This window comes from Homo sapiens, chromosome 22 (assembly GCF_000001405.40).
Source record: "Homo sapiens chromosome 22, GRCh38.p14 Primary Assembly".
Lineage (NCBI taxonomy): Eukaryota > Metazoa > Chordata > Mammalia > Primates > Hominidae > Homo > Homo sapiens.
This window is the reverse complement of record NC_000022.11, coordinates 16,597,456-16,741,634: the sequence shown is the minus strand read 5'-3', so window position 1 is coordinate 16,741,634 and position 144,179 is coordinate 16,597,456. Positions and strand designations below refer to the sequence as shown.

Here is a 144,179-nt window from a genome sequence, read left to right as displayed (position 1 = left end):
GTGGGGGGCAGGAGGAGGGAGAGAATCAGGAAAAATAGCTAATGCATGCTGAGCTTAATACTTAGGTGATGGGATGATCTGTGCAGCAAACCCCCATGACACACATGTACCTATGTAATAAACCTGCACATCTGCACATGTACACTTAAACTTAAAAGTTGGAAATAAAAAAATCCATATAAAAAAGAAAATGAAGAGTAGAGAAGTTGGATCTACTACCAACATCAAATAATGAATAAAGTTCTATGAATGACATTAAAATCTTACCAAAAAAGCAGGTGGGGAGTTAAATATAGGCATAAAATAAAGAGCAAGGAACAAGTAGCAGGAGGAAGCAACTGAGGAATATTTTGTTTTTAGCTCCTCAAGCTCTCTTTAATTGGTTATTGTCACTATATTGTATAGCCTTTTGGTTATTGATTGTGTAATATTTGGTTGAAAGGTTTGGCATAAAGGTACAGTTTTCACGTAGACAGCTTCCTTCCCAGGTTGCAATGACTGCACATCTGCTCCCACCTGCTTGATACGGGCCTCTGCTCTTGGAGAATATAGAGCGACGGATGGCTGCTTATGGTGCCATCGATGCCCTGATGGCTTGAATGATTTCTGACTCTACCTAGACCTACAGTCTGACTCCTTCAAATCCTTTGATTTTTTTTCCTTTCTATGCCTATGTTCTTCTAGTTTTTCTTATTTACTGCCTGCTTAGATACACTTCTTTGTCTCAACTTCCTTTTCTGGCATGATGTCAATTCCTGGTTGCCTACTTGCCTTGTGTGCAGGTGTATCTTGATCTTTACTCTGTTATTGGTCCTGACTCTGCTCTATTCAAGTGGTCACAATTTATCAACAGCCTCACACTTCACTCTTCATTCAGTTAATGGGCCCACTATTTGCCAAATTTTGTTTTTATCTTATAATCCTAGAAAGGAAATAATTAAACAGCAAGCATAAAATACATTTTCTCCTTTAATCAGAATTTGGTGCCTGGAGACTAAAATAATGACTGTCATCCTGGCAAACAAATAGATGATATTTGCTGGTGGGAGAGTTCTTACCTTGGAAATACTTTTGGCAAGATATGCCTGATTTTCTAGCCTTGTCAATAGCAAACAGCCATGCATTTCAAAGATTTATGAGGCATGATTATCCGAAGACAAATGACTATATTTTATACCAAAAATTACTCCTCCTGTGTATGTGATGTGACTCCATATGTGTTCTGGAGAACTTCATATTTTAATCTGTGCCAGGTGTATGCTCACAGCGTAAGAAAAGGCCTAGAGAGTTATGTTGGTCGTCTTGGACCCATTTTTGTTTGTTCTTTGTCTCATGATTAATTGTTTCCTTTGAATAATTAGTAAAACTTACATTGGATAAGCTTTCTGATTCTTATGATACTGGATGTACAATCTAATCCTTTTTGCATTACTATTTACTCAATATCATTTTGCTGTTATTAATCAATGTCCACAGTTCTAAGGCTGAAAAACTATTAAAATCTCCAAGAGTAAGATAGTTTCATTATAAAGTTCTGTCATGAGAAAATAAATCATTGTGACTATATGAAAGAACTTACTTGAGCACTGCAAGGCAGATCATGGCTTTTACTTAAAGTTATTTATTTTTAATATATAACTTCTGTAATCTCTCTCAGAAATATTCATCAAGAAAAACTACCAATTATGTTAGTGCCATTTCTAAAAAGCTACCTTTTCTTTTTCTAGAAATATGGGAACGTTGTAAAAAATTATATTTCCTCAAAATTTTGGGTAAATATAATTGCATAATGCAACCTATGGCAAATATTTAAATCTTTATTAATCCAAAGGAAAATAAATTGGCTTTGACTAATAATTACTAAATATCTACTAAATACTAGGACATGTGCTATGATTAACATATGTTAATTAAATCTCATATGCCCCACAATTTTTTTCAGGTAGCAATTATTATTTATAGGTGAGAAAACAGATTTGAGAAGTTAAGGAGTAGGTAGTCCCTGGATTATAGTAACAAAATGACAGCAGACAAATTAAATCATAGCTAGTTTAATGAATGCCCATCCTGTCTTTCCTACAGCATGCTATCTAATATAACACTGATCTAAGCACACATTACTATACGGTAAACTGGGAAAAGAGTTGCTCTGGATTCTGTACAATTATTAGAACATTTAATAATAATTTTATAGTAACTACTGATTTTTAGTTTAAAATTCAAAACAATTGATAGTAATTCATCTTTTAATATTTTAAACACATTTAGTTATATCTCTGTTTGTAACTGAATCAAACATTGTCAAATTAATTCCAACAAAACTACATTATTTATCATTTGATATAAATTACTAATTTTAATTTATTGATTGTGTGGTTATACATGTATTGGATTTGTTTTATAATTGCATAAGAACTGTAAACATGAAAAGTTTGATAGAGATTTATAAAAGAATTTAAATCAACAGTAGGAGCTCAGACTTTTTTTTGTTTTTTGAAAAGGTGAGTACCTTGGACATTTTCAGAAACAGAGTCTAAAATTCCTTGTGCTTTGACAATTATGGTGGACAAAGCTAAGAGATTACAATTTGGCAGGGAACAGAATGCTCAGGCATTTTGGATCTTATGGTGGTTGTTTCTCAATGCAAATCAACAATCTTCTAATTAAGTTATCTTTCCCAAATTTGTATATATTTTCAGTAACGCAAATTTCTTAGAGCCTGATTAGTTCTGGGCCTTCTTTTAAAAAGTGAAAGATGAGATAATAGAAAATAACCCCCTAATATTGTTGTTACTAGCCCACCTTCAACTCCATATTAAATTTTATACAAAAAGTTAAAAATTTCTAGGTTTTTAAAATGAAAAATTGAGGCACAAAATGTTTACTTCATCAAAATGGGGACATACGTCATACATGAATGGGGAAAGAAGGAAGGGAGACAGGAAGCACAGGTAGAAAGAAAAATGTATCCTGCAATTTGACTTGAATTTAGGCATTGGGATAAGGATGTTTAGGCATTCGAGTTAAACAATCAGTTACCTGCTTTCGATATTTCTTCCAAGTCTGGTTTTGCTTTACGTGGATATTTATTTTTCTAATAGAATGAATTCGTTTGAGAAAAACTACCACCGCTCAAAATTGAGCTATCATTTTAGCTATCATTAACAGCTAACAAAGTAGTAGTATTTTAAAATTCCTGCATTTTTAACTCAATGTAATCTCATGATGTTTCAGAGAGGTAGGTACTGGGATTATGACCATTTTACTGATGGAGAAGTAGAGAAATGAGAGAAAGATGATGTAATTTAAACAGACTGTAGGGATAAATTCAAACTAGTGTACAGCTCCTTAGTCACTATATTGTATAGCCTTTGCATGACCTGGCAAATGAATTTTGGCAGTCAATGGTTTGGCTTTGTTTTTTTGTTTTTTTTTTTTTGAGATGGAGTCTCGCTCTGTCGCCCAGGCTGGAGTGCAGTGGCGCAATCTCGGCTCACTGCAAGCTCCGCCTCCCGGGTTCACGCCATTCTCCTGCCTCAGCCTCCCGAGTAGCTGGGACTACAGGCGCCCACCACCACGCCCGGCTAATTTTTTATATTTTTAGTAGAGACGGGGTTTCACCGTGTTAGCCAGGATGGTCTCGATCTCCTGACCTCGTGATCCGCCCGCCTCCGTCTCCCAAAGTGCTGGGATTACAGGCTTGAACCACCACGCCTGGCTAATTTTTTGTATTTTTTTTTAGTAGAGACGGGGTTTCACCGTGTTAGCCAGGATGGTCTCGATCTCCTGACCTCGTGATCCGCCCGGCTCAGCCTCCCAAAGTGCTAGGATTAATGGTTTGGCTTTTTAAAAGCCTCACTAGCGAACATATTTATAGATGATTTTGTTTAAGACATGGAATCTATAATGGTTGCTATTAAAGAGTATTGATTGTCTGTTGGGTGTGTCACAGCTAACTCTTATTCAGTAACTAAAGCTGGTATGTGATGCCAAGGATTGAGCACAGAATGCATGCCTGCTAGTCACGGTGATCTCTTTATAATACTATTCTAAGGACTATGCATCAATATTTCATAATCTATAGGCTCAGTATTTGATGAGATATTTTATCTCTATTATACTTTAAACTTATTTTGCAATTAAAATTTTTTAAATAAATGGGTTATTATTTTGAGGTTTATGCCTTTTAGGTTGAAAATGTTACAGTAATCCTCATGATTTTATGAGTAAAAATGAAGACTGTTTAAAGTGGATTGATTGGGAATATGTACACACTGAGGCAGCCTTACGCTCAATATCTCACAAATCAGTTGGTAGAATTAAGTTTTAACATGGTTAAAGTTTTGACTAAACCTACATTCTTATTATGATTAAAAATGGGCTATGTATGAAGTGCAGTTTATGTCAAGAAATCTAATCATATTTTATTTTCCTCATAGGAATATTTTATTTTACTTTGATTTCTATTTATAATTGATTTGTATCAAATAATGCTGCTTAAAATAATTATATTAATATAAATAAAGTATCCCAATCATAAATTAATTGTATTTTCCTTTGGTAGATATTTCAAAGCATTTTGTCATTATTTATGACAGATACACAGAAGTACATACACCTTCTTAACCTGTTAATTTTCATGGTGGAGCCATCAGATTAAGCTTCTTTCTACTGAATTTCTAATTTGTGGTAGGTAGCCAGATGTAACTCTTTCAGTTGATTTGGTAGCAGGAGATAGATTCACCCACACTCCTTCTGCTAACATTATGGTGGTAGAGTGAGAAGAGAGATTATAAAAAGAAGCATGCATAGTATTATGGTCAGACACTTGAAAAAAATTATAATGCCAGTGAAAAACTCAATGACGCTTCAGTATCCTTACATTCATTTCCAAATGCAAGTACCTTTTATTCCTTCACACAAGTGTCATATCACAGCTATGCTTTCACCAAACCAATAGCTGGCAAACATTTACTTCTGTGAGTAAACTCAGTAGTTCCATCTATAAACAGTTATTTCCATATCAGCTGCTTGGTTGTTAAAATTATTTAGCTGTTGTTGAAAGCTTATGATCCTTGTTCTGTTAAATAAGTTGATATATATGTAAAATGTTTTGACCAGTGCCAGGATATAGTAAGCAATATAGAATGTGATGTGTTATATTTTTTTCTCAAATTAAAGCTTGGCTCTTTTGGCAGATTTTAAGACGAGACAATACATCTAACTTTCTAGATTTAAAATATCATACACACACTAACACATATTATTTAAAATATATCTTTTAATTTCATCCAGCTACCCCAATACTGGGTATATCCCCAAAGGAAAAGGAATATCCTCTAGCAAAGTGGCACCTACTGAATATTGCTATTGGTAAACTTCATGATCACATAGCACTGTGACGTAAACCGTGTTGCTATAGTCAAATTCTAAGGAGAAATTTAATGCATATTTTAAAATGTTTTTTTTGTAGGATGTTAGCCTTTAGAAAAAAGATACGTATAATCTTAATTCTCATATAAGCTGTAACCCACACTTCTCAAATAAGCAAACTCAGAATTGTGAACAAAAGAGAAGAAGCAGCCTGAACAGGAGCAATTCCTGTGTCCTTTGTCTGAGAAAACCTAGGGAATAAAATATCAGATCAAATGCCATTTTCAAACAGCAGGTTGAGTCAGAATAAATGAATAATTTAGGAAACTTATTTTCTGGCTTTAATATCTTTAGTAAAGCATTAAGGTCTAGGCACCCCTCACCACTCTCCACTGCTGTCCCCACTCACCTTCAACAACAATGGTCAACATCAAAGTGATTTGCTGCTGGGCATTTCAGCATATTAACATGACATTCTAATTAATCCAAACAAGAAGTCCTGTTGCTTTTAGAAGCTAATGATCAGAGGAAAGCCATGATTAGTCATGTCAGGTTAAAAAATTTCATCAGTCTCATACTTTCTTACATTACCAAATTGACAGAAAGTGACAGTCCTTGAAAAAGATGACAGCTGTTTACCACTATTTCAGATAGAATCAAAACAAATCCAAACAGGACAAAACAGATAAAGGGAGGCAGAGACAAGGAGCAAGAGTAAAATAAAAAGAAGAAAGGGATTATTTAGCTACTACTTTGTATCATGTAGTAGCAGCTTTACATTCCAAGCAGAAAAGTCTAAGACATCCAGAAGTTCTCTTCAGCAGTTGGTGACACTTGCACCATATGCTCATCATTCGAGCCTTTTCCTATCACTGGAGTGTGGGACGGAACTAGCCAATCACACCAAATGTGGCTTTCAGAAGGAAGTCAACTAGTTTGCCATGATACAAGCATAAAATAATTAAAAGATGATGAAATTGAAATAAGATGATGAATTTGAAATAAGTAATTTTCAAATTATACTTAAAAATGTATAGCAAGGATTTTATTCAATGATACTTTAGGTAAATATTTTTAAATATGAAAGTTTCATATTTTTTTCCTAAGAAATAAAAAAAAGGTGACATGTGTTACATGGAATGCATAATTTTATTGTGCTAACTGAATTGTTAAGATTTGAAAATGTATTTTTATGTTTTAGCACAATATTTGGCATTCTAACATGGTGAACATTAAAGAAATTGATAGTGACATTCACTGAGCAGTACTTAGTTTCTTACAAATTATTTATAGAAGTACATGTGGTAGATGCTAAGAAAGACCCCATGTACAGTCACATAATATAAACAAAATTAATTTTTACTACCCAAAATTCCAATGGAAAAAACGTACTGAAAATAAAATGCAAAACATCTCCACCTAAAGAGCAAACGACTTCCCTTTTAAAGCAGCTTGTAATCACTCCTAACTAGCTCAAAATCAGGAATCACATTACCTAGGATGTCTTGATCCAACTTCTTACAATGAAGATGTCCTCACATAGTTCCAGAATACTCCCTAGTTCAGCAAGTACTGCCAACAGTCAGCATGTTTTGGTGGTTTTTATAAAATAGCCTCCACAAATTTTTTAGAACTTTTTTCCTTTTATCAATGGTCTATGTTGCCTACCCGTGGAAATCTCAGCAGACTTGAGCTGGCTGAGAAGAAAGTGACACAGCCTGTCATCTGAGACTAAGTCATAAAAGACCATGCAGCTTCCAACTGGTTATCCTGGAATGTTTGCTCCTGGAGTGGTTTGTCTTGGGTGTGTGCTACTGGGACACAACAGTCATGCTGTAGGAAGCCCAAACCACACAAAGAGAATACATATAGGTGTTCCTGTTTATAGTTCTAGCCTTTGAGTGATTCCAACCTAGGGACCAGGCAAGTTAATGAAGACAACTCTAGACAATTCCACCTACTTAGGTCTTCCCAGCTGAGGCCCCAGAGTTTGTGGGCAGATTACCTTCCTCTCTGTACCCCATCTATACTCCTGACCCTCAGAACTATGAGCATCCTAAAATGTATGCTATTTTATGCCACAAATTTTAAGGTGGCTAATATACATCAATAGATAACCAGGAAACAAAAAACTAATTATCAAGGTAGTTTTATATACTAAATCTGTGTATTTAGAATCTTACATATACTTCATTTAATCTTTACCACAACCTAAGAGACAGGTATTTTTAATCTGCTTACACATGGAAAATTGAACTTCAAAGAAGTTAAGCAACTTTCCTGAGAGCATTCTACTTTTAAGTGGCAAGGTTGCAATTACTCATGTCTGAAGTCTATTTTTAAAATGTTATTGAGTTTTTCTAGTCAGGTTTATAAAAACTAAAAAAAGAAACGGTCTTCCTAAGTGGTTATTTTAATGTTTCTCAAGCTCAGTATTCTAGATATTGTCAAACATGATTCAAATTAACATCCCTTCATTTCAGTGAAAAAGCACTTTTGCATAACATAATCTGAAAGAAGGGGCAGTTGCTGAGTTCATATTTTAATTAGTCTGATGTCTGACTCTTTTTAGTGGATACTTAAACATACTTCTTGAAAAGATGAATGCATGAATGAATGACTTAACCAGTTCATGTTAACCTTAGAGTTCTTTGAGGAATGTTCTAGCAGATTGCTTGATACTTTCAAAGAAGCATGCAATAATCTTTCATGATCATATTTGCTTTGTCCTCCTCTATTTATTGTAAGATGAGAGTGACAGATATTTATCCCTTTCATTATTTCAAACCAGTAAAATATTTTATTTAAGTGAATACTTAATACTTTTTGATAATGCCTTAAACTAGAAAGCATAGAATGGAGATGCAGAATGAATCAGCATTATTGAGCCATTTCTTCTGAGTGAACTTGAAATTACTGCACAGCAAGAATAGGTGTCTTCCAAATCTCATAGAGGTGCTATAAGATTAAAAATGGTAAGACACAGGCAACATTTTTAATGTTTTGGAAGTTAAAATGCTGTTTGTAATAATGTCTCTTATTAATATTATCATCATTAAAATATTGCCATCTTTAAAGAAATGATATTAACGTGTTTGTTGAAGACTTTTTCGTTGATGTTTCTATAATACTAAAAATCAGATGAGTAAAGACAAAAGATTGTAAGCCTCTACAAGTAGTTCAATACATCTTATATTATCATTGCTTAATTACTAGGTTAGTGATGCTTTTAAGTGAAAAATAGCTTCAGGGAGTCATGGAGGGTAGAAAGGTTAAGCACTTAACTGACAGAAACCTGCCCCTTCATCTCAGATTTATCATGACCCAATCTCATATTGATTTCATTTCATAATGGATTACCTTAGCTTTATAAGATTTCATAGGGGGAAATTTTTGTATAAAGATATGGGCAAAACATTATTAAAAAACATTTGGACTATAGAGGAAAATTCTTAAAACACACAATTCTGTTACAGAAATATGCAGTTAACAGATGTCTTCTGAAGACCTTTTGCTAATTACAAGTACTACTTGCAAATATAATCCATCAAACAAACTAACAGAGATTAACACATTAATTAAGTAGCTATGGTTATTTTTAAAAAGTATTTCTGGTTTTAGTGTTTTCTTTGAAAAGTATCTACAGTCTAATTGGGGACCCAGATACTAAGCAATCATTTGAACTTAGTTGAGAACAAAGCTTAGAATCCAGGTACATATTGCTGTAAGAGTGTATTTAATAGGACCATTTTACTCAGTAAATGAAGTGAGTGGATGTTTACTAAGAAGTTGCTATGCTGAATTAAAATACTACTTCATCTGGCAGGGTTGAGATTAACTTTACTAATTAAAGGGTTTGAAATTCTTGGGGCACTACCATTTGAGGCTAAACAAAGTTGAAAACCTGTTTTTCTGCTCGTCAAAGTCCTTCCTCCCTGATTCTCATCTCCTTTCTGGGGATCAGTCTTTTCTTAAAATGATTTAAAGAAGAAAATATGATCTGTCTTTAAGGTAAATCTTACTCTACACACTACAACCATATCCCAACTGGCAAGGCCACAAACCTGTGAAATCATACTCATTTAATGAGACCATGTCTAGTACATCAAACATCCAGGCCTGGTGGAACTTTGCCATGCTGGGGTTCATTTTCTTACAATCTCTCTACCTGAGAAGGACGATCAATGCTATATGTCTTGTCTCCAGTGCTCTTTCTCCTCATTCCTTATTTCTAACTAATGACCGTACTTTACAAGTGCTTGAGAACCACCCATAGTTCATCATATCTACTACCACATGAGAACACAAACACTTTCCCCAAAGAAGTTGCAGTATCTATAGAACCATAACTCTTTTAAAACAATTGAACAGCAATTTGAATTTCCTTCACAGCTGGATTTTTGGATTAAAGTATCCGCAATCAGGATATTCTAGTTTCTCTCAAGATAGTGGGTCATATTTGCTTCACATATATGTAAAGAAACGATTGATTTTTTTGCACTTTTCATAAAACCAAGGAATGCTATTTCTTACATTTGAATTTGTGTCCACCTCTTGCTAAACTGAAATAATATATGGCTGTTAAATAGTTGTTTCTGCTCCAGGTACCACTCGACATGGTTCAAAAATTTCAAGGTTGTTAAAGCCAGGACACACTTTGTTATTCACAAAATAATAAATTCTGAATTCTAACAGTGAGGAGGCAAAACTGATGAGCATATTAAAAATTGGGTTCTATGTGGCAATACATTAAGTTACAAAGTACAACTCTGAACTGTAGACTTTTAAGTTACTGTTTGCGTATACAGTCTTTGCGTATTTACACTGTAGATAGAAAGATGAATAAGACATTCTTAAGAGTTGATGGGTGGAGAGTTATATAAATAAAGAATTATTTCGAAAGATGTTTATAGAGTGAGAATGACATTTAATAGGAGCATTTTACTCATCAAGTATAGAGGTTATGCTGAGTGTACCCAGGTGAGAGCTGATCATTTAACCTGGAACCAAAGTTTAAAGGTCATAATAAATTAATTGAGGAAATGTTTTTAAGTGAAATATACATTTTTAAATATGACCGAGTCCTTTTATAATTATCAACAGTTTTGGTTTTCATTAAACATTAAGTGCCTCTTTCTTAATTCTTCACCGGCTTTCCCTGCCACCTGCTACGCATTACGGTTCCCCCAACTACCAACCTTTAGTGTCCTATAAAATGAAACTCTTCTTAATTTTAGCATGAATAAAACATAATAAGCAGGATGAATCAGCCACCAGAAGCTCACATAATATATTCCAGGAACAAATTAAAGTGACATTTGTTTAATAAACTCCTTTTATATCCATGAACTGGCTTGTCTTCATTGAAAGTAAATATTCAAAGCCACTGAGATTGAACTAAAAAGTCAGAGTAACACTTTTGGACTCTCCCAATTTATTCTTGATTAATGACTAAGGTATTAGGTTTCATTTCTTCTCAATTCCAGTAAAAATTAACTTTTTAGTTTCTGCTAATGCCTTTTCATTAAATGTAAAATACTGATTACTAATGATTTTCTTCTGTGTTGTGTAATTTAAAAAAATAAAATTTAATTTTCCCAGTAATAAGCACAGTTTAAAAATTTTTTTCCACATAAGTTTATCATTCAAAATTTCAGAACTTGCTATAATTGCCACAAAAAAAGTCTTGATGTCACCTCCTCTGAAAACTATTTTAGGCAGAATAGATGGGCCAACCTGAGTCACAAACGATAACTGTGTCTTGTAACTCTACGTACTATGATCCAGAGTTTCTGCTGTGCCACAATGGTGTCTAGAAGAGAAATTTTCCTTCCTGTGGTTCCGTTTAATCAAGAGGGCTCCGTGTTGCAGAATAGCTCCCAGTGTTCATTTAGTCAAATTCTTTGAATTCACTTGATGTTCATTTCCCCAGTACACACCCTGCCAGTAGGATGGTTGGACTAGAAGGGATTGTGGTGTCAGTTGTTTTGCATATATCAAACTAACATTTCTTCTCCATCCAGCTTTTGTGGCAGATAATTCATTAACAAATTTATTCTTTTCCAGTTCTTACAATCGGTTCCCTAAGACACCTTATTTTCCTTTGCTCCTATTTGGCCTTGGTCAAGCATCATAGCCTATGTCATCAGCGAAGTTACAGTAACTGTAACCCATAAAGACACAACAGGTCGTGAGCCCGAGTGGCCATCTCCTCCCTATGTAAATTTGTGGGCATAAACAGAAATGTGCTCTTACTGAATACATCATAATCCTGTATGTTCTACAAATGTTTTTACTTATTCAGGAAATTATTGATGTTTTTGTGGCCTAACACAGCAGTAATTTTCATAATTATGCTATGAATACTTAGGAAATATAGATCCTATGAAGTATAGATTTTACTATATAGCTACCTGGTCATTCTTACTGATGTTATTATTACAGGATCATTTCTACTTTATTTACAGGACTTTTTACTTTGTCAGAGGCGATTTCAAGTCTCTCTGCACGGTCATGCTTATTTCACTTTGCATTCCTTGAATTTGTCCAAATTTTATGTATTTGGGACATAAAGATTTCTAAATATTATATATTTATTATAAACTATATCTTTCAATATTAAGATTTCCTAACTCTGATACTACAATTTCAGTTCCTAGTTTCTTCTCTTGTTTCTTTGCCAGGTTATATTTTTTGCTATCATTTTACTTTCTGCTTTAGGTACTCTTACTGGGTCTATAGTATATACTTGCTGTGTGTTGTGTGTGCTTTTGTGTTTTCATAACACACTTTAATGATCTGTTTTTCATGTTTTCCCCCAATTTTTGGTTGTATTAAGTACTTTTTCAATTTCTGACATATGAAGACTTTTCCCCCATTTTTAATAGTTTCTTTCTATTTTATTTGACTCCATATTTGTCATATTGTTTTATTGCTATGCCATATTTTTTGCTATTTCCCAGTAATTTTAAAAGATTATAGGATTTTAAATATAATTTTAATAAGTTTTACACTTTTCAATCATATGTTTAAATGCACATTTCTCAGTTTCATCATATGAATGATCGTTATTTGTAAAGTGAAGAAAGCTTTACATATACCTCTTCTTTGCCCCTTAATTGGGTGTAAATACATACTGAAGTCTTGACCACAGATTATTGAGCCTGTCATCTTATATCCTGTTTTATACCTCTAAGTATAATTTTTCTTTAAAAAGGGACTTAATTCTATTTACTAATACAATATTAACATCAATACTTTCATCCTAACACATTTGTTGTGAGTTATTTATTTTGCTCTATCAAAATAAAGTCATCTTCTAGTGGACACTTTGAGGGAGAGGGGTACATGGGTAATAGACTTCCAGATTTTTATTTTTATTAAGCAATGTTTTTCTATGATCTGGGAATATATAAATGTCAACTGCACTTGGCATAGAATATTTTGTTCTTATATAAAGACTTTGCCAACATCTTTTCATTTGTCTTTTGACATCAAGTATTCTGAAATGAAGCCTAATAAACAATTACTCTGACAAATTTTAGGAAATTTATTAAGTATCAAAGTTTAAGAGAGAATCTTAAAAACATCTAGGGAGAAGCATGAGGTCACTAACAAAGGTTTCCAAATCCAACTTTTGCTTTCTCATGTGTCCAAGTGAATAGTATTTGGTCATTATTTTTGAAGTTTATATGAGATTATTTTATTTCCTTGTTTCTTAGTAAAGTTGTTTTCTTGATTTGGTGAATATTTTAGTTCATTTTGCTGCCACTCAGGGGAGGATAATCTGTAAATAGGAAATACCACCACATTCTCAAGAGTTGTATTTTCTCCTTCAATAATGGATTGCTAGCTACAAATACAATAAAATAATAAAAAGGAGATAACAATTTAATTAAGCTAACTACAGACAAAATAGATCTGTCTGCATCGAGAGTCTTAAAAATAGTACTTCATTGGATTAAAATTCAGCCAATCTGAGCATTTTAATTTTTTAGATGGGCCCATGGTCTAAACATTTATCTATGTATTACCTCTATTACCTAAATATTTAACAACAACCCCAGGAGTATAACAAGGTTTTCCCATTATCGCCCCAGATTTTTATCTATCACTTTATATTGTTATTAAATATATTTGTGAGCTAACATGGCTGGTAGGAGAAAACAGCCACTCTGTTTCAATGATGACTTGAAGATAATTGCAACATGATTACACTGGCCTCTGTGATATATTGTCTTGCACATCCTTTATGAATGAAGGACTGATTTTCCTAGCTGGTGGGAGAACTGTGGCAGAGAGCCCTTAGCTGTCAGCCTTCTATGGGAAATTTCTTGGTTGTAGAAATTCCCGCGGTCATGTTCCTTTACAGGGAAGCCTTTACACAGTGACTGACTGATGTGTGAGGTACAGAAGCCCACCCTCCGTGTCCCAATTCAGACACCTCTGAAGAACTCTACAAGTTTGGTTGAAGAATGTGTTGAGATTGCATCACAGCTAACCTTCCTCTGCCCAATATTGCTTCCTTTTAATCCCAAGGGTGTTTCTTAATAAACTTTCAGCATATAAATTTGCATTTTAGGTTACTGGAAAACCCAAACCAACATGGGATAAGGAAAAAAAAAATAACCCTTTTTTGTACCAATATAGCTGGACATATTTTTATTATATAACATGAATATATTTTCACTTTAAGCATAAGAGTACAAGAGTAAGGGAACATGCCTGCAATTCCCCAAGGTTTGTTTGATTTTATCTTATATGCAGTTCATTATCCAGCCAGTAAGTGTTTGTTGTACTCGAACCTGTGCCAAGTGCTGGGAATTGAGGGATGAGGACAAAGGAGTAGAAACTCAGCCTATTGAGATATTCTTCAAAAGGCTCTCCTCAGTATAAGTTAGTAATCACATAAATAGACAAGATATTGATATATTATAATAAACGCTATGAAGAAAAATCAGACTGAGGATTTTTAAAAGAGATTGAAGATGAAGTGAGATAAGGTGGGATCAAGAAAGGCCACTTTGAGGAAATTAAGCTCAGGCCTGAAAGAGGAGAAGATGACAAGAGAATTCCAGGCAACCAAAAGAACACATGACAAGGCCTTCTCACAGGAGAATGTTCAGTGTGTATGAGTAACAGAAGTCCATGGTGGCTGGAGCATAGTAAGTGAGGGATGCATGACATGAGGTTATACATACATTTAGAGTTAGGGGGTCAGAATATGGGGTGTGAGCTTTCTTGCACAAGTATTGAGAAGCTTCTGGAAGATTTATCTAGGGCAGTGACCTGATGTAATTCCTTTCCTGTTTTCTTTTTCTTTTTCTTTTTTTGGTGATTACTCTCTTTGCTTTCTAGAGAACAGATAGTAGAAGGGGGAAGTGGAAATATGCAGACACATTAGGGACCCATCAAAATATTGAACTGAACTGATGGGTTTGGCCGTGGTTTGACCTAGAGTGGTTATTATGGAGAATGAGCAGAATGGATGCATGAGAGAAATTTCTCAAGTTTGAAATGGTTGAGCTACAGATTGGATACAGGTAGGAAGATGGTAAAGGAAGGGATGACATCAGGTATACTTCGAGTTTGGTGTTGACAAACAGGGTGCATGGTACAGCCATTTATAGAAGGCTTCAGTAGAACAAGGAGACTTGGAAATTATTCGGAAAGGTCAGAGACTGTGTTCTGAATCTTATGGTAGAAACAGGAAGGATTCTATTGTATACAGTAACAGGAAGAAGAATCCAAATGCAACTTTTTTGACCAGCTTTACAGAGTTCAGCCAAACAAGCCATAACTAGTTCAACCTCATGTTAGAGATGAGCAAACTGAACTTCAGAACCTGTAAACAACCTGTCAAAATCATCTGACTAGCCAGAAGAATATTTTGCCCATTATATGATACTTTGTTTATTTAAATAGTTATTATTTTAGATATTTTACTTTCTTGATTTTATTATTAAGCACAAATAACATTGTATTTAAAGTTTATCTCTATTTTTCATTTTTCTTATTTTATCATAATTTCAGGTAAAAATCAATAAAAAAATTATATTGAAATTGAAATATTGAATTTTATACTAAAGACAAGGCATCCAAATGAAAATGAAATTTTCCAGGTGAAAATTTCCAAATCATAAATATGTAGGGACAAAAAACTTTATTCATAAAGAAAGATATAAGATAATTCTAATTAATTGATGATTCAAAGGTTTACAACTTTAAAAGTAAATATTATCTTTGAAGTAAAGTCCATTTAAATTATTTATGCAGCCAAAGTTTTAGTAACTGTATATGCATATCATGTAAACTTTTTCGAGAAAAATTGAATTGGAAATGTTAGAGTATTATGTGGAAAAAAATCACCTACAAGAAAAAATTATCTCCTTATGAAGGATTACTTTAGCCACTTTGACAGGGGTAGGTAAAAGAACACTAAATGCACATCAATATGATTAGCAGATGCATGCTTAGAAATATCTTATCATTGAAAAGAGAATTGTATTATCACCTTTGCAGGGCCTCTTCTTATCCTTCATATTTATGTAACTTTGTCATCTATAGAAAGATTATGGGAATTTTAAAAATAGCTGATAGTTAAGAAACATCACCATAACACTGTGCTGAATACATAATAAAACATTTCCCTTCTCTCTAAAAGCCTTTTAAAATTATGTACCATAATCAGTACAGCTAGAAGAGGGTATTTTCCATGTTCAAGTTCTTCTGTTTCTTGAGGTTGAGAATCCTTTTATAGTCTTCTGAGGATGACACTGTACTGTTTTTTTAGCCTGATTATTTTCACCTATTTTTTCCTTTCTGTTCCTTTGCATATTTACATTTTATATATTGCAAGTTATTTTTTCAAATATTTTATATGCAAGTTTACAAAGTACATTGACTGTACATTAAAATAACTTATTTATGCCATATGGAAGTTTAAATATAATTTTACTATATCTAGTATTGATTGTTTAGCTTCTAATCATTGATACTTGACATGATTTTTCCCAGCATACCTCAAAATATTCTTCAAAATCCTGCTAATTAATTCCTGTAACACTTCTGAGGTGTATTAATAAGCTAGAGATGTAAAGAAGATTTGAAGAGAAAATTAGGTTCCCAAATTAGAAATTTTGTCCCACTATCGACTAGAAACCTCTTGAAATGATCAAAAACAAAAATAATACATGTCATAGAGGATAACCAATAAGCCTGCTGCAGCATGACTACCTACGTGACCTCAGACAGGTTACGTGTGGGTCCCTACCTCTGTGACCTCAGACAGGTTACGTGTGGGTCCCTACCTCTGTGACCTCAGACAGGTTACGTGTGGGTCCCTACCTCTGTGACCTCAGACAGGTTAGTGTGGGTCCCTACCTCTGTGACCTCAGACAGGGTACGTGTGTGTCCCTACCTCTGTGACCTCAAACACGTTATGTGTGGGTCCCTACCTCTGTGACCTCAGACAGGTTACATGTGGGTCCACACTTATTTTCTTCATCTCTAATAAGAAATATTTGACAAATCTCATTTTCAAAAGTCTTTTAAGACCTTTCCACCTTTTTTTTTTTTGAGATGGAGTTTCGCTCTCATTGCCCAGGCTGGAGTGCAATGTCATGGTCTCGGCTCACACAACCTCCGACTCCCGGGTTCAAGTGATTCTCCTGCCTCCACCTCCTGAGTAGCTGGGATTACAGGCACAAAACACAACGCCCAGCTAATTTTTTGTATTTTTAGTAGAGATGGGGTTTCACCATGTTGGTCAGGCTGGTCTCGAACTCCCGACCTCAGGTGATCCGCACGCCTCGGCCTCCCAAAGTGCTGGGATTACAGGCATGAGCAACCGTGGCCTGTGAGGGCTTTCTACTTTTAAGATTTCAGGATGTATAGCCTGGGAGGTAAATGGTAGTGTGTGTGTGTGTGTGTGTGTGTGTGTGTATACATATACTGTATAGATATACATATATACTATATATTATACTATATATACTGTATATTATACTATATATTATACTATATATACTGTATATTATACTGTATATATCTACTGTATATTATACTATATATACTGTATATTATACTGTATATATACATATCTACTGTATATTATACTGTATACACACACACACACACGAGACAGAAAGAGAGAAGAGATAGAGAATTTCATGTGAAACTATAAACTGTTAACATTTTGCTTCTCTGAGGAATATTTAGCATTGTTCTCAATCTTCTCTGGAGAATTTAAGCATTTTTCTCAGAAGTCAACAGATAGAATGAGGGAGGGGCCATGTGATAGGAGCCAGAGATGAAGGGAGAACAATACAAAGAGTGCTTTGGGAAAAATAGTGCAGTAAGGCTAGGGAATACTTCGCTCCAACAAAAAGACCAAGGTCACAGCTATATCTCTTCAGAAGCCAATCTTTCTTTTAAAATGTCAATTTCCATCTATTTCTTGCTTCACAGACATTCCATTCATTGCCGGATTTAAAATAAAGCCTTTCCATGTGCAACCTTTCTATAGACAAAGAGAAATATGGGGGACGGTACAGTCTAAGAAGTGATTAAGAATACCCAGTGGACTTTCCCAGACTGTAAATCTTTACATATATCTGAGCCTAATGAGGTGATTTATTGTGCTATAATGCACAGTGAATTATACAGACGCTTCTTTTTGATCATACTGCAGAATGGAACTAAATACTAAATACCAGATAGCACTCCGATGATTCTTATAGATGTCATTCACATGGCATATTTATGCTTTTTTATATAGCAATTCTTATTCTTAGCTCTTAGGCAATTATGGAATCTTTTTTGTCATTTTAATAATCATGTTCCTTTTGAGTTATGCAAGGTAGAATTTCTAAGTAGAAAGTCTTGTTTTTATTGAACGTTTTTAGTAAACATTTTGGAAAAAGTCTCTGTTTTTTGATGCTACTTCTGCACACTTTCTCAACATGATATTACTTGGTATTGTCCTTATTAACCTATAGTACACCGTATTCTGAAAATATTAGAGAGGGTTAAAAATCAGTCATGTATAAACAAAGTTAATGAAATAGAAAGGAAACCACATTCAGGAAATGGAAGGCAGAAGCAAATGTATTAACCGTGAGTTAGAAACAGTTTAGTCTTTGGAATGAAGCAGCAAGAGTTTAAAAATCTTGTTTGTGATTCACTAGCTTTGTGACCTTGGAGAATTACTTCAGATTTCTGAGTATCAGTTTAGTAGGTGATATCAATTGCAACTTCGCAGAATTATCACAAGTATTAAATAAAGGACTTAGTATCTGGGAGAGCATATAAAATTACTAACAGTTACATTTTTGTTAATATTACCACTATTATTATCATACATATGGTATTTTCTTTCACTGACAATGCGTTTAGGACATAAGGAGAACTATAAAACAGTGCTTCTCCAACTTAAATGCATAGCATGAATCAGCTGGAGTTTTGTCAAAATACGAATTCTGACTCAATAGTCCTGCAAACTAAGGAACTCTTGGTAATGCTGGTGCTGCTAGTTCACCAACAGACCACACGTTTTGCAACAGCTATATAGAATGCCCTGTTTCTTTTTTTTTAATCACAAAACATGGCAAACTCTAAAATAAAGCAGAATAACAGATTTAAATATTAATACTCATGTCCTCACAATTTATAATTTCTCCCTCCCTAACAATGGTATAATTCTGATTAAAAATTAGCAAAGAAAAAATTGAAATTAATCTTCCTGTGTTTCTTCCTTTAACAAATTCTGGGTGATTACTGCTGGGTTACTTGCTGTAGGAAATAGAAAAATTGCTTTGACATAGATCCTTAAGAATCTGTCCCACTACAAGCTTATTTTTGTAGGAAGCTAAAAGATTTATATAAATAACCATAATTAAAGAGACAAACTAAGAAGTGCAATGAAAGACCTAGGAAAAGTGCTAGAGGAGTTCGGGGAGAGTAAAATTATCCTAAAATAATATCTATATGTAACATTATGCTATCTTCCCTAACCAGCGCTTGACCAAATTGTCACAGTGAACTTTGGTTCTTTCTTACATCTTGGTTTTGGTTGCCACATCCTTCTGTGTGGGGAAGTTCTTGGTTTCCTCATGTAATAATAACAATACTTAAACAGTGTATACTAGATAAGAGGAACTATATTGCTTGCTTTATTTACATAGTTTAGTTAATTTAATTTGCACAATGAACTATGAAGTAATCAGCATTATTTCCTTCATTTTACATACGAGAAAATGGAGAATCAGCGACATTAAATCATCTCAAGTTTCTAAAATATCCACTCTCACCAGGCTGTTTACCCTCTGTTTTTGTCTGTGTGCTGCTATAACAAAATGCCACAGATTGAGTAATTTATAAAAAACAGAAATGTATTTCTCACAGTTCTGGGGCTGAGAAGTCCGAAATCAAGGCAGTGGAGATTTGGCGGTTGGTCTGGACTGCTCTCTGCTCCCAAGGTGGCACCTTCTTGCTTCGTCTTCACATGACAAAAGTGGGCAAAAACGGACAATGTAAGGACATGGCAGAAGAGACTGAGGAGCCAGGCATTCCTCTAAAGCATCTTTTATTAGGGCATTTATCTCATTCATGAGGGTGGGTCCTTCTTCACTTAATCACTTAACCAAAAGCCCCATCTCTTAATATCATTATCCTGGGATTTTAGTTTCAACATACAAACTTTGGATGGGCACATAGGTTCAAATCATAGCACCCTCCAAATTATAATGCCTCTCCCAGGCCTGTTCTCCTTGAAGTACCCTCTGGTTTTGCTCTCTTCATTTTTGCCATCACGATTAACCCTTCAGTTCCATTTCTTTCAGTAATCTCTAAATTTGTAAGATGGTTCCATCTTTTTCTTTTTTGTATATGGCAGACTCTCAAACATATTTGTCATATGAACTAAGTAGGTAAATATGTAAATGCCTGCTAAATTTTAGTGAGTAATATAATGGCCTAAAGATTTATCTACCCTTCAGCCACATATATTTGCTTTTAGTAGCAATCCCCTGCCGTATACAAAGTCATGACTCTAGGGGTAAACATTTTAGCCTGTGGGTAAGATGTAAAGCAGTGGTATGTTATAGTGACAACTCACTGTCATAGCACTGGGACGCGCTCCTCTATCTGCTACAAATTGAATCAGCAAAATATATTTGATTTTGTGAGATTTAAATGTATGCTCCTGTTAGTAAAATAAAAGTATGGGAAAACTTTACGGAGTAGATTTTATAGAAATGTTTTCCTCAGTTATCTGCCTTCTTTATTTTTATGTTATGCTTTAAGTCTATGGTCAATGTATAGAGCTATGATTGATGTGCTTTTTCAATTCTGTTCAGAACAGACAGGATAATTTTCTTCTTTTAAATCTTCTTGAATTTTGTCTAACATTTTTTTGTTCCAATTTCTTACTAGATTATACTCCCTTCCCTAACACTGCTTCATGATTACTTATACACAAACAATATTATGATAGTTATACATTGAATTCATTTTAGGTGATGATTTTGCTCATAAACATGAGCAGGTTGTGAAGTGTTTCAGCCATCCCAGGGCATGGCTCTCAGTCCCTTATCTAATGTTTCAAAAAAATCTTGAATTTGTGATGATGCTGTGATGGCCCCTCAGATGTTCTTACACACATCTTTGCACCTCGTTCCCTCTAACTTTCCTTTTCTGATAAAAAAGCAAACACTGCCAAGCTCAAATTGAATTACATTTGGATGCAAGTGTCACTATGCGATGGTTGCCAATAAAAGTACACAAGGAATTTTATCATGGTGAATTAAAGGCAAACAGACTTCGGAGAAATGAGTATGAGCATGAAAATGGCGCATGGTACGCCGATCTCACTGGAAAGCCATTCAGTACACAATGTTTTCACTAGAAAAATCCATTAGCTTTAGCTAAAAGTTGAAATTACTTTATAGGAAATCAGAATAAAATATGTGAAAACATTATATTCTGTGCAAGATTAATACCACGCATGGTGTTGAAAGGTTTGTGGTCTTCCTTTGACAATGCTAAAAGGTCAGAAACCACAAAGATGCATGTGTGCTGCCATTTGCACAGTTACTAATTTTTCTCATCATTTCCATAATGAGATGTACTGTTTCAACAGAGAAACCCTCTTGAGAGTGGCTTGCAGTGTTTTCAGGCAGCTCTTTTGCTTTCTTGCTTTGGCCTTGGCCAAGGAGTTCAGACAGACTTTTCACTTATTTTTGGCAAGAATATATTCATTTATTGTTTCAAATAATAATAAATAGATTTTAAAATTACTGTACATTACTGCACCTTAAACTCCATGAGGTCAAGGACTCTATCAAGTTTGGACATCATTTTATACCCTACATCTTGCACAAGGTTTAGAAAAAATGGCATGGAAACCTATTTTTTGAATCAATAAATGAATACATAAAAGAATTTCCAAACTCTAGTCCAAGGTTTTAGATTAATAATGTGTTAAAATGCATAAAATTTATAGACAAAACTATTCTTATTTAGAAGTTTATTCTTTAGTTGGAGAGATAAAATATGCACACATAAAAGCTTAAGGAAAAATAATAAGGGTTTTGAAGCACTTACTATGTGAAAAATTTAGCATAAACCTTACATCCATTTATTTAACACATTTTATATGTTTCATTATTTATACAGTGCTGATTGGTAGAATTCATATGTGAACAGAACTATAAAAATTTTGAGGATAAGCACTAGAAACACAGAATAAATAGAGTGTTAACATGCAAAACACAGAGATACTTACATTGGCTAGATGAATAAAAAAGATTTCTGGTTACATGTACACTGATTATTGAGGGATGAGTATGACATTATTATGCCAGAATCAATAGATATTTTAAATAGGGAGAAAACTATAATTATATATCTTTGTGTTCAGTAGAAGTAGTAGTATTTATAAAGTAGAAGTTTGTTATACCTTGTTCATAGTCTTTTAAAGTTGTTTATAAATAAAATCTACTCTTAGTTAATTAATGGTTGATATTAATTTAAGTGTTTTAAAATTTTTGACCTCTGAATTGCCTCATACATATGGAGAAATAAAGCTTGCCTAGAATAATTTCTTGAGTGGAGAATGAATGATCTGGATAGATTTGTTGACAATAAATATGTCTGTACTTAATTTATTAATTCTTTAATCTTCATGAAGAAAAATATAAAAGTCATATTCTAGTATTTTATACCATGGAAAAAAATTCTTATCTTTTTCCTAAGGAAAAACTATTTACAAGTCTCACTAGGAGTCTAGGTATTCATTAGTCTCGTGGTGTGTATTTGCTGATAGTCCTGTTATCTTTGCTGGTTCAATTACACAGTACCATCCAAGACGCTGCAACACGTTATACACAGGGTATGGGTTGTGAGAGCTACAGATTTCAGTTATTATTCAGGCTCAGAAACTTAGAATCTCTGCGAGCTGGAACATGTTACTTAGTCTTGTTTTAAGACCGTCTTGTTTTAAAAGTTAGTCTCAAATTCTTAAAATATAGAATAGGGATGCTAGTAGTGCTCACAGAATTGTAGTAAAGATTAGCTGGGAAAAAAGAGACTATTAAACAGAGCCTGGTATTCAATAAGTATCAGTTGCCTTCCATTAGCAATCTGTGTTGTCATGATTAGAAGATTGCTGGTTTATGTTACAGATCTGTAAGTACAGTCAAAATAGCAACCAGACAAAATCATGTACCATTCCTTCAACATTTCATCCCTAGAATCTAGCCAAATTAGCATCTCTATACAAACAATAATGTTAACACAGATATGTGCTCAAACCCCTCATTTACTTTTCAGCACTTGTAAGTTACGGGAGAGATTTAGGAAGAAGTCTGGGGTTATGGCTTAGTTAAGCTGAGTGGCTAGAAAGTGTGAGATGCTAGAGGGGTACAGATGGTTGCCTCCTCCAGTTCATTTCTCCAGTGGCCGCACAAGGCATATCCATAGCTCTGCTCCTGGGAACTCGTTTCTGGCGTGGGGCTTGTGCGCACCCCAGACCGGGAGGAGCCTGGAGCCTGCTCATTAGTAGCACGGGCAGCTCCTGCGCCTGGAGGAGGGAGGCGGAAGGACAGCCCTGCGCCACCACCAGGAGAAGGGAGCGCGGTAGCTGCAGGCAGGGGAGGGAGAGGAAAGAAAAGGAAAGACGGCTCCCAGACAGAGAGTGGAAGAAATCGGGGAGCAGCCGGAGCAGCAGGTCCGGGGGGGAGCTGTTCCGCTGCGCTGCGCTCATTATTCACACGGACGCTGCGGAGCTTCCCAGGGTTGCTTCCCAGTCCCCCTGGGTGGAGGCTGTCGTCTAAACCTGACTCCAGGTGAGTTCGGCAAAGAGGTGAACGGAGGGGTCTCGAACCAGAGACGTGGAATTGGCGAGGCTGCTCAGCTCCCCCAAGCACTGCTGCCTTTATATTTCCCAAATTCACGGAAGGTTTTGGCGGTAGCTGCACAGTCTGCGAGTGGGCGGATGGGCGGTGGGTGGTTGCGATCCTCACAGCCAGCATGGAGGCATTCGGATGGAATTAGCTTAAGTGAATGGGGTTTTAGGAAATGTCCCCAAAGGCAAGCATTATGTATGTGTTTCTAGACAAGCTTTTAAGACAGAAATTTGGTTTCCCGGATGCCCATTTTGGCCTTCTGTCCTTCCTTTTGCTTGCCTCATGCCCAATTTTCCAAGCCAAGGAAAGGATTGGGAAGGCGTGGAAGTAGAAGGTCTGGGCACAGAATGTGACAAGGCAACCTTGGTCTCTAAGTTTGGGGGTGGGAGTTGGGACTCTTTTCCTTTCAACTTAATTTACTGTCAGCACCAAGTGAGATTTTTCTATTTAAATAGTTTTCTATTTGTGGTATGATAATTCATGTATGGACTTCATGTAATTAACATAAATATAATGGAGGGTTGAGAAGTGGTTTATTTTTACCAAGAGGAAAAATTTGTACACGATTTTTTAAAATATTGCTTTGAAAATCTTTAAAATTAATTTTCAGTTGGTGGAAGAGAGCATCACAAACTCACTGCTAGTGGTATTCTTGAGAAGTAATATTTGAATTTTCTAGGTATTGTCCCCAGACTGGCTTAAAGGAATTTAATTTTAGATGTAAATTTTCTGCTTAACATGGAAGATTTTTCCATGAAAATATTAGCTCCATCAGATACACGGTTGCTTAGGGGTAGCTGCATGGAATTATGGGAAGGGTGAAATAGAAAAAAATTTTCATCTCTAAGTTATACGTACTAGTGTAATCATATTGATTGGATGATAATGATAATTACAGCAATAATATGATTGAAAGGGTAAGCAAGTAACATATAATACAGTTACTAATATAATCCTGTGATTGAGTTTACCACTTCATTTCTCCTTTCTGGAATCCCTTAAGTTTGTCACTATTGCACTGTATTTCCTTTGCTTATTGTAGTGGTGTATTAGTTGCATTACTGCTGCTATAACAAATTACCACACATTTAAATAACTTAAAATAACACATATTTATCGTCTTACAGTTTCAAAGGTCAGAAGTCCAAAATCACTTTAATTAGGCTAAGTCAATGTGTCTGCCGTGTTGGTTCCTTCTCGAGGTGCTGAGGGGAGAATCCATTCTCTTGCCTTTTTCTGCTTCTAGTGGCACCTGTATTCATTGTCTTTTACCCATTCCTCCATTTTCAAGGTGCATTGCTCTTATTTCTGTTTCTGTCTCCGCATTGTCTCCTCCTTTAACTTTGAGTCCTTCTCTCTACTTCATCTAAAGACTCCTGTGATTACTTTGGACTCACATAGATGATCTGGGATAATCACTTTGTCTCAAGATCCTTAACTTAATCATATCTACAAGTCCCTTTGGCTGTGTAAGGCAGCACATTCCCAGGGCCTGGAGATTAGGCCAAGAACATCTTTTGGGACTATTATGCAGCCTATCACAAGTGGTAATAATATTTTTGTGCATTGAGAACCTGAAATTAATGTGCTTGCTTACGCATGGAAAAACAATGTATCTGTGGGAGTAACAATTTATTTTTGAACCATTAGAAGGTATTGATGGGGAAGTTTTCATCTGACTGATAACAGCTACTGATAAATTAAATACCCTTAGATTTGTCAAATCTAGCTTTAGTAAAATGTAAGTAAAAGTATTTGCACTGCTGGGGTCAAAAATATTAATTAAACCCATTATTTATCAAGGCCAACTTCTGGATTACTTAGGTTTAAATTAACATAGAACATTATCTTCCATAGTGCTTATTTGTGAAGCTTAGTTCTTGTTTACAAAACCTCATCCATATAAGAAAGCACAGAAAGGTTGGTGTTTTTTTAACCTTTGCAGAATATCAATTTTCAAAGGGATGTTAGACAGTAGTTCCATAATAATTGATGCAGTTCACAAACATTCATTGTGAATATTTTATCTCATGAGTTTTATCTATGATACTAATCATAGACTTCTAGAAGAAATTTAACAATGATCATGTCAGCCTTTCAAATCTTTCTGTAACCTAGAAGAGGATCGTTGCATAAGATAGATTCGTTTTCCCCTTTATTCCGTCGTTGCCAGAGAGAACTTGAAATGCCCTGTTCAAATTAATTTAATGCAAATGAATTCTTGCTGCCTCACAAGTAGTTTGTCCTTCATTTTTCTTAAAATTATATTGTAAATGGATGTGACATGCTTAACTGGTTGTTGTGCAGGGGGCATTGTCCTTCCTAAAAGCTCCCTCATTTGTCAAAATGAAGCCATTAAGAGTAAAGTAAATTTTATTATCTGATCACAGTATCACAATTGACCTTAAAACAATAAATTTTATAATCAGTGTAAATTGCTGAATAGTGTTTGCAGTTGTAGAAATTTCAAAGGAAACCCTGGTTGAGATACAAAGCTGCTATAATCATTTTTAAAATCTTCGTTTTTTTTTTTTACTTTGGAACAGTAGTGCAGTAAGTAAGTACTTTTGCCTTATTGCTCTCTCTGCCTTCCAGCAACCCTCATTCAAATATTCTAAGTTTTTAAGTCTTTTTCATTTCTTTTAATATTGTAACATTTAACAATGTCAAAGAAAGTATAAATTTTCTGAAGATCAAGCTAAAAATAAAGAGAGGTTGGTGTAACTGAACATCAAATTAACAAGATTGATTATGAAAGGTAATTTTTGAAAAGGGCCAAAGATCCCTTTGCACATAAATGCAAAAGAATTTAGTGAAATAAGGTGAAACTGGAATAAAGAACTCTACTGATGCTTAAGTAACTCTTAATGAGAATGAGTATTGTACATGCATATTTTTAGCTCCCAGTTTCAGAGATACAGTAGTTGTACAACAAATGGTCCTTTCCTGCTATTAAGGAAGCCTCCCCTCCTCCAGCCATGCTATTCCTCAGAGCAAGCACTTCAACTGAGTTTTCAGCAACCATAAGTAAGAAGGATGGTATGATAGGCTGCGTGTACATATGGCCCTCATTAGCAGGCCAACTGTTCCTTTTGCCCACCCACATCACTGGGGACATATGGCATTACTTTGACTGTGGAAACAAGTGTGTGTGCACATATCTTGGTATGAGTAAAAGACTGTTGATTGTCTTTCTCTTGTCGCTCATGCAACCATCTCCTTGTGGAAATCATATTATCCATAACACTAGATTTGAGGATGATAAATGACGTTGTTATTATTAACTGAATTTGCCTCTCTAGTTTGATCACAAAACCAGTGAATGTTTGCTTATGGAACATGTAAAGCTTATAGAAGATAGAAAGCTTACAGAAAGAAATGATGGCTTTTCTAAGCATAAGAGTCAGGTCTTTTTCAATAAAAAACTAACTCATTCAAAAATTCAAGAATTATGTAAAACCAGAACAGCAGACAGTTCAGAAATGCTATTGAGATCATTTATTATAAAATAGCCAATTAATGAAATGTAATAGTGAGTCTGTTGTTGTTAGTTGTGACTATATGGAGAAATTAATGAGAAAATATAAGATAGGCTGGAATGAAGAGAGTCATCTGATCCCAGCACAATTCATTTTATATAGTTCACAGTATTGTAACTTTTTAAAAAAATTATTAATTTTTTCAATATTGTAAATTCTGAATTTGCAATATGAGGCTTTTCAATACTTGCAACAAGTGTGTATTTTTCAGAGGTGGCTCTAGAATTACATATTGGGGCTTGCAAGCTGCATTCTGATAAGAAGGCAAGGCTAGAGGACTCATGTTGAGGTGGCATTTGCACAGAACTTGATTTAGATAACATACATCAGTGGTGTAGAGAGAAGAGCGGGTGATGTTGCTGAAGATTATAGGGGAGATAATAACACTGAAGGGCACCTTTTGCTACCTCTGCTGGCCTATTTGTATATTCAGCTGTGTAGCATATTTCTTGTATAATTACATAGTAATTTCACACACTACATTAAGAAAATCTGAACAATTTTTACTAAACTCATGTTTTCTAAATATTAAGTAAATAAAACCAATATTTGGATAGGTAACATTTATAAAAACAGTATTTCTAGATAGATATAGATGATAAATTTTCATCTATATCTATAGGGCTGATAAATTTTCAAAACCCTTTGAATATCACTTGTACTACAAAGTCTTGTTTCAGTTTCAGTGCCATGGCACATTGATTAATCACCACTAAAGCGGTACATGAAATATTTGGCAATATAGGTGTCAAGATATTTGGTAATGGTGACTGATGTATGCACTGGCCTTGAGAACTTTAGTTTTCATCTTCGTTCACCTTGATAGAGAACAAACTAACAACTTCAAATTATCTGATCCATCAAACAATTTATTTCCTTGAAACTCACTGATTTATTTATTTATTTATTATTTTGGGGGGATCACTATTATTTGCTGTATTAAAATATCAAATGATCAAGGTATTATACCAACATGGCAGCTCACATGGTGGGCAACAGAATGAAAACAAAGAGGTTTACTACCAAGAATTATACTATATTGCTTTTATTGACAGAAAAAGCGTACAGATAATTTTATTCAGAGATTTTATGTGAATTATTTTGATAAGTGTACACATATATTTATAAATGACCTTTCTTTGTCAAGTGTGTGCCCACACACATATTCATACTAAATCAGTCTTAGAGATCTTACCCAAAGATTGAATTTCTTAAAGTGACTGTTCCAAATATGTATAATTTATGGCAAAAAAAGTCACAAAATGGCAATATAAGGAGGCATAAAAGTGAAGATAAAGGGGGAGATAATGGTTAAAAACACCTGTAAATGAATAATTGATTTTGATTTAAATTCTCTTTAGTTCTTAGCTGATGAAATGAATATAAATGAAATTATTATGCAAAACACCTCTATTTGTTGTATATGCATGTACATATATGTGTTACAAATACAAAACTGATGGGATATTATTTAACATATATTCACACTCATAATGTGCATATATGTACATAATGAAAATGAGTGCTTGTTTTATATACATATATACACACATACACATATTGCATACTTTCATTTTTTAAAACTTTAAGTTCTGGGATACATGTGCTGAACATGCAGGTTTGTTACATAGGTATACATGTGCCATGGTAATTTGCTGCATCTACCAACCCGTCATCTAGGTTTCAAGCTCCACATGCATTAGCTATTTGTCCTAATGCTCTCCCTCCCCTTTCCCCCCACCCACTGACAGGCCCCAGTGTGTGATGTTCCTCTCCCTGTGTCCACATGTTCTCATTGTTCAGCTCCCACTTATGAGTGAGAACATGCAGTGTTTGGTTTTCTGTTCCTGTGTTAGTTTGCTGAGGATGATGGTTTCCAGCTTCATCCATATCCCTGCAAAGGACATGAATTCACCGTTTTTTATGGCTGCGTAGTATTCCATGGTGAATATGTACCTCATTTTCTTCATGCAGTCTATCATTGATGGGCATTATGTTGGTTCCAAGTCTTTGCTATTGTAAATAGTGCCACGATAAACATACGTGTACATGTGTCTTTATAGTAGAACGATTTATAATCCTTTGGGTATATACCCAGTAGTGGGATTGCTGGGTCAAATGGTATTTCTGGTTTTATATCCTTGAGGAATCCCCACATTGTCTTCCACAATGGTTGAACTATTTTACAAGCCCACCAACAGTGTAAAAGTGTTCCTATTTCTCTGCATCTTCTCCAGCATCTGCTGTTTCCAGAATTTTTAATGATCACCATTCTAACTGGTGTGAGATGGTATGTCATTGTGGTTTTGATTTGCATTTCTCTAATGACCAGTGATAATGAGCTTTTTTTCATATGTTTATTGGCCACATACATGCCTTCTTTTGAGAAGTGTCTGTTCATATCCTTTGCTCACTTTTTTATGGGGTTGTTTGTTTTTTTCTTGTAAATTTGTTTAAGTTCCTTCTAGATTCTGGATATTAGACCTTGTGTCAGATGGATAGATTGCAAAAATTTTCTCATATTTTGTAGGTTGCCTGTTCACTCTGGTGATAGTTTATTTTACTGAGCAGAAGCTCTTTAGTTTAATTAGATTCCATCTGTCAATTTTGGCTGTTGTTTCCAGTGCTGTTGGTGTTTTAGTCATGAAGTCTTTGCCCACACCTATGTCCTGAATCGTATTGCCTAGGTTTTCTTCTAGGGTTTTTATAGTTTTAGGTTTTACATTTATGTTTTTAATCCACCTTGAGTTAATTCTTTTATAAGCTGTAACGAAAGGGTCCAGTTTTTCTTTTCTGCATATGGCTAGCCAGTTTTCCCAGCGCCATTTATTAAATAGGGAATCCTTTCCCCATTGCTTGCTTTTGTCAGGTTTGTTGAAGATCAGATGGTTGTAGATGTGTGGTGTTATTTCTGAGGCCTCTGTTCTGTTTCATTGGTCTATATATCTGTTTTGGTATTAGCACCATGCTGTTTTGGTTACTGTAGCTTTGTAATACAGTTTGAAGTCAGGCAGCATCGTGCCTCCAGCTTTGTTCTTTTTGCTTAGGTTAGTCTTGGCTCCACAGGCTCTTTTTTGCTTCCATATGAAATTTAACGTAGTTTTTTTCTAGTTCTGTGAAGAAAGTCAATGGTAGCTTGATGGGAATAGCATTGAATCTATAAATTACTTTGGGCAATATGGCCATTTTCATGATATTGAGTCTTCCTACCCATGAGGATGGAATGTTTCTCTATATGTTTGTGTCCTGTCATTTCCTTGAGCTCTGGTTTGTAGTTCTCCTTGAAGAGGTCCTTCACATCCCTTGTAGGTTGTATTCCTAGGTATTTTGTTTTCTTTATAGCAATTGTGAATGGGAGTTTACTAATGATTTGGCTCTCTGCTTGTCTATTATTGGTGTATAAGAATGATTGTGATTTTTGCACATTAATTTTAAATCCTGAGACTTTGCTAAAGTTGCTTATCAGGTTAAGGAATTTTTGGGCTGAGGTGGTGGCATTTTGTAAATATACAATCATGTCGTCTGCAAACAGAGACAATTTGATTTCCTCTCTTCCTATTTGCATACCTTTTATTTCTTTCTCTTGCTTGATTGCCCTGGCCAGAACTTCCAATACTATGTTGAATAAGAGTGGGGAGAGAGGGCATCCTTCTCTTGTGCCAGTTTTCAAAGGGAATGCTTCCAGCTTTTGGCCATTTAGCATGATATTAGCTATGCATTTGTCATAAATAGCTCTTATTATTTTGAGATATGTTTCATCAATACCTAGTTTATTGAGAGTTTTTAGTATGAGGGGTGTTGAATTTTATTGAAGGCCTTTCCTGCATCTATTGAGATAATCATGCGGTTTTTGTCATTGGTTCTGTTTATGTGATGGATTACATTTATTTATTTGTGTATGTTGAACCAGCCTTGCATGCCAGGCATGAAGCCAACTTGATCGTGGTGGATAAGCTTTTTGCTGTGCTGCTGGATTCACTTGCCAATATTTTATTCAGGATTTTCGCATTGATGTTCATCAGCAATATTGGCCTGAAATTTTCTTTTTTTATTGGGTCTCTGCCAGGTTTTGGAATCAGAATGATGCTGGCCTCATAAAATGAGTTAGTCCCTCTTTTTCTATTGTTCAGAATAGTTTTAGAAGGAATGGTACCAGCTCCTCTTTGTACCTCTGGCAGAACTCAGCTGTGAGTACGTCTGGTCCCGGGCTTTTTTTGGTTGGTAGGCTGTAATTACTGACTCAATTTCAGAACTTGTTATTGGTCTATTCAGGGATTTGACTTCTTCCTGGTTTAGTCTTGGGAGGGTGTATGTGTCCAGGAATTTATCTATTTCTTCTAGATTTTCTAGTTTATTTGTGTAGAGGTGTTTACAGTATTCTCTGATAATAGTTTGTATTTCTGTGGCATCAGTGGTGATATCCCCTTTATCATTTTTTAATGTGTCTATTTGATTTTTCTCTCTCTTCTTCCTTATTAATCTAGCTACCGTTCTAACTATTTTGTTAATCTTTTCAAAAAACCCACTCCTAGATTAATTGATTTTTTTGAAGGTTTTTTCGTGTTTCTCTCCCATTCAGTTCTGCTGTGATCTTAGTTATTTCTTGTCTTATGCTAGGTTTTGAATGTGTTTGCCATTGCTTCTTTTGATTGTGATGTTAGGGTGTCGATTTTAGATCTCTCCCACTTTCTGATGTGGGCATTTAATGCTATAAATTTCCCTCTAAACACTGTTTAACCTGTGTCCCAGAGATTCTGGTATGTTGTGTCTTTGTTCTCATTGGTTTCAAAGAACTTATTTATTTCTGCCTTGATTTTGCTATTTACCCAGTAGTCATTCAGAAGCAGGTTGTTCAGTTTCCATGTAGTTGTGCAGTTTTGAGTGAGTTTCTTAATTCTGAGTTCTAATTTGATTACACTGTGGTTTGAGAGATTGTTATGATTTTCATTCTTTTCATTTGCTGAGGAGTGTTTTACTTCCAATTATGTGGTTGATTTTAGAATAAGTGCTATGTGGTGCTGAGAAGAATGTATATTCTGTTGATTTACGGTGGAGAGTTCTGTAGATATCTATTAGGTCTGCTTGGACCAGAGCCGAGTTCAAGTCTGAATATCCTTGTTAATTTCCTGTCTTGTTGATCTGTCTAATATTGATAGTGGGTTGTTAAAGTTTCCCACTATTATTGTGTGGGAGTCTAAGTCTCCTTGTAGGTCTCTAAGAACTCATTTTATGAATCCTGGTGCTCCTGTATTTGGCGCATATATATTTAGGATAGTTAGCTCTTCTTGTTGCATCGATCCCTTTACTACTATGTAATGCCCTTCTTTGTCCTTTTTTATCTTTGTTGGTTTAAAGTCTTTTTTATTAGAGACTAGCTTTTCTTTCTTTCCATTTGCTTGGTAAATATTCCTCCATCCCTTTATTTTGAGCCTATGTGTGTCCTTGCAAGTGAGATGGGTCTCCTTGAATACAGCACACGTATGGGTATTGAGTCTTATCCAATTTGGCAGTCTATGTCTTTTAATTGGGGCATTTAGCCCATTTATATTTACAGTTAATATTGTTATGTGTGAATTTGATCCTGTCATCATGATGCTAGCTGGTTATTTTGCACATTAGTTGAAGCAGTTTCTTCCTAGTTTCATTGGTTTTTATATTTTGGTGTGTTTTTGCAGTGGCTGGTAATGGTTTTTCCTTTCCATATTTAGTGCTTCCTTTAGGAGCTCTTGTAAGGCAGGCCTGATGGTGACCAAATCTCTCAGCATCCGTTTGTCTGTAAAGGATTTTATTTCTCATTCACTTATGAAGCTTAGTTTGGCTGGTTGTGAAATTCCATATGTACATCATGAAAATGAGTGCATGTGATATACATACGTACATACACACACACACACTGCATACTTTCATTTTTATGTCCATTACTTTTCTGATTTCATCATCAGCCAACTAAAGAAAATAGAAAAAAAATTGGTAATTTGATCTTTCATGTTCTGCATCTTCCAGCTTCACACTTACAGTTTTCTATTTTTATTGTTATTGTGATCAGAATGAAAAAGTATACTATAGAATCAGAATCGGGTCAGAATCAACAAATATACGATAATGTTTGTACATGCTTTCAATGCAGTTTGTCTCTGCAAAGGGTGTGTTTGTATGCACATGTGCATGTACACAAGTGTGTAAATAAGTGTTTTATTCATGATGGAGAAAGACTGGTCAAAATTATTCTGAATGAGGTAGCACCACTACAGCAGATAATTAGGTATCTAGCAATAAAACAAATCATTAAACATGTTTCTAAGTATCTACTCAGTATCTGGCACAATGTTAAGTAGTATAAACATAATCGTAAGCAAAATTCAGCTTCTACCCTCAATGGTATATGTGCAGAACAAATTGGTAAAGCTGGAGTACATTTCAGGACCAAAAACAGTTTCTGTATAGTTCCCACTTCATCAAGACCATGTTATATACTACTCATACACTTAAGCCATAAGGAAGCAATTCTTCCATCCACCCTTTTACAGGGTAGTGGTGGGGAAGAAGAGCTGACTGTCATGCTTGAATTCACATAATTTCATAATTAAATAATTTCATGTTACATAATCTCAATAAACCTAAAATCCAATATATGATAAAGGTAGTGTTTCAAATCAGTTGGTAAGTGATAAATGGTTCATAAAATGGTGTTCAGATAATTGGCTATATGTATTTTATAGTTGCACAAAGGTATAATATGTCATTCATAATACTAATTCCAGAGTGGATGTCAAATACACTTTTTTCAAAATATAAAGAAAAAATACCATAGACAAATATCATTTGCAACGTGACAGTTAAAATTAAATATCTAAACATAGCACTAACCAATAACAGAAAATTTAAAAAAAAATATTCATGGATTGGAATTTGTTAAAATATAAAACTTTTCTATTTCAGAGGATACCATGAATATGTGTAAAAAGCAAATATCAAGTCAGCAGCAAGTGTTTGCAATTCACTTGACATATTTAACATATGAGTAGTTCCAACAAATCATAAATAAATGATTAGTAGTCCAATAAAAAAAGACAAAGTACATTGACAGGAAACTGTATGAAACTCATGAACACTAAATGTATTAGATTCTCTATTGTTAAAAAAATGCAAAAACAATAGAGAGCATTATTGATATGGAGTTAATATTTTAACAAAATTATTAATTTTATCCATGTTATAAGTAAATATATACATCCAAAAACCCTTATTTTCTCTGAAAGTTGTCACTTATGAGTCTATTTTGAAAATGTTTAAAGAATAGTAATTAATTAACTTTAATAAATAGGTATTCCTATTGAGGGAAAACAGACATTTCCATAATTTTTCTTCTGTTTCTAATATAGTAGATGGTAGGAAAATAATGACAAATGCATGTTCATACCTGGATAATATGCATTCCATTAGTTCTTTTAAACTTTTGCATTCTCAAAACTATATTGATCCCTCAAAGCGTACCCTTTGTTGTTGAAAGCAGCCTTTCGAGCATAAAGACACACACATCACTTTCCTTAAATCTTATATAAGGCAAGGGCGTAGATGCCTATCAGAAAATGTATTTCAAGAATGCTTTTTTAGTAGTTCCTGTGGCTTATCTTATAGAGGAAGGTTTTTTTTTTTTAAAAAAAATACACACAGTTTTTGATGCACATTTTTATTGGAAAGAGCTTTTATTTCCTTAAATGTTTTGTTGTCTAAGTGTGAAAAGTATCCTGCAGTGGAATTTAGTGGAACAGATGCTTATTGTGATAGATGAGATGAACTTGCTTCCCCAAGCATGCATGGGCATGAAATGCATCTGGCTTCTGTACATAAAAGTCAGTTATGTTCCCAAATGTGTTTCTGCATTTACACAGACATTTAGGGGCAGACACCCTACTATTCCCTCAAAAGGCGACTCTGCTTAATTATGAAGTTCAAGTTAGACCAGAAGTTGGAAAATACTAAATTCCACATTGCAGACAGAGCCTGAGCAGGTGATGTCACCACTGCATACTAAGGTGGCAAGTCCTCAGAGAAGTCACTTATCACCTTACCATGGAGAAAAATAACTGTGTCCAGAACCCAAGAGGATGCTGTAAAGTAGCGTACAATCAAGTGTGCAAACCTGTGCAATATATACCAGATGAAATCCAGTTCAGAGGAGGAAATAAGGGTAGGCTCAGGAAAACAAATAAATGAGGATATGCTTTAAAAAGTAGGACTTCATATAAACAGTCATGAGAGTAAAGACTATTGCTAAGCACATAGGAAACACAAACCAGGCTTTCAGGAAGGAGTTTGGCACATGTATGCACTGGTAGGAGGTGTAATGTGCAGAAATCCGGCCTTTTGTGGCATAGCAACTAAAGTTCCTTTTCTATCGTCCAGATAACCTTAAATATTCCCTTATAAAGTAATATCTTAAAAGGCCATCTACTGTGCACAGTGTGTTAGCATCAAGGACATGAAATTTATCTGGAATATACCAAAACTTTAATCAATAGACTAGGACCAAAGCTTTTAAAAATAGTTTTTTTTTTAGATAAGTCATTATAATTTATTATTTCCTTGCCATAGGTAAGGCATGATACATAACTTTACTTTTTTCTCAGTTACTTAGTGTGTAGGTAGAATAATGACCCTTAGTAGGATGACCTTTTGAATATGTTGTTAGGCAGCATGGGAGCATTATGGTTGCAGGTGGAATTAAGATTGCTAATCACCTGACCTTAAAATGGAGAGATTATCCTGAATTATCTAGGTGGGCCCACTGTAGTCACAAAGAACCTTCAAACAGGAAGGCCGAAAGACCAGAGTGAGTAGAAGAGCTTGGGGAAACTGGAGCAAGATAGAATACATTTTTTCTCTTTGTCTCAACATCAGGGCTCTAAGTATATTGTAAAAGTATAGCACCTTTTCTTCTCCAGGCCAAATATTTCCAGTTTTTTCTGTAGTTTTTTTTTTGTTTTATTATTATTTTTAGTTGACATTTAACTGTATGTATTTACTGGTGACAGTGTGATATTTCAATACATGTATACAGTGTGTAATGATCAAATCAGGGTAGTTAGTATATCTCTTCCCTCAAACATTTACCATTTCTTTGTGTTGGGAACATTCAAAGTCTGCTCTTCCAGCTACTTGAAAATATACAATAAACTGTTGATAATTATAGTCACCCTGTGGTGCTACAGAACACTAGAACTTATCCCTCCTCTTTGTGTAGTTTTCACTTGTTTCTCACTCATTCATAACTACTTTTTCAGAACTTGTTGCATGTTGCACTCCATGATGGGTGAACATGGAGACAGGTGAGACATATCTTCCTGGTTACATTTATGATAGAGCAGAATTCTGCCCAGCCTGGTCTGAACAGGCTGCGGTTCTCCAGGCAAGGGGACTCACCTGCCCAGAGGCAGGCAGTTCTATAACGTTCCCTCCTTGGACCCCTACACCTCCATTGGTGGAGCAGTGTACCTGGCTCCTCTCTCTGCTTCTACGCTTGTTGGGGACAGCGATAGTTCCCACCAGTGATCTCAGGGCCAAGGCTGCCTGATTCCCACTTCTGCCCTTGGCTGACTATGTGACATGGGCATGTTGCCTCTCTTTGTTTCCATAGCTTCAAATAAAATGGGGCCAGCAAGGAAGCTCAGGAATAGGGCTTGGCAATGGCAAGGCTTTGCTGCTCACCTCGGGCCTCCTCTGAGTCTCTGTCCCGCTCCTCCTCCTCTCCCTCGAATGCCCTCTGCCTCCATTGCCGCCAGGAACGTTCCCCTTTCCCCTGAGCCAGAGAGCATGCCCCTGGGCTTGACGGTGCTCATCCCTCAACTTGTCTCTCAAGGAGAAAGTGTGTGGCCTGTGTGGGAATTTTGATGGCATCCAGAACAGTGACCTCACCAGCAGCAACCTCCAAGTGGAGGAAGACCCTGTGGACTTTGGGAACTCCTGGAAAGTGAGCTCGCAGTCTGCTGACACCAGAAAACTACGTCTGGGTCTCTGTGTGGACAGAGCCCGAGAGCTTGCTTCCTGGAATGTCCCTCTGTCCCCATTCTTATGGGGGCTGGAAGGGGGGTTGTGGGTGGTATGACCTTCAGGTGGCTGCAGGGTGGGAAGGAGGGTCTCTTGGATCCTTCTGGGCTGAATAACCCCAGTTTGACCAGCTGACGGCTGGCCTATCTCTTGCCTGGTTCCCAGGTGCCTCTGGACTCATCCCCTGCCACCTGCCATAACAACATCATGAAGCAGACGATGGTGGATTCCTCCTGTAGAATCCTTACCAGTGACGTCTTCCAGGACTGCAACAAGCTGGTGAGGACCTTGAGGGTAGTGGGAAGCAGATGGTCCCAAGGCTTGGCCCAGTGGTATGGACACAGAGTGTGACCTTCTAACGTGGACACTACCCTTGTGTCTTGACATGATCTGCACCAAGACACCACTTTAGCTTTTTTTTCTTGGCTTTCAATCTGGGAAACAAAAAGTAAAATCAACAGTTTCTAGGGGAAGCAATGCCTGGCAAAACATTTCCTTCTGCATGAGAAGTAACTCCCCTTGGCATGTGCCAACGTTTCTCTTTCGGCCCCAGTCTTAGGATTTGTTCTCTTATGGAAGTATCTTGTTTTCAACACCAGAGCCAGAGATTTCCTTTTCCTGTCACTGCTGCATTTGTCCAGACCAAAAGACCGTCCTCTCCCACTCCTCAAAACCCCTTGGTGCCCATTTCTTGTCTCACAGAAATTCTTTTCTGGCCTTACTTTTGGTGATTTTGAGTCCTCGTATTATGACTTATTTTTGTGTCTTCATCTCTAATGACAAGGAGGAACTCCCCAGGGTTAAGTGCAGTTGTCTCTCTTCTTTTTTTTTGAGACAGAGTCTCGCTCTGTCACTCAGGCTGGAGTGCAATGGCATGATCTTGGCTTAGTGCAGCCTCTGCTTCCCGGGTTCAAGCGATTCTCCTGCCTCAACCTCCCGAGTAGCTGGGATTACAGGTACCCGCCACCACACCCAGCTAATTTTTGTATTTTTAGTAGAGACGAGGTTTCACCACGTTGGTCAGGCTGGCCTCGAACTCCTGACCTCAGGTGATCTACCCACCTGAGCCTCCCAAAGTGCTGGGATTACAGGTGTAAGCCACCATGCCCGACCATAGTGCGGTTGTCTCTTATCTGCTGCATGTATGTGTGTACACACATGTGGACATGGGCTTGTACATGGACATATGTGACTACAGAAGTCTATGTACACACACACAGCCATGCACACATACATGTTGCTGTGTAGCACCACCAATGTGGGAGAGACTGGTTGAAAACATGGATCTCAATTCTCTTTCTATCTATGCAGTGATTTTCAGTCTCTGAGGACTCCAAAGGATACTTACATTCCCGGTTTGGTGGAAATCCTGGGCATCTGAGTTGGAAGAGTGAGGACAGGGGAGGAGCTGGGGACATTGGGACTGTTGGAACGTCTTGGAAACAATGACCCACTCAGTGTCTGAATTCATTTTCTGTCATAACTGCCCTGAAAAAGTCCAGTGTGTTTAGAGGCGTGTTTTGGGATGAGGAAGGGTGGGAACTGGTTGAACTGGATTTGGAATCAGAGTCTAGGCCCTATTGTTCTGCATACCTGCCCCATAGCACTGCAGTGAGGCAGCTGCAGGGCTTGATGTATTTCCCCATTCTGCTTGCTGAATTGAGGCAAAGAAAGACAGTGACCAGCACATATGTGTGTTTGTGTTTTTGTAAAAACACCCACATGCTCATGAGGCCAAGAGTGGGTTGTGAGGACAGATGGGTGGCTGAGCAGGGAGGCAGGCAGAGGGACAGAGGGAATGTTCTTCTGGAATATCCTCAGGCTCATTGTGTTCTGCAGAAGGCCAGCAGCACTGCATTATTCAACTCTTCTTGCTGGAATGCAGATTAGAAACTAAGAATCTTGCCTTCCCACTCATTCCCTCTTTGAGACCATTGAGCTACATTTCTCCTTCTACCTGGACCCCCCTTATCCTTAAATTGACCATCAGAACATTTGCACCCAGACTAAGAGCCAGAGTTTCTGACACCTGGCCATAGGCCTGGGCCACCTGAGGCTGCCTTTGCAGGTGGACCCCGAGCCATACCTGGATGTCTGCATTTACGACACCTGCTCCTGTGAGTCCATTGGGGACTGCGCCTGCTTCTGCGACACCATTGCTGCCTATGCCCACGTGTGTGCCCAGCATGGCAAGGTGGTGACCTGGAGGACGGCCACATTGTGCCATGAGTCCTGACACCCTCATGTTCTCAGATGCCCTCCCTTCTTCCCATGTGTCTATGCTTGAAGACCTTGTGAGTGCAGGGGGATATCTTCATGGGCGAGAGAAGACAGTGCTAGTATGGGACTGGATGGCCAAGGGCTAACGAGGGTTAAGACGTTGGCTGAGTAAGAAGTTTATATTATGGACTTTGAGGCGGGACATGGATTCAAGGCATGAACATGTGGATACTTTTCTTCTGGAGAGATTCTGGCAGAGGAGAAGAGGGAATACTGATGAAAAGAAGGAAGTTGATTTATGTCTTTAATTAGGCGTGATTATATTTGCCAATATGAGTGATCAACTCATACATTCATGTCTATAGAATCTTCCTTCTTTGGACATAAGCAACTTAATGCTTTTATGTAGAAAACTGGGCCAGGCACAGTGACTCACACCTGTGATACCTGTGTTTTGGGAGGCTGAGGCCAGAGGATTCCTTGAGCCCAGGAGTTCAAGACCAGCCTGGGCAACATAGCAAGACCCCATCTCTACAAAAATTAAAAAAAGAAATGAATTCAGAACCAATAGATTCTGGTTTAGGTGCTTCAACAATCCAGAAGTCTCTAATATTGGTGACGCCCATAGTCCCCTAGTTCCCCAACATTATCTCCAGATGGCGCAGGCCATCACCACATGGGTCTGCAGTCCTGGAGGCTTTGCCTGTTGTGGCCACAGCCTTGTCTCCTGTCTACACAGCCCAGAGCTGCGAGGAGAGGAATCTCCGGGAGAACGGGTATGAGTGTGAGTGGCGCTATAACAGCTGTGCACCTGCCTGTCAAGTCACGTGTCAGCACCCTGAGCCACTGGCCTGCCCTGTGCAGTGTGTGGAGGGCTGCCATGCCCACTGCCCTCCAGGTGAGGCCTCTATCCCTGGGGGTCAGGCTGGTGGGATGGGATAGGGATGGATGGAAAGGTGCTTCTAGGTCTTGCTTCATCTCAGCCTCCACCTGCCACGTCCTATCTCTGACCTGCAAGGCTGCTGCAGGTTCCGTGGGTTCTTTCATCAGAGTCAGGACAGTCGTGATTTTTCTCAAGTCGAGCTCCTCCAAAATGCTTTTCTGTGCCTATTTATGGGATTCTCACCTAAAGCAGCCCCTGCCGATAGAACTTTCTGCAGTGGGGGAATGTTGTATTGAATGTAACTGTGACGAGTGTGTCTGAGGAACTGAATTTTTGAATTTTATTGAATTTTACTTAATTTAACTTAAATAGCCACATGCAGTTTATGACTATCCTATGGTACAGCACAGCTCGAGAGTTACTGAAGGTGTTATTCAGAAGAGCAGAAAGAGCCCTGGAGATAAGATTTCATTTGTCCTGAGGCTTGGGGAGGTGAGGTAGGATGAAGGAATCCCCGCTCCCAGTTTTGCAGAGGGATCAATCAAGGCACAAGGAGGAGAGATGCTCCTTGAGTGGCAGGGTGACCCCTAGGGGTGCAGGCAGGAGGAGTTGGCTTCTAGGGCAGGAGGAGGAGTTGGCTCCTCCCTTTTAGTTAAAAATGAGACTTCCTTGTGGGAAAGGGGAGCGTTTTGGTTCCTAATGAGAGCTTTCTTTTGCAGGGAAAATCCTGGATGAGCTTTTGCAGACCTGCGTTGACCCTGAAGACTGCCCGGTGTGTGAGGTGGCTGGCTGGCGTTTTGCCTCAAGAAAGAAAGTCACCTTGAATCCCAGTGACCCTGAGCACTGCCAGATTTGGTAAAACAGATGCCTGGATTGTTTGAAGTGACGAATCTTATTGCTTCTCCAGGGGCCAGCTCAGAGACTAGGTTTTGGGTAAAAAGTCCTAGCCACATGAGTTGAGAGACTGAGTTTATTTTATTTGTTTATTTATTTAATTCATTATTTAGTGTAGTTTATTGTTTTGTTTGTTCCTAGGGTTTGCTTCTTTTTCTTTAGGGATGGACTAGACTGCTTCCTCCACATATATTCCTCTACAATGTTTTTGCTCTTAATAGGTTTTTAAGTCCTAACAGGTTTTTGCTTTTCTCACTGAAGGTGAGGGTATGGTCACTTATTGTCCTTGTAGGTCATGACTAGTCTGAGCACAGGTGTCCATATACTGGAGGTGGCGACTCAGGAGAGGAAAGTGAGATGGAACGCGGGGCCCTCAGGGTAACATGAACGTCGTGGGGGCCATAGTCAAGGTGGCAGGGTGTGGCTGTCATAATGGGGAGGGAAGGTGCTCGTTGCTCTCACCCTGGGTTCTCACTGGACTTGCCTCTGGGAAACTGGCCTTTGGGGAGGTGAGAAGGAGTCCTCAGGGTGAGCTCTGAGCCCTCTGAAGTCCTGCTCATAAGTAGGGAACATTTATTAAAATCCACATCTATTCAACACCACTCCCTGACACTGATCAGGCCTTCTGGGAGCTTAAACTTGAGAATGTAAATTCGCTGGGGAGGGGCTATGGTCACAGCTGCCAGAGTCAGATCCTGCCACCACCATCTGCACAAACAAGAACGAACACTGCCTGGGGTGAGTTTTCTAGCAAACACAGGAAACTAGAAAGTATGTCACTCACGCACCGTTAACCAAGGATTGAAGCAATAAATCTCATGGATCATGGGAAGGAGGAATTAACTTCCTAGTAAGACTCTACCTGCGCACACTCTTTATGCTGAAACAGGGACTGTAGGGAGCAAAGGATTGGGTGATTCTGATGCTGGCTTGGGGTTCTGTGCCAAAAGGGCATGAGAGCTTCGAGCCCTCTCCCCACCTCCTTTGCTGGCACACGGGCAGGGGCAGCTGCCACGGTGCACGCTGAAGCTGCAAGCAGTGTGTGGACAGAAGTCCCACAGCAGGCTGGGGGCATCACCTGGTATCAAGCCACAGGGGGACACTTCCCAGGCTCAGGGCACTGCCGCCTTGTCAGCTTTACTGGGAGTGCTGAAGGCCAGGTGCCTCCAAGGCTGAGAGTCCAAAGAGGAGATGGTCCTGGCCCATATTGGTCTCCACCACATGGCCACTTGATTTCACCTGTGGGCTGGCAGGCCGTGCCACTTTCCGGGACACTGGCAAAAAGGTGATGTTACCAGCAGAGCCTCGAAATTTGGCATAGTAGTGTAGGAATTTGTGTGTGTGGGGCCACTGCTCTACTACAGACTTGTGGTGTGTGCTTGGGGCTGGGCACAGAGCCTGGCCAATACCTGGCACATGAGAGGTGCTCACCCTATGTCTGCTGGAGGAATGAGTGAATGTCTTTTCTTAGGCCTAACACCTTGGGGACCCCTGTCTGCTACTCCCAAATAATTTGTTCTGCTAGATAAAGCTGGGGTTTTGAATCTTTATTCATCTTTCCACAATGTTTTTGCTCCAATTTTTTCTCTCTTCGTTAGGGCCCAACGTATTAAACATGTTTTAAAACTCATGCAATTTACATTCTGTTAGAATATGTACTGTAAAGCATTTATCTTCAACAGAACATGTACAAGCACAGGTTAGCGTCTACATTTTAGTAACATTTGTTCTTGGAGACACTTGTAAGAAGGCTTAGATTATAATTAAGTATTCATGTTGCTAAAGATGTAGGTTGAAAAGAAATCAGCTTTGAGTGGCTGTGTGGATGGCCTAGAACAACGAGTATATTTTTTCATATCCTAGGATGGGCTAAAGCTTTGGTTTCTAGAATCAAAGGAAGTCGGCTATGTGTGTGTTTTGAAGTGGGGGGGCATGCTATTTGGGGACAGATGTTAAACAGTGACATCTCACTTGGGTGTGGAATGGTCCGTGGGATCTCAAGTTCAGGTGGAACAGAGGAGATTCTGTGGGAATATGGAAGTAGTCATACACTGTAGGGCTCAGAAGTGTCCATAGGTTCTTTCTGAACCATTTTAATTTCTTCGCTCTTTTCTGCAGCCACTGTGATGGTGTCACCCTCACCTGTGAAGCCTGCCAGGAGCCGGGAGGCCTGGTGGTACCTCCCACAGATGCCCCGGTGAGCCCCACCACTCTGTATGTGGAGGACATCTCAGAACCGCTGTTGCACGATTTCTACTGCAGCAGGCTACTGGACCTGATCTTCCTGCTGGATGGCTCCTCCAGGCTGTCCGAGGCTGAGTTTGAAGTGCTGAAGGCCTTTGTGGTGGACATGATGGAGCGGCTGCGCATCTCCTAGAAGTGGGTCCGCGTGGCTGTGGTGGAGTACCACGACGGCTCCCACGCCTACATCGGGCTCAAGGACCGGAAGCGACCGTCAGAGCTGCGGCGCGTTGCCAGCCAGGTGAAGTATGCGGGCAGCCAGGTGGCCTCCACCAGCGAGGCCTTGAAATACACACTGTTCCAAATCATCAGCAAGATCGACCGCCCTGAAGCCTTCCGCATCGCCCTGCTCCTGATGGCCAGCCAGGAGCCCCAACGGATGTCCCGGAACTTTGTCCGCTACGTCCAGGGCCTGAAGAAGAAGAAGGTCATCGTGATCCCGGTGGGCATTGGGCCCCATGCCAACCTCAAGCAGATCCGCCTCATTGAGAAGCAGGCCCCTGAGAACAAGGCCTTCGTGCTGAGCGGTGTGGATGAGCTGGAGCAGCAAAGGGAAGAGATCGTTAGCTACCTCTGTGACCTTGCCCCTGACGCCCCTCCTCCTACTCTGCCCCCCCACATGGCACAAGTCACTGTGGGCCCGGGGCTCTTGGGGCTTTCGACCCTGGGGCCCAAGAGGAACTCCATGGTTCTGGATGTGGCATTTGTCCTGGAAGGATCGGACAAAATTGGTGAAGCCAACTTCAACAGGAGCAAGGAGTTCATGGAGGAGGTGATTCAGCGGATGGATGTGGGCCAGGACAGCATCCACGTCACGGTGCTGCAGTACTCCTACATGGTGACCGTGGAGTACCCCTTCAGCGAGGCACAGTCCAAAGGGGACATCCTGCAGCGGGTGCGAGAGATCCGCTACCAGGGTGGCAACAGGACCAACACTGGGGTGGCCCTGCTGTACCCCTCCGACCACAGCTTCTTGGTCAGCCAGGGTGACCGGGAGCAGGTGCCCAACCTGGTCTCCATGGTCACCAGAAATCCTGCCTCTGATAAGATCAAGAGGTTGCCTGGAGACATCCAGGTGGTGCCCATTGGAGTGGGCCCTAATGCCAACGTTCAGGAGCTGGAGAGGATCGGCTGGCCCAATGCCCCCATCCTCATCCAGGACTTTGAGACGCTCCCCTGAGAGGCTCCTGACCTGGTGCTGCAGAGGTGCTGCTCCGGAGAGGGGCTGCAGATCCCCACCCGCTCCCCTGCCCCTGGTATGCTGGCACCTTGTGTGCAGGTGGGAGGGCTGGGCGAGGGCTGGCATGGCCTTGGTACTACATGCATCTGCCAAGATATGACTTGGGTTCTAATCCTGGCTTCCCTGGTCTGTGTGCCCTTGGTTGAAACTTGCCTTCAAAGGGCCTGTGTTTCCTCACCTCCCTGGCAGGGAGACAAACTGTGATCCTTTTGCGGGGGAAGATCTTTTCTTATTGTGTGTGCTTCTGTAAATTCAAAGGTAATGGAAGCCTATTGTTAACATTTAAACAATGCCACTAAGGAGTAAAAAAAAAAATATGCAAGTCTTACTTTATCACACGGCCTCTTCCCCACCCAATTCCACCCTCCACCTTCAAGGTAACCTCTGTTAAAGGTGATGATGATAAGCTTCGTTTTGACCACACTGGGTGGGTGAAATTATTCTGAGTAGCTGACATTCTTCAGGGCGAGACCAGGATGTCAGGTGCCAGGTAGCAGGTGCAGTCTTCAGACACTGGAGTCAGTGTCTGCCTTAGTTTGAATCTTATCTCTGCCACTTGCTAGCTGGGTAATTTTGGGCAAATACTTAACCTCTTTGTATATCAGTCTCCTCATCTATAAAATGGGGATAATAATAGCACCTACTTGCTTAAAATAGTATCTGGCACATGACAGTGCTCAAAAAAAATGCTTGCTCCCACTGCTGTTATTACTACCTTTTACTGACACTGGTGTCTAATCCATTCCTAGTTCCTGAACATCTTTATTCGGTGTGTTTGGGACCATCTCAGAATAATAAGCCTTCTTTTAGTATCTTTTGAGTCTCACACTTGTCAGTACTTTTGTTTCTTTGTTTTTGTTTTTATTCATGGCCATAGATTTATTTAAATTCTTGTAATATTTCTGCTGAGGAAAACAACAATTACATCATTTCATCAAATCTCAGATGTGCTCAGACACTAACAGGAGCACTAGGCATTTATAGCTGGAAGAATCACAGTACGTTCACCTGCCTTGCAAGATCTGAGGACACAGCAGCTCATTGTCCAGGGAGGGGCTGCCGCTCCATTTCCTTTTGCAGTCTTGTATTGCCAGGCCAGTATTTTACTCATTTCTAGAAGAGTGGCGGCCCCTTCTTACCGAGGAAGCCCATGCCTACTGCTTTTATTTGTAGACATTTAAGCTTCCTTTGGGTAGAACTGGAGGCTTCTCAGTGTCTCCAAACCTGAGGTAGTCCAGCCCCAGGAACTCCATCTCCCCTATCCCCTCCTCCCTGGCCCACGTTGCCCTTGCACTCACAAAGGCAGCCCCCGCCCCCCTTGGTGGTGCCACGTGGTCAGCACGCCCTGCAGATCCTATGGGATGTCAGGTTGTAGGCCTGGCGGCCAGTGCCCCTGCTGGCACCTGTGTGCTCACCTTCCTGGTTATCTTTGCAGACTGCAGCCAGCCCCTGGACGTGATCCTTCTCCTGGATGGCTCCTCCAGTTTCCCAGCTTCTTCTTTTGATGAAATGAAGAGTTTTGCTAAGGCTTTCATTTCAAAAGCCAATATAGGTGAGTGAGTGAGGCACCTGAAGCAGCAGGTGACGAAGAGGCTCTTTTTGGGGCTCCACTTGATTCAGAATAATCCCCATTTTCTTGTTCCGTTTAGGGCCTCCTCTCACTCAGGGGTCAGTGCTCCAGTATGGAAGCATCACCACCATTGACGTGCCATGGAACGTGGCCCCGGAGAAAGCCCATTTGCTGAGCCTTGTGGACGTCATGCAGCGGGAGGGAGGCCCCAGCCAAATCGGTAACGTTGGTGCCACAGGCTGGATGCAGAAGCTGCATTCTGGTTCTTATTTTTGGCATAAGTGACTGTGTGACCTCGGCCAGTCACTTTGCTCCTTGGCCTTAGTTTCTTCTCCTGGAAAGTGAGGGGCTAGATGCTCTTCCACGTCTCTCCAGATCTCAACTGGGTGTTCCTTGGAGTCTCTGAATCATTCAGCTTTTAAGTGACTTAAGGATCCACCGTGAGACAGGGTGTCCAGCCGCAGTCAGTACTGACTTGGTGTGATCTGTTCTCCATCCTCAGGGGATGCCTTGGGCTTTGCTGTGCGACACTTGACTTCAGAAATGCATGGTGCCAGGCCGGGAGCCTCGAAGGCGGTGGTCATCCTGGTCACGGATGTCTCTGTGGATTCAGTGGATGCAGCAGCTGATGCCGCCAGGTCCAACAGTAAGAATCTGGTGTACAGTCCTCAATTCAGGAGAGCGAGACTTCAGAAATGATAGAGGATTAAAAGTGGCCTGGGGTTACTTTTGGATGTTGTGGCTGATATTAAATATGCTCAGTACCAACCTCTGTCCTGGTTTCAAACAGCAGGAAATTATCCAATCACGATGTGATTAGGAAACCAAACAATAATAAGTGTGTGTTGATCCTATATCTTTATAACTAATTATAACCCTTTAATTTCTCCACATTTTCCCTTTGTGTCCAGGAGTGATCATACCTCTATGCCCTTTCTTTCTAAAGTAGGATTCGTGGTCTCTTACTAAAATGTCATGTCTGAGGCCAGAGTGATTCATTGTGGGGCCTTGAGAACCAATGGGGACTTTCATGTATTTAGAGTCCTTTCCTGGTACCAGGTAATGGGCTTGGCAGGGTTGATGGATGAGAGACAAAGGATCATGCTGTAGGAAAGGGAAGGATCCAGATGTCCAGCCTTGTGCTCCATAAGAACATGTGCTTATCATGTTCTTAATATCAACAGGATGTGAGCTGGGACAGGTGGTAGAGTCTGAGGGACCACCTCCCAGCTGAAGGAGGTCTGGGTGAGTGGAGTGACATTGAGTCCCCTCGTGGCCACCTGGAGAACTGTTCATCTTTCAGAACCCTGCCTAGGAGTGCTGTCAGAACCCTGTCTTTTCTCTGCTGTCTTCCTGATGTTCTTCCTGAGGAAGTTATTTGCTCCGTTCTCTATGTCACATATGAGCTACTAAAAATGTGCAAATCGTATTGTATTGTATTTGTAACATATCTATTCCTTGCAAAAAACTGGGAGTTCTTTGAAGGCAAGGGAAGATCTTGCTTATTTTTGTATCATCTGTGTATGATGCACAAAATAGGTGACCATTTAATGTTTGTTGAGTGAATGAATGTGACATGTTTATGAAATCTATAATTTTAGGGTAAAGGACACTAAAAGGGAAAGGATATATATTTGGATGATATAACGAACTTACAAGGGCTGAAAAGCTGCTAGTAGAAAATCCATTCCAACCTGAAGCACATTGCAAATTCCTAGAACTTTCTGGAGAGCTGAATTGAGGAATTTCAGGATGGAGATTTTTTCTCCTTTAGTATCAAGAATCCAAAGAAAGATTTTCACTGGGAAAGGAAGCAGTTGTGGTCTTGAGGAAGCAGATATGATCCAGAGCACGTCATTTAACCATCTAAAGCCTCGGTTTCTCATGTGTAAATGAGCATGCACATTCTCTGGGCTCAGCCCTGTGATATTTTCTCTTCTCTTCTTACATATACCCTGTTGGTGGTCTAGTTCAGTGTCATGGGTCTGAATATATTTATACATCTCTGACTTTGAAATTCGTATCTCCAGCCTCACCTCAACTCAGCTTGCATGCTCTAACAGGCAAAACTAAACTCCTGATTTTCACATCCGTCTTTCTTATCTTAGAAAATGGCGATTCCAACCTTCCAGTTGTTCAGTTCAAAAAGCCCAGCATCCTTGATTCTTCTTCCTTTTTCCTGATACCTCCATGCAAGCCATGAACAAACTATAGCTCCATCTTCAAAATACTTTGAGAGTTGCACCTCTCCACACCATGTCCACCAGGGTCACCTCAATCTGAGTCCCCAGCATCTCTCACCTGGACTATTGAAATAGCTGTCTAACTGGAATCCCAGCTTCCACCTTTGTCCCCTGCAGCTCATTCTCAGCACAGCAGCTGCAGTGGCCCTTTACTATCAAAGTCAGCCCCTGTCCCTCTGCTCTGTAGTCTTGGCTGGTTTGTTTCATTCACAGAACATGGTGAGCCCTTACTGTGGCCAATGGAGCATTGCCTGATCCATGCCCTTTCCCTCTCTTGCTTGTCCCTCTCTCCCCAGCCCCCGGGAGCATGCAGTCACACTTCTACTCTGGGGCCTTTGCACTCACTCTTCTCTCTGCTTGGGATGTCCCTCCCTCAGACATCCTCTTGGCTCCTTCCCTCCTTACATCAGGTCTCTGCTCAGATGCCATCTTTTCACCAAATGCTTCTCCAACTGCCATATATACAACGATAACCCACACCTCAGCCCTGGGCATTCTCATCCCCCTTATCTCATTTTGTTTTTTTCCTAAGCATTTATCCACATCTGAAATTCTATATATTTACTTTGTGTGTTTGTTGTCTATCTCTCCATGAGGACGGGGGACAGGGAGGGACTTTATGTGCTTGGTTCACTGCTGTACCCCTATTGCTGACAATAGTACCTGACACAGAGTAGGAGCTCATTAATATCTGTTGACTGAACATCTTCCTCATAGGGCTGGTGTATGTGACCAGCCTGGAAAACACGAGGCTGTATTCAGATGCTGGATATAACGTCAGGCCAGTCCATTTTGAACCTTCTTGCCCACAGATCCTTTCTTGTCTCTTTGCTGACTCTAGGAGTGACAGTGTTCCCTGTTGGAATTGGAGATCGCTACGATGCAGCCCAGCTACGGATCTTGGCCGGCCCAGCAGGCGACTCCAACATGGTGAAGCTCCAGCAAATCGAAGACCTCCCTACCATGGTCACCTTGGGCAATTCCTTCCTCCACAAACTGTGCTCTCGTGAGTCTTATAATACCTTTCTTACTTCCCTCAAAAAAAGTTCCAAAACAAACCCGCCAAAGAAACAAAAATACTATTCAAGAGACCCCAGGGTGCCCATGCATAAGATTTGGCCTTGAAAGAAGATTATTATATAGACCAGGACATTCAAGTTTCTGCTCATGGGAGGTGTATACCACAAGCCCCCGTGGGGCCAGCAGAAAGCTTTCTGTGTATGGTCCTATTTCCACTCTAATTGGCCATGTGAACTTGGCAGAGAGCCTAAGCTTATTTGTGTAGAGGGATCTTGGACAAAGGAATCAGAAGACATAAGCAAGGAACCCCAGAGTTCCATAGAGTCTTCTTCCCCATGGGCCTAGACTCACTCTCAACATGGGTATAAAGGGCTTTAGAAATACAATAACATGGAGACTCATATCAAAGTACCATAGTTTAAGTTGATTTTAGGTTAGAAACTTAAAAAATACGCTTTTGGCCAGGCACGGTGGCTCATGTCTGTAATCCCAGCACTTTGGGAGGCCGAGGCGGGTGGATCACGAGGTCAGGAGATCGAGACCGTCTTGGCTAACACAGTGAATCCCCGCCTCTACTAAAGATACAAAAAATTAGCCGGGCATGGTGGCGGGCACCTGTAGTACCAGCTACTTGGGAGGCTGAGGCAGGAGAATGGCGTGAACCCAGGAGGCGGAGCTTGCAGTGAGCCGAGATCGCGTCACTGCACTCCAGCCTGGGCGACAGAGCAAGACTCTGTCTCAAAACACACACACACACACACACACACACACACACACACACACACACACACATGCTTTTTTTGGGGGGAGGCCTGGGTTTATATATTTTCCCGTTACTAGATGTAAGTCAAAACCTGCATAAAGCTACTGTCTTTCAGGGGAATAAGTCAGTGCAAGTTTGCCCTTAAAGGGCAATAACTCTACACAAGTTTTGACTTATAGCAAATCACATTAGCTGTACAGAGAGATGGCAGCTCTCCTGGTAGGAATCTTCAAGTAGATCTCTTTCAGGTTTCCAGGATCTTGCTTCATCTCCCCACCTTCCCCATCCCTGGCGTGATCTACATGTGAACCAAGATAATGACAGCGTAAGCTGTAGTTATTGCCATATTATCGCTGTTGTTGGCATCATAATTATTAACAACCGCAGAGCATGTCTGAAGAACCACAGGATGACCACCTCAGCCACATGTCCCTAGGTCTCCACTGTTAACCTTGTTCAGATTCTTTTCAGAGTTGAGTTGACTTCAAAAACTAGACCAGGTTGCTTAAGCAGACATTGTGAATGGTTCAGAATTTCTGGGTGAAAGATGGGAACTAAGGTCTTATTTGTGTCTGTTGCAGGATTTGTTAGGATTCGCATGGATGAGGATGGGAATGAGAAGAGGGTAAGTTCCTTTCTGTTGACTTTGAAAGAAAGATTAGAGATGTGTTTGGGGCTCTTGTTCCCACTGTTTAATTTTTCCTCCTTTGGTCTTAGTCCAGCGCTTCCTCTTACTATTATCTTGTTTTTGAGGGTCCATCTGTACATCTTGTGTTTTGCTTCCTGTCTCATGTACAGGAGGCCTCCTTGCTGTGTAGGCCCGTGTTCAATTCTAGGGGTCAGTTGTCTGGCAGATGGGCTTAGAGTTGGAGTACCTCATCTTATTCCCTGCCTGAATCTGCTGTTTTCTTCTGCAGCCCGGGGACGTCTGGACCTTGCCAGACCAGTGCCACACCGTGACTTGCCAGCCAGATGGCCAGACCTTGCTGAAGAGTCATCGGGTCAACTGTGACCGGGGGCCGAGGCCTTCATGCCCTAACAGCCAGTCCCCTGTTAAAGTGGAAGACACCTGTGGCTGCCGCTGGACCTGCCCCTGTGAGTCCTTTGCTTCTCCAGCCAGGGCAGCGTCAAAGGGGCAGTGCTTTTAGCTTGGCTGTGCAGAAAAGTAGAGCAGGCACCCACCAGCCCAGAAGTACCCTTTCCCTCATCACCACATGCACAGTGCTACCTTCACTCACCTTCCTTTCCTCCTGTGCTCTTTGGACATGCATGCAGCCAGTCTCAGGGATCACTGCCCTCTTTCTCTGTCTTTGGAAGGCACTTCCCCAGATTATGCATAACCGGAAGGAAGAATTGCTTTTCTGAGGTCAGTGCTCAGCTTGGCTGTTGGCAAGTCAACCTTTAGGAATCTATGTATTCAGGGTATAGCAGTGGAAGTATAGCAGTGAGAGAGATGCTTCCAGAAAACTCTCCAACCACACCTATAGCAAGAGTACATCACCAAGGTGGCCTGAATTAAGAGGAGGAAATATTTAAAGTCCATCTCACGTACACTTGTGGAGAGCATTTCATCCATGGGCTGGGTTAGCCTTCTGTCTCATGTTTGGGAGCAATGACTGCTTATGGTGACCATGACTCAGCAGTGGATTGTAACTTTATGCTGAACAGGCATAACTGGTGGGATGCAATCAAAACTGTATGTTATAGCTCATTCCCCCTTTAGAATTTATTTAGTGAGATAAATTTCCCTCTTGGTCTAGGTGAAAACTCCACCAGACTTTAGGTTTCTTCTGTTTATTCATAAAGAATTCTATAGTTACTTTGTCAGAAGACAAAGTCTCAGTTGATAATTAGATACCCACTCTTGTGTAATAATCAAAACTTTGAATTTGATTAGAGTTAAAACACCTCCCAGTTCCAATTTGCGCTGCCTGCCTCTGGGAAGGAGGGTATGGTCAGCTTTCCTCTGTACAAAGAGCATTGCCTTTTGTGATTAAAAGCATATCCTGGAAATTACCCGATGTCATTTCAAAGAGAGCTTCCTAATACTTCACTGTGTACCATAGGTTACCCAACTGTTCTTCTATGGATGTGCATTTAGGCTGTTTCCAGTGTCTTGTAATGACAAGCAATGCTGCAATGAGTAAACCTGCACATACGAATTGTCATATGGTTGGAGGTGTGTCTTCAGGGTAGATTCCTAGAAGTGAGATTCTTGGGTCAAAAGATAAGTGCATATGAAGTTCCCCTTAGATATTCCCAGATTCTCCTCTAACAGGTGAGATGTGGTTGTGCAAAACTGGAATGTCCATCAGTTTGCTTTTCGATCAGCGAGGTATGAGAGTGCAAGCTTCTCCACGGCCTTGCTCAGTGCGTTGTTACAGTGTTTTTTTTTTTTTTCAAATTTCTTACTTTTCAGGAAAGAAATAGTATCTGAGTGTACTTGAAATTCATTTCTGTAATGATGAGTGAGGGTAAACATTTTTCATATGTTTAATTGCCATTTTTTGGTCTAATTTTATGAATTTTCTGCTCATGCCTTTCCCCATTTTCCCATTAGAAGAGCTGTGATAAAAAACACATGAGATCTACCCTATTAATAAATTTTCCAGTGTACAATACAATATTGTTAGCTATTTGCAAGTTGTTGTACAGCAGACCTTTAGAAGTTTTTGTTTTGTGTGACTGAAACTATGCCCACTGAACAGCAACTTCCCATTTTCCCCTTCCCCTAGCCCCCACAACCACCATTCTGCTTTTTGCTTCTATGAATTTGACGATTTTAGATACCTCCTGTAAGTGGATTCATGCAGTAGTTATCCTTCTGTGACTGGCTCATTTCACTTAGCTTAATGTCCTCCAAGTTCATCTATGTTGTGGCATATGAAAGGATTTCCTTCTTTCTAAAGACTGAATAGTATTCCATTGCATGTATATACCACATTTTCTTTATCCATTTGTCCACTGATGTGCATTTGGATTGTTTCTAACTCTTGGCTATTGTGAATAATGTTGCAGTGAACGTGGAAGTGTAAGTATCTTTTTGAGATCCTGATTTCAATGCTTTTGGATGAATACCCAGAAGTGGGATTGCGGGGTCATATGCTAATACCAGTTTTAATTTTCTGAGGAACCTTCTTACCGTTTTCTGTAGTGGCTACACCACTTTACATTCCTACCATCAATGCACAAGGGTTTCAGTTTCTTCACATTCTTGTTAACACTTGGTATTTCCTGGTGTGTGTGTGTGTGTGTGTGTGTGTGTGTGTGTTTGATAATGGCCATTCTAGCACGTATGAGGTAATACCTCATTATGGTTTTGATTTGCATTTCCCTGATGATCAGTAATGTTGGATATTTTTTCATATAATTGACTTTTTAGATGTCTCTTTGGAGGAATGTCTTTTCAAGTCCTTTGCTCATTTTTAAATTGGGTTATTTGCATTTTTTTTTTTTTTGCTATTGAGTTGTGTGAGTTCCTAATATATTTTGGATATTAACCTTTTATCAAATGTACGGTTTGCAAATATTTTCTTCCATTCTGTAGGCTGCCTTTTTATTCTGTTGATTGTTTCTTTGGCTGCACAGAAGCTTTTTGGTTTGATGTAGTCCCACTTGTCTATTTTTGCTTTTGTTGCCTTGTTTTTGGTAACGATATCCAAGAAATCGTCGCCAAGACCAATGTTGCAAAGTTCTTGTGTTTTCTTTTAGGAGTTTTATAATTTCAGGTTTTACGTATCAGTGTTTAAGTTTGATTTTGGGTTAACTTTGTGTATGATATAAGATAAGGGTCCAACTTCATTCTTTTTCATGTGGACAGGTCATTGTTAGTGTATAAAAACAAATGGTTTTCTATGTTGATTTTGTATTCTGCAACTGAATTTGTTTCAACTTTGCTGAATTTGCTAACAAATTTTTGGTGAAATCTTTAGAGTTTTCTACACATAAGATTATGTCATCTGCAAATTGAGATAATTTTACTTCTTTTTTGATTTGGGTGATGTTTATATCTTCTTGATTCATTGCTCTAGCTAAGACTTCTGGTACTATGTTGAATAGAAGTGGTGAGAGTGGGCATCCTTGCTGTCTTCCTGATTAGAGGAAAAGCTTTTAGTTTTGCACTATTCAGGTGATGTTAGCTGTGGTATTTTCATTAATGGCCTTAATTTTGTTGAGGTAATTTTCTTCTATTCTTAGTTTGTTGAATGTTTTAATCATGAAATGGTGTTTGAATTTTGACAAATGCTTTATCTGCATCTATTGACATGACAGTATGATTTTTATCCTTTGTCCTGTTAATGCTGTGTATCACATTTACTGATTTTTAGATGCTGAGCCATTCTCCCATCTGAGGGATAAATCCCACTCAGAGTGTATGATCCTTTGATTGTGCTGTTGAATTCAGTTTGCTATCATTTTGTTGAGAATTTTTGCATCTATGTTCATCAGGAATATTGACTTGTAGTTTTCTTTAACGTAAAGTCTTTGGCTTTGGTATCAGGGTAATTCTGGCTTCAGGTTTCCCACTTCAATGTTTTGGAAGAGTTTGAGAAAGACTGGCATTAATTCTTCTTTAAATCTTTGGTAGAATTATCCAGTGAAAGCATCTGAGCTCTTCTTTGTTGGGAGATTATGATTATTAATTTGATCTCCTTACTAATTGTGGGGCTGTTCAGATTTTCTGTTTATTCATCATTCAGTCTTGGTAGGTTGTATGTTTCAGGGATTTATTCATTTCTTTAGGTTATCCAATTTGTTAGTGTGTAGTTGTTCATAGTAGTCTCTTACTAGCCTTTTTATTTCTGTGCTATCAATTGTAATATAACCTCTTCTATTTCTGATTTTATTTATTTGAGTCTTTTTTTGTCTTGGTTAATCTAGCTAAAGATTTGTTAATTTTGTTGACCTTTAAAAAACCAATTCTAAGTTTTATTGATATTTTGTATTCTATATTTCATTTATTTTTCCTCAAATCTTAATTTCCTTCCTTCTGCTAACTTAGGGCTTAGTTTATTCATTTTCTAGTTCCTTATGTTGTAAAATTAGGTTGTTTGAGATCTTTCTTACTGTAGACATTTACTGCTGTAAACTTTCCTTTTATTGCTTTTGCTGTTTCCCATAAGCTTTGCTATGTTGTGCTTTAGTTTTTGTTTTTCTCAAAATATTTTCTGATTTTTCTTTTGATTTCTTCTTTGACCCATTGGTTGTTCAAGAGTGTTTTTTAATTTCCACATATTTGAGAACTTTCTGAAATTATTTCTATTAGCAATGTCTCATTCCGTTGTGGTCAGAAAAGATACTTGGTATGATTTTAGTCTCCTTAAATTTGTTAAGATTTGTTTTGTGGGCTAGCATGTGAACTATTCTGGAGACTGTTCTATGTGTGTTTGAGGAGAATGTATAATTTGCTGTTGTTGGGTAGAATATTCTGTATTTGTTTGATAGGTCCACTTGGGCCATAGTGTTGTTTGAGTTATCTGTTTCCTTATTGATCTTCTGTCTGGATTTTTTATCCATTATTGAAAGTGAGATATTACAATTTCTCACTATTATGTTGTTCTATATTTATCATCACTTCTGTCAACATTTGCTTCTTATATTTGTGTGCTTTAATGTTGGGTGCAATGTATTTATAATTATATCTTCCTGATGAATTGATGCATTTATCACTATATAATGTCCGTTTTTTTGTCTCTTGTGACCATCTTTGACTTAAAGTTTAATTTGTCTAAGTATGGCTACCTCTTTTAGTTAACATTGGCATGAAATATCTTTTTCCATCTTCTCACTTTCAACCTATGTGCATTCTTAAATCCAAAGTGAGTCTCTCTCTTGTAGACAGCACATAGTTGGATCTTGTTTTATATTTATTTATTTATTTATTTATTTATTTAATTTATTTAGATGGAGTCTGGCTCTGTTGCCCAGGCTGGAGTGCAATGGCTCGATCTCGGCTCACTGCAATCTATGCCTCCCGGGTTCAAGTGATTCTCCTCCCTCAGCCTCCTAAGTAGCTGGAACTAGAAGCGCATGCCACCACTCCTGGCTAATTTTTTGTATTTTTAGTAGAGACGGGGTTTCACTGTGTTAGCCAGGATGGTCTTGATCTCCTGATCTCTCATGATCTGCCTACCTCAGCGTCCCAAAGTGCTGGGATTACAGACGTGAGCCACCACACCTGGCTGTTTTATTTTATTTTTAAAAATTCATTTCAGCCACTTCATAGCTTTTGATTGGAGAGTTTATTCTATTTATACTTAAAGTAACTACTGATAGGGAAGGACTTACTGTTGCCATTTTGGTAATTATTTTCAGTCAGTCTTGTAGCTTTTTTGTCCCTCTTTTCTACTCTTACTGCCCTTCTTTGTGTTTCATTGATGTTTTTTGGGTAATGATGAGATTTGATTCCTTTCTCATTTCCTTTTGTGTATCTTCTATAGATATTTTCTTTGTGGTTACCATGAAGCTTACTTAAAACAGCCTATACTTATAACAGTCTATTCTAAGCTTATAACAACTTAATTTCAATTGCACACAAAAACTCTACTTTTTTACTGCCTCTCCCCCACTTTATGTTATTCATGTCACAAATTATATTTTTTAATGTTGTGTATTCATTAACTGATTTTTATAGTGAGTTATTTTTATAACTTTGTCTTTTAAGTACTATACCAGAATTCCAAGATTTACACATTGTCATTATAGTATTAAAATATCCTATATTTGTTTATATATTTACCTTTACAAGGAATTTTACCTTTCATATGTTTTGATGTTGCTGCCTAGCATTCTTTTATTTCAACATGATGGACTCCCTTTAGCATTTCTTATAAGGCAGGTATAGTGGCGATGAACTCTTTCAGCTTTTGTGCACATGAGAAAGTCTTTATTTCCCTTCCATTTTTGAAAGACAGTTTTGCTAGAGAGAGTATTCTTGACTGCCCATTGTTTTCTTTTGAATATATCATCCATCTCCCTTCTGGCTTGTAAGGTTTCTGCTAAGAAATTTGTTAATAGTCTCATCGTGGCCCCCTTTTATATGAAAAGTTGCTTTTCTCTTGCTGCTTTCAAAATTCTGTTTTTGTCTTTGACTTCTGACAAATTATTATAATATATCTTGTAGTGGACTTCTTTAAATTAATTCTAGTTGGAGTCTTTTGGACTTCTTGAAGCTGGATGTCTATTTTCTTCCCTAAATTTGTTCATTATTTCTACTTTCCATTGGGTTTTAATCTTATTCTTTATTTTAAATATTGGAACTATTAGCTCATTATCCGTGATATAGGTTGCAGTACTATTTATTGACATGTCAATGTTTGCCCCAGTGATGTGAGATAACTTAATAATAATCATAAATCAAATTTTCATGTGTGCATGGGCTTATTTCTGAATTTTTTTCTGATTCCACTTGTTGTAAGCTATTCATATACCAAAGCCACATTGTCTTAATTACCACACTGTCTTAATTAGAGGAAATACCTCTAATATTTTGTCATTAAAGGCTTTATAGTATGTTTTATTGTCTGGTAGGACTAGTACCTCCGCATAGCTTTATTCTAAAATGTTTTCCTGGCTATTATTTATGTTTGTTTTTTCCGTATAGACTTTAGTGTCAACTTGTTTACCTCCATAAGAAGTTTGTTGGTATTTTTATTGGAATTGCATTAAATTTATACATTAACTTTGGGAGAACTAGCATTTTTATGGTGTTAAATGATCCTATCCAAGAACAAGTTTGTCCACTTATTCAAGCTGACTTGTCTGTCTTCTAGAAGTGTTTTAAGGTTTATTCATTTGGGTTTTGCATATTTCTTGCTAAGTTTATTCCAAGTATTGAATCTTCCTTGTTGCTATTGTAAATGAGACTTTTTTCTTCTCCATTATGTTCTTTAACTACTTATTGTTTGTGTATATAAAGGGTATTGGTATCAATATATATAACGTATATCTATATATCTAACATATATATATCTGTATATGTTAATTCCATATCCTATAGCTTTACTGAATTCTTTTATTATTGAGTTAGTTTTATCATGGATTCTCTAGGGTTTTCTGGGTATGATGGTGTATCATTTGCAAATAGAATTGTTTTTCTTCTTTGTCAATTTTTGTGCCTCCAATTAATTTCTCTTGTATAATTCCATTAATAAACTTTTTAGTACAATGTTGAATAGCAGTGGAGTATCTTGCACACACACACACGCACACACACATGCACACACATTATCATATATTTTATCATATTATGAAAGTATCCCTCGATTCTCATTTTTGAGTGTTTTTTTGTAAAGAGTGATTGTAGAATTTTGGTGTTGGTGAAGGCTTTTTCAGCATCTATGGAGATAATCTCTTGATTTTTTTTTCTTTAAATATATTGATACGGTATATTATTTGAAGGAATTTCCTAATGTTGATCCCACTTGGCTATGGTTTGTTATTTTCATAATGTGGTGTTGGATTCTGTTTGGTTATATTTTATTTAGTACGTTGGTTTTGACATTCATAAGTATTTTTGGTCTGCAATTTTAACACTACTTATTTAAATTTTCAGTAATATACATATAACATTTATCCTTTTAACTATTTTTAAGTATATATCCAGTGACATTATCACGAGGTCGGGAGATCGAGACCAGCATGGCTAACACACGGTGAAACCCCGTCTCTACTAAAGATACAAAAAATTAGCCGGGCGTGGTGGCAGGTGCCTGTAGTCCCAGCTACTTGGGAGGCTGAGGCAGGAGAATGGCGTGAACCCGGGAGGCGGAGCTTGCAGTGAGCCGAGATCACGCCACTGCACTCCAGCCTGGGCGACAGAGCGAGACTCCGTCTATTGCCAGAACTTCTTTCATCTTGTAAAACTGAAAAGCTTTATTCATTAGACAATGATACGCCATTTCCCCCTTCCTCCAGCCCCTGGAAACCGCCATTTTGCTTTCTGTCTCTGTGGATGAGACTACTCTAAGCACCTCTTTTGAGTGGAATTATACATTTTTCGTATTGGGACTGGCTTATTCTGCTTAGCATAATGTCTTCAAGGTTCATCCATGTTGTCACCCTTTGTGTTTGGTTGATTTTTTTTTTTTTTTGTAGTGAAACATTTTAACTCCCTTTTCCATTCTTTTGTGTATATTCTATAGCTATTTTCTTTATGGTTACCATGGGGATTACATTTAACATCGTAAAGTTATAACTCTCTACTTTGAATTTATACCAGCTCAACTTCGGTAACAGACAAAACTCTGCTCTTATACAACTCTATCCCCACACTCTTTCAGTTATTGATGTCATAAAAATCACATCTTTATACATTGTGTATTCAAAAACATAGACATATATAAATTTTAATGCATTAGTCTCTTAAATCATGTAGAAAACAAAAAGTGAAGCCACAAACTAAGATTACAATAATATCCAGAACTTTTTTGGTTCCTTTTTATGATTTCAATTTCTTTATTGAAATTTCCATTCTGTTCATACATCATTTTCTTGATTTTGTCTACAGCTTCTTTTAGCTCTTTGAGAATTTTTAAGACAGTTGTTTTAAAGTCTTTCTTTAGTAAAGCTACCATCTGGTCTTTCTCAGGGATAGTTTCTGTTGATTTACTACATGAGACAGATTCTGCCAATGCTATTGTTGTCTAGGTGGGGAGACAGATACTTGGTGCTTCTTACTCCACCATCTTCCCCATCTCCCACCATGTAGGTTTTGTTTTTTTGTTTGTTTGTTTTGTGGCGGGGGAATACTGTCTTGAGCTGGTTTAGATATTGGTGTTAAAACTGGTTTCATTAAAAGCTTTAAGAAGTTTTCTCTCCTTTTCAGTACTCTGGAACAATTTATGGAGCATTGGGACTATCAGGTCTTTGGAAGTTTAGGAAAATTTCCTTGTGAAATCATTTGGGGTTGGTATTTTGTTTTTTGTTTCTTTTTTTTGGTGGAGTAACTTTCTTTAATTCCTACTAACTTACTCTAATTCTTCCATGTAAATTGGTGTGCTTAAGATTTGTCTTTTATTTACAGGAGTTAATTTTGTTAATCTCCATTTTCCTAGAAATTTATCTATTTCATCTAGATTTTCACATTTATAGTATAGAGGTCTTCAAAGTAGTCTTTTTTTAAATTAAAATTTTGTTTATTGTTTGTATATACTCTAGGGTACAAGTAAAATTTTCACAGTAATCTTTTATAATATTAAAAATTCTTTTTAAATAGTGATTTTCTTTTGTCATTTGTTAATTTATATACATGTCTATTATCTTTTTTCTTGATCAAATTAACTCATGATTTGTCTTTCTGGATTTTTTTTAAAAATCAGGATTTCAATTTATTAATTATGTTTACTGTTTTTATATTCTCTACTTTATTGATTTCTGCTTTTATCCTTGCTATTTTATGACTTCTTTCCTTGAATTTTCTTTTAGTTTACCTTTTGTGCTTTTCTATTTAACTGGAACTGGGAATTTCATTCATTTTCATTGTTTTATTTTTATTGACAGAAATGTTTACTGTTATGAATTTTTCTAGGATCACTTTATATATATCCCAATGAGTCTGATATGTAGTATATTTATTATCATTATTTTCAAAAGAAATTCTGTACTATCTGTTTTTATTGCCCCTTTCACCCAGGATTTATATCATAAATTAAAAAAATTTCCAAGTGTAAAGATCTTTTTAAACAATAATTGTTTAAAAATTATAGTTGAGTTTTCGGATTATTTATTGTCCTGTGAAGTATGAGTGTTTTGGGCCTGGCTCTTGGGATTGGACCCTCTTCTGGGCACTTGTGAACAGCAGACTTGGTTTCTCCTCATCTTTTTCTATCGTGCCCCCCCACCGCTCGCCACCCCTTGGTCTTAGGAAGTTTCCTAGCACACATCCATTTTTTTCATTATTCCACTAAATACTTTAGAGGGGACCTCTGCAGATCTCCAGAGTTTGTTTCCTCTGCTGCTTTCTCCTCTCCAGTGTTCTGTCCTGTGATTTCTCTCTGCTTTTGTTTTACCGGATTCTTAGTGTCACCGCCCCAGCTCAGGGAATCTATGTCAGATTTTCTCTCTTTGTCATGGCCTGGGAGCTCTGTCAACCAAAGAAGCTCTGTCAACAAAAAGGCCTACATTTGTTTCCTGTCTTTTAGTGATGACCATCTTCATTGTGTGAAGTCCACTGTGTTGAAAATCATTGTTGAATATATTTTGTCTGTGTTGTTTTTGGTAGTTTCAGGTAAGGAGGAAAATCAGCACCCGTTGCTCCCTCTTGGCTGGAAGCAGATTGCCGCAGAGCTCCAGCACGTGCAGCAGACTAGCCAGAGTGCTTTGCTTCCTCCTTTGCTCAACTGCTTCCTTCTCATTTTTTATTTCTCAGTGTATCCTTCTCTTCCTCAGGGAAATCTTCCCTCAGCCAAATATAGGTCAGATTCTCTTACGTGACTAAAACAACTATGTATTCTTATAGCATCTATCCGAATTTGTAATTGTCACATTTTTGTCTGTGTTCTTTACTACACTTGAAGCTAAACAAGATCAGATGTGTTGTCTGTTTTATATGAAGAGCTTTCTAAAATATTTTCCACATTGCAAGCACTTAATATGTACATATTCATTCAGTGTATGAATGAGTGCCATGTTGAAATGCATAGTCCTTTATATTTAAAAACCTACTCATGTATTTTATCTCTATTTTGTCTTCTCCCGGTTACAGATTTTGTTAACCTATCGAAAATCAAGAATGCAACAGCTGCATGTGAAAGATCAATAGAGGATAAAAAGTGTTACTGTGAACGACTTAAAAGTAAAATTTCAAAAAATGAAAAATAATATTAGCATACTACAAAAGGTACTATCTGAAACAGACAAAACCAAATCACAGAGCATCAGAATCTTGAAAGGAAAAAAAAAGCTCTGTAAGTTGAGGTATCACATTCTAGTTTTAAAGAAATATTTGAACTGTTTATACTAAGGATATATAGGATAATTTTTGTAATAGCTGACTTACCTTCTAGGGTTTAATAGAGAAGAAAACCTCTTAAAATTGTGGAATGTGAAATTTTTGGATAAAAAAATCACAAGTTAATGGTGAATACTTCTCTAATAATTAATTGCATATTCCTTTAAATCATTATTTTAATGGCTATATAGAATTCCACCCTATGGAAATTTCATTATTTAATAAATTGAAATTGCGGGTTTTAATTTTTTGTATTAATGCTGTAAGAAACATCTTGTATATCCATAGTTGTCTACATTTCTATTTCTTTTCTTTGGATAAATTTTTCAAAATAGAGCTATCTGGTTAGAGTATAGGAGCTTTTTAAAAGAGATCTTTGATTAATATTACTAAGTTGTTCTTAAGAAAGTTTATAATTTATAATTTGAGTATGAAATGTATACTTTTCTCCACCCAGAGTGATTATTGTTAAAATTAACCAGTTTTTGTTTTTTTTTTTTGTCCTTTTGAGACAGTCTTGCGCTGTCACCCAGGTTGGAGTGCAGCAGCGAAATCTCGGCTCACTGCAGCCTCTGCTTCCGGGTTCAAGCGATTCTTGTGCCTCAGCCTCCCAAGTAGCTGGGATTACAGGCACATGTCCCCATGCCTTTCTAATTTCTTTTTTTTTTTTTTAAGTAGAGATGAGGTTTTGCCATTTTGGCCAGACTGGTCTCAAACTCCTGACCGCAAGTTATCTGCTGGCTTTGGCCTCCCGTAGTTCTGGGATTACAGTGTGAGCAATCACGCCTGGCCCAGTTTTACTCTTAATATGCAGCGAATGAAAAGTAAAATGGAAAGTGATTACTGATTAGTGAACATCTGTCTCTGCTACAGAGTTTAATTCAAACTTCTATGCGGAAGGCAGATATTATTCTTTATTGTTTAAATATTAGATCTTGTCTTGTTTGAGAATGGATTTTAAAATTGTTTGTAAAATACATACTAATCAACAGAATAAGTCAAAAGTGTTACCAGAAAAAGAAACATAAAACGTATGGGGTAACATCTTAGATTCCTTAGCTTAGTCTTGGATTATCGTCATCTGGAGAGCATCTGAAGGTGCTATCTTACAATGTAAATCATGTTTAGGGATACCTGCAGTATTTCATGAAGATGAAAATTTATTTCTAGTGAAGGTATCAACTTGTTTATAAAAAATAACTTTTTTAAAATTAGCTAACTCTAAATGATTCATCCTGACTGAGGAGTAATTATTACTGTGTGAAGAAAAGGTAATTTTTGGCCGGGCGTGGTGGCTCACGCCTGTAATCCCAGCACTTTGGGAGGCCGAGGCGGGCGGATCACGAGGTCAGGAGATCGAGACCATCCCGGCTAAAACGGTGAAACCCCGTCTCTACTAAAAATACAAAAAATTAGCCGGGCGTAGTGGCGGGCGCCTGTAGTCCCAGCTACTTGGGAGGCTGAGGCAGGAGAATGGCGTGAACCCGGGAGGCGGAGCTTGCAGTGAGCCGAGATTGCGCCACTGCACTCCAGCCTGGGCGACAGAGCGAGACTCCGTCTCAAAAAAAAAAAAAAAAAAAAAAAAAAGAAAAGGTAATTTTTAACTTGTAACTTTACCTAATAATTTTCAACATCCTTTTCCATAATATTTACTAGAATTACTAGTAACAGAAGCTAATCAATTAGCAGGATGTTCATTCCTTACTACCTTTCAATTTATATGTCTTCTTTGGAAGACACCGAAGTGACAAATTAATATGAAAACTAGAAAGAAAAAATATTCAAGAACATGGGCACTTTATTAGGATAATAAACCAGCATATGAGTGTTTTGTTTTTAAAGGATTTTAAGATAAGTATATTTAACTACAGATTTATCTTACAACAACAAGAAGAAGAAAGAATAAAGGCTGAAGAGTTGTATGAAAAAGATACAGAAGAGTTAAAAATAATGGAAGAGCAATATAGGACACAAACTGAAGTGAAAAAACAATCTAAACTGACTCTCAAATCATTGGAAGTGGAATTGAAGACTGTAAGAAGTAACTCAAATCAGGTAAATTAATGTTTGGTAAAATTTTACATTTCTAATTTTATTTTATTAATATTACTTAGAATATCCCTTTGACTTAGTTCTAAAACAAACCACAAATTTTATTTCATCTTAAAAATAAATGATACTTATAGCTACAATTATTTATTATAAATCTTGGCTTCAAAGTTATATTTTATTTCAGCTCAAAGACCTTTGGAAAACAATGATATCCCATAATATATATACTTAGTGATATTTTGTCGGTAAGTAATTTGTTCCTAGTGATATAGTTCAGTGTAGTTTTCCCTATTTTGCATTAATTATGGTCTCAAACATTGTGAAAAGGAAATAAAAGTTATCATAATAGTACATAATCTCAGGATTTCCTAAGAAGAGCTTTATAAATTTTATCTTCTTTGGTGTTTTGAAAGAAAAGTTTTCTATTGTATTGGTATATCTACCCCATGGAAGTAACTGTGATCTGGTGGAGGAGCACTAGAAGCAGTCAGAGGACCTAGGAAAAACCCAGCAGCTTGCTTCTATTTTTAACCTTTCCCTGCAGAATTGTGATAACTAAATGAATTTATTGATGTATGCATACCAAAGTGCTTAGTACAATGCCTAGATCTGTCATTTATCAATACATGTCATTGTTAAAACTGCCTCTAAAAATGTAAGAAAAGTAGAATTATCTATAAAATATTCACAGGAAAAAGAAACTTAAGGAATTTGGAAAATTTTATCTGTCCAGATATCTGCAGAGCTAAGGCTCTTACTATAGGGAAAGTAAAGGTTAGATGTTAGTGTGTAAGCCCAGTTTCTAAATGTAGTCATAGTTATTAATCATTTATGTTTTTGGGTTTGTTGAAATTCAGTAAAAGCCTTTTTTAAAAAAATCAGATTCTTAAAGAATTTCTAGTGGTTTCTTTTTTTTTTTTTTTTTTGGCTTTCATAGATTCATTGTCTTCAAATACGTTTTTGAACTTTTGAGAATTTATGCTCTAAAAGGTTTGAGGTTTTGATTCAACTTTTTTTTTCCAGTTGGATATCCAGATAGCAACTCTTTCATTATATAAATGTACAGGTTATTACTTATTTAGTTTCAGAAGAAATCATAGTATGTCATTTTATTGGGTGCTACTTGAAAGTTTTCTTTGTTTTATTTAGACTTCTCATACTCATGAAAAAGAAAGAGACCTGTGGCAGGAAAATCACTTGATGCGGGATGAAATTGCCAGACTCAGGCTGGAAATAGACACAATAAAACATCAGAACCGGGAAACTGAAAATAAATATTTCAAAGATATTGAAATTATAAAGGAAAACAATGAAGACCTTGAAAAGACTCTAAAGCTGAATGAGGAAACATTAACAAAAACAATAACCTGGTATAGTAAAGAGCTTAATGTTCTGATGGATGAGAATACAATGCTCAATTTTGAGCTAGAGAAGGAAAAACAAAGCACCCCAAGACTGGAAACAGAAATGGAATCATACCGTTGTAGACTGGCTGCTGCCCTATGTGATCATGATCAATGTCAGTCATTGAAAAGAGACCTACAGCTTGCTTTCCAGAGCACAGTGAATGAATGGTGTCATTTACAAGAAAATACTAATTCTCACATTCAGATTCTTTCTCAGCAACTTTCTAAAGCTGAGAGTACATCCAGTGGCCTGGAAACTGAGCTCCGTTATGAAAGAGAGGCTCTCAAAGAAAAGACGTTGGGTATAGAACACATGCAAGGAGTCCTAAGCCGAACACAGTGTCCATTGAAGGACATTGAACACATGTACCAAAATGACCAACCTATTTTGGAAAAATATGTGAGAAAGCAGCAGTCTATAGAGGATGGACTATTTCAACTACAAAGCCAAAATCTGTTGTATCAACAGCAATGTAATGATGCTCACAAGAAAGCTGACAATCAGGAAAAAACAATAATTAATATCCAAGTCAAATGTGAAGATACTGTAGAAAAACTTCAAGCTGAGTGTAGAAAGCTAGAAGAGAACAATAAGGGGTTGATGAAGGAATGCACTCTTTTAAAAGAAAGACAATGCCAATATGAAAAAGAGAAAGAAAAAGGAGAAGTAAGTATCAAGAAAAATAAGTATTTTTCAAACTTCCTGAAGTAAAATTTAAAGTATATTTGGTTATGGCTAAACACTGAATCTAGTTGAATATCAAAATATATACATGATAAACGGTTCTGCTATATCACCTTAGAAACTGAATTTGTTTCCAGCAAATAAAAGTTAGAGCTAGGAGATGCTTTCCTTTGAGTAAAGACAATGTGACACTTAGGAAATTTTAAACGTTTCAGTTACAAAATGTTAATATAGACTAACATTTATAATGTAGTCTTACAGTGCTGAAATAATTTTAATGTCTGTATGTTGCCACATTTTAGGATTATGATAAAGCAGATATAAAGAAATATTCATACCTAAAGTGTTATTTTGAAATAGATTCAATTAATTAGATTACTTTGACAGTTAATTCCAGATTTCCCAGATGAACAGATGAACTAAAGTGTATTTCCTATTTTATAATTATTCTTCCTCAATAGCTTTTAATGTATCTTAGTTGGTATAATTTTTTTTAATTCATGTCAATTTGACTTAAATCTGAAAATAATTCAGTCTCAAATTATATATTGATACAACCATTCCATTCTTTAAAGACATCTTTCTTACATTATAATATGGGGAAAATGTGGTAAATGTTACCCAAACCATATTTGATTTAATCTTCCCACTGGCATTTATAACTTACTTTCAATTTTTCAGTCAAAAATATGGTCATAATTTTTATTTCAAGGCTCAATGACTCATTTGGATATAAGGTTGTCCAGTACAAAGATCAGCTTAGCTGTCTGTGATTTATTAGTTTCACATCGGATCCTCATTTTTAGACTAATGAGGGGTGGTAGGAACGGTGGGAGTAGGGAAGAGAGACATAGCAGCTGGGGTCAGGGAGGGAAGTGGAAGCCAGGTTAACTAGAGCCTCTAAGGCCATTGGAATGTTAGTTTTCTTCTGAGATGGAAATCTATTGGAAGGATTTGAGCTGGTGACTGAATATGTGAGGAACTCTGAGGTTGATTTGAGCTTCTTCTTATAAAAAAGAGGGAAAACATTGCAGTGTAAAATTCACTGCCACCAGTCCCACCCACATACCTGTTTCTTTTTGAGACTTCAGAAGGTTTTTAAGCATTGCACATTCATCAGTGCACTGAATGTGTTGTATGAGTAACACAGCACCAGTGTGGCACAAAGATAACGCCTTCTTTATCCTTAACTGGATTCAGTAATAAACAGGAATGTGTACACATGAGGAGGAGGAGAAGAATCAGTGTGTGGTGGTATTTTTCAAAGTGTATATATTAGAGTTAAATATTATTAACAAAATTTAATAATAAGGTTATATGTAAAATCAGTAACAAAAATAACATCTTACCAGGTAGTCGTGAGATAGCTTCAACGAGAAGTGGGTGATGCCCTGAACAAACATTTGCTGTCAGAAGCTAGGCTAGAGATTTCATCACAACGTCGTGTTAATTTAGAAGATGAGACACGAAGTTCAAAAAAGAAATTAGGCCAGAGGAGAAGTCAAGTATGTATGAAACTTAGCATGTCAACAGTTACTCTGTAGCTGGTTAAATAATATCAAGTGTTTCAGGACACTAGTTTCAGTGGAGAGCTTTCTTTTGTATTTTCATTATAATTTTATTAAAATTTGATTATCTTTATAATACACCCATTTCTCAATCTCTGCCATGTTTTATAATTATAAATATTTTTCTTACACTATTTCCCCTTATGAAAGTTGAGAATTACACATCATTTCTCACAGAAGATTAGAGAATTCTTTTTTCTTTTTACAGTATATTTTTAGTGATTTCTTTCATTGCCACGTGGAGACAAGCCAGATTAATTCAGAGGATAATGTCTAATGGAATGTTTCAGAAAATTTTCTTTTTTTAATCTCTACTTTTCTGTGTGAATAAAGACTTATGCTTACTTATTTCATGGGTTTCTGGTTAACTGGTACAGAAAGGCCATTCTGCAGAATTAATATTTTGATGAAAATCCTTACTCTGACTTTATATCGGGCTATAGTCATAGTCATATGACTATGGACAGTTAGCATTTGCCAACATGTATGTGTCTACTTTCTCTTGTTTAAAACAAAAACAAAAAACTTTACAAATGGGGTTATAGAAGGTCAGCAAAGGCTAGGTTTGAGATGTTTGGGTGGGTCAAGTGGGCATTTTGATCACGTGGCTTCTCCTCTGGCATGTCAATGGACATCCCTGCATTTTAAGATGACACTTTTAAATAAATTCTCTCCTAATGATGACGTGAGCCCTGCCACTCTATAGGAGAATCTATCTATTTTAATTATTTTTCTGTGTATTTTAAAATGTTCTTGTGGTTTACCTGGAAAGGAAAGATGATGCTTAGTTTCAAATGTTAAAAATGGGTCGGGTGCGGTGGCTCATGCCTGTAATCCAAGCACTTTGGGAGGCTGAAGCGGGTGGATCACCTGAGGTTAGGAGTTTGAGAACATCCTGGCCAACATGGTGAAACCCCATCTCTACTAAAAAAGATACAAAAATTAGCTGGGCATGGTGGTGGCACACGCCTGTAGTCCCAGCTACTCGGGAGGCTGAGGCAGGAGAATCACTTGAACCTGGGGGTTGGAGGTTGCAGTGAGCCAAGATGGTGCCACTGCCCTCCAGCCTGGGTGGCTGAGCAAGACTCCGTCTTAAAAAAAAAAGTGCAAGTTTTCTTGCTACAACAAAAATTAAATGCATACAGACAAAAAATAAATGAAATTATAGTTGATATAGTGGTGTTTGGAATTGAAAAATATAAATGCTTACTATAATTTCCTATGTTTCCCCATTTTACCAATTTTGTAAATTTGAGTATCTGATAAAATATAAATTAAAAAAGAAAAATATTGTGTTTTAATCCTAGAGCATAGGCAGTAAACATTTCTGTAAAGGGCCAAGTAGTAGTATGTGAGACTTTGTGAGCCATAAGATCCCTGTTGCAACAACTCAACACTACAGTTACAGCACAAAAGTAGCCGTAAACAATATGCAGACTGAAGGGGTGTGGCTGCATTCCAGTAAAATTTAGTTAAAAAACAGTATAGGGGCCGGGAGCGGTGGCTCACGCCTGTAATCCCAACACTTTGGGAGGCCAAGATGGACGGATCACGAGGTCAGGAGATCGAGGCCATCCTGGGTAACACGGTGAAACCCCGTCTCTACTAAAAACACAAAAAATTAGCCAGGCGTGGTGGCAGGCGCCTGTAGTCCCAGCTACTCGGGAGGCTGAGGCAGAATGGTGTGAACCCGGGAGGCGGAGCTTGCGGTGAGCCGAGATGGTGCCACTGCACTCCAGCCTGGGCGACAGAGCAAGACTCTGTCTCAAAAATAAAAAAAAAAGGTAATAGGTCGATTTGTCCTAGATTATCATTTTTTAATAAAATAGATTGTGATAGTCTAAAACCAGTATTTTATATATAACCATATTTTGTTCATTCATTCACCTATTGATGGGCATTTGGGTTATTTCCACACCTAAAGGTTGTTTTTAATTCTTTGTTTTAGTTGCAAGAAATGCAGGATCAACGCACAGAGACTCTAAGATGTGCTGAGGAGATGCCAGACCACATGCAAAAGTACAATTTAAAGCAACATACAAAATATCTTGAGTATTTACAAAGCACATGAGTAGTGTAGTAGGAGAATTGTATCAGTTAAGATAATAAGTATGTCTATGTGAAGCCAAGGAAAAAATTCAGCTTTAGGCTATTTTGAAATGCATAAATTTTCTACATTATTTTTAATTTTATACATCATCCACAAAACAAAGGTAGAAAAATAACAATGGTTTCTCAATTTTCTACTTTTCAAATGTCTCAGAATTTATATAATTATTCCTTCAGATGTTTGTTCAGAATTTATATGATTTAAAAAAATTATATCTGAGAATAATTATTTTAAAATATATATTTTAGGCTTAAAATAGAAAATGCCATGTTAAAAATTAGAATGAAAAACCGAGTGGACAAAATTGAGCAGCTTCAGAAAATTTTGGTAGGTTCAAGTTCAGTAAGTCAATCTCTTATTTTCTGTCACACTGAAAAGGAATTTTATTTTTCTAGAATATCCCTTGTCCAAAATGTTTGGGAGGACCAAAAGTGGATTTTTTCAGATTTTGGAATATTTGTATACACCTAATGAAATACCTTAGGGATGGTACCCAAGAGTAAACGTGAAATACATTTATGTTTCATATATACCTTATGCATATAGCCTGAAGATAATTCTACACAATGTTTTACCTTTTTTTGTTTTTGTTTTTGTTTTTTTGCCCAGGGTTGGGGGGTGCAGTGGGGCACAGAGTCTTGATCTGTCACCCAGACTGGAGTGAAGTGGTGTGATCTCAGCTCACTGCAACCTCTGCCTCCCAGGTTCAAGCAATCCTCCTGCCCCAGCCTCCCAAGTAGCTGGGACTACAGGTGCGTGCAGCCACACCAGGCTAATTTTTGTATTTTTAGTAGAGATGGTTTCACCATGCTGGCCAGGCTGGTCTTGAACTCCTGACCTCAGGTGATCCACTTGCCTCAGCCTCCCAAAGTGCTGGGGTTACAGGCATGAGTCATCACATCTGGCCTGTACAATGATTTACAAAAATGTTTTGCATGTAACAAAGTTTTAACTGTGTTTCCACCACAGCCTGTCACATGAGGTCAGGTGTGGACCTTTCCTGTTGTGGTATCATGCGTGTGCTCAAAAAGTTTCAAATTGTACAGCATTTTGGATTTCAGATTTTCAAGTTAGTGTTGATCAACCCTCCTTAACATACAATAGGGCGACATGATAATGTCTCTTGTTTAACTTAAACATTATTAATAATATTTGACTGTTTCAGATGCAGCAGGTGTACAAGGAAACATAACTGTAGAAGTAGCTGAAGGTATGTTGCCAAAAATTATGAATTAAATTTAAATCATGGATTTCTGAAATAAATATAAATAGTGAGTGGGTTGCTTGGTTAACAAATACCACATTAAATACTTTTTCTTGTACACATTACTGAAAGATGTGAAAACATAAACATTCATAATGAAAAGTATACTTATGCCTCATTAGTTTATCATCTTCCATAGCTTTAAAAAAAGTCTTAAGAAGTCTATGTGTATCCCTTTTTTTTCTGGCTCTACACTTGTTCCATCTCTACGGAACTGTCAGCTTCCACACTGAAACTGTTCTCAGAAAACAAAGGCATCATCAGCTTCTCAAGGTTATGGTAGTGATTTAAGGCCAAGAGATGCTAGACTCATGTATCAAGCAATTACAGTTCATAAGCAGTCACTTGACCAGTCATATTTTAAGAGAGAGAGAGAGAGTGTGTATGTGTTTTATGTATACTTGGTTTCTGGACTCTGTTCTGTTCTACTGATCTCTATATCTTTATGCCAAAATCACACTGTTATGATTTTTGTAGCTTTGTAATAATTCTTCAAACTGGGTTGTATTTTTCCTCTAAATTTATTCTTTTGTTTTTTTCAGAGTTACTGCGCATTTCTGTGTCATCTACATGCCATGAAAGTCTTAAAATCAATTGTCAATTTCTACAAAATACCCGCTTGGATTTGAACTGTGATTGCATTATGTCATGAGAAAGAATGAACATCTTAACAATGATGAGTCTCTCAACTCATGAATAAGGTATTTTCTTAGATCTTCTTACTTTTTAGTTATCATTGTACAGATATTTTGCATAGTGTCAGATATATTCCCAAGAATTTTATATTTTAATGCTATTATAAATAGTATTATTTTTAAAATTTCAATTCCTAGCAGTTTATTTCTAACATATAGAATTACAATTGGTTTTTATATATTGATCATGTATCCTACAATGTGGCAAAACTCATTGGTGCCAGTAACGTTGTAATTGGTTTCACTTGGTTTTCCACATAGATGATTATGTCTGTGAATAAAGATAGTTTCACCTATTTCTTTTCAGTCTAGATGCCTTTCGTTTTCCTCCATTTCTTCCTTCCTCCCTTCTTTCTTCCTTTTTTCTTCCTTCCTTTCTTCCTTCTCCCAACTCCCTTTTAAAAAGTGATTACAGTGGCTCGAAATTGCAGTACAGTGTTGAATAGAAGTGGTAAGAGCTGACATGCCTTCTCGATCTTAGGGGAAAGCATTCAGTCTTTCATCATTACATAGAATGTTAGCATTAGGTATTTTAAAGATGCCCTTTGACATGTCGAGGAGATTCTCTTGTATCTCCAGTTTGCTGAGATTATTTTGTTAATGAAAAGTGTTCAATTTTCTCAAATGCTTTTTCTGCATCTAATACATAATCATATGGTTTTTATGTTGTTAATATAATTATAAGATTAATTGATTTGGGGGAGAAGGTTAAGTTGGTATTTAATTTAAAATAATTTTTAAATGTAGTTTTTTCTTGAATTTTTTAGTTCAAATCTTGTATTATGTTTAAAATGCTCTAAACTTTGTCAATTCTTTTTAAAAGTTCTGGTGAAATATACATAACATAAAATTTAGCATTTTAACAATTTTTAACTCCATAGTTCAGTGGCATTAAGTACATTTACAATGTCATACAACAATCACTACTATCCATTTCTAGAATTTTTTCATCATCCCTAATAGAAACTCTGTACCCATTAAATATCTTCCCATAATCCTTCTCTTCATCCCTAGTAACCTGTATTCTACTTTCTGTCTCTGTGAATTTATCTATGCCGGGTATATTATATAAGTGAAATCATAAAACATTGGCTTTTTGTGTCTGGGTTATTTCACTTAGCATAATGTTTTCAAGGCTCATCTATATCGTACAGCATGTATCAGTAGTTTATTTCCTCTTATTTGCAATTAATTTGCTATTGCTGAGAAATACCACATTTTATTTAATAGTTGATGGACATTTGTATTGTTTCCAGGTTTTAACTATTATGAATGATGTACTGTGGACACATATGTGGACATATGTTCCTCTTGGGTAAATACTCAAGTGGGAATCGAGATCAAATAGTAACTGTGTTTAATCTCAAGGAACTATCAGGCTGTTATTCAACACAGCTGTACAATTTTACATTTCCACTGGCAGTGTATGAGGGTTCCAATTTCTTCACATCTTTTCCAGTATTTATTTTTCATCTTTTTTATTATAGGCATTCTAGTGGTGTGAAGTGGTACCTCTTTGTGGTTTTGATTTGCCTTTCCCTTTGATGTTGACCATCTTTTCATGTGGTTACTGGCCATTGTCTATGTTCTTAGATGAAAAACCTGGTCGTTATCCTTTGACCATGTTTTAATTGATTGCCTTTTTGTTGTTGATTTGTAAGAGTTCTTTATATATTCTGAACAAGAATGTATTTTTTTACACTTTTTTCATAAACTTTGTTCTAAATCTTGTATTCTTGTTTCTGCGTTTTAAAATTTTGTTTCATCAGCCTCTTTCTCAAGAATTTACCATGTATACTAGTATCATATTTCTGTATTCCAATCTTCTTTTCATGATTTGCTTCCTTGCCCCAAAGAAAAAAATATATTCTCATTACCCAAATAATTTCCCACTTTACTCACACCCACTATTTTTCTATAATCCACATTCTCTCCTGGGGCAAAAGATTGGGAAGATTTATCTTACTGAGGGAACTTCCTTTATATTGTTCAGGAATAGCTTTAATGAATTTTACATACTTGGAGACATCAGGAGAAAGCATGTATGTCACTGCTTTTCTCAGGAGCACTGGCTCACATGCCTTGAAAGGATTTAGTAGACCTTTAATAAATGGCGTAAGATACTAACAGCTGCCATGTCATTAAGCATCACATTTACTTATCAAGAAGAAAATAATTTAGAATTTACCTGTCAAAATCTACTACAAAGATGGCATGTATTTGACTAAAACTGCAGTGTTTGTCCCTGTTGACATAACTATAGTCCCTGCCTTTCTCATGTTTTCCCTTTTTTTTTTATTATTATACTTTAAGTTTTAGGGTACATGTGCACAACGTGCAGGTTTGTTACATATGTATACATGCGCCATGTTGGTGTGCTGCACCCATTAACTCGTCATTTATATTAGGCATATCTCCTAATGCTATCCCTCCCCCCTACCCCCACCTCACAACAGGCCCCAGTGTGTGATGTTCCCCTTCCTGTGTCCAAGTGTTCTCATTGTTCAATTCCCACCTATGAGTGAGAACATGCGGTATTTGGTTTTTTGTCCTTGCAATTGTTTGCTGAGAATGATGGTTTCCAGCTTCATCCATGTCCCTACAAAGGACATGAACTCATCCTTTTTTATGGCTGCATAGTATTCCATGGTGTATATGTGCCACATTTTCCTAATCCAGTCTATCATTGATAGACATTTGGGTTTGTTCCAAGTCTTTGCTACTGTGAATAGTGCCACAATAAACATACGTGTGCATGTGTCTTTATAGCAGCATGATTTATAATCCTTTGGGTATATACCCAGTAATAGGATGGCTGGGTCAAATGGTATTTCTAGTTCTAGATCCCTCAGGAATCACCACACTGACTTCCACAATGGTTGAACTAGTTTACAGTCCCACCAACAGTGTAAAAATGTTCAATTTCTCCACATCCTCTCCAGCACCTGTTGTTTCCTGACTTTTTTTTTTTATACTTTAAGTTTTAGGGTACATGTGCACAACGTGCAGGTTTGTTACATATGTATACATGTGCCATGTTGGTGTGCTGCAACCATTAACTCGTCATTTAACATTAGGTGTATCTCCTAATGCTATCCCTCCCCCCTTGCTCCACCCCACAACAGGCCCCAGTGTGTGATGTTCCCCTTCCTGTGTCCATGTGTTCTCATTGTTCAATTCCCACTTATGAGTGAGAACATGCGGTGTTTGGTTTTTCATCCTTGCAATAGTTTGCTGAGAATGATGGTTTCCAGCTTCATCCATGTCCCTACAAAGGACATGAACTCATCATTTTTTATGGCTGCATAGTATTCCATGGTGTATATGTGCCACATTTTCTTAATCCAGTCTATCATTGTTGGACACTTGGGTTTGTTCCAAGTCTTTGCTATTGTGAATAGTGCCACAATAAACATACGTGTGCATATGTCTTTATAGCAGCATGATTTATAATCCTTTGGGTATATACCCAGTAATGGGATGGCTGGATCAAATGGTATTTCTAGTTCTAGATCCCTGAGGAATCGCCACACTGACTTCCACAATGATTGAACTAGTTTACAGTCCCACCAACAATGTAAAAGTGTTCCTATTTTTCCACATCCTCTCCAGCACCTGTTGTTTCCTGACTTTTTAATGATTGCCATTAACTGGTGTGAGCTGGTATCTCATTGTGGTTTTGATTTGCATTTCACTGATAGCCAGTGATGATGAGCATTTTTTCGTGTGTTTTTTGGCTGCATAAATGTCTTCTTTTGAGAAGTGTCTGTTCATATCCTTTGCCCACTTTTTGATGGGGTTGTTTGTTTTTTTCTTGTAAATTTGTTTGAGTTCTTTGTAGATTCTGGATATTAGCCTTTTGTCAGATGAGTAGATTGCAAAAATTTTCTCCCATTCTGTAGGTGGCCTGTTCACTCTGATGGTAGTTTCTTTTGCTGTGCAGAAGCTCTTTAGTTTAATTAGATCCCATTTGTCAAGTTTGGCTTTTGTTGCCATTGCTTTTGGTGTTTTAGTCATGAAGTCCTTGCCCATGCCTATGTCCTGAATGGTATTGCCTAGGTTTTCTTCTAGGGTTTTTATGGTTTTAGGTCTAACGTTTAAGTCTTTAATCCATCTTGAATTAATTTTTGTATAAGGTGTAAGGAAGGGATCCAGTTTCAACTTTCTACATATGGCTAGCCAGTTTTCCCAGCACCATTTATTAAATAGGGAATCCTTTCCCCATTGCTTGTTTTTGTCAGGTTTGTCAAAGATCAGATAGTTGTAGATATGTGGCATTATTTCTGAGGGCTCTGTTCTGTTCCATTGGTCTATATCTCTGTTTTGGTACCAGTACCATGCTGTTTTGGTTACTGTAGCCTTGTAGTATAGTTTGAAGTCGGGGGCATAATGCCTCCAGCTTTGTTCTTTTGGCTTAGGATTGACTTGGCGATGTGGGCTCTTTTTTGGTTCCATATGAACTTTAAAGTAGTTTTTTCCAATTCTGTGAAGAAAGTCATTGGTAGCTTGATGGGGATGGCATTGAATCTATAAATTACCTTGGGCAGTATGGCCATTTTCACGATATTGATTCTTCCTACCCATGAGCATGGAATGTTCTTCCATTTGTTTGTATCCTCTTCTATTTTGCTGAGCAGTGGTTTGTAGTTCTCCTTGAAGAGGTCCTTCACATCCCTTGTAAGTTGTATTCCTAGGTATTTTATTCTCTTTGAAGCAATTGTGAATGGGAGTTCAGTCATGATTTGGCTCTCTGTTTGTCTGTTATTGGTGTATAAGAATGCTTGTGATTTCTGCACATTGATTTTGTATCCTGAGACATTGCTGAAGTTGCTTATCAGCTTAAGGAGATTTTGGGCTGAGACAATGAGGTTTTCTAGTTATACAATCATGTCATCTGCAAACAGAGACAATTTGACTTCCTCTTTCCTAATTGAATACCCTTTATTTCCTTCTCCTGCCTGATTGCCCTGGCCAGAATTTCCAACACTACGTTGAATAGGAGTGGTGAGAGAGGGCATCCCTGTCTTGTGCCAGTTTTCAAAGAGAATGTTTCCAGTTTTTGCCCATTCAGTATGATATTGACTGTGGGTTTGTCATAGATAGCTCTTATTATTTTGAGATATGTCCCATTAATACCTAACTTATTGAGAGTTTTTAGCATGAAGGGTTGTTGAATTTTGTCAAAAGCCTTTTCTGCATCTATTGAGATAATCATGTGGTTTTTGTCTTTGGTTCTGTTTATATGCTGGATTATGTTTATTGATTTTCATATGTTGAACCAGACTTGCATCCCAGGGATGAAGCCCACTTGATCATGGTGGATAAGCTTTTTGATGTGCTGCTGGATTTGGTTTCCCAGTATTTTATTGAGGATTTTTGCATCAGTGTTCCTCAAGGATATTGGTCTAAAATTCTCTTTTTTTGTGGTGTCTCTGCCAGGCTTTGGTATCAGGATGATGCTGGCCTCATAAAATGAGTTAGGGAGGATTCCCTCTTTTTCTATTGATTGGAATAGTTTCAGAAGGAATGGTACCAGCTCCTCCTTGTACCTCTGGTAGAATTTGGCTGTGAATCCATCTTGTCCTGGACTTTTTTTGGTTGGTAAGCTATTAATTATTGCCTCAATTTCAGATCCTGTTATTGGTCTATTCAGAGATTCAACTTCTTCCTGGTTTAGTCTTGGGAGAGCGTATGTGTCGAGGAATTTATCCATTTCTTCTAGATTTTCTAGTTTATTTGCGTACAGGTGTTTATAGTATTCTCTGATGGTAGTTTGTATTTCTGTGGGCTCATTGGTGATATCCCCTTTGTCATTTTTTATTGCGTCTATTTGATTCTTCTCTCTTTTCTTCTTAATTAGTCTTGCTAGCGGTCTATCAATTTTGTTGATCTTTTTAAAAAACCAGCTCCTGGATTCATTGATTTTTTGAAGGGTTTTTTGTGTCTATATTTCCTTCAGTTCTGCTCTGATCTTAGTTATTTCTTGCCTTCTGCTAGCTTTTGAATGTGTTTGCTCTTGCTTCTCTAGTTCTTTTAATTGTGATGTCAGGGTGTCAATTTTAGATCTTTCCTGCTTTCTCTTGTGGGCATTTAGTGCTATAAATTTCCCTCTACACACTGCTTTAAATGTGTCCCAGAGATTCTGGTATGTTTTGTCTTTGTTCTCGTTGGATTCAAAGAACATCTTTATTTCTGTCTTCATTTCCGTTATGCACCCAGTAGTCATTCAGGAGCAGGTTGTTCAGTTTCCATGTAGTTGAGCGGTTTTGAGTGAGTTTCTCAATCCTGAGTTCTAGTTTGATTGCACTGTGGTCTGAGAGACAGTTTGTTATATTTCTGTTCTTTTACATTTGCTGAGGAGTGTTTTACTTCCAACTATGTGGTCAATTTTGGAATAGGTGTGGTGTGGTGCTGAAAAGAATGTATATTCTGTTGATTTGGGGTGGAGAGTTCTGTAGATGTCTATTAGGTCCACTTGGTGCAGAGCTGAGTTCAATTCCTGGATATCCTTGTTAACTTTCTGTCTCATTGATCTGTCTAATGTTGACAGTGGGGTGTTAAAGTATCCCATTATTATTGTGTGCAAGTCTAAGTCTCTTTGTAGGTCTCTAAGGACTTGCTTTATGAATCTGGGTGTTGCTGTATTGGGTGCATACATATTTAGGAGAGTAAGTTCTTATTGTTGAATTGATCCCTTTACCATTATGTAATGGCCTTCTTTGTCTCTTTTGATCTTTGTTGGTTTAAAGTCTGTTTTATCAGAGACTAGAATTGCAACCTCTGCCTTTTCTTGTTTTCCATTTGCTTGGTAGATCTTCCTCCATCCCTTTATTTTGAGCCAATGTGTGTCTCTGCACATGAAATGGGTTTCCTGAATACAGCACACTGATGGGTTTGACTCTTTATCCAATTTGCCAGTCTGTGCCTTTTAATTGGAGCATTTAGCCCATTTACATTTAAGGTTAGTATTGTGATGTGTGAATTTGATCCTGTCATGATGATGTTAGCTGGTTATTTTGCTCGTTAGTTGATGCAGTTTCTTCCTAGCCTTGATGGTCTTTACAATTTGGCATGTTTTTGCAGTGGCTGGTACCGCTTGTTCCTTTCCATGTTTAGTGCTTCCTTCAGGAGCTCTTTTAGGGCAGGCCTGGTGGTGACAAAATCTCTCAGCATTTGCTTGTCTGTAAAGTATTTTATTTCTCCTTCACTTATGAAGCTTAGTTTGGCTGGATATGAAATTCTGGGTTGAAAATTGTTTTCTTTAAGAATGTTGAATATTGGCCCCCACTCTCTTCTGGCTTGTAGAGTTTCTGCCAAGAGATCCGCTGTTAGTCTGATGTGCTTCCCTTTGTGGGTAACCCGACGTTTCTCTCTGGCTGCCCTTAACATTTTTTCCTTCATTTCAACTTTGGTGAATCTGACAATTATGTGTCTTGGAGTTGCTCTTCTCGAGGAGTATCTTTGTGGCATTCTCTGTATTTCCTGAATCTGAATGTTGGCCTGCCTTCCTAGATTGGAGAAGTTCTCCTGGATAATATCCTGCAGAGTGTTTTGCAACTTGGTTCCATTCTCCCCGTCACTTTCAGGTACACCAATCAGACGTAGACTTGGTTTTTCACATAGTCCCATATTTCTTGGAGGCTTTATTCATTTCTTTTTATTTTTTTTCTCTAAACTTCCCTTCTCGCTTCATTTCATTCATTTCATCTTCCATCGCTGATACCGTTTCTTCCAGTTGATCGCATCAGCTCCTGAGGCTTCTGCATTCTTCATGTAGTTCTCGAGCCTTGGTTTTCAGCTCCATCAGCTCTTTTAAGCACTTCTCTGTATTGGTTATTCTAGTTATACATTTGTCTAAATTTTTTTCAAAGTTTTCAACTTCTTTGCCTTTGGTTTGAATTTCCTCCTGTAGCTCGAAGTTGTTTGATCGTCTGAAGGCTTCTTCTCTCAACTCGTCAAAGTCATTCTCCGCCCAGCTTTGTTCCGTTGCTGGTGAGGAACTGCATTACTTTGGAGGAGGAGAGGCGCTCTGCTTTTTAGAGTTTCCAGGTTTTCTGCTCTGTTTTTTCCCCATCTTTGTGGTTTTATCTACTTTTGGTCTTTGATGATGGTGATGTACAGATGGGATTTTGGTGTGGATGTTCTTTCTGTTTGTTAGTTTTTCTTCTAACAGACAGGACCCTCAGCTGCAGGTCTGTTGGAGTTTGCTAGAGGTCCAGTCCAGACCCTGTTTTCCTGGGTATCAGCAGCGGTGTCTGCAGAACCACGGATTTTCGTGAACCGCAAATGCTGCTGATTGTTCCTCTGGAAGTTTTGTCTCAGAGGAGTACCCGGCTGTGTGAGGTGTCAGTCTGCCCCTACTGGGGGATGCCTCCCTGTTAGGCTGCTCGGAGGTCAGGGGTCAGGGACCCACTTGAGGAGGCAGTCTGCCCGTTCTCAGATCTTCAGCTGCGTGCTGGGAGAACCACTGCTCTCTTCAAAGCTGTCAGACAGGGACATTTATGTCTGCAGAGGTTACTGCTGTCTTTTTGTTTGTCTGTGCCCTGCCCCCAGAGGTGGAGCCTACAGAGGCAGGCAGGCCTCCTTGAGCTGTGGTGGGCTCCACCCAGTTCGAGCTTCCCGGCTGCTTTGTTTACCTAAGCTAGCCCGGCCCCTCCCCCAGCCTCGCTGCCGCCTTGCAGTTTGATCTCAGACTGCTGTGCTAGCAATCAGTGAGACTCCGTGGGCGTAGAACCCTCCGAGCCATGTGTGGGATATAATCTCCTGGTGCGCCGTTTCCTAAGCCCATCGGAAAAGCGCAGTATTTGGGTGGGAGTGACCTGATTTTCCAGGTGCCGTCTGTCAGCCCTTTCCTTGACCAGGAAAGGGAACTCCCTGACCCCTTGTGCTTCCTGAATGAGGCAATGCCTTGCCCTGCTTCGGCTCATGCACCCACTGTCCTGCACCCACTGTCTGGCACTCCCTAGTGAGATGAACCCGGTACCTCAGATGGAAATGCAGAAATCACCCGTCTTCTGCGTTGCTCACACTGGGAGCTGTAGACCGGAGCTGTTCCTATTCGGCCATCTTGTCTCCTCACCCCATATATTCTTAATTATAAGACAAAGATTTGGGTTTTTTTTTTTTTTCCTTCCCTAAAACCACTTTTTGGCTGTGTGCTGTGGCTCATGTCTATAATCTCAAGACTTTGGGAGGCCAAAGTAGGAGGATCACTTGAGTCCAGGAGTTGGAGGCTACAGTAAGCTCTGATCACACCCACTGCACTCCAACGTGACAGAGTGAGCCCGTCTCTCAAAAAAAAAAATGAAGCTTGCATTTTTAAATAAAAATGGTTGTTAATTCTGAGTTCAACACATGTAAACATTCATTTTTCAATTTTGATATTTCATAATATAGTAAAATATCTTGATTAGGATACCTGTAGGTACTAACCACTAGAAATAACTTGATACACCAGTGTAACTGGTTATAACTGTTGTTTATCTGTTGAATATTTAGGTTTACTCTTCTAAGCTATTTGTAACAAGAGCCTAAAAACTGGGTTTCCTTCATTGAACTTCATGCCTCTCTGGTTATTGAAGATGGCAAGCGAGGGGCACTCTGGATACAGGTCAGTTTCCTGACAACCATCAGGATAGTATGATAGGCACACGTTTCCAACCGTCCTCATTTATTTAAATAGCAAGCTAATTAAGGACCTTGAAGAGTATTAGAGAGTTTCACGATCTGCTCATGTCCTGTGATTTAATTGTATTATAATTCTTCAATGGGAATTTTATAAACAGGCAGTTTGAGATGCAGAGTTTCCAACAGACTTAACGGAGTTTTTTCCCCTTTAGGTATAAAATGAAGAGAATGTCTCCTGGACCTAATTGCCACAATGAGATACTACAGTTTATTCGCACCAGGGTGGAAAAAAAGGGAATAGTGTTCAAATCACTGATGGAACTGGATGACGCTTCTATTTCCAGGTGGCTTTAACTATAGTATTACGCAACTTATTTATATTTTCAACTATTTATTTAATAAACCTTACAAACAAGCTATAGGGAATTATCTTACATGTGTAGACTACTTTATAAGTATGTAGGAAGATAATTTGTTTGCAGGTGACAGCTTGCCCCAGTCTCCTGTGGCGGGCAGGGCTTATGTGGTATTTGTGCCTTGGGCTGCACAGGAAATGGGCTCAAAGAGTTTCAGTGCAGCTCCCCCTGGAGCCCGGCACTTCTGGCTCTGGATATGGTACTTTTCACTGCAGTGTGCTGATTCTGGGTGCCTCCAGAAGACCCACAATGTGACTGTTGGGCCCAGCCCTGTTCCCAACAATGGCAGGGCCTGGGACAAAAATACAAGTATTTAAAGTTTATAACTTTATAGTTTATAACAATACAAGTATTTAAAAAGTTATAAATCAAACTAGCAAACTATTAGATTAAGAAGTGTGTCCTAATCTCCTCCCTTGGCAAATACAACTTCATAACCACCTGGAAGGCCAGGTTCAAATTCAGCCCTTGGCTGACCCCTAGCACCCTAAGAGGCCTTGCCTGCACACATGAATACCCCACCCCACCCATCAAAATGCCATCCAGACCCCATGCCAGTGCCCCCTCACCCCAGCCACCTTGCAGCACCAGTGAGATGGCAGCACTGTTCAAACTCAGGATGACAGACCAGGGAAGACCCTGGAAGTGGACTCAGGGCCATGTGGTCAGGAACGCTAGAGTTGCAGGGTCTAAAAAGGAGGATGTGGGTTCCGGGGTGGGCACATTCTCTTGTCCCTACAGACCCTCCACCCCATGGCGAGAGGGGCATGACCAGAGTAGGATCCCTCTGACATACGTATATATGTATATGTATATGCATACACATATGCACATACATACACATATACACATATACATACACATATGCACATGCATACACATACATGCATACACATACATGTGCACATGCATACACATATACACACATATATATAAGTATATACATACACATATGCACATACATACACACATACACATGTATACATAACTATATACATACACATGCACATACATACACATGTAGATATATACATACACATATGCACATACATACACATATACATACACATGCACATGCATACACATATACACATACACATATGCACATGCATACACATACACATATGCACATGCATACACATATACACATGTATGTATAAGTATATACACACATGCACATACATACACATGTATATATAAGTATATACATACACATATGCACATACATACATACACATGTAGATATATATATACATACACATATGCACATACATACACATATACACATATACATACACATGTAATTGGCTTATGTTCATTTAAAGGCAAGATAAGGGGAAAACTAATCAAACTAATAAAAATACTGTTGCAAGGGAGGTTTGGTAGAGAGGACAAGGATGGAAGCTAGGTTTCTCCTAGTGTGATTTGTTTTGCAGTTTTGACTTTGGAACTATGTAAATATTTTATGTAATAATGGATAAGATTGATATTTATTTATTTGTTGAGACAAAGTCTGGCTGTATCACCCAGGCTGGAGTGCAGTGGTGCAATCTCAGCTCACTGCAACCTCCGCCTCCTGGGCTCAAGCCATCCTCCCACCTTGGCCTCCTAAGTAACTGGGACTACAGGCATGCACCACCATGCCCTGCTAATTTTTGTATTTTTTGTAAAGACAGGGCTTCACCATGTTACCCAGGCTGGTCTCGAACTCCTGAACTCAAGCAATCCTCCTGCCTCAGCCTCCCAAAGTGCTAGGATTACAGACGTGAGCCACCATGCCCAGCCTGGGAATTAATTTAAGATGACTTTAAAACATAGTAAATAATTTGACTGTGTCAAATTATGTCAAATCCCCTAGTGGGATAGTGCCTAAGGATTAAAAAATATTACAAAGAAATCTCACTGGGAGTAGCCATGGTGTTAATAACACTTTTGATTTGTTATTTTGGAAGGTAGATACTAATATTGTTAGAAACTAATATGTATAAAATCAAACAAGTTAAATGAAAACCCTTGATTTCTAAACTTGAATTAGATTAGAGGAACATGTTATGTGACACCATGCAAATGCAGTCAGCAAAGTCTGGAATGTGGGGAAATAAATGGCAAGAGAAAAAAAGGGTTGAGGAGCGAACCTATAAATAAACCTTTAGAGACATGTCAACCAAAAGCAAGAGTAGACCTTGTTTAGATCCTAGTTTGAACAAAACCCACTGCATTTTAAAAAATGAGACAGGGAAAATTAAAACACTACCTGGATATTTTATGATATTTAAAGAAATATTGATAACTATTTTTTTTTTTTTTGAGATGGAGTCTCGCTTTGATACCCAGGCTGGAGTGCAGTGGTGCAGTTTTGGCTCACTGCAAGCTCTGCCTCCCGGGTTCACACCATTCTCCTGCCTTAGCCTCCCAAGTAGCCGGGACTACAGGCACCCGCCACCATGCCTAATTTTTTTATATTTTTAGTAGAGACGGGGTTTCACCGTGTTAGCCAGGATGGTCTCGATCGCCTGACCTCGTGATCCGCTCGCCTCGGCCTCCCAAAGTGCCAGGATTACAGGCATGAGCCACTGCGCCTGGCCTGATAACTATTTTTTAAGTGTAACGATTAAGAAAAAGTTCTTGAACACAAAACAGGTGTTCAGGAATTTCTGGACTAGGCACATTGGCTCATGCCTGTAATCCATGCACTTTGGGAGGCTGAGACAGGAGGACCAGTTGAGCCCAGCAAGATCAAGCCCAGGAGTTTAAGACCAGCCTAGGTAACCAATGAGACCCCCATCTCTACAAAAAAACTTTTTTAAATTACCCAGGCATTGCTGGGCACAGTGGCTCACACCTGGAATCCCAGCACTTTGGGAGGCCAAGGCAGGAGGATTGCTTGCTTCCAGGAGTTCAAGACCAGCCTTGACCACATAGCAAGACCCTGTCTCTACAAAAAAATTAAGAATTACCTGAGTGTTGTAGTGTGTGACTACTCAAGAAGCTGGGGGAGGGGGGGGGATTGCTTGAGCCCAGGAGGCCAAGGCTGCAGTGAGTTGTGATCATGCCACTGCACTCCAGCCGGGGCAACAAAGCTAGACCCTGTCTAAAAAAAAAAAAGAATCATAATTTACTATATGTAATTTATACTTCCATTTTTTGAAAAGCAATACCTTCTCATTAGTTTGCCAAGAAAGATGAGAATTTATTCTTTTTTCTATTTGGGGGGTTTTCTTTTTTTTTTGTATTTATTTATTTATTTATTTATTTATTTATTTATTTATTTATTTACTGAGGCAGGGTCTCATTCTGTTGCCCAGGCTGGAGTGCAGTGGCATAATCTCGGCTCACTGCAACCTCTGCCTCCCAGGTTGATCACTTGAGCCCAGCAAGACCAAGTCCAGGAGTTTAAGATCAGCAATTCTCGTGCCTCAGCCTTCCAAGTAGCTGGGATTACAGGTGCGCACCACCGTGCCCAGCTAATTTTTATATTTTTAGTAGAGATGAGGTTTCGCCATGGTGGCCAGGCTGGTCTCAAACTCCTGGCCTCAAGTGAAAATAAACCAGTGCCACTTGCCAAGAGAATTAATTAAATAAATATCAAAGAAAAAACACTTTGAACAGCTAGGAGATGGGACTAAAAAATTAGTATTTGACTTAATAGGCACATCCAAAGAGGTAATTATTCTATTTATATTGTTCCTAATTAGTAATATTATAGCTGTTAGAACAAGTATAAACTTTGAACGTGCTTTTGAACTGTAATACCACAAAGTATTAAAGCAAGATGTTCAGAACTGATCAAGTATATTGCAGCATATAGCTCTTACTACATTACTGCTATGGTGCTAGCAAAATGGTTTGCTGGCACTTGAGTACATAAGACAATACGATGTTAGGCCAGGCGCGGTGGCTCACGCCTATAATCCCAGCACTTTGGAAGGCTGAGGCGGGCGGATCACAAGCTTGCAGTGAGCTGAGATTGTGCTCCTGCACTCCAGCCTGGCAACAAAGCGAGACTCTTGTCTCAAAAAAAAAAAAATTAAATATTTTTTATTTCCTGTTTATTGCATGTTTGAAACTTTTTTCTGTATTTTCTATTTCGGGATGTACGTAACATTGATGCAGGAGTACATTACCTGGGGGTGTAGGCACAAGGTTTTCTTACTAGTGGAATGTGAACCAAAAAGTGTAGAGGCCACAGGGCTAAAGGAGGCCGGCTGAATTAGTGAAAATATTCAAAGCCAGTTTTGTTGTTTTCAGCAGTCAGTAACTGTCAGTAGACGAACATTTACCAGGAAATGTCGGTCTTTTAAACTTCGGGCATGGTTCTTATTTAGTATGTTCATTCTATCATGACATTCAGTGAACATTTATTGAGTGCCCACTGTGTACCAGGGATTAGTATGCACGTTAAATTTATAAGCTTTGTTGATTTCCACCACAAACCCATGGGACCTCATGTTATTCTCACAATTGAGGAAACTGAGATTCCCAGTGTTGAATGAAAGCCACACAGTATCACATGGCCAGTATCATGTGATTGCAGAGTCAGGACTCAAACCCAGCTCTTCACCATCATGCTATACTGATGGCCCTTTCCCAGTTCACAGGGAGAAATGAGGAACAGGGAGAGAATTTTCAAAATATTAGGTTTTCCCATAGAATTTTCTGAAGAACTTTGGTGTATGTTGCCACTTGTTCACTAACAAGTTCTAACAGATGACAGAACAAATGAGGAAGTAGCTAATTAATATTAATGAACAACCCCAGAATTTTTCTGAGTGTTGAATAGACTTGAATATTCAACAGTCTCAAATATTTGACACCATTCAGTGGACACACACTTGACTCGATAAGCTTATTCTACCAAGTTGTTCCTGGTTTATGTGACACAGCTGAACAGATGCCAGTTTCATGGGGGACTGTCAGATATTCTGAAGGGACCTAATCAAGTCAGTACAGTGGGAAGGAGAGAGAAACAGAAGCCTCGTTTGTGAAATACTACTTGAGTTTGTGCATGAAGAATGGATAGGATTTAGACTGAGAAGCTTGGAAAGGGGACAACCACAAACAACTGTAGAGAGGCTGGAACCTGAGCTGTCCTGTAGGCAGCAGGGATGCCTGGAGGCACGTGGAAGCCAGGAGGTGGGGGGCACAGGACACTTGACAATGCAGTGCATAAGCTCAAGTTCAGATGGTTAGAAGAACTTCCGGAAGATGTCAAGGAAAACTGCTTTTATTAAATATCTTAACTTTTGGCAGAATCATTTTGTGTGATATAATGTGATGGGTTTAGTACCACATTACATTTCACATGTTATATTCTGAAATCTGAAACATTTATTTTTTTTTAACCTAAGAATATTCCCTGGGCTTTTGAAGCAATAAAGAAAGCAAGTGAATGGGTAAGAAGAACTGAAGGACAGTACCCATCTATCTGCCCATGGCTTGAACTGGGGAATGACTGGGACTCTGCCACCAAGCAGTTACTAGGACTCCAGCTCATAAACACTGTGTCCCCTCTTCGTAGAGTCCTTCATTACAGTCAAGACTAAGTCAAATGAAACTGAATTTTAAACTTTTTGCATGCTTCTATGTAGAAAATAATCAAATGATAATAGATACTTATAATGAAACTCCATTAAGGTTTTATTCAGTGTAGCAATTAGTGTCTTTGAAAATAAAGTGGAAGCAGAATTACTTTAATCAACTAACAAGCAATAATGAAACAAAATATTTGTTTTCTGTCTCATTTTTTGTTATTTTTTAATTTTTTATTTTTTTGAGACGAAGTTTTGCTCTTGTTGCTCAGACTGGAGTGCAATGGCGTGATCTCAGCTCACTGCAATCTCTGCCTCCTGGGTACAAGCAATGCTCCTGCCTCGGCCTCCCGAGTAGCTGGGATTACAGGTGTGTGCCACCATGCCCTGCTAAATTTTTGTATTTTTAGTAGAGACAGGATTTCACCAGGTTGCCCAGGCTGGTCTCGAACTCCTGATCTCAGGTGATCCACCTGCCTCGGCCTCCCAAATTGCTGGGATTACAGGCATAAGCCACAGCACCTGGCCTGTTGTTGTTTTAGAGATGGTCTCAATCTGTCTCCCAGGCTGGAGTGCGGTGGTGCGATCATACCCCACTGCAGCCTCAAACTCCTGGGATCAAAGAATAGTCCCACCTCAGCCTCCTAATTGAGACTATAGGCATGTGCCACCACACCCAGGTAATTTTGGGGTGTACTTTTTGTAGAGATGGGGTCTTGCTATGCTGCCTAGGCTGGTCTTGAATTCCTGGCCTCAAGCAATCCTCCCACCTCAGCCTCTTAATGTGTTGGGATTACTTGTGTGAGCCTCTGCACCCAGCCAGTGTTTCAGAGCTTTAAGGTGATGAGAGATGCTTCTGGATGGTCCTGGGAGCCTGTGTCCTTCTCACATTCAGGAGTCCAGTGGAAAGCTGGCTCAGCTGGACTGAGCAAGCTGAGAAGAAACATGGTCTTTTGTAGGGGATCTGTCAGGGTGGTGGGAGAAATTATAAAAATTAAGTTGTAGGAGATAGACACAAAACTTCTTGGAAGGCTGGGAGGTTTGCATACCTTCAGTAAAAGATTTGGCTGAAGGCAGCTGAATTCTCTTAAAAGCTTAGGGCGTAGATACATAGGAATGTAGAGAAGTTTATCTAAATAGCTTGTTTACTCATGTGGTCCTAAAACAGACCTTTGATCATTTGCGGGCGCATGACTGCTCTCTACTCAGGAGGTCAGCAATGTTAATTACCCTCTAGTGGTGTGGTGTTTACTTGAGAACTTTGTCATTAAATCTGTACTGAATAAATGCCTGGAGCCCCAGCCTGACAGGGCTGTGCCTGGTGACTCTTTATAGCACCTGCTGACTCTTTATAGCACCCTCCTCAGTGTCTGGGAGCTGCCCAGTCCCCTACCCCATTCTTTCACAGGATACCTGTGTCTGAGTGCATTTCTTCATCCATCACGCAGCCAGGGTCTGCAGGTTGGACCCAGCAAGTTATTGACAGAGTTTGAAAATTATACAGGATTGGTTGTTGAGTTGGATATTTTAGTCAACATTTATTAAGCCCATGCCTCAGCAGTAGTTGACTTTTGTCTAAAGGGAGAGAAAGAAATTCTAGTTTTCCCAAACGTCCAAGGCTCCAAACAAAACATACTGAATTAAGATTTCCAGAAGAAAGTCCTGGCAACTTGGATATTTAATAGGTGCTCCAGGTTATCAAGCACATTGGAACACAATGGCCCAGGTGCTGTATCTCAAAATGTGAGTCTGTGGACTGGCATTGTCTGCCTCACTCGGGAACTCAACAAGAGACGCAGAATCTCTGGTCCTGTTTGAGACTATTGAATCAGAAGCTGCATTTTATTTAGCAAGGCCCCCAGGTGACTCCTATGCATGTTTATAGTTGAAGGGCTAGTGGAGTGTGGTGACAGGAACATATTTGGTGCTTGTTCAGGGCCTTGTTTTAAGAACCCATGATGCTTGTGCCCAGTGGAGCAACCCATCAGTCCAATTGTTGGGAGAAAAGCTGAGGCAAGACTTGCTAGTCTGACATAATATGAAAAGAGCCTTGGAACATGTCCTGGGTCCAGAGTTTAAAACTTCTTGTGGCCTATGGAACACCAGGTTCTGTGCTTAAGGGTGGAAGGCTGCCCCGCCGCACTACAACCTAAGCCTAGGGCATAAAACCCCTCATGGCTTGGATGGAATCCAGGACTCAGGACATAAAACCCCTCGTGGCCTCTGGAATGTGTCCAGACTTGCTGGCTCCTTGCTTCTTGCTCTCCCAGGATCATAAACTGATTGTACCTTGAGGCAGAAGGAAATGTTCATTATCTCGAGTAGCAGAACATGTTCCATATGCTTCAAAGAAAATGCTAGACCGACACAGCTATAAACTAAACACTTGATGTGACTGCTTCCTTTTGACCAGCACGTCCTCACCACCTGCTTCTTTGTTTAATCTCCAATAAATGGTGTGGGCTCCCAGAGTTCAGGGCCTTCACAGCCTCTATACTAGCATTGGCCCCCTGGACCCACTTTGTGTACTATTAGCTTGTCTCATTCCTTTGACTCTGCCGGACTTTGTAGCCCCCATGGCCTGGTGTTGGGTTTGATCACCTCAACACCAATGTGGCTATTTGTGACTGCCTTTGTTTTATAATATTTTTATTATTCACTTTGTACAGATGAAGACTTCCAGCTGTAGAGGCCAAAGGGGCCACACTGCAGGTAGAGCAGGCATTCACCAAGGCGTTTGTGATCCTGGGGTGCAGCTCCCACCCTTGGCTGCCTGGGTGCTTCTTTCCAGACCTACTGTCTTGTGACGTTCCCTTAGGCACGCAGCACAGGCTGCTTTCTGATTTAGAAGTGAGCCTGTTCAGTTGATGGCTCAGCGCAGGCCTCTAAAAAAGCAAGCCTGATGTGGGTTAGTACATCTGTGGTTGACTTATTTGGTGTTCATTTTTTCAGTTTTCAGAAAGGTCAGTTGAAGTGCTGCTGGTGGCTGTAGAATTGATACGCAGGGGAGGTTTTTGATCTGTGAGCTTTCTAAGGGACAATTGCTAAGCTGCACTGATTCCTTGAGCCCCTTTCCTTTGGAACAATGTAGAGCCCAGTTCATGGCTCCCAGAAGTTTAGGTCCAGTAATTTGGCTGCAGGCCTAGAGAATGGGAGGCTGCAGACTTGGACTAATGGTGAACTCTTGCCTCCCCCCAGGGATATGTGGTGCCTGTCATAAGCTCCAGAGAGCTGCCTTCCATGAGACCAGAAGAGTGGGCAAACATGAAGTCCAATCCCCCTATCCAGGCTGCCATTGACCTCATGGCAGGGGCTGCAGTTACAGTCCTGTGCCTCATAACCATGTTTCTGTTGGTGATGGATGGTGTATCGGATGGTGGTCCCATGAAATTATACCATCTTTTACTATACCTTTTCTGTGTTTATATACGTTTAGATACACAAATACCACTGTGTTACAGTTGCCTACAGTATCCAGTACAGTAACATGCTGTACAGGTGTGTAGCCTTGAGCAACAGGCCATACTGTACAGCCTAGGTGTGGAGTAGGCTATGCCATCTAGGGTCGGGTGTGTATGCTCTATGATAGCACAATGATGAAATTGTGTAATGACAGATTTTTCAGAACATGTCCCAGTCGTTAAGAAATGCCTAAGTATAATCCCAGAGAAAACCCAGTCTTCTCTATTCCTCAAGTACCTTCTAAATGAGATCAAATAAAAGTGGTAGGAAAACATTACCTTTCTCCCTCTAGAAGTGATGGGCTTTACCTTTGGGATGAATCCATTTGATGGAAGTGTGGCATTGTTCAGAGTGTGGCAGAAGGTAGAGAAGTGTCCATTATTGCTAACACCTTGTGAGTCAGGGTGAGGGGAGGAATGTGCCCAGTGCAGCTGGAAAACAGCTCAGAGGTGAAGCCCCTTGTCCATTGTCACCTGGCTGTGATAGGCAGGTGACATCGTTCTTCATTTCAAGCCTGGCAGTCTTCAGAGCCCTTGTAGTGCAAAAATAACACCATAGCATCTCCCAGGAAACATCACTTACTGTCCCTGCTAGTGTTGGGAAAGAAAGGAGGACACTCTTTAGAAATGTCTTTTACAATGAGACTGATAGTGGACTGTGTCTTACAGCCATGAAAGGAAAGGAGAAGTTGTAGGATTTCCTGGGAATGTCAGCTAACCTGAGCCTAGGGGCCTGAGCCCAAGGGCAGACTGAGGCTCCCCCAGCACAGGGAGGTGCTGCCTGTGACAAGGGGGTAGTGCTGGCACAGTGCAGGCTACTCCCTAGAAAGATCAGCTTGAATATGCAGGAAGAGCAGGACCCTCGGGCTGAGGCACAGGTGGAATGGGAAGTGCATGGTGGTAATTTAGTTCTCCAGAGGCCAGAAGTAGGAGGAGCAGTTGGAATGCTGATGGCCCAAAGGGAAACCCTGGACTACCCTGGCCTCCCACAGTAATTGTGGCTCCCTGCAGTGGGGAGGCCAGAAAGAGTGTTGCCCAATGCTGTCCTCATCCAGTCCACCCCCCACCCACCACCAACAGATGAGTATGGTCATGAGTGTGGTCACCTCATCAGTCATTTGCTCAGTTGTGAAAAAGAAATTGTTCCGAGAAGAGCAAAGTGTTTTTCCATGAGCCAAAGGTCGGCCAAGGTATGCTAATGAGGAGGACTGGAGACAGCACGTCACAGACACCGAGAAGGAGCACTGGGCAAGGGCACTTCTCCCAGGGCAGAGCCCACAAGGAGCGTCCTGGCACCAGACGCTCATGGAACTGAAGGCTGGCAGGGGTCCGCCCAGTAGTCTCTTGCCCGCTGCGTGCCTTTAGGCTACAGCCTCCCAGGCCCCGTGCCCCCTCCCCTCCCCTCCCCCATGCCACACTGGGGAGGATGCTGACCCTGAGAGTGGTGCAACCATCTGCCTGCCCCTGGCCACCACCTCTCACCAGCATGTGAATGCTCTTGGGCTCAGTTCTGTATCTGCAGTAGGAGGGTGTTTAGCCACATGAGAGAGTCTCACCTTTTGACATTCTATGTCTTTCAGTCTGTCAAAGATCTAGAACATATTGTGATGGAATTAAAAAGTTTACTTTTGGCTGGGCAAGGTTGCTCAAGCCTGTAATCTCAGCACTTTGGGAGGCTGAGGCGAGTGGATCACTTGAGTTCAGGAGCTCAAGACCAGCCTGGCCAATATGGTAAAACACCGTCCCTACTAAAAATACAAAAATTAGCCAGATGTGGTGGTACACGCCTGTAATCCCAGTTACTCAGGAGGCTGAGGCAGGAGAATTGCTCGAACCCAGAAGGCAGAGGTTGAAGTGAGCGAAGATTGTGCCATTACGCTCCAGCCTGGGTGACAGAGCAAGAATCCACCTAAAAAAAAAAAAAAAAAAAAGAGTTTACCTTTTCATATTTATGTGCATACAGGTATTTGGGTACCACATTTGTAATTTACAGTGAGTTTGAAAGATAGAAATTGTAACAGTATGGTTGGGAGCCAGGTATGTAAGGCAGTTGCCGATGGGCATGTTTTGAACCTGTATTGGGCCCTTATATGTATGATCTCTGTGATCCCATCATTACTGTTCATTTCTTCCAGGAGAGGAATGACACACTTCTCACTTTAATTGCCAGATTATCTCCAATTCTGAATCAGTGGAATATAATTTAATATGATTTTACTATGATTGAGTCATTCTCTCCCAGGTACTGCTGGGCTAGGATAAAATGAGATCTGAATTACATTAAAATAATTAATTATTCCAAGAGAAGAGGTGACAGAATGTTTTAAGTGGGTGTGTAATTTAGATAACCTAGATGCAGATAAGCTGAATAAAGCATTTAATCCAGCACATTCGTATTTTAACTTGATCATCAGCAATGGAAGTTGGAAACCCAATTGCAGCTGCAGGTCCCACACAACTGAATTTGGTTCCGTGTGCATAGCAGTGTTCGCTGGACATGCCTGGAGGTCTGAAGGTGCGCCCTTTTATAGGCAGGAATTCCACCAGGATGGGTATAGCTTGTTTTTTTAAAAGGCTTGGGACTGGATACGATTGCCCAAGAAGACAGTGTAGACAGCGAGGAGGGCTGAGCATGAATGGGATGACCTACCTGCACAAAAAGGGCAGGCAGGAAGGCAGTAAAGAAATGAGCAGGGCCCAAACCAGGAGAGTGTGGCATGCCACAATGGAGACTGAACAGAAACAAAACTACGGGCGACTGTAGTGTTGTTCCCTGTTGAAGGAGAGACACTCTATTACAGAAGACCTGGACTTCAGTTCAGTTCAGTTTCCTTAGCAAAGGACAAAATCAGGGAAGAAAAACTCACTTATGTGAGGCAAACATCGCATGCAGTGGTACCAACCAACTAAACATGATAAGCTACAAAGAACTATGGTTTTCGCTACTCTCAAAACGCTACTGAGATTACCAAGTTTTAAGCTTTTTCAAGATTATTTATAGGTGATTCCCCAACTGGGAAAGTCATTTCTGAATTTCTTCTCTTCTAAAATAGATCTAGAAAAATTAACAAACCTTATTCCAGTAAGAAAGTTTGGGATGTACTGCTTCAGCCCCTGTCCTAAGGAAATTATCAAGCCTGGAGGGTGGGGTGCTATCAACTGCCTGCCAACATGTTACCTTCTGGAATCCAGAAGCTTCCCTGTGCCAGGTGGAGCCACCAATGTGGGGAGGAGAGCACAAAGAGCAGAGAATCCACAGAAACCATACCTGCAGGGAGCAAACACCATCACACCCCACTGCTGTGAATGCAAATGCATTTACCTGTTCTTACCATCTCCCTCAGCATTTTGAATCTATTCTGGGATTAGACAAGCTCCCAGACTTAACTGCTATGTTTAATAAAAACATGGTAAAGGAAGAATCGGGGCTATTAAAATGCTTAAGAATGAGAAAGTTGAAAAAAGAAAAAAAGACGTAGATTGTGTTTGGCCTGTCTTCTCCCCACCGTAAGGGGTTGCCACTCAGCTGGAGGCCTGCTGGTTCATGTGGGCCAGCCCTCGACACCTCAGTGACCAAACAAAATACAACCCTCACTAGAGCTTCTTGTACTTGGCAAGACCCAGGCGTAGACCTGGGCTACCAAACAAAACCTTGTGTTCTTAGAGCCTGGGAACAAGAGCTTTGACAGTTTCCACAAAGAACTCTTCTGCAGCATTAGCATTTCTATTTGCACCTACCTGCAGCCATTACTACATTGACCTCTGGAAATGTCACATCAGCTGTTCTTGAGATAAAATACCATTTGCTATTTTTTTTTTCTCTAGGCCCTGTCCCTTTGATGTTAAGTGGTGGAGGGAGTTGGCGGGATTTGCCTATGGCTTGCGGTATATCCAGTGGATTGTATCAAATCCAGAATTCAAGTTCTTTCCATGTCTGGAAAACCGGCAGGATTTATCAGAACCTTTATAAATGTTGTGAAAAATGAAGGTGAATAAACACCTGTTTTTCCAGCATCTAGTATACATCTTAAAATCTGAGATGTGAACTGCTCTGTTTTGATTGTAAAAGGAAAGAGAACAGTAACACAGCAACTTTGTGTCCCAAATAGAGCACAGATAACTTGTCTATTACTCATAGTAATCCTCCCTTAAATTTGTATAACGTGAAGTTTTACAAAGTACTTATACCTCCCTTATCTAATTCAATCTTCATAACCACCCTGGGCAGTACTAATATTATAAACCAGTCTCCAACCTCAAGGTTGGTGCTCTTGCCACTGCCCAGGTGAAGCTGCAAAGCTGTGGCCACCTCTGTCTCCATGGTTGCATCTGTCTGGCCATCTCAGGCCTCAACGCTGACCCATCCGTGTACTAAGAGTTAACCAAGCATGGAATTGGGGTATGTTACCTGAGCATCAGTCAGTTTCGCCAGGAGACCTGATACTTGTCCTTGTTTCTGTTGGTCTATTTAGGGAAAGCTGGGAATGCGTCCTTCCATGACTTGTTGGTTTTTAGCACACTTGTCTGGATTTGCATGTGTAAATATACCTGTGCTATGCAGTTGTGTGGGTGTCCCCAAAGGAGGGACTGTTGCAGTCTTTACTTGCCCTTTTGTCTTCTAGGAATAATGGCCTTATATTCTGGACTGAAACCTACTATGATTCGAGCATTCCCTGACAATGGAGCACTCTTTTTGGCCTACGAATATACCAGGAAGTTGATTATGAGCCAGTTGGAAGCACACTGAAGTGTCTTGGAGGGCCTGAGCCAAGCACAGGTGTTTGAGGACTACAGTTCATCTCAGGGTTTCTTGTAGTACAAGACCAGTGTGAAGTTATTCTGATTTCTTGGGAATTTTGCTTTTTCGTCTTCCCTTATACCCTACATCTTAAATTGTACGGAAGAACCTCTATTTTGCATCATGTCATTTCTGCCCATAATTGTACTGAAATAGAGAAGTCACTGCTCTTTCCCTTGGTAAAATAGAGAGTGGTCAGTAGCCTTATGCATCTAATTCAAAAGACTGAGTACAGTTCTGTCAGGGCTTTTACATAAACCTCTACTTGCACATGCAATTTGGACAGTTATGTGCTGAGGGAAATACAGTTTGGTTCCATGTTTATTTCAAATATTACCAGAAAAACCCAGAGGTGATCATTTCTTATGAAGATGCTTACAAATGGTTGCTTAACCCATTCTAGATGTATGATCTGCTTAATGTGTGTTACTATTCTAAGTGGTTGATTTTTTTTTTTTTAATATGGAGTCTCAGTCTCTTGCCAGTCTGAAGTGCAGTGGTGCAGTCTCGGCTCACTGCAACCTCTGCTTCCTGGGTTCAAGCAATTCTCCTGCCTCAGCCTCCCGAGTAAGTGGGATTACAGGGGTGCTCTACCACACCTGGCTAATTTTTGTATTTTTAGTACAGACAGGGTTTCACCATGTTGGTCAGGCTGGCCTCGAACTCCTGACCTCGTGATCCACCCGCCTCGGCCTCCCAAAGTGCTGGGATTACAGGCATGAGCCACTGCGCCTGGCCAAATAAAACATATTTTTAACGAATAAAAATTAAGGACAAAGAAGAGCATTCCTTATAGAATGATAAAGGACACAATTCAACCAGAAGACCTAGCCTAAATATGTACACACCCAACATTGGAGCACCCAAATTCATAAAACAAGTTTTTCTTGGCCTACAAAAAGATTTAGACACACAATAGCAGCAGGAGACTTCAACAACCCACTGACAGCAATAGACAGATCATTGAGGCAGAAAACTAACAAACTCTGTACTTGCACTTGACAGTTGACCAATTGGACCTGATAGACATCTACAGAACGCTTTGACCAACAAACACAGAAGATACATTCTTATGTGCACACAGAACATATTCTAAGATCAAGCACATGCTTGGCCATAAAGCAAGCCTCAATAAATTCAAAAAGTTTGAAATCATACCAAGCACACACTCTGACCACAGTGAGACAAAAATAGAAATCAGTATCAAGAAGATCTCTCAAAACTACATAAATACATGGTAATTACATAATTTGCTCCTGAATAACTCCTGGGTGAAAATCTAAATTAAGGCAGAAATAAAAAAATTCTTTGCAATTAATGAAAATAGGGACACAACATACCAGAATCTCTGGGATGCAGCTAAGGCAGTGTTAAGAGGAAAGTTTACAGCACGAAATGCCTTCATCAAGAAGTTAGAAATATCTCAAATTAACTTTCCTACTTTGCACTTAAGGGAACTAGAAAAAAAGAATAAACTAACTCCAAAGCTGGCAGAAGAGAAATAACTAAAATTAGAGAAGCACTGAATGAAGTGCTTTTTGAAGTGCTGTTTTTTTTAGACTAGATGCAAAAATCCACACAAAAGATCAATGAAACCAATAATTAGTTTTTCAAAAAATAAACAAGATGGATAGCCTGATAGCTAAACAAAGAAAAAAAGAGAAGAGCCAAATAAGTACAATCATAAATGACAAAGATGACATTACAAACAATCCCACAGAAATACAAAAGATCCTCAGAGAATACTATAAACAACTCTATGCACACAAATTAGATAATCTAGAGGAAATGGAGAAATTCCTGGAAACATACAATCTCCCAAGATTGAAATAGAAAGAGATTGAAACCTTAGACAAATACCGAGTTCCAAAATCAAATCATTAATGTAAAATCTACCAACAAGGAAAAGCCCTGGACCAGATGAAGCAACAGCTGAATTCTACCAGATGTACAAAAGAACTGGTACTAGTTCTATTGAAACTATTCCAAAGAACTGAGGATGAGGGGCTCCTCCCTAACTCAGTCTATGAAGCCAGCATCAGCCTAATACCAAAATCTGGCAGAGAAACACACAAAAAGAAAACTTCAGGCCAATTACTCTGATTAACATAGACACAAAAATTCTCAACCAAATACTAGGAAACAGAATCCAGCAGCACATCAGTAAGTTAATCCACCACAATCAAGGCTTCAGTACAGGGATGCAAGGCTGGTTCAACATACCCAAATCACTAAATGTGATTCACCACATAAACAGAACTAAAAGAAAAATCATATCATCATCTGAATAGATGCAGAAACAACTTCTGATAAAATCCAACATCCCTTCACATTAAAAACCTCAACAGACTCGGCATCAAGGGAACATACCTCAAAATAATAGGAGCCATCTACGACAAACTCACAGCCACCAACCTACTGAATGGGCACAAGTTGGAACCAATCCCCATGAGAAATGGAGCAAGACAATGATGCTGACTCTCATCACTCCTATTCAACATAGCACTGGAAGTCCTACCTAGAGAACTCAAGCAGGAGAAAGAAAGAATAGGCATCTAAATAGCAAAAGAAGAAGTCAAATTATTTCTCTTCACTGATGACATGATTCTATATCCAGAAAAGCAAAGACTCTGCCAAAAGGCTACTAGAACTAATAACTTTAACAAAGTTTCAGGATAAAAAATCAATGTATAAAAATCAACAGCATTTCTATACACCAATAATGTCCAGGCTGAGAGTTAAATCAAGAACAGAATCCCATTTATGGTAGCGACAAGGAAAATGAAATAACTAGGAATACAACTAACAAAGGATGTGAAAGATCTCTACAAGAACTATAAAACACTGCGGAAAGAAATCAGAGATAACACAATTAAATGGAAAAACATTCCATGCTCATGGATTGGAAGAATCAGTATCATTCAAATGGCCACACTGCCCAAAGCAATTGACAGATTCAGTGCTATTTCTATCAAACTACCAATGTCGTTCTTCACAGAATTAGAAAAAAGTATTCTAGAAGTCATATGAAACCAAAAGAGGGCCTCAACAGCCTAAGCAAATCTAAGCAAAAGGGCAAAGCCAGAGGCTTCAAACTATAAGGCTACAGTATCCAAAACAGCATGGTACTGGTACAAAAGCAGACATATAGACCAAAGGAACAGAATAGAAAACCCAGAATAAAGCCTTACACTTAAAACCACCTGATATTGCAAGGCTGACAAAAACAAGCAACGGGGGAAGGACTCCCTATTCAATAAATGGTGTTGGGGTAACTGGCTAGCAATATGCAGAATAATGATACTCGACCCATACCTTTCATCATATACAAAAATTAACTGGAGATAGATTAAAGATTTAAATGTTAGACCTCCAGTGATAAAAGTCCTAGAAGAAAACCTCAGAAATACCCTTCTTGACATTGGCCTTGGGAAAGAATTTTTAACTAAGTCCCCAAAAGCAATTGCTATAACAACAAAGATTGACAAGTGGGACCTAATAAAGCTAAAGCGCTTTGGCACAGCAAGAGAAATGATCGACAGAGCAAACAGATAACCCAGAGAACAGGAGGAAACATTTGCAAACTATGTATCCAACAAAGGTCTAATATCCAGAATCTATAAGGAACTTACACAAATCCACATGCAGAAACCAAATAACCCCATTAAAAATGTGGAAAGAACATGACACATACTTCTCAAAAGAAGACATACAAGTGACCAATGAGCATCTGGAAAAATGCTTCACTTCACGAATTGTCAGAGAAGTGCAAATCAAAACCACAATGAGATACCCTCTCACACTAGTCAGAATGGCGATTGATAAAAAGTCAAAAACAACAGATGCTGGCAAGGCTGCAGAGAAAAGGGAACATTTATACATTGTTGATGGGAGTGTAAATTAGTTCAGCCACTGTGGAAAGCAGTCTGGAGATGTCTCAAAGAACTTAAAACGAGCTACCATTCGACCCAGTAATCCCACTATTGGATATATACCCAATGGGAAAAAGACCATTCTACCAAAAGACACACACACTGATATGTTCATTGCTGTGCTATTCACAATAGTAAAGATATGGAATCAACCTAGGTGCCCATCAGTGGTGGATTGGATAAAGAAAATGTGGTACATATACACGATGGAATTCTACACAGCCATAAATATGAGTGAAATCAGGTCTTTTGCAGCAACATAGATGGAGCTGGAGGCCATTATCCTAAGCAAATTAATGCAGGACCAGAAAACCAAATACCACATATTCTCACCTATGAGAGCTAAACAACAAGTACCCTTGGACATAAGGTTGGGATAAGTAAGGAGTTACTCCTGCCATTTTGTTATTTGTTTTCTGGTTGTTTTGGGGTCTTCTCCTCCTTCTTTCCTTCCTGTCTTTCATTAGTGAAGGTAATTTTCTCTGGTGATATGATTTAGTTTCTTGTTTTTTATTTTTCATGTATCCATTGTTATGTTTTTTGGTTTGAGGTTACCATGAGGCTTGTAAATACTATCTTATAATCCATTATTTTAATCTTATACTAAGTGTTCATAAACAAGTAAAAAGAAAATAAAAACTCTACAACTTAACTTTGTCTCCCTATTTTTTAACTTTTTGTTATTTCTATTTATATCGTATTATACCATCTATGTCTTGAAAAGTTGTAGTTAGTATTTTTGATTGGCTCATAGTTTAGTCTCTCTACTTAGAATAAGAGTAGTTTATACATCATAGTTACAGTGTTATAACATTCTGCATTTTTCTGTATACCTATTACCAGTGAGTTTTATACCTTCAGGTTGTTACTTATTGCTCATTAATGTCCTTATCTTTCCTGATTGAAATATTCCCTTTAGCATTTCTTCTAGGACAGGTCTGGTGTTGACAAAATCCCTCAGCTTTTGTGTGGAAAAGTCTTTATTTCCCCTTCACTTTGAAGGATATTTTCACTGGATACACTGTTCTAGGGTAAATGTTTTTTTCCTTCAGCACTTTCAATATGTCATGCCACTCTCTCCTGGCCTGAAACGTTTCTACTAAAGAGTCTCCTGCCAGATATATTGTAGCTCCATTGTATATTATTGGTTTCTTTTCTCTTGCTGCTTTTAAGATCCTTTCTTTATCCTTGATCTTTGGGACTGTGATTATTAAATTCCTTGAGGTAGTCTTCTTTGAGTTACATCTGCTCGGTGTTTTATAACTTTCTTGTACTTGGATATTGATATCTTTCTGTAGGTTTGGGACGTTCTGTTACTATCCCTTTGAATACACTTTCTACACTCCCCACCTCCTCTTTAAGGCCAATACCACTTAGATTTGTCCTTTTGAGGCTATTTTCTAGATTCTGTAGGCATGTGTCATTGTTTTTTATTCTTTCCTTTGTCTCCTCTATGTATTTTGAAATAGCCTGTCTTCAAGCTCATTCTTTCTTTCTTCTGGTTTATCAATTCTGCATTAAAAGACTCTAATGCATTCTTTGGCATGCCAATTACATTTTTTGGCTCCAGAATTTCTGCTTGATTCTTTTAAATTATTTCAATCTCTTTGTTAAACTTATCTAATAGAATTATGAATTCCTTCTCTGTTGTATCTTGAATTTCTTTGAGTTTCCTCAACACAGCTATTTTGATTTGTCTGAAAGGTCACATATCTCTGTTTCTACAGGATTGGCCCCTGGTGTCTTATTTAGTTCATTTGGTGAGGTCATGTTTTCTTGGATAGTGTTGATGCTAGCATATGTTCTTTGGTGTCTGGGCATTGAAGAGTTAGGTATTGGTTGTAGTTTTCACTGTATTTATTGTAGTTTTCCCTGTCAGGGCTTGTTTGTGCCCATCGTTCTTGGGAAGGCTTTCCAGATATTTGAAAGAACTTGGATACTGTGATCTAATCTCTATCTGCTTTAGGGGGCACCCCAAGCCTCCTAAACTCTGGTTCTTGCAGACTCATAGTGGCCTTAATGGTCTTGGACAAGATCCAGGATAATTCTCTGCATTACCAAAAAGAGACTCTTGTTTTCTTCCCTTGCTTTCTCCCAAACAAACAGAGTCTCTCTCTCTGTTCTGAGGCACCTAAAGCTTGGGGTTGAGTGACATAAGCACCTGTGTGGCCACCACTACTGTGACTGCATTGGGTCAGACCTGAGGCCAGCACAGCACGGGGTCTTGCCCAAGACCTGCTGTAACCACTTGTTAGCTATTGCAGGAGTTTGCTGAAGGCCCTGGGGCTCTACAGTCATCAGATGGTAAAAACAGCCAGGCCTGTGTCCTTCCCTTCAGGATGGCAAGTTCTCCTAGCCTCCAGGTGGATCCAAAGGTGCTGTCTGGGAATCAGGGCCTAGATCAAAAACTGTAAAAGTCTACCTAGTGTTTTATTGTGCTATGGCTGAGCTGTCACTCAAACCACAAGATGCAGTCCCTCCCACTCTTTCCACCCCTGTCCAAAGGCAGAGGAGCATCAATCCATGGCCACCTCAAACACAGGCCATGGAGGGGGTACTGCCAGACCACCACCAATGTTCTCATAAGGCCCAAAGGCTCTTAAGTCAGTTTGTAGTGAATGCTCCTGTTAATTATTTTAAATTTTTTTTTTTTTTTTTTTTTTTGGAGATGGAGTCTCACCCTGTCACCCAGGCTAGAGTGCAATGGCATGATCTCGGCTCAATGCAACTTCTGCCTCCCAGGTTCAAAAGATTCTCCTGCCTCAGCATCCCAAGCAGCTGGGATTATAGGCAACCACCACCACACCCAGCTAATTTTTGTATTTTTAGTAGAGACGGGGTTTCACCATGTTGGCCAGGATTGTCTCGAACTCCTGACCTTGGGATCCTCCCACCTCAGCCTCCCAAAGTGCTTCTTATAAAAGTACAAAATAGCTTAATGCATTATAAAAATAATCAAACTTACCCTTCTACAAATACTCGAAGAAGAACATCCATGAGAAAAAATAAGGCAATAGCTAGAGAAATAGAACGATACTCCGAAGGAATATAAAGTTTGCTGTCAGTGAAAATTAGGTCGGCAAGGACGAGAGTGACATCCAGTAAGACCAGGAAAACTCCAAATAGTCTAAAACAAACAAACAAACAAATAAATAAATAAATAAATAAATAAATGCAAAGATAAAGGGGCATTTGTCCCTATAGCTATACTATATTTAAGCCACTGATCAGGTACCAAAATGTCATTATTTAGTATTAAGCTGCCCAGTGGCAGGAAAAACTGTAATGCCTTAGAATCTCAGAAAAATCACTGTTTTCACCCAATAGAAGCAGTTCTTAATAAACAAAATTCTCACCAAACCACTTCACAAGATATTATCATGGCCTTTTATAGTAGACACATCAGACCAACACCTCAAGAGAGAAAAGTAAAACTGAATTAAAATCACCTGTGTCTGTTTACAAACTCTTCTTAAAATTTGAGAATTTCATAAGAAGTTTATACCAATTTCTCATAAAAAATAAACCCTCATTAATCTGGATAATTCTAAAGAATTTATTAATAAAAACCAAATGAAAGCATGAGTAACATAAGCTCTTAAAAGACCAAGATTTTTCATCAGTGACATTTTCAACAAGTACATGATTTCATATTTATGGGTGCTTCTAGCAGAGTGATGGGCACATGAGTCTTGAACTCTAAAGTACCTCCTGCCACTTGCTGTTACATATTCTAAATACATTCTCCATAAATTGATTAGACTATTTGCCTAATCTATGAAGGTGAATTAGTCTTTGAAGTACTTTTTTAAAAACTTGCAGCTCAAATTCAAATATTAATTCAGAAGGAAACAATTATATTGCATAAATCTATATTATAGTATGAAATCTTACTCTTATGTAGTCTAAGTAAATTGTTTCCAGAATTAAAGAGTAATTCCAGATGTATAAGGTACTAATAAAACACTTTACTAATAATTATATAATTTTAACATTTGATTTTCATTAATGTTACTTCTGCAGATGGAAGAAAAACAATATTAATGTTACTATTAATCTTAGGCAAAAGCCATTTATTTGCAATTCTTAATGTCCAGCTTAAACCAAAATTCCATGATAAATTAGATTACATTAGATGGGGCACATGGCTACTTAGCAACTGATGGACAGTGGAAATGCTTTTTTGTTATTTTATTTCAGTGTTTCTCATTGAAGTATTAAGTCTCATATATATATGTATGTATAGATACATATAAGACTCATATATTTTTTCTTTTTTTTTTTTTTACATGGAGTCTTGCTGTGTCGCCAAGGCTGCGGTGCAATGGTGCAATTTCAGCTCACTGCAACCTATGCCTCCTCGGTTCAAGCAATTCTTCTGCCTCAGCCTCCTGAGTAGCTGGGATTACAGGCACCCACCATTATGCTTGGCTAATTTTTGTATTTTTAGTAGAGATGGGGTTTCACCATGTTAGCCAGGCTGGTCTTGAACTCCTGACTTCATGTGATCTGCCCGCCTCGGCCTCCCAGAGTGCTGGGATTACAGGCGTGAGCCACCGCACCCAGCCAAGTCTCAGATATATTTAATACATGGTGTTTTCTATGTCTCACATACCCAAATGCAAAGGATGATATAATTGAATGCACAATTTTCTTAATCTTGCTGCTGCAAAAAGAAGTAAAAATAAAATTAATCAGATTTCTTCTAACATACATTGTAAATTTAACCAAAAAACAAAGGCCCTTATAAATAAATTTTAAAAGAAAATTATTCAGAAGTTGTATAACAAAATGCTTTTTACTAATAGCTAAAATTTTATTCTTCCTGCTCCATGAGTATTTTACTTGTTTACTATGCTATCCAGAAGACAGTAAACTTTGGATGTTTAGTAACATTTCCATTGCATGCAAAGCCCCAACCCCAACTTTACAGCAATACTAAACTTAAACTTGTGGTCACCATCTCAAGGAGTATAGCATGAAGACAGAAAAGGGTGGTAGAAGAGAACTGTATTTTAATGCCAGCCTGGGCAAATCAAACTTTGGCCAGATCTCAGTTTCCACTGCAATAAAATAAGGTGTTTCAGGAATGAGCATAGGGAGTAAATGATGCTCTTGTCATCTCCTCAAACTAGACACCTAGTGAACAGACACACATTAGCAAGAGTCGCATATGAGGTTGCAAATGAACTTCAGAGGTAAGACATTTTAGTAAGATATACTTCAAAGGAGAAACACCCGAAAGACTGGGCTCCTTCCATTAATCAAAGGAAGGAGAACCTGTTTGATGGAGCCTCCAATAATGCCTCATTTTACCTTATGGCTGGAGACAAGGTAGCTCATGAGGAACAATTTTTTTTGTCCTACTGAAGCCTCCTGTGTTGGAGGCTCTTCAGGAGGAGAAGCCTCCAACACAGGAGGCTTCAGTAGGAGAAGACTTCAGGAAGTTTCTGTCATACTGAAGCCTCTAACACAGGGCTCAAATTCCACCCCAAGAGCCATGAATCCTAAGACAATGCTCACAGCCTGTGCCTAAGACTGGAGAAGAAAGAGGGCAGATATTGAGCAGAACTGGGGCACTGACAATTGGCCTTTGACATGAACAGACATTTCTCAAAAGAAGACATGCATGTGGCCAAGCATATGAAGAAAAGCTCAATATCACAGATTAGAGAAATGCAAATCAAAACCACAATGAGATACCATTTCACACCAGTCAGAATGGCTATTACTAAAAAGTCAAAAAATAACAGATGCGGGCAAGGTTGCAGAGAAAAGGGAACACTTATACATTGTTGGTGGGAGTGTAAATTAGTTCAACCACTGTAAAAAGCAGTATGGCAATACCTTGAAGAGCTAAAAGCAAAACTATTTGACTGAGCAATCCCATTACTGAGTAGATACCCAGAGGAATATAAATCATTCTACTATAAAGATACATGCATATGAATGTTCACTGCAGCACTATTTACAAATAGCAAAGACATGGAATCAACCTAGGTACCCATCAATGACAGATTGGATAAAGAAAATGTGGTACATATATACCATGGAATACTATGCAGCTATGAAAAAAGAATGAGATCATGTATTTTGTGGGAACATCGATGGAGCTGGAGGCTCTTATCCTTAGCAAACTAGTGCAGAAACAGAAAACCAAATACTGAATGTTCTCACCTATCAGTGGTAGCTAAATCCTAAGGACTTATGAACACAAAGAAGGAAATAGACACTGGGGTCTACTTAAGTGGGGAGGGCAGGAGGAGAGAGGGAAGCAGAAAAGATAACTATTTGGGTACTGAGCTTAATACCTGGATGATGAAATAATATGTAAAAAAAAAAAAAAAAAAAAACCTCCCCGACACAAGTTTACCTATGTAACAAACCTCACATGTACCTCCAAACCTAAAAGTTAAAAAAAAAAATTGGCCTTTGATGAATGATGTTAGGTTAACCTGAGATAAAGGAAATCCCCAATCCTTCTAATCTGCCCCTCTCCACCTGGACCCACCACCTCCACCCAGGCTTGGGGAGTTAAGGCTGATGTAGATGGAGGATCAATTGGCCAAAAGAGGTGAATTCTCTCCTCAAGTTGCCATTCCCTTACTACAAGAACCTCTGATCCCACACAGTCTACTGGATCTCTGGGTATCAAGGAAATGTCATAAATCTGAACTCACTTTACAATGTCACCATACAGAACCAAGTCTGACAGATTACGAAGGCATGAAGAAGTGGCTTGGGTGGCTTTAGCCCCTTAATCTGTTTCAGTGTCCCCTGAAACTATACCAAGTAAATACACAATTGAGACTTTTTTGGTTAAAAAAGGTGTACTATGTAAATGCAGCTTCAAGCAGTTATGTGCAGAGTTTGCAAGGAAATAATTATGACTCAGTAAATCCATACCCAGGAAAAGTACTGTTCACACTCGGGAGCAACAGACAGACACTCCAACATGAAGCAACACGAAGCACAGCCTCCATGTACCTTTCCTAAAAACAATTACTCAAAGTGCTTGAGTCAGCTGAGCAATGAATCAAAATGAAGAACATAGAAATAAGGAAGATGACTTACAGAGAAAAGATGGTAAATAATATAAACTCAAAATTAGGTAAGTCTAAATAATAATTGTTAATGTAGCATAAAAATGTAGCAGGTGAACAAAAGCAATGGCAACAAAAGCCAAAACTGACAAACAGGATCTAAATTAAACTAAAGAGCTTCTGCACAGCAAAAGAAACTACCATCAGAGTGAACAGGCAACCTACAGAATGGGAGAAAATTTTTGCAATCTACTCATCTGACAAAGGGCTAATACCCAGAATCTACAAAGAACACCAACAAATTTACAAGAAAAAAAACAACCCCATCAAAAAGTGGGCAAAGGATATGAACAGACACTTCTCAAAAGAAGACATTTATGCAGCCAAGAATGAAAAAATGCTCATCATCACTGGCCACAAGAGAAATGCAAATCAAAACCACAATGACATACCATCTCACACCAGTTAGAATGGTGATCATTAAAAAGTCAAGAAACAACAGGTGCTGGAGAGGATGTGGAGAAATTGAACACTTTTACACTGTTGGTGGGACTGTAAACTAGTTCAACCATTGTGGAAGACAGTGTGGCGATTCCTCAAGGATCTAAAACTAGAAATACCATTTAACCCAGCCATCCCATTACTGGGTATATACCCAAAGGATTATAAATCATGCTGCTATAAAGACACATGCACACGTATGTTTATTGCGGCACTGTTCACAATAGCAAAGACTTGGAACCAACCAAAATGTCCAACAATGATAGACTGGATTAAGAAAATGTGGCACATATACACCATGGAATACTAAGCAGCCATAAAAAAGGATGAGTTCATGTCCTTTGTAGGGACATGGATGAAGCTGGAAACCATCATTCTCAGCAAACTATTGCAGGGTCAGAAAACCAAACACTGCATGTTCTCACTCATAGGTGGGAATTGAACAATGAGAACCCTTGGACACAGGAAGGGGAACATCACATACCAGGGCCTGTCATGGGGTGGGGGGATGGGGGAGGGATAGCGTTAGGAGATACACCTAATGTAAATGACGAATTAATGGGTACAGCACACCAACATGGCACATGCATGAATATGTAACAAACCTGCACATTGTGCACATGTACCCTAGAACTTACAGTATAATAATAAAAAAAATGTAGCAGGTGAAAATGTAAATAAATGATTGTAAAAGTAAAGATAAATAATATAAAATCATGAATAATAGTATTGATTTGAATTTTTAGGCATTCTTACACTAGGATTCAAGGTGTGGAAGAAGATAGAAGTAAAGGCAGGTTGCATTTCTTATCTTTCACAGGTACAAGTCCAGTTTTATTCTCGATATTGATGGATAAAATGGTATAATTATGTTTTCTAAACATTTAAATATAAACATTGATAGACTAGAAATGGGCTTCTGACTTGCATATCAACAAAAAATGCAAGGGATAAAAACAAATCAATTAATAGCAAAATACAGACAAATTTACAAAGAAAATATCAAAGTATTTTTAATAAAGAAAAAGATGATAAATAAAACCAAACATACCAGAAATCATAAATACAAACATATTACTCTCATATTGCATATTGAGAAATACTCTCAGATAACTTTGAAATTAAAGGCATTACATGCTATACACGACAGACAAAAACTAAATTTAAATGACAATTCAAAAATAAAGAGATAGAGCCCAGGTGCGGTGGCTCACGCCTGTAATCCCAGCACTTTGGGTGGCCAAGGTGGGTGGATCATGAGGTCAAGAGATTACAGGCGTGAGCCACCGTGCCCAGCCTCTATATTGATTTATTTCTGTCTCACAGTTCACTGATAGCTCCATTCCAGGGTACTGATTTGAATTCAGACTTGGCAGTGCTACAGAATTTAAATATATATATGTATCGTCCAACACCAATATGACATCCTACACTTCACTTTCCGGTTTGAATTACTCACAAACGATGTTTAGTTCTTTACAATTGAATGAAGCACAAACTAAGCATTTGGTGGTTTACTTTATTTCAAATTCAGCTGCAGTTTCTATATACAAATCCCCTTGACCTCATCTCATTTCCTGACACTAAAATCCCTTCATGAGTGCCTTGTTTTTGCCATTATAGGTGTCTTCTCTGCTCTCACACAGGGTCAAGAAACTGCCCCATACAATGTGATGATGGGTGTGGGCTTGCAGTGTTAGCTTCACATGGTGGTAGAGCTCTGGGTGTGAGGAACCCTGCCAGGGCCATTAGCTCTGTTTTTTCCCCGAGGGCCCCACTGCTCCCTGTCCACTGCTACTCGCTTGTTGCTCTGCATAGGGTTTTCTTCCCTTGGTCCACTCTAGTATGTCTCATACACAGGAAATCTGACTTTCCTAAGTATGTGCCTGCTACTAAGGGTGACAAGACAATAACAAGAAGTTTCCTTTTGCCCTGTTCCTTTTTTATCCAATTTAATCAAAAAGTTGAATAAGGGGCCTGCAGGGCCTATAGTGAGGAGGTTTATAAACAGTGTAAAAGACATTCTGTATGGACATGGATGATCCTGAGAGTAAGCACATAATCTTCATCTTTCTCTCTGTTGTTTCTTTCTCTTTCTCTCCCTTTCTCTCTCTCCCTGTGTTTGTGTGTCTAGATAGACAGAAGTATGTATATCTGCATATATATTTCTTTAAATATTTGTGAATATATATTTTATAATTCACATTTCATTGGTGGTTCTATCATAGGTCATTGATGTCAATTCTGTATGCAGGCTAAAGGAATATAAAAGCAGATAGTTGGACACACATGTAATTCTAAACTTACTTTTTGGATCAAACAGCTACAGTTACTCTATAATGTACTATCTGGTTGATATTTAAATATTCATGTGTATATCACTAATTCGAACTAGGTGTATCCTTTTTTTTAGGCGGAGTCTCACTCTCACCAAGGCTGGAGTGCAGTGTTGCCATCTTGGCTCACTGCAACCTCCGCCTCCCAGGTTCAAGCAATTCTCCTTCCTCAGCCTCCTGAGTAGATGGGATTACAGGCATGCACCACCATACCTGGCTAATTTTTGTATTTTCAGTAGAGACAGGGTTTTGCCATGTTGGTCAGGCTGGTCTCAAATTCCTGGCCTCAAGTGATCTAGCCGTCTTGGCCTCCCAAAGTGCTGGGATTACAGATATGAGCCACCATGCCTGGCCAGTGGCATTTATTTCTAACGTAACTGCAGTCTGTAAGGAAACATGCCTCTTACCCCATCTAAATTCTTGATTCCTAAGTCCGTCACTTCTTTACTTTCACCCATCATGGCTGTCTTTCCTGCCCAGAAGATATGACCATGTAGCTGTAGGCCTGAGTCAGGAACTCCCTACAAAATGATTGTGGGTTTGGGTTTGGTTTGGGGCACCAGCCTCACATGGTGGTAGAACACTAGAGGGTGAGGAACCCATTACGGTTTCATGAACCCTGTTCTTTTTGCTGAGTGCTTCACTCCTCCCTGTCACCTGTTACCTCCCCATTGCTCCAAATAGGATTCTCTCTCCCTTTGGCCCACTCTAGTAGTAGGAGAGTCTCATAAATGGAAAACCTCAGAGGTTCCTAAGGGATTGCATACTACTAACTTAGAGTGACAAATATACTAAGAGGAAGAAACATCCCTTTCATGACTTCATCCTCTTTTATCCAATTTGGTCTGAAAAAAAAAAAAAAAAAAAAAAAAGAAGGTTATCTATAGATCCTACAGTAAGAAGATTTAGACATAGTGTCAAAGATACTCTGTATTTCCAAGGATATGCCTGACAGTGAATTTTACAAATATCAACTTCTCTTTCTCTTTGTTTTATGTTTCTGTGTATGTGTATGCATGCGTGTATGTTATGTGTATATATGTATATATATACCTACGTGTATATAAATCTTTGTTTTTAATTCACATTTCATGGGTGGCTCTATCATAGGTTACTACCATCAACTCAATTGGCTGTGGGCTGAGGAATTATAAAAGCATATTATTCAGATACAAACATAATTGGACTTACACTTTTGGTCAAATAGCTGCAGTTACTCTAGACATGAGTCTACCTGCCAAGGAATGCCAAAGATTGCCAGCAACCAGCAAAAGCTAGCAAAGAGGTATCAGATTCTTCCTTATAGCCTTCATAAAAAACCAACCCTACTGACAACCTCAATTTCAGATTTCTAGTCTCTAGGACTATGAGATCATTAATTTTTGTTTAAGCCACTTGGTTTGTGATACTTTGTTAAAGCAGCCCTAGAAACTAATATAGCCCAACCTGGTAGAATCTCATACACAGGCAATCTAACAGTTTTCTAAAAGTTTTGGCTACGAGTCAACTCAGCTAGGAAGAAGAAGTAGACTTCTTGTGATCTATTTATCTTGTATCCAAGTAGACACAAAAAGAAAAGGATGTTACATACAGAAGCTGAAACTACCAGTACTTTAGAAACAGTGTCCAAGAAACTCTATAGTTAACATTTGCGTGTATCTTTATGAACATACACACACACACAACACCTTTCACTGATGACTCCATTATAGGCTAGTGATATCATTTCACTTTCACTGAGGACTCCATCATGGGCTAGTGATATCAGTTCATTTGGGTCAGAGCTAAAGAATTAAACTAAATTGTACATAATCAAATACCATGTGAATTTGTAGGCTTAATTTTTATTCAAATTAGCTACAATAACCCTACAACTAATAAACTAGCTGTTCTAAAAAAACAAAACACAACACATGCAATTTAGCCATTTGGAAACAATAGTGACCATCCCTGCCTGTCTCCATAGACAACAACAGCAACTACCTAGAAGTAGTTACAGTAAAATTAGGAGAGCATTAGGCTGGCTGATGAAAACAGGGAAGGGCTGAAGAGCCATCCTTGGGCCTTCACTCCTCCACCTGCCTCCATCTCCAAAGCCCAGGTTACAAACCAGAGAGATTGTCTCCTCCAATGCTGCTTTGTTCAGGAGCTTCAAGGTGATATAGTTGTTTAATTAAACGAAATTTTCCCTGAGGTTGCCTCTGTACTTGAGTCCTTATGCAACAAACTGCAAGCTAACCTAGTGTGTAAACTAACAGCATAATTATGAATAGAATATACACTTGTAACAGACAGCTGTGTCTCAGTCAATTAGAGCGGCTGAGCTTCAGTCAATTGCGGGTGGCTGACTGATTCAAATAAGACAAAACATCCAGCTGTAATCAGTTGTAAACAACAAAGCTGTTTCTGGACCTCATTTCCATTTTCTGTCCATAATGCTGTCTGGCCACATTGCCAGCTTGCAGTTCTCAGAACTTGTTCTCGTTCTAAAAGCTTCCCAACTAACAAATCATTCTTGCACTATTAAACTCTTAAATTTACCTTGTCTAAAGTTTTTCCTTTTCACAACCCACAGGAGTTGCCTGGTCAGTGTTTCATGGTTCCTGAGACTCTCTACCCTGGGGCACATCACTTCTCTTCATTTTAAACTTACTGACAATGACACAGCTTACGTCCTAGATTTCAGTGCGACTGACTATATAATTCCTGCCCAAACCAGGACACTTTTGAAAGGAAAAAGTGGGTGCTATTAATAATTATGTTGTAAGAACAGCAGCAGACTGAGATTGTCCTTCAGTCCTTCCCCAATACAAATGACAAGACAGAGTAGCCAATAGCCACAAAAAATCTGAGTTCACAAACCAACATGATTAGATATCTGAGGAATACAACTACTGAAAAAGAAATACAACAAGCTGAACAACAGCATACCAACTGTAGCAAAACTACTGGAACACACTGACCAAGATTTTAAAGTAAGCATGACAAATATTCTTAAGGATAAGAGAACACAAAGGAAGATGTTGAAACATGAAATGAGAATGGGAGTCGTAAGAAAAAATAAAAGAGAAAGCCTTAACTGTAAAAGTATGACTGTCAAAAAATATAAATTGGTGAGGGATAAATAGTAGTTTGGATATATGTGAAAAGCTAATTAATTTAGAGTTAGAAGATTAGATTGAGAAACCTACCCAGAAAATAGTAGAAAAGAATAAAGAGAACATACTAAAAAGAAGAATGTTATGGAGAATAAAAACAGCTATCTAACATCTAGAATATGAAAATCTAAGAAGAAATGAAAACTAAAAATGCAAAATAAAATGTGAAAATTTATGATGATAAATTTCCCAGAATTCAAGAAAGAAATATATCAGCTTTAATTATCTAATGGAGACAAAGAGAAAATTCTAACACCTTCTAGAAAGAGCAAAAGACCTATGAGGGCACAAGGACAGACCAACATCATAGCTCTCTGTACCATAAAGAAAGCTTCCACAGGATAAAGTCCACAGGATCAATATCATATTGCTGTTCTCTGAATATACTGTAATATGATTAGCTTTTTTAAAAAAACCCACATTTGAAACTAAATTACACATTACTGAATGCCTCTTATGTTAAAAGGGAAATCACGAAATATTTTAAATACTAAGAACTGATTGATAATAACATGACAAAGTTTGTAGGATACAATGAAGCAATATTTAGAAGAAAATTTACCAATATATAAGCATTAATAAGAAGTCAAGATGGTTAAAAACAAAGAGTACACATTTAAGTAGAGAGGTTGGAAAAGGAGCACAGGGCAAAGTCTATGGAGTAATAAGGAAGCAAAACATAAGGAGGTAAGCATAAGTCACTGAACTGGAGAAGAAAAAACCGTGGAGAAGATTAACAAAACAAAAGTGTGTCTCTTTGAAAAGATTACTACAATAGACCTGTGGCAATAATAATCAAGAACAAACAGAGTGAATATCCAAATAAAATGTACAAGAAGGGAGCATAACTAGAACACAACTAAAATTTTTTAAAATGAGATTATTCAATTATATGCTAATAAATGTGAAAACTTAGATGGAATGGAAAAATTCCTAGACGAATATAAGACACTAACATTAGTGCAAGAAAATATATTTATATAGAAATAGAATACTCAAGTAACAAAGAAATCAACCTAGTATTTAAAGCACTTCCCTCTCCCAAACACCACAGGGCCCACATAGGTATTTTTCAAAATTTTTTAGAATATTGACATACTTACTACAAAATCTGTATCAACATATAAAGGCTCCATTAATAACTAATCATGGTAATAAAAAAAGGTGTAGGGATGCCGTAAGTATCAATGGAGCAAAATATTGAGCTCAGAGATAAACCTATGTAGATATATGTCATTGACGATGATTATATAAACAAGGAAAAAGGATGAACTGTTTCATAGATGGTATTTGGAAAATCAGCCTACCATTGAGAGAAAAATGAAACCAAATCCCTACCTAACACCATATTGAAGGGTAGACTCTAAGTACATTAAAGCATTAAATGTGTAAATTAAAACTATGAGGATTAGAAATTACCTTTGTAGACTGAAAGTGGGAAAATTTCAAACTTCAAAAGTAAAATAATAAGGCAAAAAGTTCTGTCATGAAGAGAATGAAGAACAACAATGCCAAAGCTAACAGGCAGATGATGGATTAGAGAACATAACTTCAATGTCTAAAACTGACATGAAGGATGATTTGAATACATAAAGCGATAGTCCAAACTTTTGAATGGGATTCCATGCATCTGAGTCTGTTTAGTGTTGCCATAAGGGATACCTGAGGCTGGGTAATTTATAAAGAAAAGAGGTTTATTTGGCTCACAGTTGTGTGCTGCACAAGAAGCCTGATGCCAACATCTGCTTCTGAGGCTGCTCCCATTTATGGTGGAAGATGAAGGGGAATTGACACGTGCAGAGGTCAAATGGCAAGAGGGGAATCAAGGTGCGGGAAGCCGCTGGTCTCTTTTTAAACCACCAGCTCTTGCAAGAACTAATACAGTGAGTACTCACTCACCCTCACTCCAAGGGAGGGAATTAATCTATTCATCTTCCAAACACCTTCCATTAGGCCCCACCTCCAACATTGGGGATCAAATTTCAACATGCGGTTCTGGGGGTACAAACCTCCAAACAATAGCACCATGTTTTTAATGTTACTAAAAAGAGTGAATTCTTGCTATATTGTTTACAAATGTAACATAATCACTTTGAAAATTAAACATAATTTTAAAAGAAATTTGATTAACTTATTCTAAAATATAAAATATTCAAAAACAGCACACGTAAATTAACAAGACAAAGATAGGAACACTAGTGGAAAAACAGGCTAAGTTCATGAATAGACCATTACAGAAGAAATCCCAAATGTTATAAGAACATAAAATGATGCTCAAATTCATAAGTTATCGCATAAATTCAAAGTAAAACATAATGCAATATGTTACCATCTATTAGACTGATTATATAAATTGGAAAGTTTGATAATGTCAAGTGTTGTTGTGAATGTGTATGTGTAGGAACCATCATGCATTGTTCAGGAGATGCAGACTGGTATAACCATTGGAGAGCAATAGGCAGTATTCAGTCAAATTCAAAATATGCAATCCCATGGCCCATCAAGTCCTGTTTCATGTTCCTACAGAAATACTCAAACAGGTCTATAGGGGTCTGGCATAAGGATAATCATTTAGCGGCACTCTTTGTGAAGGCAAATGGTAGGAAGCAATATATGTGTTCCTCACTAGGGGATGCATGCTGTGCAATTTTTCATACCAGTTAAAAGCAACAACAAAAGGTATGCACAAGAAGAATAATCTTATGTTACTAAGCAAAAAACTAACAAAATGAGATACAACTTAATACCATTTAAGTAAACTTAAAAACATATAGGCAAAACAATAATACATAGTTTACAGAACACATATAAATGTATATACTGTGTATTAAACATATTAAAATTGTTGCATATGTATATATATCTGTATATGTCAATATGTATATCTGTACTCTCATCTATATATTAAAAAGGCCTACAAGTAGCAATGAGCCAATGGCAATCAGCATACCAAATGCAAAATATTGGTTTCTAAAGGGAATGAGGTTCTTTGGGTAAATGGCTGATTCTAGGGCTGGGGAAATGCTCAAAAAGTGATGGGAACATGTCAAGTCAAAAGGACACAGGGGCTAGCTTTTAGGGAGTCCCACTGGCCAAATATGGGACCATTTAAACATCAAAATAAATAATGACAGAAAGGATTGTAATTCATTGAAATAATGTAAGAATTTATAAGTTCATAGTAATAGTGAATAAATAGGGGCAGGAATAGCTCTCCTTATAATAGAATGGTACTTATTAAACACAGAAGAACTGCTTTTTTTAAAAAAAAATCACCATTTTGTAATGATCACAGTTACAACTGATTCACATAAAAATCAATGAATGCTAAAACTAGTGCATGAAAGTTTTATGTGGAACAGGATACTGAACATTGAAGATAGTTCTAACATAGACTGAAAGTATCTCCCCCCAACGTGGATATTAATTATAAACTGAATAATATTTACTTGTCAGCGAATAAATCTGGCAATAACTCTCAACCACAATAGAGATATGAACCATAAAACAGTGTAATATTCAATAAAGGAGTTACTTAATCTGAAAGTGGTATTCAAATCCCTCATCTATCCTTTAAAAGGCCATGAAATTATTTCCTGTCATCTCATATAAAAGATGTTGTAATATTCTAAGAGCTTGCATTTAGGTTGTCTCTGAAAAGAGTCTGATGAATAACTTGACAATAAGAAAGTGAATGCTGAGATTTTAGAGTGAATAGACATTTTAATCTCACAGTCTACTTTGTGTTAACTAACTCACCCCTCTCACATTTCAAAAATATCTAAAAGTAGCTGTTAGACATTCTATTAAGTCCTCCTGGTGAAAATGGAAATGTTTGGAGATTCCACCTTTGCATCATCTTCCTATATCCCACTTTTAAACATTTTTGGCATTGAAACTTTTTCTTCAAATGAACTTTTAGATATCACACATGCCTAGTAAACTTCAAATCTGCAAGTGGTGAATAGATAATCTGCACAGGAAACACTTTTTTTTTTTTTGAGACAGAGTTTTGCTCTGTCATCGAGGCTGCAGTGCAGCGGTGCTGTCTCAGTTCACCGCAACCTCTGCCTCCCGGATTCAAGTGATCCTTCTGCCTCAGCCTCCCGAGTAGCTGGGACTACAGGCATGCACCACCATGCCCAGCTAGTTTTTGTATTTTTAGTAGAGACGCGGTTTTACCATATTGGCCAGGCTGGTCTTGAACTCCTGACCTCATGGTCCACCTGCCTCAGCCTCCCAAAGTGCTGGGATTACAGGCTTGAGCCACCATGCCCAGCCAGAAAACACTTTTGACAAAACACACCAGCATTTCCTTTTGTAGAATCCTTGGGCCATATTAAGGGTATTGTTAAGCTGCCATCTCATAAAGTGTACAGAATAAAACACTAATTTGGGGAGACGTTAAAAGGGAATAGTAACAACAGCAGCAGCGCTTTATTTAAATGTGGAAAATTAATTCAAAATATAAAAAAATATTTTGGTGACTATATTGGTAATCTTACGATAAATAACTTTCTGAGTATAACAAAAACTGCATCAGTTATAAAAGTACCAATTATATTTGAACACATGAAGCTTATAATTAAAGCTCTATGTAAGGTTGCTGCATTTTACTTCAAACATCAAATGCAAAAATATATTAGAGATTTGCCACATGGAGTGGTGATATGACCAATTTATTTGAACAACAAAATTCCTTGAATCTAAAAGATATGGTAAATATGACTTAGCTTACTTAAGACCCAACTTTTTAGAAAGAATTTTAGAATCAGTGTCCAGAAAACTATTTTCCCATGAATAATTCTGAGACTGAATTTCACAAACCTGAATTCCTCCCATCTCCAATATATATTATGACATCATCTTTCATTGTTGACTACAGCACAGATTTCTGATGTCAATTCATTGGGGTCAGTGCAAAGGATTGAAAGGTAAATAGTAAGAAACAACATAAATGCATACACAACTTTTTTTTTGGTTCAAATTGGCTATGATTGTGCTACAAATTACAATGTGTTGTCCCTGAAAATTCTCATGTAAATCTGTTATTTGGCACCTGGTACTTGATTTTTCTCTAGAAAGAAGTCTCTATGTGTTGGTAATAAAAATTGTTTAGGACTCTCAAAAAAGTTTAATGAATCAAGATTTAAATACAATTTTTTATTACTGAACTTGATCATCATGTATGGCAGCAAATTTAACTTAAATTTGCTTCAAATTCATGTCCCATTTGTAGGCACACATTATTCTTGCCCATTTTGATTTCCTAATTATCAAGTCCCTCCTCCACCTTTATGCTCTTCATGAGTCACAGATATCTTTGCTTCCCCTCAAATAGGATCAAGTGACTAAACCTGAGGCAGGGGCTCCATACAATGTGATGATGGCTTTGAGTTTGGGGCACCAGCTCTGAAGCGTGAGGGACAGATACAGGGTCTCTTAGCTCCTTTCTTTCTGCTGAGGGCTCCTCCGCTGCCTGTCCAATGCTACCACCTTCTTTCTCCAAGTAGGATTCTCTACTCTCTTGGATCACTCTTGACAGAGTCTCATACACAGGCATTCTGATCGTTTCCTAAGGTTTTGGCTGCTAATTACTTGGGGTCACAAACTATCTTTGAGCACCCAGCATCCCTCTTCTAACCTGATCTTATTTTTTCCACTCTGGTTCAAAAACAATGTTACCAAAGATGCTTAAAGTCTCTGATAGAAAGCTGTTATTGCCATTGATGCTCCCAGTATTTTTCACCACTTAGATCAGTCAACTCACCCATTGTGGTCATAGTTGTCAGAGCATACAGTAGAATCTGGTAGTGAATCCATAACTCTACCAAAGAGTAAAAGGCACATACAAAAAATAAAGTCAGATATTTTGGAAGGCAATGAGGATGTTAATCTCAACAGTATTTCAGGACACAAAAAATAAAATCGGAGGAATTTTGACAAGAACTAAAGAAACAATTTCAGGATACAGCACTAGTACTTCTGAGACTGTGTGTGTGTGTGTGTGTGTGTGTGTGTGTGTGTGTGTGTGTGTGTGTGTGTGTGTGTGTCTGAGAGAGAGAGAGGACGCAGAAAAAAGAAAGAAAATGTAAGAATAATGAATGTTTATCAATGGCTAGTTCCCGGTCATCCTTGATAGGAAATAAACAAGTAGGTAAGTCAAGCATAGCCTTAATTATGTTTAAAACATTTTGTGAACTTAAAGTGGATTATGTGTTTACAATGATTTTGTTTTCCTTTTGTCTGGATTCTTTTTTTTAAAGTTATATGGCTATATTTTACAATATCAAGACTTCCTAGCACCGAAACCCCTGGCTTGGCTAATTTAATCTCTCTGCAACTTCATTTCCTCATCTGTAAGTTAAGACACATGCAAAATACACTCCACATCTGTCAACTTCATAAAACCATGCTGAATATTCAGCATTTTGCCAGTATTGGTTTTTAGACAACCTGCTCTCTACACCATGTATCATGTCATAAAAATCAGTATGTGGCAATATAAACTGATACACATTTTTAGTTTCAAATACACAAACATTCTCATCAAGGTAATACACTCCCAAGACTCAAGAATGCTCTTCGCCACAATTTTCTAACTTTTCAAACATTTAAATAAGTTTAAGAAACTGATCACATACATTTTTTTGCTGCTGACAACAACTGGGATTCTCTAAGAGTGTGCTGAGGTTTCTTATTTGACCACAGAACCTCTTTCTCACAGTGGAAATATGTGAGAAACATATTTTGGAAACAATATATTAAATGGTATCTTTTTATGTCTTTAAGAAAAGTTCCCCTACACAAACTAATTTTGGACTCTGATCAATAGCTCAAACCTTTAAGCACAGATAGACATTAATATTGTGCTAGTCTTTCAGCCTGTGAGGAAAGGAGTGCCAGAGTTCAAATTATCGAATCTCATTAGCCTGGTCTGAGGGCCATGAGAGGAACCTTTCAAGTTCTAAGTGGCTGTTCTCATGTCCTTGAATGGCTCCTGGAAATTCATCCAGGTCTCAGGAAAAACAATACCTTTTACAAAAAGAAAGGCATCTATAGGCATCCGCTACTTTTCAGCAGGATGAATAATTGGATTGTCTATGCAGAATACACTAATAAATTATAACAGGGGAAAATGTTCAAAACACCAAAAAGGTTAAGAATTTGAGTTTCTGACATAAGCAGCCTTATTAAATGATTACTAGATTTTTCAGACATCCTCTACTGAGGAAGAGAACTGGAAGACACTCAAATTACTCCAGATTCAGGTGACAAGCCAGGATTGCTAAGCAAGTTCCTTGGGAAACTAATCTCCAAAAAGGGCACGAGACATCCATAGATGTTACCTGAACTCCTTTCAGGGAGAGTACTGCATGAAGTCTGAAATAATACTTTGATAAGCTGCTTTGGGGCACAGAATGACTTCCCTCATGGGACATGAATAAGTAACTAGCTAAATTGCCCTCTAAGGAAGGTGAGAATTGCAAACTGTCCTAAACTGAAGTGGTCATGCAGAATTCTTAAATGCTTTTTGGTAGATAGGAGCAACCACAGAAGTTTGAGTTAGTTGAAAGTTAGCTACACCTTTATAATCATGCTACCAGGTTGTAATGAAAAGTAGGTCTCTGACCAAATCTGCCATACATACAGATATTCATTTAACAAAACATTCAGTAGCAAGCAGGCACAGTACATAAGCTTCTGTAAGCTTTCTGCACTTTAGGTGCTCCAAGCATGAAAGCTTCATTCTCAACAGATTCCTAATGTTTCAGAGGCCAAAATCTTCCTAAACCTTCCTGGAGATAGGACCATATGAGGATCAAGCCTTGGGTGTCGTCTCTAAATATACACTACAGGCCACCCTCATACACCTTTATCCTGCTTATGCAAGGGTGGGCTGTCTCCAAAACACGTTAGTTGATTCACAGATCTTAAAATGTCATATAATTGTAACATCCATCATGCTGCTTTGTAAGCCAACAGTTTCACTAATAAAAACCCATTTGTGACCTTCACTGTAGTAATTAACAATGTTTCAGGTGTTAATTGAGATGGGACCACTGAAGCCCTTTTGGTGGCCATCTCTGTGGAGTGGCTTCCTGAGCTGAACACTAGCTCACCATCCTTGAACAGAGAATCCACCATTAGGGCAACCAGCTGCCCCTGTAGGAAAGATTAAAGTGACCAGTATATGCATATTATCACACTGCCTAAAATGTCATAGAATGAGGCTTGGTTTGTTTTTTAAATTTTTTCTATTTCTATTATTTTTCTATCGAATTATTTTTCTATTTTTATTTGCTGGGTCACAGACAACAGCAAATTCCATACCTTCGGAGTTATACCAGCTCATCTGCAGTAGGAGTAGAAATATCAAAGCTCTCAGTCTACCACCTTGTGCTCCAGAGATGTGGCCCAAGCACATCTTTGGACGTGAATCAGGGCAACCCAAGGCAGAGCTGGATTTCTGGGAGTTTCTCCCTGTAAGCCCTGGACCTGCTTACCTATAGACCAGACTGCTTCCAGAGCCACTGCCAGTCAGAAGAGCCTGGGGTGTGTTCAGCTGCTAGAATCACACAAGTCTGAGATCTTGTGTCGTCAGTACAACATTCTCTAAGAGGGAGAAATTTAATCAAGATCCTGTTGGCAGTTTTCTCTCTTGTTGCCTTTCAAGATTATGGCTTTTCCTTTTTTCATTTTTTAGTTCCCAAAACCAAGCTTGTTAAATCAAATCTTGACCCAATTCCTGGCAAGTAACAAGGTTACTGCTATTTGGCCTGACACCCACTGGTTGTCCCCCAGTACCGTGAGGGTAAGGGGACTCTGTAAGGTCCCTGGGAGGGGAAAGGAATGTCAATTAGTGGTCCCCCCAGCTGGGTATAAGCAAACTTTCCTGTCTATGGGCCCCAGAGACCACCATCTAGTTCCCCCGCCAAAACTTTACATGATTTTAATTCTCCTGATGAAGATGAGAGGACAACAGCCAACAGAGGGCAGAGGATGGGATGGGACTCCCTTGCTCAGAGACCTCACCTCTAGGTCTTTACCTCGTATTGAGAATGTCAGTTCTGTAATAAGAACTCTGTGTCCACGGCAACCCCAAACAGAATCCTGGCGCTCTTGTGATTCTTGTAGAGTGGGGAATAGAACGAGCTTGGCCCAAGACTGCAGAGACTTAAAAACATACTGTTCTTTGAGAATGGCAATCATTAAAAAGTTAGGAAACAACAGGTGCTGGAGAGGATGTGGAGAAATAGGAACACTTTTACACTGTTGGTGGGACTGTAAACTAGTTCAACCATTGGGGAAGTCAGTGTGGCGATTCCTCAGGGATCTAGAACTAGAAATACCATTTGACCCAGCCATCCCATTACTGGGTATATACCCAAAGGACTATAAATCATGCTGCTATAAAGACACATGCACACGTATGTTTACTGTGGCACTATTCACAATAGCAAAGACTTGGAACCAACCCAAATGTCCAACAGTGATAGACTGGATTAAGAAAATGTGGCACATATACACCATGGAATCCTATGCAGCCATAAAAAATGAGTTCATGTCCTTTGTAGGGACATGGATGAAATTGGAAATCATCATTCTCAGTAAACTATCGCAAGAACAAAAAACCGAACACCGCATATTCTCACTCATAGGTGGGAATTGAATAATGAGAACACATGGACCAAGGAAGGGGAACATCACACTCTGGGGACTGCTGTGGGGTGGGGGTAGGGGGGAGGGATAGCACTGGGAGATATACCTAATGCTAGATGACGAGTTAGTGGGTGCAGCGCACCAGCATGTCACACATATACATATGTAACTAACCTGCACATTGTGCACATGTACCCTAAAACTTAAAGTATAATAAAAAAAAAATACTGTTCTGCCATACATACGGATACTCATTAAAGATGAGGGAGAAAGGCATGGGGTGGGGGAGAATGTGCCAAAACCAAAGACCACAGGATAATAACCTCAGAGCAGAGACTCTCTCTCCAGTTATTTTTTCTTTTGTATGTAATGGAGCAGATTCTTATTATTTACTCTGATGAAGAAGTTTACATCAAGTGTTCAGCTTCCTTTGTGGGTTAGAGAGAATAACCAGAGGGCTCAGTTATCCTCTCTGAATAACTATGTTTGTTTAGTGTTTTCTAGACAATATTAAATTTCACTAAAATAGACAAAGTTGATAGGACTTGAGGGGAAAACTCATTGACTCAAGCTATCATTTTATAGGATTGTGAGAAAACAAATAGTTGTACATTTAAAATACACTCATATTCTCGCTAGAAGAGAGGATTTTGAATATTCTTACATCAAAGACATGGTAAATGTTTAAGGCAATAGATATGCTAATTACCACGATTTGATCATTATGCAATGTAAAATGTACCGAAACATCACATTGTACCTCATAAATATGTACAATTTATTATGCGTGAATTAAAATTTTGAGTATAAGAAAAAATAAACTTCAATTGTAAGAAAACAACCCAACTTTTAAAAAATGGGCAAAATATGTGAACAGATACTTCACTAATAGAGATTTGCAACTGGCAAATAAGCAAATGAAAAAATGGTCATCATCACTAGCTATTAGAGAAATGCAGATTAAAACTACAGTAAGAAACCACCAGATACCTATTAGAATATCTAAAATTAGAAAGATGGTGTGTTGACAAAGATAGAGAGAAACTGAAACTCTCATACAATACCAGGAATGTAAAGTGCTAGATCCACTTTGGAAAACAGTTTGACAGTTTCTTAAGAAGTTAATTAGGTCTTCCAGTTCCCACTCCAACATGTAGAGAACTTGGAAGTCATCACTCCCATCTTCACAACGGAAAAAAAGATAATCAAACTGAAAATCAACAACTTTTCTTAGATCTCTCCGAGAATAGAGGTCACAGGGAAACCACTTCCTCAAAAACTAGAGAGATGGGTGACTATAGAAAATCAGTTTACCTGAGAGCAGAAGCCACAGAGCCAGTAATTGGTAGGAACACTTCAATGGTAATCAATAAATTTACTGGTGGCTGAGTGTGGACTAGCTTGAGAGTTAAAAACTTGTTGGAGTCCCGTCTTGGGGGCCCCTTATACTTTCATGAATTTTACTTCCAGAAACCCCACCAGGTTCTCATGATGAAGGCCGAAGAAAATTTCCTCAGGCTCTTTACACAAGGAAAAGGGAAAAGCAATCATTTCAAAATATACCCTAATTGGAGGATAGAGAGGGTGAGTGGGTACAGCAACCATTTTGAAATGGTACCTAATTCAATTGCTTCACTTTTAACTAATATATAGGGCATCCTGTTAAACGTGCTTGTTAATTAAATCATTGGCATTTTATCCAGTCAGTACACTCATTAAATCAGAATTTCATCCAGTTAAAATCCAGTTTAAATCAGTGCTTTACCGACTTAAATCTAAAATGTCAAGTTTTAGGTCAGAAATTGTTAAATTCAGCAGAATACATTTTAAATGACATTAAAATGCATATGTGGATGCCATCAACAGCCTCCCTAAATCTAAAGACTATAAGAACTGAAAATTAAGATGAAAACATTAAAACACTTTAGTAAACTAAACTATTTTAAATCCAGTGTATACGAAACAATTTAAAATTTGTTTCATACACAAACAAATCTGCATCCAAGAAATCTAAGTGCCCAAACACCCCCTTAGAGATTTTGCACATACAGAGGTCAACAAAATGAGCACAGAAATACAGAAACTTTTCCTAAAATCCCCATTCAAGAAATACGTAACACCTCAGAATGGTCACTCATCTTGGCCAGGGGAACCCTGATATATTTTGGTTCACTGGATATTCGAAACCTCAATCCACTGTTCAAATCCCGGATTGCTTTCAACAACTTTCTGCCTTCAACAAGCACTGGGTGGGGCTTCCTAGTCCAAACAACAAATAGGGAAAGACATACACAAAGCTCCTTTGTGAATGTATAGATTTAAAATAAAATCCTCAACAGGGCTGTTTCAACATGGCTTAGTCTTTCATCAGAAAATGGGTCCTCTCATTCTTTTAGTCTACCTTTCACATCATGCACTGGCCAGGTGGAAAATTACTTTCTTTAGCTCTGCTGCTTCTGGTTTAGCAGCTCATTTTCACTCCTGGAGAAGAATTAACTTCTAAAGCCAATACCCTCTGCCTTTATGGCAAACATTGGATAGGCATTGTTTCTAAATAGTCCCAACTACTTAAAACTTAAGTCAGTTAATTCCACCCAAGAAAACCAAATGGCATGCAAACTACTCCCAGCAAAGTAACCTTAAAAAACAAAAGCATACTTTACTTTCCTCTCTCTCTCTACTTCCTTAAAGAGCAAGGAAGGCCTGTAGGCTCAGAGAAGCCAAGGAAACATCTCCTCCTTTACACTCCGAAATAGAAATTCTCATACTCCTTATCTTTAGTTTTGAATAAACTAGATCTTTAACATTAAGCTTTTCTAAATAAGACTGAAGATCAAGGATTAGGGTAAAGGAAAGAATGTCCTGAAGTCTTTTCTTTGTTGCTATCACAATGGAGGATCAACACATGGGCTGGTGACCAGCTTGGTGTGATATAATAGAACACTCCAGAGACCGGAGTTCTAGTCACAACCTTCAAGTTGTCACTGCCACATACCACATCTATTTAATGCAGTTGGTTTTTACAGTTCCAATATTCTGTGGTTCTGGGTATAGATCTACACACTGAAAAGAATATTCAATTACTCTGCTAATCAGAATGTGAAGTGACTTAGGTTTCTATACATAGAAGCTTAAGTTTCATTTGCTTATTCAACAAGTATTTACCGAATGCTAGCGTCCCAGGCAAGGTTTTAACTGAATAACAGCACATACCCTAGAAAAACAGTTATCAAATGCTGACAACGCTGTTTTCCCTGGCCAAGAACAAAGACTCATTTATTTGAGGTCCTTCCTACTTTTAGATGCTAAAATACGCTTATTTTTTAAAAAATCAAATAGTGGCAATAGCCAATAGTGGACTTTTTTGGTTTTCTTTTAATGTCCTTATTTAGCAAAATCAAAGTTAGGTGACAATTTGAAAAAAAAAAAAAAAACTAAGTTAGTCCCTATGTCAGCTCTCAACATTATTACTGTATTTTAGAAACTTTACTAATATGTGAAACTGTAATTTTGGGGAACTCCATTTCTCTACTGACATCCTTTCCAAAAAGAGACACCAGCTCTACAGTCTCGGGATTAGAAATATGATGTGAGGCTGGGCATAGTGGCTCACCCCTGTACTCCCAATGCTTTGGGTAGCCGAAGTGGGTGGATCACTTGAGGCCAGGAGTTGGAGACCAGCCTGGCCAACATGGTGAAACCCCTTATCTGCTAAAAATACAAAAATTAGCTGGGCATGGTAATACACACCTGTAATCCCAGCTACTTGGGAATCACTTGAACCCAGGAAGTGGAGGTAGCAGTGAGCCAAGATCGTGCCACTGCATTCCAGCCTGGGCAACAGGGCGAGACTTTTTTCATACGCGTCCGTGTGAAGAGACCACCAAACAGGCTTTGTGTGAGCAATAAAGCTGTTTATTTCACCTGGGTGCCGGTGGGCTGAGTCCGAAAAGAGAGTCAGTGAAGGAAGATAGGGGTGGGGCTGTTTTATAGGATTTGGGAAGGTAATAAAAAATTACAATCAAAGGGGGTTGTTCTCTGGTGGGCAGGGGTGGATCTCACAAAGTACATTCTCAAGGGTGGGGAGAATTACAAAGAACCTTCTTAAGGGTGGGGGAGATTACAAAGTACATTGATCAGTTAGGGTGGGGCAGGAACAAATCACAATGGTGGAATGTCATCAGTTAAGGCTGTTTTTACTTCTTTTGTGGATCTTCAGTTACTTCAGGCCATCTGGATGTATACGTGCAAGTCACAGGGGATGCGATGGCCTGGCCTGGGCTCAGAGGCCTGACATTCCTGCCTTCTGATATTAATAAGACAAATAAAACAAAATAGTGTTGAAGTGTTGGAGCGGCGAAAATTTTTGGGGGGTGGTATGGAGAGAGAATGGGCGATGTTTCTCAGGGCTGCTTCAAGTGGGATTAGGGGCGGCGTGGGAACCTAGAGTGGGAGAGATTAAGCTGAAGGGAGGTCTTGTGGTAAGGGGTGATATTGTGGGGATGTTAGAGGACACAAAGGAGGCTTTGGATTGGGAAGAAGGGCAGCAATGAGATGTAGCTGTACTCCAGGAATAGTCAGGGAAGCAGATAATTTGGTTAAAATATTTCGGCCTAATAAGGGAAGTGGGCAGGTGGGGATAACTAAAAAAGAGTGCATAAAAGAGTGTTGTCCAAGTTGGCACCAGAGTGGGGGAGTTTTCAGGGGTTTTGAAGCTTGGCCGTCAATACCCACAACAGTTATGGGGGCAAGGGAAACAGGCCCTTGAAAAGAAGGCAACGTGGAGTGGGTAGCCCCCGTATCGATTAAACAGGGGATGGACTTACCCTCCACTGTGAGAGTTACCCGAAGCTCGGCTTCTGTGATGGTCCAGGGGACTTCCGAGGCGATCGGGCAGCGTCAATCTTCAGTCGCTAAGCCGAATAGATCTGGGAAGGAGTCAGAGAGCCTTGGGCTAGAGCTTTAGGGGCTCCAGGAGTGGCTGTCGGGCGAGCTGGGCAGTCTGATTTCCAGTGGGTGCCTGCACAGATGGGACATGGCTTGGGAGGAATCCTGGGCTGTGGGCATTCCTTGGCCCAGTGGCCAGATTTCTGGCACTTGAAGCAAGATCCTGATGAAGTCTTGTAGGAGTGTCTGATTGCTGCGTCTTAGGCATTTTGAAGTTCCTGTATGCAGGAGGTGTGGCTGGGTTTTGTCTCACAGCAGAGGCAAGTAATTGTAACTCCGAAATGCGTTGCCGTCTGGCTGCTTCCTCTCTATTATTGTACACCTTGAAGGCAAGGTTGATTAATTCCTGCTGGGTTTGAAGGCCAGATTCTAATTTTTGAAGTTTTTTCCTAATGTCAGGAGTGGATTGGGTGATAAAAATGCATATTAAGAATAAGGCGGCCTTCTGGCCCCTCTGGGTCTAGGGCAGTATAGCATCTAATGGTTGCTGCTAAGTGGGCCATGACCTGGGCTGGGTTTTCGTCTTTACCTCGGGTAGTTTCTTTAAGCTTGTCATAATTAACAGCTTTGTAAGCTGCTTTTTTAAGCCCTTCAACTAGGCAGGAAACCATGTAATCTCGCCTAGCTGTACCTGGGGAATCTGCCTGATAGTTCCATTGGGGATCCTCTCGGGGAACTGCTCTAATGCCTTCCTGGAGGTCTGGCTCATGAAGCCGGCGGTTATCAGCACGAGATTGGGCTAGAGAAAAAACTTTCCCGTTCATCTGGGGAGAGAGTAGAAGTCAGGATGACATTTAAGTCACTCCAGGTTAAGTTGTAGGACAGAGTTAGATATTGGAATTCCTGTATATATTTAGTGGGGTCTGATGAGAAAGAGCCTAAACATTGACTGATCTGAGAGAGGTCTGATAGAGAAAAAAGTACATGTACCTTGACTATGCCTTCAGCTCCAGCCACTTCTCTAAGAGGAAATTGTTGGGCAGGTGGGGAAGCGCTAGTCGCGGAACTAAACTGTAAGCCGGACCAGGTGTGAGGAGGGGAGGTGATAGAAGGATTATAGGGTGGAGGAGTGGAGGCTGAGGAAGTATTGGGACTTAGCTCGGTCTGGCGACAAGCAGCTTGGGGAGGAGGGGAAAGGTCAGATGGGTCTGTAGAAAAGGAAGACTGGGAAGACTCAGCGACGCTTGGGGTTGGGACCGAGGGGACAGGCGGGAGGGAAAGGAGGAGGATCTGGGAGGAATCGCATTGGGAACAGAGACTAGGGAGGGAACGAAGTGTGAAAAATGCCTGGACGTAAGGCACCTCAGACCATTTGCCCATTTTTCGACAAAAATTATTTAGGTCTTGTAGGATGGAGAAATCGAAAGTGCCATTTTCCGGCCATTTAGAGACATTGTCAAGTTTGTATTGGGGCCAAGCGGTTGCGGTGTTGCAGAAGAAAATAAGGCATTTAGGTTTTAGGTCAGGTGTGAGTTGAAGAGGTTTTAACTTTTTGAGCACACAGGCTAAGGGAGAAGAAGGAGGAATGGAGGGTGGAAGGTTGCCCATAGTGAAGGAAGCAAACCCACAGAAGAGAGCGTAGAGACACAGATGGAAGGGGTTTGGGGGTTCTTGCCCCCTAGAAAAGCGGGACTTGCCACTAAGGGTGAAGGAGAAGGCGTTGAGGGGTACTTGCCCCTGCCCCAGGAAAGCGGGACTTGCCACTAAGTGTGAAGGGGAAGGGGTTGAGGGGTACTTGCCCCTGCCCCAGAAAAGCGGGACTTGCCGCTGAGGGTGAAGGAGAAGGGGTTGAGGGGTACTTGCCCCTGCCCCAGGAAAGCGGGACTTGCCGCTAAGGGTGAAGGACCAAGGCAGGCGTCCCTGCGTGGTCTGACACCCTTGAAACGTGAGTGTATAATCAGAGAGGCGTCCCTGCAATGATTAAACACCAAGGGAAGGCTGCCTTCCCAGTCCGTGACCAGCGCCGGAGTTTTGGGTTCACGGATAAAACATGTCTCTTTTGTCTCTTCCAGAAAATGAAAGGAATTGAAATTAAGAGAAGGGAGAGATTGAAGTGTGGCGCCAAGATTGAAAGGAGAAAGAGGTTGAGGGATAGTGAGGGAGGTTGGAGAAGCTAAGGGAGAAGGAGGAGGAATGGAGAAGAGAGTAAAAAGAGGCCGCTTACCAGATTTGAAATTGGTGAGATGTTTCTTGGGCTGGTCGGTCTGAGGACCTGAGGTCGTAGGTGGATCTTTCTCACGGAGCAAAGAGCAGGAGGACGGGGGATTGATCTCCTAAGGGAGGTCCCCCGATCCAAGTCACGGCACCAAATTTCATGCGCATCCGTGTGAAGAGACCACCAAACAGGCTTCGTGTGAGCAATAAAGCTGTTTATTTCACCTGGGTGCAGGTGGGCTGAGTCTGAAAAGAGAGTCAAGTGAAGGGAGATAGGGGTGGGGCTGTTTTATAGGATTTGGGAAGGTAATGGAAAATTACAGTCAAAGGGGGTTGTTCTCTGGTGGGCAGGGGTGGATCTCACAAAGTACATTCTCAAGGGTGGGGAGAATTACAAAGAACCTTCTTAAGGGTGGGGGAGATTACAAAGTACATTGATCAGTTAGGGTGGGGCAGGAACAAATCACAATGGTGGAATGTCATCAGTTAAGGCTGTTTTTACTTCTTCTGTGGATCTTCAATTACTTCAGGCCATCTGGATGTATATGTGCAAGTCACGGGATGCGATGGCCTGGCCTGGGCTCAGAGGCCTGACAACTTTGACTCCCCCCTTGCCCCCCAAAAAAAGAAACATGATGGAGTGTTATTTCCCACTCAGGGAAATAGCATAACCTAGTTACTGAAAATATTTATTAATACACAGATGTTTTGGTTCCAATTCTCAATTATCTGGGTTAAAGAAGTTACCATCACTCTCCACACAAGACCTTGTAGGATTATTTCTCTGCAGTGAAGGAAAATGAAGGAGGTTCAGTGGGAAACGATCTTAGGACAGAGGAAGCTTCCACTTTGCCTGGGAGGGTGAACAGCCTGGGAGACCTGGAGATGAGGGTAGGCATTCTAGGCCAAGGGGTCTTCTTGTGTGGTCAGATGGGGAAGGAAACCCTCCTGGCAAAACAGCAGCAATTCTTTCTCCAGGAAAGCTTCTGAGACTGACTCTAATAAGTCAATTGTGACCAACTGTCCTAGGCTCCCAGGGCCACAGCAATCCTTAGGCACCCCAAATGTGCCATCCCTGATTACCCAGCACACCCTACCCCCAAAGCATTGTGACAGCTCAAGGATGACTTCCTCTGAAAACCTCTGTCCAGATCTAAAACCATCCTGTTTATTTGCTTGTAACTATCTTTTTCTAAAAGTAACACCTCAGGATGGAGACTCTGTTGCCTTGTCCACTGCTGCCCCCAATGCCTGGAACAAGGTGCCTGACACAGGATTAGGCACGGGACACATAGCTGGTGAATAAACGTCACGGAATTAGCACACATGTAGAATCAGTACGCACATGTTTGGCCACAGTCACTAACCGTAACTGATCAGAAATTAAAATTAACTTGCATGTTCATCAAAACTTCTACATGGCTATCAGCGACTGCCATCTAATTGCCATTCTGCAACCTCAAGAGTACAATTTCAAGAGCGTAATAAAAAAAATCGTATTTAATCACACCATAAAGTTGATCAGCACAAGCACAACAAAAACTGCACTATCTGGATTTATACTCAAGGCGCCTCGGCGGATGGCACAAAAGGCCGAGAGAAACTCCGCGACGCCTCCCTCCCTCCCTCCCCGCCCCCTCCCCTCCGCGCCCGCTCCTCCTCATTCAAACCCCGCCGGCTGAGTGGTGTCAGCTCAGTCCCGGCCGCCGCCGCGCGAGGAAACGGCCGAGGCGCCGGAGCCGCAGGTAAAGGGGGCGCCCGCCTGGTCCTGCGGAGGCTCCCGCGCCGCCCCCAAGGCGCCCGGCTCTCATTGTCTTGTCCCCCCCAGGATGACCTCAGTTCCCCGTCTCAGCTTTCTAGCCGCTTCTCTAGGGCGCCCCCTCCCCAGCCGGCTCCTGCGCTTCCGCCCACGGGAAGGTGCGGGCGATCCCGGGCTGCATCCGCTCTTGGCCGTCACACTCAGGCCGCACGATTTAGAAGGGCTTGGGATGCGGGGTTCCCTGAATCTCCGCCGGGAGCGGGGGTCCGGGGATCTGCAGGGGTGGGCGGTGGGGGGCTGTTCCGAAAAGTTGGGTCGCCCCGCGGGGCGGATCTGCCAATTTGCCCAGTCAGCCCTTGGGGCGCGGGCGGAGGGGGGACGTCGGTGTAGGGTCCCCCGCGATGCCCCGGAAAGGGCCGGGGCAAGTTGGAAACGGCCAAAACAATGCGTCTGGACGGGCATCCCCCGTAAACAATGGCCGGGACGGTCCACACCGGCCGGGCAGAGGGCGCGTCTAAGGGACCGCCGGAGGGGCTGGGCCTCACCGCGGACCCCGACACGCGCCCGGTGACTCCCTCGGGTGCCCAAAAATCTGTCTCCGGGAGTCCTGGGGCGCCTGCTCATCCCTGAGCAGGGATGCACGGGGCTGCATTTCCTGGATGTGTGCGATAAGGTGGCTTTTTCCCTCCTCTAATTTTAAAGATTTTTTTTAAGTCTTAATGTTCTATAAACACTTAAAGAATATCTTTACAACTCAATTCTAGTGGAACACCCAAAGCCAGCTGGAAGCAGAACTGGGAACTCTAAAGGGCAGGAAGGATTGAAATGCTAGCCCAAAAGTGCTGTTGCTTTTCTTTTCTTTTCTTTTTTTTAAAGGGAAGTTTCCGCCAGGAGTGCCGAGTGGTGAAACTGCTCAGTTTCAGGCACAGCCCTCTTGTCTCTGGATTTGGCCCCGACTTCGAGCCGGACCGGATAGTGGAGGGGCGGAGGGCGCTGCTGGGGGCCCGGGAGGCTGGATTTAGGGCTGCCTGGGTGGTACCGCCCGAGGGGCAAGACCCGGCACGCAAGGCACGCACCGGAACCTGGGTCCCGGGGATTTGAGAAGACATTCAGGGCCCGGGTTGGAACCCACATTTTGGGATTCTGGGTAGGGCCACCGAAGACGGGAAGACGCATTCTTGGGCGGGTGGGGGTGGAGTGAGCAGGCGGGGAGTTTTCCGCCAGGTTTAGTTACAGGAGCTAGAAAAGGCCACTTCTGGGACCCTGGCATCCAGGCCACCCCGAGAGCCCTAGAAACTTTTTCTTTTTCTTTCCCCCTCACCCCCCAGAAAAGGAGAGTCATTTCAGGTTTAAGGCTTTGGTGTATTGTTCCACTTCGAAATTCCTTGAGTCTCACTTTATCTTCTTGAATCAGCCTATGGGGCTTGGAGCGTTGAACATTCCTAAACACGGAGGAAGTAAATAGTGGTTGCAGTGGTCCACTGGCCAGTTTGGGGGTCCTGTATTATTGGCCACTGTGTGTCCTACAGCGTAGCTAGGTTTTTTAGTTTTCTAAATCATTTGGAAGCATTAAGCTGTATATTTTAAGAAGCCTAGGTCTGATTTAGTTCAGGTTGATTCAATAATGTCTTCATCGCTTTTGAGTTGGTTGAATGACTTGACATGAGATTAAGCTCAACAAAAGAAAAGGCGAGGTAGCAACAGCTGCGTCACAAATAAATAAATTCTGCAAATAAAGGGATCAACACTTCCAATTATAAATTCAAGATTGGTCTATTACTTTTTTCTTTTTGAGACGGAGTCTCACTCTGTCGCCCAGGCTGGTGTGCAATAATAGCACGATCTCAGCTCACTGCAACCTCTGCCTCCTGGGTTCAAGCGATTGTCCTGCCTCAGCTTCCCGAGTCACTGGGACTATAGGTGCCCGCCACTATGCCCAGCTAATTTTTGTATTTTTGGTAGAGACGGGGTTTCACCATATTGGCCAGGCTGGTCTCCCACTCCTGACCTTGTGATCCGCCCACCTCAGCCTCCCAAAGTGCTGGGATTACCGGTGTGAGCCACCGTGCCCGGCCTTTCTATTACATTTTTACAGATAACCACCAGCATATATCTACAAGCAATGGCTATAATAAAAAAAGAAATAATCTCAGCCAGGCATGGTGGCTCACGTCTGTAATCCCAGCACTTTGGGAGTGCGGAGGCAGGCAGATCACCTGAGGTCAGGAGTTTGAGACCAGCCTGGCCAACATGGTGAACACCCATCTCTACTAAAAACACAAAAATTAGCTGGGTGTGGTGGCATGCACCTGTAATCCCAGCTTTTTGGGAGGCTGAGCCAGGCAAATCACTTGAATCCGGAGGGCGGCGGCTGCAGTGAGCCAGGATCACGCCACTGCACTCCAGCCTAGGCAAGAGAGTGAGACTCTGTCTGAAAAAAAAAAAAACAAAAACAGAAATCATCCCTATTCTACTTCATAACTTTTGCAACTTATCCTGCCAACAAGTTCTCAAAATAACCACTGTAGCACAAACATGATAAAGAAAATTTTTAAAGAGAAAAGGAAGAGATTAATCAGCTTTCTGAAATTAAAAGATAAAAATAGACCAAAACAATATAGAAAAAAAAAAGTAAAGGCAAACACAAACTCACACGCTGACTGGAAAGTTTATTCCATGGCAGCTAAAAATTGTTTGACCCAAACATCTCACAGATTAAAAACTAAATCACAACCTAACGAGGGTATCTAACACGTCCCCACCAGGCAAGAGTGCAGAGAGACCATCTAATGTTCCTATTTATTTAGAGTCTTGCTCTGTCACCTGACTAGAGTGTAGTGGTGTGATGTCCGTTCACTGCAGCCTCAACCTCCAAGCCTCACACAATCTTCTCTCAGCTCAGTCTCCAGAGTAGTTGGGATTACAAGTGCCTACCACCACACCCAGCTAATTTTTTTGTAGAGACAAGGCCTCACTTTGTTGCCCAGGCTGGTCTCAAACTCCTTTTAAATGAGGATTAAGTGATCCTCCTGACTCAGTCTCCCGAAAGTGCTGGGATTACATGTATCAGCCACCACACCCATCCTTAATGTCCTTTATAACTGAAAACTGACCAATTTTCACCTTGGAAGGTCAATGAAGTTTCACGAAGCCCCTCCGTCATAAACTTAAAGTGACTTAAGTTTACAGAGTTGGACAACCACTCTGTAAGTTTACAGAGTTGGACAACCACTCTGTAAGTTTACAGAGTTGGACAACCACTCTGTAAGTTTACAGAGTTGGACAACCCAGAGAAACCTGACTGTGGTCTGGGAAACTTTGCAGTTTTGCGGAATAGAGGAATGAGAGGAAGCAGTGTGGCTTGTCACTCGGCAAATTGACAACAAATCTGGCATTATGGAATTAACTGAAATAGTAGGAAAATGTAATAAATCACAAGTTTCAGAATGGGAAAACAAATTGTTGTGATACTTTTAAATTTCCATGGAAATCCATGTTTATCAAGTTTACATATTAGTAACCAATATGTAAATTGGTGTTTACATATTAGTAACCAATATGTAAATTTATATATTAGTAAACAATATATAAATTTGTATAATAGACTAAAAATAACATCTTCTCAAATATTAGAAATTCCCTGGGCCAGGTGCGGTGGCTCACACCTGTAATCCCAGCACTTTGGGAGGCCAAGGCAGGCAGATCATGAGGTCAAGAGATTGCGACCATCCTGGCTAACACGGTGAAACCCCGTCTCTACTAAAAATACAAAAATTAGTCAGGCATGGTGGTACGTGCCTGCAGTCCCAGCTACTCCAGCTACTTGGGAGGCTGAGACAGGAGAATCGCTTGAACCTGGGAGGCGGAACTTGCAGCGAGCCAAGATCGCACCACTGCACTGCAGCCTGGGCGACAGAGCAAGACTCTGTCAAAGAAAAAAAAAAAAAAAACAGGTTCTTATTCATGGGAATTTCAGGTCAGGTTAAACAACAACCTCCTAACAGGTAAGAGAGGGTAGCAATCCTGAACCAACTTTTCAACTGAATTAAAACATTTCAGTGCCTATTGAGTCCCAGAGACCAATAACTATCAAAAATTTTATCAAATCTCTTGGACAATAAATTATTAAGAATTGCTATCATAAAAATTACAAATTTGCATTATCTCAAAAAGCATGAATAGTGCTCTCAACTATAAACTTGTTTTATTAAATGGTATATATTGTAATGCAGTACAGTTTTCTATCACTTATTTCTAATTCACAGATATGAAAAGGAGAAATTTTGTTGGGGGAAGGGCGTTACAAATACAGAGTAGCAACCTAGCCATTTTTGCTGGTCCTTGTAATGACAATCACTGGTTGTGCCTAATTTTTCTACAACAATAATGCTTAAGGTGGCTCTCTAATAATAGCAATTGCCCTCTGAAAAGAAAGTGGCTCAGGGTATAAAGAGTTTACTCAAAAAAGGCCAAGGATAGTGCTTCAGAAATCCTATCCCTACCACCTGCTGCTTCTGTACAACCACCCCCATCCCCCACACCCACACCCATTTCTAACATCAACTTTCATGAACTGGTAAGAAACATAGTAGAGTAGAATGTTTCTTTGGCTTCCCAACTTGGTAATGTGAATTTACGGTGTAAGGATGGAAAAAATAAGATAAAAGCTTCAGAAAAATTTTTTAACATTAACACAAAAATAATCAGATCTTTAATATGTGCATATTCTGACAGAGGCTTGCCAATGGTTAAGACCTGTGCCTCTGATAAAGATGATGAACTACTCCAAAGTATCAAGTAATTTGATACTTTTTACAGTTAAGGAAAACTTTCAAATGAATGTAAATTTCACTGTGCCACTTGACATTTGTACAACAGGAAACCTCTATGTATTTACTTTTCCAACTCTAAGATTAGTAGCTTCAGTTCAAGTTTCCTGATTTTAGGTAGTAAAATTTTAAGATATTTATAGTTAATGTAAAAGCAGTAACTATATAGCTATGCTTTTTATTCATGACAAAATACACAAAAACAATCTAGCTAACACTATAAGACAAGAAAATGCTTTATTTTCCTAATTATTAAAAATTTAAACTTGAGGAAAGTGTAATTGGTGGTGCATGTTTTTTTAAGCCAAAGATAAATATACAAATCCACTTCATTGTCAAAAGGCATCTTCTCAGCAGGGTGCAGTGGCTCACGCCTGTAATCCTGGCACTTTGGGAGGCTAAGGAGGGTGGATTACCTGAGGTCGGGGGTTCAAGAACAGCCTGGCCAACATGGTGAAATGCTGTCTCTGCTAAAAATACAAAAAATTAGCTAGGTGCGATGGTGCACACCTGTAATCCCAGCTACTCTGGAGGCTGAGGCAGGAGAGTCGCTTGAATACAGGAGGCGGAGGTTGTGGTGAGCCGAGATCATACCACTACACTGGGCTACAGAGCAAGACTTCGTACAGAAAAAAAAAAAAGGCATCTTCTCTACTTAATGTAACTCACTAAGTTAATGAACATCTAAGTAACATTAGCAACTTAAAATATCTCTATGGCATTTAGCAAAGAAGATTAATTTTCATTTCTCAGGTGAATTATTTGCAATTTCACATAATTTCACTGGTTACAAACCTAATTTACACTGGTTACACATAAGTTTCACCTTCAGGGTCTTTACTATCCAACTACAGGGTCTTTTCTGCATGGATTCTTATACAGTATAGAGATACACAATTGAAAAACTTTCTCTTTGCTTTCCAATTCATATGTTAGTTTCCATTTACATGTTTCTAAAAACAACTGGAGATTCCACTCCCTTCAAAAGACACAATTTCAAAAAAAAGCTCTAAAAAGTTTAGACCCGTGAAATTTACCAGTAGACTTTACTTTCCTATAAAGAAAGCAGTACTAGTTTTCAAATCTAAAAGAAAAAGCTCTCTACAGACTTACATTTGTTCTAAATATTTCCAAAAGTTTTGATGTTTCATAGTTAGATTATACTGTTATTCAGCAGAAATTTTTTATCTTCTCCAAAGGCTACCTATTTCTTCATAATATGAGATTAAGAATTAAAATAATAAAGTGGCAATACCCTAATCGTCCAGTGCACTCAGGAGCTGCACTAATACAAATGAGCTCATTTCAAAAGTAGGGTGTGTGCGAGTGTGCGCGTGCGTGTGAGCGTGTGCGCGTGCACAAGCACGCCCTTACAGGAGTATGGGGTGTGGGGTGTGACAACACAGATCTAATCTTTCTGGAGTAAGAATTCAAATGCAAATTAAAAAAAAAAATTGCAAATTAATGTTCAGTAAGAGATGAAGAAATGCTTTGCAAATAGTGAAATGGGAGGCAATCAAGGTAAAACCCCCAATATGGCTTGTCCTGAGTTGCTTTAAAGGATGCAAAAAAGTGGCTTAGACGTCTAAAAATTACTTAAACCTCCACTTCCTTCTCCAAATTTCAGTTAATATAGAATAAGGGCATTTTATATTTGCCATTGTATTACAACGCAAGTGGCATAAGTAAGTCCTAACTTTGTATCACGAAGAAGCTAATGTAATAACGTACACACATCCTGTACTTGCCTCCCTCACGATTATCATAGCTAGGTAAGAGCTGGCAATAAAATATGGAGGCAAGTTGAAGGCCCTGAATCATTTTCATAGTAAAAGGACAGCGGGGCAAGAAAAGAGCACATTCAAGTCAAGAGCTTAATGGGTTCCCACAACCCAGCTCTGCTATGCCTCAGTTCACGCTACTATTTTTACTACAAATCACCAAACAACACTATTACTAAGTGAATGCACCCGAACCAAAGAAACAGCCTATCCATAAACGTGCTGGCTTCCTTCACGTCCCAGCGCACCCTTCCACTCCCGACAGTTCAATGAGAATATCATCTCATGAAATGAGTAAGCACACACGCCATTCTACAACTTCGAAAGACATTCACAGTTCTTCCACGGCACACGCGAGAGCCACAGAAGCCGAGCAGCTCGCTGGCACTAAAACGGTGTCTTAATTTACAAGCAAAGCCGTCAAATAACCGTTCTGTAAGAAGACATTTCTGGTCCTCTAATAAGCCGGTGTCCAGCCCTACAGTACGGTCGGTCAAAGGCAGGCGACCCTATTCCCAAGCCCCTTACAGCTAAGACTTACGAGGGAAACGACATTTACATCTGCACTCTCTCTGAATAAGTGCTCTTGGTATTCTGCCTTACGAGGGGACGCTGGCTACGTCTCCAAAACTTAGGCAGGCCGTTCCCCGAAGCTGGGGGTTCCCACAGGACTTGTGCTTTCGGAGCCCGGGAGTGCGGTGCTGGGTGTTGGGGGAGGGGGAAGGAAGAAGCCAAATGGCTTCCTAATATATCATCAAAAGAAGAAAACACAGGTTTGGGACCAGGAAAAGTTCCACGAACGAGTCGCTGACAAACAAAAGCTGCACTCGCCCGGCCGCTTTCTTCTCGCCCCCAGCCCGCGCCCCGAGACCACCTGGCCCGGGCGTTTTGACAGCTCCGAGTTTCCCGAGCGCCCACGGCTCGGCGGTTCGCTCGGAGTCCGTCCGGGGACTACCTGCGCGCGCTCCGGGCTTGTTTTCTCAATGATCCAGCTAGGCCAAGACGCGGCTACGAGAAATTTCTCCAAAAGAAGAGTCGCGGAGAAGACCCACTGAAAAGGCCCGACTGAAAAGTAAAGTGTGCGAAGCCGGGCGCCGACGGGAGCCCGGGCGGGCGGCGCGGAGCGGGGGAGGCCGGGCGCGGGCGGCTACCGAGGGGCGTGGGGCCGGGGCCGGGAGCTGCCGCCGCCCGCGGGCCCGCCCCGCCCCCATCCCGCCGGGGGGCGCCAAGGCGTGGAGGCCGCGGGGCGGGCGCCCGGTGGCAGCTCCGGCCCGGCGCCGCCGCTGGCTCCCGGCCTGGCTCCCTCGCACTCAACTTACTTCTTTCTGGCTCTCTGGAAAGGGGAAGCGCCTTGCGAGGCCGGCCCCGAGGTCTTTTGTCTGCGGCTGGGGGGCTCGGGGCCGGGGCTCCAGGCTCCTCGGGGGGTGGTGGCTGCGGCTGCTCCACGCACTTGTTCTCCTCCGACGACATCCTAGTCACCAGGAAAGACACATGGATCCCGGTCCTCCTCTTGGGGGGCTCCCGCCGCCGCGGCCGCCGCCGCCGCTGCTCGGGTTCCTCCTCCCCGGCTCAGACTCTCGCATTTCCCGAAGCCCCGGGAGCAGCAGCAGGTACCGGGAGAGGCGGCAACATGGAGCGAGCAGGACACGCACGCGCGCAGGGGCCGGGCGGGGAGCGGGCGGGCGGGCGGCGTGAGGGGCGCCGGCCTCCGGGGTCTCCGCCCGCGGCCCCTCCCCCGGGCCGCCCGCAGCAGGAAGAGAAAGGGGCCCGGCGCGGGGAGGGCGGGCCGCGGGGCCCGGGCGGCGGCGAAGTTTTGACAGCTGCTCCAGCGGCGGCGCTGGGCGTCGGGCCGCGGCTCGCTCCTCACACTCGCTCTCACACACGCTCGCTCGCTCTCCCGGAGCAGGGGAGGAGGAAGTTTTGCGGGTGTGCGTGGACCCCCCACACACGCCGCGCGACCGTGGCCGTCGCGCGAGGCCCGCGCCGGGGATCCCCCGGGGCGACCCGCACCACAGACCTCCCCAACTCGCAGCCGTCGCGCCCACACAACGCCTCCTCGACGGCCCCCGCCCGCTCCCCCACTCTCGGCCCCTCGCCCGCCCCCCGCGCGCCGCCGCTGCCACTCACGGGCCTCGCTCCGCGCATGCGAAGCTCCCGCCGCCCGCGGACGCGCCGCCGCCGCTGACCTCACCGCCCCTCCCCCTCCCCATGGGTTCCCTCCCCCTGTGACGGGGCGGCCGGGCCCAGCCGCGACTTCGGCTCCGGCTCCGGCTCCGGCTCGGGAGGGAGCCAAGCTGTGGACCCAGAGATCCGGGATCGGGATCGGGGGACTGCGGGCGAGGGCGGGAGGGAGCCGCGGACACACGCCGAGGCGGCGCGGGCGCCCGGCGCAGCCCGGCGCGAGGAGCAAGTGTGCGCCCGCAGGGCGAGGGCAGCCGGGGCTTCGCTGGTTCTTGCCGAGGTCTTTCCTCGTATCGCCCACACTACGGGGAGGAAAAGGAATGGAGTCAACTTCGTTCTAATCCAACGCCAGTTACAGTTTCCTTATTATAACGTCATTTTTTTAATCCAGAAAAGGTTCATAAGGATGTAAGACGAAAAGAACGATGACAGCTCGAGAAATAAAACGGTTAGAGACAAAATAAGCCAATAAAAACCCAACCACTTGATTTTAACGTTCAGTGTGTTGTGATGAAGAGGCAAAAATCGAAGTATTTCTAAGCCACCTCTCATAACATGTAAAAATGGTAAAAGGAAAAATGGGGCTAGAATCCGCCTGAAAAATGCACTTTCTCAAGAAGGACAGTTACAAATATGGGATTCCGGATTCCTCAGGCTAATACCTAACACTTGGACGATGATCTATTCTGTGCTTTCCATTAACTATCGATTAGTATATGGGAGTGAAAAAATTCTAGATTTGAATAGGGGGGAAATAGTAAGACCTATCAACCATTTGTGAAGGATTGGGGTAAACTATCATTTAATAAGCATCTACTTTGGACCTGGCGTTAAGAGGCACACTCTCATCTTGATTTCGTTTGATCTTCACAATGTAGTTTTAGTGTAAGGTAAAAAAAAAATAGGCTCCTTTTGCAGCGATGTTGTTTGCTTTCCCTTCTAGTAGCTAGGATGTTAACTTTAAACTGTGTCTTCTACTTGGGCAAAATACACACACTTTGATTCCCAGAGCCTATTCTAAATGAAAGCATAATTTTTCGAAATGGCTGAAATGAGGAATAACGTCAGATAGTCATTTGAATACCTTCAGGGTTTAATCCCTGCTGGCTCTTTCAAATTTACTAAATTTATAACCAAAGGAAATTTGGGATTGAGGAGGAGGCTGGCATGGTAAATGCAAACTAGAAATTAAAAGTGCCTGGCGATTACACATAGAAATACAACATGACTAGTGATAAACATATGATGTGATCTAGTGAAAGTTTACTAAGTACAAATTTGAAAGCACCCTTTTTTCATTTTTTTCAGCACATTGTACTTTAAATGAAGTGTGGTTTCAAAACTGGATTATTGATCCAAATGTTTAGCTGTGTTCCATACTGAAATTAGATAGGCACTTCCACGGTGAGTTTCACATGCACAAAATTATACATCAGGATAATTTACTTCCATACACTTCTCCAGCACTTCCGAGAACTTAAGTGTCAGTGGATACAAATTGCAAGTCACTCCTGCTGGAGAGTTCACAAGAAACAAAGGGTACTAAGAGCAGAAAAGTGAGCCGAGTGAATGGAAGGGTAGAAACAGAGGTTTTGTGCAGGGATGCTTCTGGATAGATGAAGATGATGCACGTAAGTAAACTCAGCCTGAAATCTCCATTCCTTTGGCCACTATGAGCAGGGAGTTGGGATCTGTTTTAAGAGAACTGATAGCAGTCTCCTTGGCATGAAGTTATCATGAGCAGAGCAAATCAAATATAACCCAGGATGCTGAGGAAGGATTCAAGGAATACTTATTCAACATAAATAAAGGTTTTCCAGAGGTTTTTCCATCTCAGTCATCCAAATTACACAGCTCTGAGACCATAGTAGCAAAAATCTAGGAGGCAGGGAGCTGAGGTCCTTCAAAATTACGAAAGAAAAAGGCAGGAGCATCTGAAAATAGTACCAAATACAATAGAAAAATATTAGAATGTGTACTTTCTAATAAGTATACATGTTAAATATGGGATTTTAAATTTAGGTAGATGTGTACTAACCTGTTAACCAATCATCTGCAAAGGGTTGAATTACAAGGGACTTTTACTGTCTAAAATATTTGAATATTTCAAAGCACATGTAGTAATCGTTTAATCATATATATATATATATATATATTTAGTTTTTAATGGGGAGGGAATGAGCATTGTTATCTGTGACAAAGAAAAACCAACATCTCAGGAAAATATAGGCAAGGAAGATTCTCAAAGCATCTAGCAAACAAGTGACAGTGAATAAAAATTCATAGTCCAATATTCATTCTTACTAATTGAAGACCTATAACACGTCATTGATATTGTCTTTATTTAGAATGCACAGGTTCACTACTAAATGTTGTCTCTCTTGTTTTCCCATAAATTCCTCAGGGCTTTTTAGGAACCAAACTTTCACAGTTATAGAAGGACTACTGAAAGCTTAAATTTTAGATCTTAGAATTTTTGTGTTCATATTGTTATTATTAAAGTTGCACTGTAGGCTGGGCACCGTGGCTCATGCCTGTAATCCTAGCACTTTGGAAGGCCAAGGCAGGTGGATCACTTGAGCTCAGGAGTTCGAGACCAGCCTGGGCAACATAGTGAGACCTCCGTCTCTACAAAAAAATACCAAAGAAAATTAACCAGGCCTGGCTGGGCGCGGTGGCTCACGCCTATAATCCCAGCACTTTGAGAGGCCAAGGCAGGTGGATCATGAGGTCAGGAGATCGAGACCATCCTGGCTAACACGGTGAAACCCTGTCTCTACTAAAAATGCAAAAAGTTAGCCGGGCGTGCTGGCAGGTGCCTGTAGTCCCAGCTACTCGGGAGGCTGAGGCAGGAGAGTGGCGTGTACCCGGGAGGGGGAGCTTGCAGTGAGCTGAGATCGCGCCACTGCACTCCAGCCTGGGTGATGGAGCGAGACTCCGTCTCAAAAAAAAAAAAAAAAAAAATTAACCAGGTCTGGTGGCACATGCTTGTAGTCCCAGCTACTTGGGAGGCTGAAGTGGGAGACAGTCTTGCTCTGTCACCTAGGCTAGAGTGCAGTGATGCGATCTCAGCTCACTGCAACCTCCACCTCAAATTTGCCGGGCACGGTGGCTCATGCCTGTAGTCCCAGCACTTTGGGAGGCCAAGGCAGGCGGATCACCTGAGGTCAGGAGTTCGAGACCAGCGTGGCCAACATGGTGAACCCCCGTCTCTACTAAAAATACAAAAATTAGCCTGGCATGGTGGTGTGCGCCTGTAATCCCCGCTATTCTGGAGGCTGAGACAGGAGAATTGTTTGAACCCAGGAGGCGGAGGTTGCAGTGAGCCAAGATCACGCCATTGCACTCTAGCCTGGGCAACAAGAGCGAAACTCCGCCTCAAAAAAAAAATTCATATTGCTATATAAGTTATTTCAGTAAAGTATATCATGTACCTGTTTGGTGGAAAAGTTAAAGGAAGAAACCAGGAAGGAAACAAACAGAACAGTCATCTTCAAAAGTAATTTGTGTTTAAGAATGTGAGGCTTAAGTAGATGTTTTGCAGTACATTTTATATAGATACAAATCTTGCCCTCTAGGGGTCTATACTTTAAGCCTGGCAGTAGTAGTTAACAAGGATAAACACAAAAGGACAAGTAAGCAACTAGAAAATAAACATGGAGGCCGGGCACGGTGGCTCATGCCTGTAATCCCAGCACTTTGGGAGGACGAGGTGAGAGGATCACGAGGTCAGGAGTTCGAGACCAGCCTGGCCAATATGGTGAAACCCTGTCTCTGTTAAAAATATAAAAACTAGCCGGGCGTGGTGGTGCACACCTGTAGTCCCAGCTACTCAGGAGGCTCAGGCAGCAGAATCCCTTGAACCTAGGAGGCGGAGGGTGCAGTGAGCCGAGATTGT

General features: G+C 39.6%; 6 pseudogenes across 2 annotated transcripts, besides 3 other annotated features; 5 read left to right on the top strand and 1 right to left on the bottom strand.

Annotated features, from left to right (window-relative positions):
- On the top strand, window positions 37,174–51,538 carry VWFP1 (von Willebrand factor pseudogene 1; annotated as a pseudogene).
- Window positions 44,374–44,531: a silencer, noted in NCBI's record as "fragment chr22:17177994-17178151 (GRCh37/hg19 assembly coordinates)". NCBI's record gives its function as "represses an EF-1alpha promoter that drives an FKBP-Casp9 reporter gene in an ReSE screen in HepG2 liver carcinoma cells {active_cell/tissue: HepG2}" and the evidence as "EXISTENCE:reporter gene assay evidence [ECO:0000049][PMID:32094911]".
- ANKRD62P1 (ankyrin repeat domain 62 pseudogene 1) lies at window positions 62,037–69,970 on the top strand (annotated as a pseudogene).
- ANKRD62P1-PARP4P3 (ANKRD62P1-PARP4P3 readthrough, transcribed pseudogene) lies at window positions 66,095–87,927 on the top strand (annotated as a pseudogene). The gene is made up of 9 exons (NR_040115.1): window positions 66,095–66,512; window positions 67,883–68,035; window positions 70,047–70,117; window positions 71,374–71,418; window positions 72,015–72,173; window positions 80,080–80,159; window positions 81,666–81,777; window positions 82,007–82,138; window positions 87,559–87,927. The product of NR_040115.1 is annotated as an ANKRD62P1-PARP4P3 readthrough, transcribed pseudogene (transcript).
- Window positions 81,901–88,032, top strand: PARP4P3 (poly(ADP-ribose) polymerase family member 4 pseudogene 3; annotated as a pseudogene).
- Window positions 84,310–84,510: a silencer, noted in NCBI's record as "peak4438 fragment used in MPRA reporter construct". NCBI's record gives its function as "represses an SCP1 promoter by STARR-seq MPRAs in K562 erythroleukemia cells {active_cell/tissue: K562}" and the evidence as "EXISTENCE:reporter gene assay evidence [ECO:0000049][PMID:32103011]".
- TPTEP1 (TPTE pseudogene 1) lies at window positions 92,805–139,724 on the bottom strand (annotated as a pseudogene). The gene is given in 9 exon segments (NR_001591.1): window positions 92,805–93,108; window positions 93,850–93,972; window positions 94,378–94,467; window positions 102,895–103,056; window positions 104,545–104,595; window positions 118,738–118,794; window positions 127,457–127,558; window positions 129,742–129,977; window positions 139,420–139,724. The product of NR_001591.1 is annotated as a TPTE pseudogene 1 (transcript).
- On the top strand, window positions 95,022–96,143 carry SLC25A15P5 (solute carrier family 25 member 15 pseudogene 5; annotated as a pseudogene).
- Window positions 116,944–117,113: an enhancer, noted in NCBI's record as "experimental_62165 CRE fragment used in MPRA reporter constructs". NCBI's record gives its function as "activates a minimal promoter by MPRAs in K562 erythroleukemia cells, with activity observed for both the introgressed and non-introgressed 22:17105497 variant alleles {active_cell/tissue: K562}" and the evidence as "EXISTENCE:reporter gene assay evidence [ECO:0000049][PMID:34662402]".
- Window positions 139,725–144,179: the final 4,455 nt, after the last annotated feature.